The 112,914-nt window shown below is 39.5% G+C and overlaps 4 protein-coding genes across 10 annotated transcripts; 2 read left to right on the forward strand and 2 right to left on the reverse strand.

Annotated features, from left to right (window-relative positions):
• Window positions 1–22,535: 22,535 nt before the first annotated feature.
• cxcl20 (chemokine (C-X-C motif) ligand 20) lies at window positions 22,536–24,207 on the reverse strand. Its single transcript, XM_056270020.1, has 4 exons — window positions 24,052–24,207; window positions 23,159–23,285; window positions 22,910–23,020; window positions 22,536–22,791 (listed from the first exon to the last, which is right to left on the reverse strand). The coding sequence occupies exons 1-4, from the start codon at window positions 24,116–24,118 to the stop codon at window positions 22,743–22,745; spliced, it is 354 nt and encodes a 117-aa protein (XP_056125995.1). The 5' UTR covers window positions 24,119–24,207; the 3' UTR covers window positions 22,536–22,742.
• A 4,028-nt stretch (window positions 24,208–28,235) lies between these two features.
• On the forward strand, window positions 28,236–48,056 carry rufy3 (RUN and FYVE domain containing 3). Of its 7 annotated transcripts, none has more exons than XM_056270008.1 (19): window positions 28,236–28,649; window positions 34,536–34,595; window positions 36,039–36,212; window positions 36,554–36,671; window positions 36,747–36,848; window positions 36,954–37,077; window positions 37,227–37,291; window positions 37,403–37,468; window positions 37,578–37,647; window positions 38,158–38,250; window positions 38,476–38,559; window positions 38,686–38,853; window positions 39,348–39,445; window positions 44,170–44,289; window positions 44,888–45,011; window positions 45,095–45,171; window positions 45,265–45,289; window positions 45,387–45,464; window positions 47,295–48,056. In XM_056270008.1, exons 1-19 carry the CDS (start codon window positions 28,340–28,342, stop codon window positions 47,436–47,438), a joined length of 2,100 nt encoding a protein of 699 aa, XP_056125983.1. In that variant the 5' UTR covers window positions 28,236–28,339; the 3' UTR covers window positions 47,439–48,056. The 7 variants fall into 7 exon arrangements, with proteins under 7 accessions (XP_056125983.1, XP_056125984.1, XP_056125987.1 ...); XM_056270010.1 differs by lacking the exon at window positions 28,236–28,649 and adding an exon at window positions 31,666–32,241; XM_056270009.1 differs by lacking the exon at window positions 34,536–34,595 and having other exon boundaries at window positions 28,238–28,649.
• Window positions 48,057–48,487: 431 nt separating this feature from the next.
• grsf1 (G-rich RNA sequence binding factor 1) lies at window positions 48,488–53,500 on the reverse strand. The gene is made up of 9 exons (XM_056270019.1): window positions 53,291–53,500; window positions 53,052–53,193; window positions 51,952–52,107; window positions 51,704–51,838; window positions 51,481–51,619; window positions 50,752–50,870; window positions 49,031–49,116; window positions 48,692–48,827; window positions 48,488–48,576 (listed from the first exon to the last, which is right to left on the reverse strand). Exons 1-9 carry the CDS (start codon window positions 53,498–53,500, stop codon window positions 48,521–48,523), a joined length of 1,179 nt encoding a protein of 392 aa, XP_056125994.1. The 3' UTR covers window positions 48,488–48,520.
• Window positions 53,501–54,308: 808 nt separating this feature from the next.
• On the forward strand, window positions 54,309–83,344 carry mob1ba (MOB kinase activator 1Ba). Its single transcript, XM_056270018.1, has 7 exons — window positions 54,309–54,350; window positions 54,432–54,466; window positions 77,978–78,144; window positions 80,509–80,602; window positions 81,001–81,134; window positions 81,967–82,130; window positions 82,267–83,344. Exons 2-7 carry the CDS (start codon window positions 54,453–54,455, stop codon window positions 82,342–82,344), a joined length of 651 nt encoding a protein of 216 aa, XP_056125993.1. The 5' UTR covers window positions 54,309–54,350; window positions 54,432–54,452; the 3' UTR covers window positions 82,345–83,344.
• The last annotated feature ends 29,570 nt before the right edge of the window (window positions 83,345–112,914 follow it).

Here is a 112,914-nt window from a genome sequence, read left to right on the forward strand (position 1 = left end):
CTAAAGTTGCACCATTGGTTGGACAAAAATATCTGATAAATTTCCACATCCACGGCCAGCAGGTTAGAGCTTTGTGGGACTCAGGTTCACAAGTGACTGTAGTTAGTGAACAATGGAAAGCAGATCACTTACCGCATGTGACACTGAGACATATTTCTGAAATCGTTGAAACTAATGACACTTTAAATCTGACTGCAGCTAATGGTGAAGACATGCCGTACAGTGGATGGATTGAGGTTGCATTCAAATTAACTGCAGGTGCAGGAGTCCCTACAACAGAAGTTGTTGTTCCCACCTTGGAGATTAAAGGTAACACTCTTGCTCGACCTATTATAGGTTCAAATGTTATTGGCCTTATTATTGATACAGAGTTACAGCAGGATAAAGCCAATGACAACCAGAAGCTAATCAGAACTGTTAAAGCAGCTTTCTCTGGTTTTGAAATGGAGGATGCTAAAGTATTTGTTGAGAGAATTGCTGCTGAACAGCAATCACTGGAGTATGCTGTCAAAATGACCAGAGAGAATGTAAATGTCCCCAAACATACATCTGTAAAGGTGGAGTGCCGTGTTTTGACACCTCCTTGGCAAGAGGAGACAACACTGATCCTTGAGCCTAGTGTAAACCCGCAGTGGTCGGAGGGTCTAGAATTCACTGACACTCTTGTGAAACTGAGTAAAGGAAAAAAAACCGTTCATAATTGTAGATGTGCAAAACCCAACAGATCATGACATAGTACTTACTGGCAGGACAGTTATTGGGACAGCACAGCCAGTCCAAGCAGTGTACCCAGCAACAGTGTTGGAACACCCCTGCTATGCTCCCTCAGTGACAGTAAATAATATGGAAGTCAGTAAGAAACAAACACCTGCTACTGATTGGGATCCTCCAGTCGACTTGAACCATCTTAGTCCCACTGAAAAGGAAATAGTTAAAGGAATGTTGAGAGAAGAGTCAGAGTCCTTTTCTATTTCTGATGACGACATCGGCCCCATTGAGAACCTGCAGCTTTCCATCTCACTGAAAGACACTGAACCTGTGGCCAAAACGTACCTGTCTGTACCAAAACCCCCCCTAAGAGATGAAGAACTACCTTCACGACCTCATCACACAAGGTTGGGTGCGTAAATCCACTTCCCCGTATGCTTCCCCTGTTGTGTGTGTTCGAAAAAAAGATGGAAGCCTACGACTCTGCATAGACTACCGTGAGCTGAACCGTAAGACTATACCAGACCGCCAGCCCATTCCCAGGGTGCAGGACATCATGGACGGCCTGGGAGGGAACTCATGGTTTTCGTTGTTAGATCAGGGAAAAGCGTACCATCAGGGATTCATGGCAGAAGAAAGCCGGCCTCTCACTGCTTTTGTGACTCCCTGGGGCCTATATGAATGGATCCGAATACCCTTCGGCTTAATGAACGCACCAGCCGCCTTCCAGCGATGCATGGAAGAATGTCTGGAGGAGCTCAGGGATGAAATTTGCACTCCTTATCTTGATGACGTATTGGTGTTCAGTAAGTCCTTTGAGAGCCATGTAGAACATGTCAGGGCTGTGCTGAGAAGATTAAGAGCACAGGGTATAAAGTTGAAACCAGCCAAGTGTGAGATATTTAGACGAGAGGTTCGCTACCTTGGGCGTGTCATTTCATCAGAGGGCAGTAAAATCGACCCGGCTGATACCCTAGCTGTCAGAGCCCTAAAAGTCAAGCAACCAGCCACAGTGGGAGAACTAAGAGCCATCATGGGTCTCCTCAGTTATTATCGTCAGTATATTCGAGATTTCTCTCGAATCGCTGTCCCCCTTTATAACCTCATGAAAGCTCCTGCTGACTTAGAAAGGAATGACAAACGTGGCCCCAGAACAAGACAGAATAAAAGAAAACAAAGTGGGGCATCTTCCAACCACCCCATTGTGTGGACAGAGAGACATCAGCACTTGCTGGAGGAACTCTTGGATCACCTTGTAGAGCCGCCAATCCTTGCCTTCCCTGACTTTAACAAACCCTTTGTCCTACACACAGACGCTTCCAATCTGGGTCTGGGGGCAGTTTTATATCAGGAACAGGAAGGAAAAATATGCATCCCGAACCCTCACTGAGCCTGAGAAAAACTACCATTTCCACTCCGGGAAATTGGAGTTCCTCGCCCTTAAATGGGCGGTGTGTGAAAAATTCAGAGACTATTTAATAGGCTCATCCTGTACTGTGTATACGGATAACAATCCGCTTACCTATGTCTTGTCCACAGCAAAATTAAACGCAACTGGATACCGGTGGGTTGCTGAATTGGCGGATTTTCACCTCACTATCCGATATCGACCCGGGAAAGAAAACACGGATGCCGATGTTCTCTCAAGGATGCCATTGAATTTGGATGCCATGATGTAACACTGTACTGAGGAAATGTCATCTCGTTCAGTACAAGCAGTTGTCCAGTCAGTTGAGGACCCAGATTCCAACGCCGTGTGGTCTATGGCACTGTCCATTCAATGCAATGAAATTGGTAGGCCGGAGCACCAGCCTCTCTCTACATCAGAGTTTTGTCAAGCCCAGAAAGAAGACAAAAATATCAGCCCAGTTATTGAGTGTCGTCAGTGGAATAAAAAACCTGACAGTAAACAGCTGAAATCATTCAGTTCACAGAGTAAAAGGCTCATCAGTGAATGGGAAAAACTCACCTTAGATGATGACGGTGTCCTGCGTCGAAAAACAGCTACCCGAACACAACTTGTTCTGCCTGACAAGTACAAGGCAACCATCTTGAAGGAACTGCATGATAATATGGGGCACGAAGGAGTCGACAGAACCACCTCATTGGTAAGAGAGCGCTTCTTTTGGCCTTATATGCAGCGCGACATCGACCACTATGTGACTCGTAGTTGTTCATGCTTGAAACAAAAGAAACCTACCCGAGAGACTAGGGCACCTCTAACTAATATTGTGACAACCCAGCCTTTTGAGTTAGTGTCCATTGATTTCTTACATGTTGACAAGTGTGCAGGCGGGTACGAGTATATCTTAGTTGTTATAGATCATTTCTCCAGATTCGCCCAAGCCTACGCCACATCATCCAAGTCAGCAAAAACAGTGGCAGATAAACTTTTTAATGATTACGCATTAAGGTTCGGGTTTCCTCAACGTATTCATCACGATCAAGGAGGTGAATTCCAAAACCAGCTCCTGGCACAATTGAAAAAGACATCTGGAGTACTAGGCTCGCGAACAACGCCATACCATCCTCAAGGTAATGGACAGGTTGAGCGTTTTAACCGCACACTCATACAGATGCTGAGAGCTCTCACAGAGAAGGAGAAATCAAACTGGAAAGACTCAGTGAACAAATTAGTTTTTTCATATAACTGTACAAGATGTGAAGTTACTGGCTTTTCCCCCTTTTATCTCCTTTTTGGGAGGACCCCAAGGCTGCCAGTCGACATACTATTCCGTCTGACACCAGAAACCGGCACGCCTGATCACAGAGAGTACATGAGAAAGTGGCGTGAAGGAATGCAAGAAGCCTACGAGATAACAAGGAACAATGCAAGAAAATCTGCTGAAAGAGGGAAAAGAAACCATGATTGCAAAATAAAGAGCTCAGAGTTGGAAGCAGGAGACCGTGTTTTGGTCAGAAACTTGACTCCTAGAGGAGGAACTGGCAAGCTTCGCAGCCATTGGGAGGACACGATCCACAAGGTTGTACGACGTGTAAACAAGGATGCTCCAGTGTACGAAGTTGTTCCAGAACAAGGAAAAGGAAGAGATAGCAGGATCCTGCACCGCAATCTGTTGCTCCCATGTGACCATTTACCCCTTGAAGTTCCTCTCAAAATTGCTAGGCCGAAGACAACACTTTCAAAGCAGACAAATGTACAGGAAACTAATAGCCACCAGAATGACAGCGATGAGGACTCGGAGGATGAGTGGTTCTATTACCCACCTCCACAGCCCCTTCTGAACGGGACATGTGATGCTCCACAGACATGTGATGAGGAGGAACCCACCTATCAGCTAGCAGACACTGAGTCCACTGGAGCACATGATGAACAAGGGCAGGAACATGACATGGTGCTGCAGCTTGAGGATGAACAAGGGCAGGAACATGACAAGGTGCTGCAGCTTGAGGATGAACAAGGGCAGGAACATAACAAGGTGCTGCAGCTTGAGGAGGAACAGGGCAGGATTGATTCACAGGGCAGAGATGAGGCACCTGAGGAGCTGGAGACTCTTGGAGACAGCCTTGTACTGCCACCTATGTCACCTTCCCCATGTGAAAGTCACAGTGAGAATGTACAATTCCAAGACCGGCCAAGGAGAGGACGACGACCCCCAAAGCGATTCACCTATGATGAACTTGGTTTTCCAGCTTGTTACAGCCTAGGACTCCCAGCCAGGCCCACATACAGGTGTGATCCTGTGCAACACTGTGGACCCCACCAACCCGGGGCCATGTGGCCAGATCCTGATCAGATCCCCACCTATCACCCTGTTTTCTTGTATGGGTGATTTAAAAACGTTTGATGGACTGTTTCACATCCACACACATTCACTTTTATGGACCCTTGGGACATTGGACACACATATACCTACACTTCAGAACTGTTCTACAAATGGAACATGCCCAGAAACACACACACACTTGTGACTCTGAAGAAAAACATATAAACACATTCACAATGGACTGTTCAAGCAATTGTGATTCAACACACACTCCATTGAAAAAAACCACACACACAAAAAAAAAAACACACTGACTTTGAGATGGCCAAATGCCTCTATATGGACTGTGTACGGTTGCATTGTATGCACTACTGCTAATGGGACTACTTTAATATTTGAATGTCGAGGACGACATTTGTGTTGAAGGGGAGTGTGTAATGGTTATGAGAATGTGTACAGTCAGAAAAGTTCATTATATGCAATTCTGTGTGTTAAAAAGAGTAAAATAAGCAATTTGCTTTAATTCAGAGAAGTACTTAGAAAAAGGGTGAAGAACACATTATAATTCATGTCCATATATAGAATATTGGTAAGAGTAATAGCACTGTGATTTCCTGATTGAATGATCTATTAGCGATTACTTTGGTCTTCAAGTTAAAGACTCATAAGATGATGCATTAGCACAATAACGTGCCAAAAACGGTATTATTTAAAAGTTACCCTGCTCATTTATTGTTGTACCTTGTTTTCATGTGGTTGCTATTCAAAGTTTGTGTTTAAGAGTTCGCCTGTTGATCGGGAATCGGTTGATTATGCCTGATGTATCGCAAGGGAAGCGTGTTGCGTCTGCTCGTCCATTATTACACTGGACCTGAGGGAAGTAACACCGTGTCCTGTGTCTTATTACTCATTATTCCCCTTTTCCAAGGGTGTAACAAGTATTGGGATCTGTCTGTGAATGTTCCGTTTTATTGTTTGTTTGCCCCATCGTGGGTCTTTGTTTCTGGTTGTAAATAAACCGTGTTTTGTGAAAGTTACTGTGTGCGCTTGGGTTCTATTTAGCGTAACGTGACAGAGGGTGAGTAGCTTAATTACTGACAGAATTTTCATTTTGGGGTGAACTATCCCTTTAACCCTATAAGTGCATGTAGTTAATTTTACTGTAAGGCTGGAAGCTTACGCTGCTATTTTGAACCAATAATCGGAACAAAAGGCAGTTGAAGGATGACGTGTATAATTCAAATATTTATCTGACTCCAATATAATTAATCTTACTCCATTAAAGTTGATGTTATTCTTTAACCTCTTATTCTTTAAAGGTCTTTCTTAACTGAAAGGAAAACGTAGGATTTAACCTGAACGTTTAGATAACAAAGTTATAATCACTTTAGCTTTCAACATTTTCATTGATAAAAGGAAAGATTCTCAAAGCCCTTGCAGGTAAAGTTATTTATTAAGTTGCATGTTTAAATATAAAGACAGTAGAATGGAATAACATTCTGTAAGTCAAGTTTATTTCACATTTCATACACTATTGCAATTCAAAGTGCTTTACATAAAGGAATTAAAATAATCACAAAATAAAAGCAAGGAAAATTAAAACAGTTATAAAAGAAATTAAAAGAGATATATGATACAGTTATAAAATGAATTAAAAGTGTAAAAAGATGATACATAGATAAACTTCTCATCTGGCAAAACACCGGTGTGTCTCATATTTTCCACAAGATTTTCCCATGGTGATTTTACTGTTTGTGATGTTCTTTCGGCGCGCCTAAGAAATCTATTGGACGTCTCCGATGGACCCGATTTTCCCCTAAAATCGGACAGGAGGAGCTCTAGGACTGACTCACGGGGTAACCTCGGGTTCACTGCCCCATCAGTCCAAACCCCAAAAACCCATTTGTTCGGAAGCTCTAGGAATGGAATCAATCCGGTCCGCAACCCACAGAACCTCGAGTTTAATCACACATCAAACTCACTACTCCACCACAGACCCAGGCCATCAACATTGTTTTATCTCTCAATTTCCCAAATTAAGTAATTTATGTTTGTCTCTTACCCAATTCTCAGTGCCATTTTAGTTCAGTTTAAAATCAAAAGGAGGATGCAAAATAAAATACAGTGTAATCAGTCGGACGCACAGTGGTACAGTGCTCATTCATTAAATGCACAGTCTGGATTTGAATGTGACTACTGTACTGTAGGAGCACATCCTACTCTTCTGGAAGGTGGTTCCAGCTGCGGCTGGCATATCTAAAAGCGGACTCAACATGCTTAGAGTGAACCCTTGGTATTTAGCTGATGTGATCCTAATGATCTGAGTGATCTGTTAGGTTTATATTTAGTGAGCATATCTGCAATGTATTTGTATGGAAAACTTAGTTGTAACAAATAATACACTGTTGTGCAAACAAGGCCGTAAAAAGCCTTTCTCATAGTATGAGGTTACGGACTGGTGTGTGGGAGTTACTTTACCTCAACAGTTACCTTTCCTTCTCACCCTGAGCAAAGCATTGTTAAACATGAGTGGAATACCAACACCGAAACCGACCGACAGGAACCCAAAAGAAGAGGCAAACGGGTGGTGATCAAGAGGGGGAGAAGAACATTAACATATTCTCCTCAATGCCTGTTTATCCAATGGTACCTAGATTATACATTAGGATACTTTATTAGCCTATCTCTATTAAGTTCACCACCATTCATTTCAGTTTATAAGCTGTCAGATGAGAACAAACATGATGACATAGTTACATATTAGAACACACTAGTAAATAAAGTATGTAGTTGAAAGCATATGTCATGTGAAGCAAATGTTACAGACGTGTCATTGAGGTGCAAATAACTCTGTCTCTCCCGACAGAACCATCCTGTGCCTTGAGTGTCCCAACAGTCCTCAATCAGCATATTGATGAAATCCCTTGCACAGCTAGATCGGCATTAGCATACTGTGATGATGAAGGCCATTGTGCCACTTTACAGTAAAATTATTTCTGAAGTACTAGGGCAGTAAAGAGTTCTGCCCATATTTGCTCAGCCCTATACATTACTCAGTACTTTTTTGTATAATTACATTGTAACAATGTCATCTTAAAATAAAGTGTAACCAAAATCACCTAATGTATATCTTATAAATAGATGATTAATCTATAGATAGATAAATCATCAATATACTTACACAACTTCCAGATGTCCACAAGATGGACTAACAGGGTGAATTTCCACTTTCTCTATCAGCTTTGGTTTCACCATTTTTACCCCAGGACCCCGGCATAAACATCTTTGGATTCCAGGCCCAGGCTGCCCTATAGAGGATGATAGAAATAAATGATGAAAATGATTAGTGTAGAAAATCCTGCTGAGATCTGATTGGCTGATTGAGTCCTGATAAGATCACCTGTTGCCACTAACTAATCATGCTTCAGTCTCAGTTTGCTTGTATATAAGAAGCCGTCTCCCCCATTCATACATGGTCTGTGTGGAATTGTTGCGTTGTTGACAATGTAAGTTTCTTTCTGATTGTTTGTTTAAAGGATTGTGTTTGATATGATATATTGAATTCTAGTTATGTATAGTTTCTCTTTGGTGTTATATTCATTTGAATTGTTAAAGTTGATATCAGATGTATGGTTTAAGATCTGCAGATGTGTTTGTAATCTATTAATTGTTTCTATGTTTATGTTTAGAAACCAACAATTACCACCATAAGAAATGTCTACTCCTACATGTTGAGTACAATAAACTGAGAGCAATAACTGATGACTGAATGAGTTTTAATGGACCCACCGTTCCAGTAGCAACAGCTGAATCAGCCTAAATGTACCACTAGTTTTTACATGGTCCTTCGAGCCGGAGAGGCTGCTGGAATGGAGACTGAGGATGACTGTGTGAGACCTAAACGTTCATCTAGGATCGTAAAACCTCCAAGATGGCACCAAGATTATATGATGGCTCAGTCAAATCCATCAATTCATCCAATTGGACAATTGTCAAATCAGCCAGAGGATTTGAGCCATTTTGTTGCCTCACAAGGAGCTTCCATTACCGCAACTCAAAATGAAGTGAAGTCTTTATCTGAGGAGATTAAACAAATGAAAGGAATGTTGTTGGATGTGGGACAAATGATGAAAGATCTGCAAAGGAAAAGACATTCTTCATTTTCTACTAGCTCTGAATGCAGTTCTATTCAAGCATCCCCAGTTCATATCCCAATGCAAGCAAAGCAGCAAGAAGAGATGAATGCTAGAGATTCTATTGTGGATGAGTTGAGTGAATGTATGCGACAACATCAAACCAGGCCGGACAATGTGCTTTCTACACCACCAAAGATTCAGGGACAAAATACTTTGCCCCCCGCACAGTATGCGCAGCCTACCATCCCATTAGCGACCACTAGAGAGCCATCAGAGAGACAACACCAGCAGCTTTCTGATCCATGTCTACCTAATAGGCCATCAACTCCTTTACCAGAAAACCTCAGGTCACAACCTTTAATGGATCCCATTGTAAGGGGTGACAGCTTAATCCAGCCACTACGTAATGGTCCCCCATGGCTATCTTCAGTCAGTCATCAAATGAATCCCAGTTTCTATCCAAGTGATCAACAAGTAGGAAGGGATCAAAGCTTATTGCCATCTGGTCAAATGCAGGGAAATGCATTTTGTATGCCCGGTCATCAATGGATGCCTCCAAGTTGGCCAACCTACTTCCCAAGTGGAGGCTTGTTAAACCCACCGTACCTACCTGATATCCCTTATCCAGTATTATATCCATCTCATAGTCAAAATGCTCCACTTAATTGGGTTCCTCCTAGAGTTGCCACGTTGCCTCCTAGAGATTTATCAGTTGGATTTCCTTATACTTCTCTTGGACATTTACATCAAACTTCCTTAGAACAGCAGACAGCTAGAACAGCTGTACGTCAGCAAGATAACCCTTCCATTATGTTGCCACAGAATCATTTGACACCAAGAGTTATTACTACGGCATCAGCACCTCAGGGCCAGCAAAGAGATGTGAATCAAATAACTGCATTCTCCCCAAATGGAATTCAGATGATGGTACCTGATCAGCATACGTCTATTCATTCAGCAGTGAATGTGCCCCACCCAGCTATGTCAGCTCTACTTCCTTCCAGGTCAGCCCGTATTGAGCGACTTTCATTTCCAAATTTGAAGAGTGATGACCCCCAAGAGTTTGCCATGCTGAATATGGCTCTGAAGAATTTGTTACCCTTAGAGGAAACTGAGCAATATAAGTACCATATTCTTCTGGATCATTTGAAGTTGGATGCAGCTCGACTTCTTGCCTTAGCTTATGCCCATCATTCGCAGCCTTATACCATGTCCTTAAAGGCTCTACAGAAGAGATATGGTCAACAACCCCAGCTGGTGCTCCGAGAGATTGCTACTATTAAGAACTTGCCCGCTGTACGTTCAGGCGATTCTGCTGGATTTGGCGCATTTGCTGTACGAGTTCAAGCTCTTGTGGGAATGCTTCAATCCTGGGATCATGAAGAAGGAGCAAAGGAGTTATCATGTGCATCCCATGTCCATCAGTTACTCAGTAAACTTCCAGCACATCAGGTTGCTAGTTTTGCAAGATATGCCAAAACAACCCGACCAGACCAGTCCTATGACTTAGTGAATTTCTCAGTTTGGTTAGAAGAGGAATCAGATTGTCAGAATCTAGCAACCCAAGTGTTTGAACAACACCAAGGTATGAAGAAGTTCCAGGTAAGAGAAGGAAGGCCTACCAAGAGCCAATACCACACAGCTACTTTCCTTCATGGTGTGAGTCAAGAAGTTTATCCCACTCAAAGGAACACTGAAACTGCGAACCATGAAATTAATCAGCGACAGGGCAAGAAGGAGGGCCTTAAACCATCATGTGCATACTGTGGCAGTAAGGATCATCATCTCAGTCATTGTCCTGAATTTCAGAGCTTTGATATGGTAGCCAAACGGAAATGGATTGTTGACAACAATCGTTGTTGGAGATGTGGTTGGGCCCATAGATCATCCAAGTGTGACTTAAGAGGAAAATGTCCGTTGTGTCAGGATCGTCACTTGAATTGCATGAAGTAAATGCTCGCAAACCAGACTCTAGGATATTTTATTTGAGCCGAGCAAGTGGCCTTAACTCTGTTCTTCTGAAAATTGTGAAGGTAGTTCTGAGCCACAAAGGAAATACTCTGGAGACATATGCCATCCTAGATGATGGTTCAGAAAGATCCATGCTAATGTCTTCTGCAGCAGAGAGTTTAGGTCTTCATGGGGCGGCAGAATCATTGGTTCTTCGAACCATTCGGCAAGACACAGAGAAAATTGAAGGTGCAACAGTTTCCTTTTCCATATCTCCAGCTTCTCATAAGCAAAGTAAATACCAGATACAAGGTGCCTTTACTGCTCAAATGATTGATTTACCCGAACAGACTTATCCTGTGCAAATCTTACAGCGACGCTACCAACATCTAAGAGGCCTCCCTCTGGAGGAGTTTCAGAAAGTTAAACCTTTGCTACTAGTGGGAGCTGATCATCCTCACCTTCTTAGCCCCAAAGAGCGAGTACGTTTTGGACCACCTGGAAGTCCAGCAGCTTTGCATACTCGACTGGGGTGGGCATTACAAGGACCTACTTCTTTGGGTGAAAAGACAAATCCCCAGACTCAGTGTTTCTTCCAAGCTTCTCGCTCAATGGACCAATTGCATAACGATGTGGAGAAGTTATGGCAAGTTGACGTACTTCCTTTTTCTCAGAATCCTAAGCATGCTCTGCGTTCTAAGCAAGATAAGGATGCTATCGAGTGTCTAGACCAGAAAACAAAGCGTGAAGAAATCAATGGTATCAAAAGATATGCGACTCCTTTACTTCGTGTCAAGAATGCACCTCTCCTTAAAGCATCTCCGGAGGCAGTGATGCCAGCTTTGCGTAGAATGGAGAGACAACTAGCCAAGGATCCTGATCATGCAGCTATCTATGAGCATGAGATTCAGAAACTCATTGAAGCTGGATGTGTTAAGAAACTGAAACCAAATGAGATTGACCTCAGAGATGAATCTTGGTACATTCCTCACCATCTTGTGGAACATAATGGCAAACATCGTGTGGTATTTAATTGTTCCCATCAGTATCGAGGTGAGAGTTTGAATGCCTATTTGTTACCTGGACCGGTACTGGGCCCTTCCTTGATTGGAGTTTTACTTCGGTTTAGAGAACATCAAGTTGCTATAAGTGGAGACATCAAATCCATGTTTCATCAAGTCCGCCTCTTGTCTTCTGATTCTCCTTTGCTACGCTTCTTGTGGCGAAATATGAGAAGAAATGATTCAGCCGATGTCTACGAGTGGCAGGTTTTGCCTTTTGGTGCTACATGTAGTCCGTGTTGTGCGACCTATGTGCTCCAGAAATGTGTTCAGAGCCTTCCTGTTGAGTTTCAAGATGTGCAATCTTCTGTCATGCATTCCTTTTATGTGGATAATTGCCTACAAAGTTTTCCAACTACTAAAGAGGCTAAGGAGATGCTGATGAACTTACGTTCTTCCTTGGCTGAAGGCGGTTTTGAGATTCGGCAGTGGGCCAGTAACCATATTTCTGTGATTGACCACTTACCAACAGAAGCTCGTTCAGTAAGCACTGACTTGTGGTTAAGTCATAATTGCACCGATCCGTGCGAGGGTACTCTTGGGCTCAGTTGGCATTGCTTGCAGGATACTTTGAGCTACAAGCACCGTCTAGTGGAGTATCCTGTCCTAACATTGCGGGTTGTATATCGGGTACTTGCTCGTCAGTACGACCCTCTGGGTTTCATTATTCCATTTACGACACGTGCTAAAGTTCTTCTGCAACAATTGTGGATGAAACCTAATAGAGGATGGGATAATCCAGATATCCCAGAGGGGATTAAAACCGCCTGGATGGCATGGGAAGGAGAGTTGCCAGATTTGGTCAAGATCCAAGTACCTCGATGGTATGGTCAAAAAACCCACAGGGAAGATCCAGTCATCCGAGAGCTTCACATATTCTGCGACGCATCCGAAAAGGCATATGGTTCAGTTGCCTACTTGCATATGAGAAATGGAATTGGTGAGATTTCTATATCTCTGGTCATGGCTCGTTCAAGGGTAGCACCGAAGAAGACCATTTCTATTCCTCGTTTGGAACTGTGTGCTGCTCTGACTGGGGCACAGCTAGCTAACCTGTTGCAAAAGGAACTTACCTTGGCTGTTCAAAAAGTGACACTTTGGTCTGATTCTACAACTGTGTTGACCTGGATCCAGTCCGAATCCTGTCGGTACAAGATCTTCGTGGCAAACCGCATTACGGAGATTCTTGATTATACTAGACCGGATCAGTGGAGATATGTTGACACTGCCAGTAATCCAGCAGATGACATCACTCGAGGCAAGAGACTTGCTGAATTGTCTGCAAATAGTTCTTGGTTTCAAGGACCTACCTTTCTCTATTTGCCCCATCAGCAATGGCCAAAATCTCCAGCCTTAATGACAGAGGAGGTTGGGACAGAGCTGAGAAAACCTTTGTTTTGTGGGCTTAATCAAGCACCAGTTAACTCTCCAAAGTCTAGTGAGTCTCAGTTTAATACCTGGTCAGAGCTGATTGCAGCAACTGTTGAAAACCTCTCGTTGGACTTGGGAGCTGAGATCAAACCTTCTCAAACTGAAGCAGAAGTATATATCCTGCGTCAAGCCCAGATGGAAGATTTCCCTGAGGAATATAAGCTGCTTAAAGATGGTCATGGAGTTCCTTCGCACAGCCGTTTAGTTGGTCTGGCACCAGAGTATGATCCCGTTACAGAGCTAATAAGAGTGGGTGGACTTCTTCGTCAAAGCGAGGATTTGGATCTTGAAGCTATTTACCCAATTGTCTTAGATCCTAAGAATCATGTAACCAAACTTTTGGTTGCTAACTATGATACAACTCTGTATCATCCCGGACCACAAAGAGTATTCGCCCAGCTTCGCCGGAAATACTGGGTTCTGAGAGGGCGACAGTTAATCAAGAAAATCCAGAGATCATGCTTTGAGTGTAGGAAGTGGAAAGGTGTGCCTTCAGTTCCCAGAATGGCTGATTTACCCGTTTCCAGACTTCGCTTGTATAAGCCTCCATTTTGGTCGACGGGTATGGATTGTTTCGGGCCTTTAACCATCAAAGTAGGTCGCCGACATGAGAAGAGGTGGGGCATTATATTTAAATGCCAGACGACCCGATGTCTTCATTTGGAACTACTTTCTAGTATGGATACTGACAGTTTCCTTATGGCCCTTCGAAGATTTGTAGCCCGTAGAGGTAGGCCCCATGAAATATTATCTGATCAAGGGACTAATTTCAAGGGAGGAGAAAGAGAACTCCGGGAGGCATTTTCGCAGCTTAGTCCCTCCTTTCAGGAGATACTTGCCCAACAGCAAATTAAATTCTCATTTAATCCGCCATATTCCCCCCATTTTGGAGGTACTTGGGAGAGAGAGGTACGGTCTGTTAAGACGGCATTACGAGCAGTCTTGGGAAAACAAGTAGTTTCAGAGGAAGTTCTGTATACAGTGCTCGTTGAAATTGAGGAGTTGCTAAACTCAAAACCTCTTGGCTATGTGTCTTCAAATCTTTCAGACCCTGATCCAATCACCCCAAATATCCTACTGATGGGGCGGCGAGATGCCTCTCTTCCACAAGTGATGTATGCAGATTCAGAACTACTTACTCATAGAAAGTGGAGACACAGTCAAGTTCTTGCGGATCGATTCTGGGTCAGTTTTGTCCGAGATTATCTTCCAAGTCTTCAGACTCGTCAAAAGTGGGAACGTGATGGTAATCCTATTGCTCCTTCTGCCATTGTCATGATTGTGGACCCTCAGCTTCCGCGTGGACACTGGCCTATCGGGACTGTTAGTAAGATTTTGCCAAGTCCTGATGGAAGAGTGAGAGTTGCTGAGATCTTCAGCAAAGGGAAATCTTTAATTCGTCCTGTCAGCCGTCTAATTGTTCTTTCTGAATTGACTGATACGGATCATCCAATTGTATGAATTTCCTGTAGATACAAATATGTTAACATATTTGGGGGCGGCTGTAGAAAATCCTGCTGAGATCTGATTGGCTGATTGAGTCCTGATAAGATCACCTGTTGCCACTAACTAATCATGCTTCAGTCTCAGTTTGCTTGTATATAAGAAGCCGTCTCCCCCATTCATACATGGTCTGTGTGGAATTGTTGCGTTGTTGACAATGTAAGTTTCTTTCTGATTGTTTGTTTAAAGGATTGTGTTTGATATGATATATTGAATTCTAGTTATGTATAGTTTCTCTTTGGTGTTATATTCATTTGAATTGTTAAAGTTGATATCAGATGTATGGTTTAAGATCTGCAGATGTGTTTGTAATCTATTAATTGTTTCTATGTTTATGTTTAGAAACCAACAATTACCACCATAAGAAATGTCTACTCCTACATGTTGAGTACAATAAACTGAGAGCAATAACTGATGACTGAATGAGTTTTAATGGACCCACCGTTCCAGTAGCAACAGCTGAATCAGCCTAAATGTACCACTAGTTTTTACAATTAGACTGAAACAACAAAGCTACAGATATTGTTGAGTTAGTAAAATATTAAAATAAGCAAAAATAATATTACATTCAATAGCAAAAAATAGCCAAACTAATAAAAACAAGTAGAGCGGCCACAGTCTTCATTGTTCAATCTCTTGATGGTCTTCACCTTGAACCACTTGACCAAATGTGAGTAAATGAGTTGACTTGCTTCATTTTATATTATTCTTAGACATTCTGGGATTTCTCTATTTGATGCTTTAGTGCATGGCATCTTACTGAGTTCCAGTTACTATTCCAATTTCTTACCTAGTTTCTGGCAAATTAACAAAAGTGTAGATGATATCTGAATATCTGAATGTTTTCATTGTTTTATAAAAGTGTTTTAAGTGTTGTGTCATCATGTTTACATATTTCACAAAGATACAATATTATCTGTCACAATATACAACAGTAAAGGAAGTAAAACAGTTTTGTGATAAACTTTTTGATAAACTTACATTGTGCATTATTGCTTTGTCTTTACAATTAGACTTTGTTTCTCTTATTATAAGTGGAATATTTATTTGCTTCTGTTTTAAGTGTAAATCACATAACTGTCTTACTACTTTACTATTTTTGTATGTTATGTAGGGTCTGGACCCATCAGACACACACTAATGATTCATTATATACAAAGGTTTATGAAACTCCAAAACTAACATCCCAAATGAAACGAACACAAGGGCAGAAACAGTGTCATGTTACAGGGCTGATAAGGAGACTTTACGACCTCCACAGGAATGTGGCCACGTGCACAAGAGAGAGACAATGGGAAGACAGAAACCCTCTTTAAAACAGACTTTGCTGCATTAATAATAGACTAACTGATCTATAAATGAACATGCTTCATAGCATTGTGTAAATTATTTACTGTCTTGTGTACTATTATGTATTATGATATGTACCTTGGTATACAACCAACTAACGATCAATGTAACCTCACCTGTATTGTAAGACTTGATTTTCCTGCTAAGACAAAAACTGAGATAATAAAGTAATAAAACGCACCCTGGACAGAAGATCGCAAAGAAAGAGCACAGGACATTGTCCTGTCCAAACGTTTCTTCTTCCTTATCTCTGCATCCTCCTCTCCCTCGTCCCTTCCTTTCCTCCTGACCTGAAGGCTAGGTAACAGAGCAGTCGGGGGAACCGTAACCAAGAAAAAACCCCACACAGTGCTGTGTCAGTGTTTTCCCGGTGGAAAGCACTCACACACTACTGTGTGTCTCTGTCAGGAATGCATTGCTTACTTTTAGAATCATCTTGGCGTAATTGATGTCACATATTTATTATTTCTGAACTGGCTGTTAATTACTTGTGTAATTGGCATGATACATTTTTAAATGTTACATCTTGATTTATTCTGAAGTATTCTGAAATCATTATTTTAGTAGATTATGAGGAAGCTGGTGCTACCGCAGCTCTGTGTCCAGGATAGGTCAAACTAAAGGCGCATATGACCGGAGAGACCTTTTGATTTCTGTCTATCACTGACTTGGCAAGTTGTATGGAAGTGGCTAAATACACTACACTTTTTTGTATGAGTGAGCAGTAGGCAACCGACTTAAGAGGTATTAGCAAACCCTGCACCCTCTGACCAAGATCAGACTGGCAAGACTGTGTCCGTGAAATCCACGTTAACCCGGAGCGTGTGACTCTATGAGGCATTGGGTCCCTTAATGAATGAATAATTGATAGTATGGGATACTCAGAAAAATAAAAAATCGAAATTAAATCATAATCAATATTTATGATTATTTTCTAATAAAAAACACGATCTAAATTTGATTATCAGTCAAAATTGGAGTCAGATTAAGCGTAGAGCTAAAGTAATATTGAAACTAGTGCTGTCAAACGATTAAAATATTTAAGCGCGATTAATCGCATTAATGTCATAGTTAACTCGCGATTAATCGCATTTAATCGCACATATTTATCTATTCTAAATGTCTCTTGATTTCTTTTTGTCCCATTATTTTTTCTCATTTTAATGCTCTTATCAACATGGAAAAGTGGATCGGCTTGCTTTGTGCAAATGTTTTTTATTGAAAACAACATTGGCATATATTGTGTTCAATTTCACACTAAAACATTCTTACTTGGAGCAAATAATCTCTCACACAATGTAACACTGTCCATCAATAAAAGGGTGAAAGAAATACTGACGAGGTCCTGATATTGACGAGGGGGTGGAGAATTCGCATCAGCTGTGTGTGTGTGTGTGTGTGTGTGTGTGTGTGTGTGTGTGTGTGTGTGTGTGTGTGTGTGTTTTTTTGGCCATCATCAAGTGGTATTTCAGACTGGACGTGCTGCGATGACGATAGCTCAGTTCACAACGACAAAACACACAGATCACTTTGGTCTCGTCAATGGAACTATTTGGCAACTTTTTAAAAGTAAACGTTCCATTCAGAATCTTATTGGCATCCATTTCGGTGTCTCGAGCTCGTCATCCACTCAAAACTGGACGTTTTGAACGTTCCTATAACATTCAGAAATAACGTTTTTATAACTTAATGGGAACGTTATGAAAACGTTCTTATAACCTAAAATTGTTAGCTGGGGAAGAGGAGAGATTCGCGATTGCACTGAACACGTTTTAAGTGCAGGCATATTCTCTGAGCGAGCCCAGAGAAAATTCTCACAAGAGCAGCGTGTATCTGAGAGCGCGCGACTCGAGCAGAGAGATTCGTTATGGAAGTAAAATAATCCCAAATGTTTTTGAAACAAAAAGCCTGTTGAATTGTACTACTTGAAAAAAATATGCATTGCATTAACCCTGCTTGTATTTTAATGCATTGTATTTTTAGGGCTTGAATTTTATAGGCTGAAATTTAGCATGGTTGAATATTTAAGCTGTGAATATTTCAAATCAAATCATTTCAAACACATTTTCATTAGTAAAATTTCAATAATCCATATTCACCTTTCATATTTCATATCCCAAATATTCAAACTGATTAAAAATACAACCTATAATATTCAACAGGCGGTTTTCGGTCCATTTTATTTCGCTTTGCAAATTCGCTTCCACAAATTCAGTGGTTCAAATTCGACAGTAAATTCAACATTGACATCCAGGAGCTGCAGGAAAAGTAGTAGATTACCGAGCATAATCTCCATCTGCTGTTAGTCGACCACACCAGCAGGGGGTGCAAGCGCGTGTTGTTGACGAAGACCAGAGCAACAGTTAGTGCAAGCCATTCATTCATAAAAACTTATTTGCGAAAATGTAAGTGTATTTGTGATTATTATGACGTCTGTTTTATGTGAAATTCAGTGTGTTCACGATTACTTTTCCTGTGTAGCCTAAGTTACATGCATCTTTCTCTACCATGAACGATAATGTTATTCCCCCGATGCGGATGTACAGATCCAGTGTTACATTTGACATATTTCTCTTGGTTGTTTAGTTGCCTTAACCTTATATTGCAGCGATGTGCTGCATGCAGTACTAGGGTTTGGTTTCCCTCAATATGTCAGGATTCCCCTGCTGGACATATAAAACGCTTAACGTAACTTAATGGACATAAAAGACCAAACTCGCAGGCTAGCAGATGGACTCAGAATATGAATTTAACGCGCAAAGTTTAATGCTGAGCGTTTCCCAGTGATATACTGGCATAAATTTGGTTTGACATTGGACATTCGCACATTTAGGGACCGTCTCTAAAGTTACATACGAAATTGGTATACACGTTTCTAACTTAAATACCATTTGAAAAGAACGACTTACAGTCATAAAGCCAACTGTAAAGTGTTCATGTAGGTGTCAGGCTCAGGCATAATGCGCAATTTATTCAAATAGATTGAAGTTTGCTATTGAAGTTAGAAACGTTTAGGCCTATAGGACTTGTTACTTTAGAGACGGTCCCTAAATGTGCGAATGTCAACCCAATTTTACATTTAGTCTTTTAGCTGGCACTTTTATCCAAAGCGACTAGTTAAACTAACAATATAGAACAACAATATGAAAGTGCTACTTCCCAGTTTAATCTAATGCAGTACATGTACAATACATACTTTCCAAATAAGGTGCGAGTTTGGTCTTTTATATCACTGTAGTCCATTAAGCTACGTTAAGCGCTTTGTCCTGACGGAATTCGGGGAATCTTTGAGTATGATGATGTATTGAGGGAAACAGATTATAATCCCATTCACTGTAGAAAAGGCTGATAACATAAGGCTACACAGGGAAAGTAACAATGAATGAAACATAAAAACAGCTTTTGTGCCTTTATCATCTTTTACGCATATATACTGACCCAGATAATCGTCACAAAAAACATAATGCATGCTGAGTTTTTATGAATGAATGGCTTGCGCTAACTGTTGCTCTGGTCTTCGTCAACAACACGCGCTTGCACCCTGCTGGTGAGGTCGACTAACAGCAGATGGAGATTATGCTCGGTAATCTACTGCTTTTCCTGCAGCTCCTGGATGTCAACGTTGAATTTACTGTCGAATTTGAACCACTGAATTTGTGGAAGCGAATTTGCAAAGCGAAATAAAATGGACCGAAAACCGCCTGTTGAATATTATAGGTTGTATTTTTAATCAGTTTGAATATTTGGGAAATGAAATATGAAAGGTGAATATGGATTATTGAAATTTTACTAATGAAAATGTGTTTGAAATGATTTGATTTGAAATATTCACAGCTTAAATATTCAACCATGCTAAATTTCAGCCTATAAAAATACAAGCCCTAAAAATACAATGCATTAAAATACAAGCAGGGTTAATGCAATGCATATTTTTTTCAAGTAGTACAATTCAACAGGCTTTTTGTTTCAAAAACATTTGGGATTATTTTACTTCCATAATTCGTGCTCGGCACATTCAACGCATTCTCATCCCAAAGCGTAATATATTGACTCTTTTGCCAAAGCGTCTATATCCAACGCATATGGCACCCTTTAGCGTCAATATAACACGCTTTGGTTTTGGGCAGGTTTAGGTCTGGGGTAGTGTTAGGGTTAGACCACTAGGAGGCGCCATATATCTGCGTCTCATATGACGCTAAAGGGTGCCATGTGCGTTGGATATAGACGCTTTGGCAAAAGAGTCAGTATAGTACGCCTTGGGATGAGAACGGGCTCGCACATTATATTCCGCGCGCGAGCAGAGAGATTCGCGCTCGCGCATCCGGCTCGCAAGCCCAAACAAGTGTGTGCGGCGTGCCTGTTGTTTTGTTTCCGGTCTAGCTAGATCCGCTTGCGCTTTCAAAACGTCCATGCCGCGTCCTGTTGCAAAAGCATGTGAAAAAAAAAACTACAAAGTTTGCTAGGCCAAAAAGACCGTTAATCACGCGATAAAAAAATTTACGCCGTTAAAATGGGTAACCACGCTTGGGACAAAGACTCGTAAATTAACTAGAGCAACCTTCCCACTCGGACATTTCACCTTGCTTATTGGTCCAGTCAACCCTTAGGGGTTGGATCTTTGTCAGGCTTTATTAGAGACAGTCCACATGTGACCTCCCTCTCTTAGTTTTTTCATCCAGCCGCAACACTGTTTCTGGTGATACTGGGGAACCCCCTCCCCCTCCACGGGGGCCCCAGGGCCCAGCAGGCCTTGATCCAACCAGATATGGGCTCAGGCAGGAGAGAGAAGACTCTCTCACAAAGAACCAAGGACAATCTCAGGAGTTTTGGAACAACGACTCCAACCAACAACGACTCCAATCACCCACTCTTCCGACTTTCTCACTTCTCCTGGGTGCTCTGCGCCCCGGGGCCCAGTGAGCTCTTAATGCGGCCCTGGCCATACAATGTCGGTTCTGGAACCGTCTAGAAATGTTCTCTTTGTTCTAGAACATTTGATGGTTTGCATTGATTATCTTTCAATTGATTATGGAATTGTAATAATACATTTACCTGATATGATAAATTGTTATATTTGATTATTCTAACAGACTTTGACTTTATTTTCATTGGAGTTAAAAGGAATAGTCAAACATTAACGTATATTTAATGATGCACAGATATCATTGAAAAACCTTTTCATTTTATGGAGTCAGATGAAACGAGTTAATACATAAGATAAAATGTATTGCATTTAATTAAAAATCCCTTTGCCATGGGAAGAGACGGAACACGCGTGAGACCTTCAACTCTAATCGAGTACCGCCATTGGATCGAATTAGACGGCCTTACATGCTCATGGAGAAAGATAACTTTCAAACAACTTCCACTTGCCACTGCTGGAACCCTCAACGACTTCAATTTTCCACAACTTCAAGAATTGTTCCCACTACAAATGCAAGTATTCAATTCAATGAAATGTGAAAATGAAATGCTGTTGGTTCTTCTCATAGTTAGATGGATCTTATCCATCGTTACATCATTCCATCTCTCACTCCTTTTTCCTACACATGTATTTATGTATTTATATATGTTTGTTTAGTTTATTCATGTTTATGAGTTAATAAAACTTGAGCACTTTATGTATTTGGTTCTGATTAACTGCTTGCAAACAAAGTCTCTTTTCCGATCTTGATCTTGCTACATGCTCAAAGCGCTGTACATGCTAAGAAATAATTATTCTTCTGTGGCCATGGAAGATACCCTTTTCTTAGTATAAATTAATAATCAAGTTCGTTGGACGAACTGATTAATTGATTGTAATATTAAAGTAGCCATGTCAAGTTAATCCAATTAACTGACCCAAATATTCATAATAAATCATAACAAGTTATTATTGATTATTAATATTTCCTATAGCTAAGTTCCTTACAGTTACATCTGATATATATTGTAAATTATAAATTGTTTAATAATTGTTTAACATTATTTTATTAACTACGTCATCTGGTTGATCTTCATTCATTACAACTTTCTTCCTCCACAGTCTAAAATGACATACTCAGTGTCCGTGTGCGTGTGTGTGTGTGTGTGTGTGTGTGCAGCAGTTGTCTTTTCTGCAGAGGCTGCGTTAAATATTCATTAATGCTTAATCAGTAATGTTGCTGTATATTAAGTGTCCCAGAGTAAGCAAACCAAAGGCAAAGAACCCAAACTCTATAAAGTGACAGAAATAGAGAGAGAGAAAAAACCTTGTGAGAAACCAGGCTCAGCCAAAGTGTTCAATTCACAAATTCTTTATTTTTCATAATGAAGTGTGATTCATTATAGCACGAGCATGACAAAATCTGCACTGCATTGTTGTAATGAATATTGTCAGTTAATTGAAATCTGTATTACTAGTGAGCGATAGAGTAGATTGCAAAACGCTTTATACTGTAGACAAATATTTCATATAGTTACTGAGAGACTGAACAGTCAAAGTCCACTGTGATTCATCATTATTTCATCAAAACATATTAATTGTTTCATAGTAATACACTTAAGTAAACATAACATCAAATTATCATAATAATTATTTTTATTTCATATATCACACACATTGGAATTATTTTTATTTCATGGTTATATTATATCACACCTCTGGATCAGAAAGGTTTGTATAAAATGTATTAATACAACGAAGTGAATAGAGTAATAATTTTGGACACAAGCTATCCAATACTTTATTCAAAACAGTGTTGGTGGTCATAATTTCTTAGAGATCAAAACATTTACTGCCATCAATCAAAATTAGCCTGTATCATTATAGTTTCATCACAGAAAAATTGTAAATCACAAAACAGAAAGAAAAATAAAGAAAAATAATTCCACTAGTCATCCTTGTCATCAGACTTCTAATTCTTCCCCTTTCTTCCTCTGTTCTTTTGCTTTTTGTTTTGTATCCTAGGAATGATGGCACAATGACACATAATTTAATTCTATAGGACATAATACAAAACATAATTATACTTGGTTGTTATACATTCAGAAAGTGGTAGCATAACAGTGGTGTATATCTTACCCTTTGCCCTCCACTAATCTCCGTCCTTGCTTCTTATACGGATGCAAACACACCTTTAATCTCTTTTCCTTCCCTTTTCCTTTTCCTTTTCCTTTTCCTTTGAGAGTCAGTCTAAGTTAAGCAGCAGGAGGAAATATCAGAAACAAATCATTTTAGAGGACATGCATTGTAATGTTCATTAATTATTGCAAAAAAGAATCTAGGAGAAATATTGATTTATAAACATTACAGGAGTCAAAGCATACTTACATAATCTCGGTCTTTGAGCAGGAGGGGCTTGGTGGGAATAATTCAACTACATGAATGTATCCGGGCTTCACTGATTTCAGCAGTCTGCCTCTGCATAAACATCGTGGTGAAAGCCCCGCTCCATGTCCTATATATTTAACAACAGTTATGCTAAGTTTAAGGGCTAATGAACACACTGATGCAGAAGACAATTGTTCTCACTGTAGTCACTAATTAGAAAATGAACCTCATGCCAAACACACACACACACACACACACACACACACACACACACACACACACACACACACACACACACACACACACACACACACACACACACGCACGCACACACACACACATTAAGATACATTTATTATGATGCATATTGCATATGCTTGACAGAAACTTTTTACAATAACTTTCTTTCATCAATAACATCAAAAAATATGATTATGTTTTATTTCCATTGCTTTAATACTTAATTCTGTTTGCAAAATATTTTTGTATGATGACTGATAAACTGATCACACTGCAGCGTTTATTTTTTCAATCAGGACAGACAGTAGATCATCCAGTACATTTAATGCTTAGAAATGTCATACTTTGATACATATACTTTCAATAATGAAACACGATATTTTATAATATTAATAATTTGGGTTTTAACTGTGTGTCAGATTGACCTCAAACTTAAATTTGGTTTTTGGAACAATTAAAGATTGATAAATGATTAATATTTATATTTAATTATCAAAGATAATTGAAAACTCAGTCTAAAGGCATTTGTATTATAAATAATTATTTTTTACACTTGTTAACAATATAAAGGGTTGAAGGGTAAAGTAAAAGGCTTTACTAATTGATTTGTGTGTATGTGATGCAAGTGGAATAAAAGGCAGAAATCAGCTTACCTGCAGAGTGTGTAAGACTCACTCCAAACAGCAGAGCGCACAGCAGTGTGAGAACAACCTGATTCATGATTCACCTCACAGGCAGCTGCAGAGAAATGTTTCTTTCTTGTACGGACTTTCCCTTGTAAAGCACAGACTTGCTTTCATTTTCCAATCTTCCAATGAAATGCTCTCAACAACACAACCTTCATGCTTAGGGATGCATTTGCCTGGACAAATAGCCCCTTGTTTTGACATTTGAAAGTCTGTGGTTTCTGCATTTTTGAGTCTCTGAAGACTAAAATATTATGAATTTTTATCTCTTCTTGTTTAAGAATATGGATTTTTTTTCCTTTTAAAAAAAAAATCATTCTATTTTTTGGTGTGTGTTGTATTAACAAGGTATTCTTGCTACTAGTCAAACATTAATGTTCAAAGCCCTCAAATGAATGACAAAAACTCTTAGCATATGTTTGGTCACGTATTTTGTAATGTTTGCCTTTTGGGAAGAGGCTGTATTTCCTCAGGGAGTTCTTTTTACATACTTTTAAATACAGGAAATTAAAAAAACTATGTTGAATTAAACTTGAATAATGGTGGACATATGTAATGTTTAAGATTGGATCAAATACACTGAAGATTTAAGATGACAGTGATTTTTCTCTGTTTTTATTAGTGGTGTTTGTGCTACAGACAAAATGATCAAATCATGTGGCATGCTATGGAAAGATTTGATATTCTTTTTCTAAGCGATAAGACTTTTCACCAGGTAATAAAACTGGAATGACTAAATGGAATGTAAAAGGTGTCCTTTCTTTTGATCCGATTATTGGATGTCATTTATTCATCATTATTAAATTAGTTTAAACAGTGTGTATCTAATACTACTTCAGCCATATGTTATTATATCCAGAGATATAACATACTAATGTGTCACAGACAGGCTCTTCCTCCATTCACACTCATGCTCTCCCCAGACTACTGATCACCTGCACAGCTTGCCATAACTTCTCTGAAAAAGACTCATACTACGAACATCTACTCATGTCTTTACCATATCCGTAATACTTACCTGTTGCCTGTTGTTCTCAATGATGTGCTGTTCATCCAAATAACATCTTGTTCAATAAACTGTTTTGGGTTCACTGACATCCTCTAAGTCGCTGTACAAATGTGATGTCTAGTTTAGTATAACAAGGTCCTGTGTTTGGACAAGACCCAATTGTACAGTAAAATGATAGTACTTAATTTTCTGTATTCATTAAGTCTCTGAAAGCTAATGGAATAGCAAAATCTGATCAATGCAAAACAAATTGTAAAGAAAAAAAGAAAGAAAGAAAACCCAAATCCCAGAAATGTGAGATTTGAGAAAGTCGAAGATTTCCTGCATCTCAAAAGAAGGTCACAATCTAGTTGTGCTGCTGATTTCTTTGTGGCCTCCTGGTTTTCGTTTCTGTTTTTGACTTCATGGTGAAGATAAGAACAAATTCAGCTCAGTCCTCCAAGGTCATTGAGAGGCTAAAAACTGAACTGAACTTGCATTGGTCAGAGCTCTTCTGAAATAACACTACAGGAGGTGGCTTACCATCAGGCAGTGTCATTGAACTAAGCAAAAAAGCCAACAAACATAACCAGGAATCAAATACAAGGGAACAAAACACATGAGCATATATAGGATCACAGTATAGTAATGCAGGAAAAAATCTAATTCATATAAGGGAAATGCACAACTGCACAAAACCTTCTTTCTTTCAAATGACACACAACACTTAATAATAAATAATAGCTAATAACAATGCATTTTATTTCTAATGCACTTTTCTTACTCCCAAAGCACTATAGCAAAACAGAAAAAGTAAAATAATAGCAACACGGATAAAAGGGCAACATGGTAAGTTAGTTAAAAACAACCTTAAATAAATTAATAAAAAAAAAAAAAAAGAGAAATCAACTTTTTAACTATTCTAAAGTTCTAATAGTGAGGAGAAGAGCATTCCATAACTTGGGGGCTTTGAATGAAAAGGCTCTTTCCCCCCATAGTCTTAAAGGGATAGTTCACCCCCCCCCCCCCCCCCCCCCCCCCAAAAAAAAAAATCTGTCATACTCACCCTCATGTTGTCTCAAATCCGTAAGACCTTCATTCATCTTCAGCTTTCTGACCCCTCATAGACTGCAATGTTATTACCAATTTCAAAAAACCCTCGGATTTCATCACAAATATTTTAATTTGTGTTCTGAAGATGAATTAAGGTCTTATGGATTTGGGACGGCATGAGAGTGAGTAATTAATGACAGAATTTTCATTTTTGGGTGAACTAATCGTTTAAGTTTATATTAAGACTGAGGAAGAAAGAGTGTTAGCACGGAGAAAACGTGATTACAAAGATAAGATGGTGCCGTCCAATACAATTCTTTGTTTGAGAATTTTAAAATAAATTCTAGCATGAATGGGAAGCCATAGTACAACTTCATGTGAGGGTAATGTATTCACGTGGAAAGGTAAGGGTGAGCACACGAGCAGCAGAGTTTTGAATATACTGAAGCCTATTTAAACTTATGTAATACTGTATCTGAAGGTCTCTAGAATTAATATGTTGAAGGAATAACTGCAATATGGCAATCCCACAAAAAAACAACTTTAAGGAATAACAGATCTTACATTTTCTCTAAACTGACTACCAGGCAACGTTTAAGCACGGACTTATCCAAAGATTATGGAGACAAAGAAAAAACCCAAATGAACAAACAGGGAGAAAATATAATAATCAAAATATTTTTTTTTCATTAATTTGTTCTATTTGTTCTTTACTACATGGGCAGATGTACCTACAATGAATTTCTTAAAAATATATATTTATAGCCTCATAACAAATGAAGCCATGTTCTATTACACGAAAGATGTAGCAAATATTGAGATCTATTTAGAAGTTACTATAGAAGACTTTAACTAACAAACCTGACAGGATAAGTAACCAAAACACTGCTGATGGCGCTCTCTAGTGGTGCATTTACACACTTGTAAACATTAACTATAAGGTCTATTTAGTAGTTTGTCCTTGTAATCATTATTTTAACGTTTATGGGAAGTGTTTTCCTCCTATTTATTCCCTACAACTTTTCTGCATGTTTTCATCATTCATCCCCAGGGTTTCCAAGACTAGGGTTCCTGATGGAATGGGTTTCTTGAGTTTAATGAAAATCATAAAAAAATGTAAAGTTACAATAAATATTTTTGTAAACAAAAACAATTAAAATAAAACACTATTTTTTTTTTAAATGTATTTATTTGCATGCCATGTGACCTGACAAGACAACAGTGAACTTAATTGTATTAGTTATTATTATTATTGACTTAATTTTATTATTGACCTAACTTATTAACTTAAAATATCAAGGTGGAGGCTACTTCAATTAGGTCAAAGAGGTTCAGACAGAAAAGTTAATCCCTGCATTGCATGTAAATATTAAATGATGTGAATTTGTAGGCTATACATTTTAATGTGTAAAAAGACAAAATACTTCCAAAGACAGTAATACATGGTTAAATGACTCACTAAATGATGATTCAATAATACTAATTAATGTGTTTGTCAGGAGTTGATTATATATATGTTGCAATGTTGAGAACACTATTCTTAAAAGTGAAATGATTTTTGTAAAACCGGTGATGCATGGGTCTCAGTTTTCAGTAGGCCTACTCATGACTAGTGGCTGCCTGCATGTGCAATTCCACAAACATGGAAGAATATGAACGTCGTAGGCTATAGCCTAGCATTTTTTAATAGCCTATAGGAAAGAATAAAAATGAAAAAAAGAAGTAGTAGGGAGAATAAATGTTGGCTATTATGAATGATGTGCCATTGTGAGGATTACATGTAATCAATAAAAAAGTAACCTAACTAGTCTGATTATGAGTAGCCTATTTTAAAATGCAATTACAAGTATTTTTGGAATCAGATTACGTAATCCAGATTACATGATGTAACCAATTACCACCCAGCACTGCACACATGCTCGTAGGGTTACACTGTTGTGAAGTGGTTGTGAAGTTATTTATAGTCCCGCTATATTGAGGTAGTGTCTGTCTACTGATGCTGCTGCTGTTCCTTTAAATGCTCTCACCCAGCTGATCTTCTACGTCATGACATATGACCAACATTTTTTATTTATTTATTTTTTGTTTGTTTGTTTGTTTGTTTGGCTGAAAATTTAGAAACAATACGGCTAAAAGATGTCGAGTCGTAATATATAACTATCCTAAACCAGTCTTGGATAAACATGAGTTTGCTTCACACGAGAGCTGAATGGGATGACGCATAGTGGTCACATGAATTTTGAACTGAAGATGGCGGACCAGAGCTCAGGAGCATCGGAGCAGCACAGCGCGGAAGTTTCCGAAACTTTAGTGTCATCTAATGAATTTCTCAAACCCCACATGAAGGACACCGATGGACATGCAGTCAACAGTCCAGAGGAGTCGCTTTCTCCGGCCTCGGTGATTTACTTTAAGGAAGCGCTAACTTATAACTCAAGTATACAGTTTACACAGACGAGCTCTTCTCTTCCTTCACCAGTGCGATATGAATTCCAGATTGAGAAGACTAACAAGAAAACAAGAAGTGAGTATATGATATGATCGTCTGCATTATGGGGTTATTTAATAGAATGTGATGGTGTCTGCTTCTCTTGAACATCCAGCAATATTTGACAGCCTAAGCCTTGTGTTTCAATGTCAACAACACCGTACAATGACAGACACTGCAGCGTTTATGCAAGCTTGCATTTTGCTGTTCAGTTTCAGAGTCTGTCTTTTTTCTAATGGTCTTTTTTCTTGAATTTATGACTTCTAATTTATCAGAAATAAATAATACACCGATGGTACAAACTGTCATTAGCTCGCATGTAAACAACAGCTGTTTTATAGATGTACAGCTGAATATCATCTACACTATCTTAAAGGGATAGTTCACACAAAAATGAAAATTTTGTCATGTAGCCTACTCACTCTCAAGTTTTTCCAAACCTGTGTGAATTTCTTTCTTCTGCTGAACATAAAAGAAGATATTTTGAAGAATGCCGTTTACCAAAAAGTTGATTAGACCACTTTGACTTCCATAGTGTTTTTCCACCCTTCATACTATGGAAGTCAATGGGGACCATCAACTGTTTGGTTACTGCCATTCTTCAAAATATCTTCTTTTGTGTTCAGCAGAAGAAAGAAATTAGGTTTGGAGCAACTTGTGGGTGAGTTAATGATTAGAGAATTTTCATTTTTGGGTGAACTCTCCTTTTACTGTCCAGTGTCCACAAATAATACACAGTTCAGATAAACTCTTAATCTTTGAGGTCATGTTCATGATGAGAACTGCTGTTTTAGGTTTAGTCTGGCGGTTGTAATTGTCAGATGGTTGTTTATCAATTGCTAGTGATCTGCCTACCTTGGCAGCATGTTGGGGTTTCACGCTGGAAATGGTTGGAATGCACGTGATGCTCAACTGCTGTCTGCGTAGTTCGTCACTTGGTTTTCTGTGTTTTTAAATAGGCTATGCTTTTGCAGTATAACATTGTTTTTTTTTAATCCTCTGATGTATAGTGGACAGGTCTTTTAAATGCCATTTTTAATAATTCATGGTGTGTGATGTCACATCCAATCACCAACAATTCTGTTCTCTTTATATCATTGCCCACATGTTGCAAAAAGCAACATGAGTATGTCATTGTCAACAGATTAGGGTATCTGAAGACATAGAATTAATTTAACCATATGCAAAAATTTCTTGGAGGACATAATGCATCTGCTGAGATTTTGTGTGCAAGTGTGCAACCAGTTAACAGTTCGCTGTCCTATAAATCCGCTATAGCTGAATAGCTGTCATATTTGAGAAGCTGAAAAATAGAAAATGCTAGGGTATTGTGAGCCAGGAAGTTGTTGTTGGTTTTATGGTTAAATTGTACTTGTTAAACAACACCCGAGTAAATACTTTTCACAGTTGTTATTAGTACATCACAGCCAGGTCAAAGAACAAATGAAGCAGAATTACAGCACTGAATGTAGCATGTGTGTCACTGTCAGGGTTGTGCTATGCATATGTGCTATTTTGGAGTGCAGCTTTCTAGAAATGCATACATTTGAAGAAAAGAAAGATTGGAAATACAGTAGCCTATATTCTTGTTTTGTGGAAGAAGTGGAAATGAAAACTAAATATATATTATTTTTCTTAAATCAGACCAATGTAGCCCATTGTCTCTTTTTTGTTTATTGCAATGCAATTTGTGAATTAATGCAATGCCGTATTATGGTTCATTATCTGTAATGATTTATCTCACTAAGATTGAGATAAACTGATTCAGTATTGCATCACTGAATGGTGACATTACTCTCATGTGAAAATGAATTTGGTATTTTCATTTACATGCCTAGTTTTAGAGATGCAACACTACGATATACAATATTTTTTGTGATGTTTTTTGAAAGAATTCTCGTATGCTCACCAAGACTGCATTGATAAAATCATGTTGTAAAATCATAAAGTCATATTGTGTAATATATCATTATGATTTAAAGTAACTGATATGTGAATATATTTTGAAAAAGTCCTTTTTAGTCCTCCTGTGATGGCAAAGTTGAATTTTCAGCATCACTAATTCAGTCTTCAGTGTCACATGATCCTTCAGAAATCATTCTAATATGCTGATTTGCTGCTCAAGAAACATTTCTTATTATTATCAATGTTGAAAACCTTTCTGCTGCTTATTATTTTTGTGGAAACCATGATACAGTTTTTCTGTATCATGTATAGATAGGTCTTATATAGATTAGAAAGTTCAAAGCAACAATATTTATTCAAACTATAATCTTCTGTAACATTCTCAGTTTCCCTATACTTCTGATTCGTTTTTGCATCCTTGCTGAATAAATGTATTCATTTCTTTAAAATAATTAAAATAGTTCAAATTGAACGGTAGTGTATGTCCGTACTCCGTACCCAATGGTGTTACACAATGTGTTATAAATGGATCGGTTTCCTGCATGAGTGCTTTTCTTTTGTAAATAATTAATGAGGTTAATAGATTACTTCTAATATTCAAACCCCATTTTACATGACTTTGCATATGAGTTTCTTTTTTTCAAAGGCGTTGTTTTTTTGTTTTTTTAAAGGCCTACCTTGTCATATTAATTTCTATATTTCTACAACACCGTCCCAAAATGGTCAGAAAAAACAGTCACACACACACACACATCACACATTGTGTCTGTAGAATTTTAGCTACTTGTTTGTTTCATACACAGTTTAATTTTACACTAATTGCCATCTTGCTCCTCCTAAAGATGTTGTTCAGTAAACAGCAGCTTTATCAGCAGTGTTCTGGTTCTCAATCATTAGGGCTTCCATACTTCTCTTGTTCAGCATTTGGATCATTGGCAACAGCTCCCCCCCTTCCCCCATCTGACAGGCCTCTCGGGAACTGTGCCCCCTCCACCATCTGCTCACGTGACTCCCACAATTCTCCTCAGCATCATGGCGGCCATCTTGGTTAACACCCTCCCATTTGCAGAACGTGCAGCCAATCCGGTGACTGCGAGCAGCTGGGCTGTAAGGGAGGGAGGGAATGAGAGAGAGAGGGAGAGAGAGAGAGAGAGAGAGACACATCTCTGATTGTAGCTCCACTGAGGCTCATACAGCATCTCAATCCCCTGGCTGTGCTGAGCCAGAGAGCACTGAAGCCTTTATTCACACGCAGGATTTTAGCAGTCGCCGCTCATTCGCAAGACGAGGCCGTTGAGCATAGGCCCAGAAGAATAGCATCCTTTCGGTCAGGTTTGGCGTGGACTGCTGGTTGATTTTTTTTTTCTTCCCCCTTCTTTGTTTTCCTTGTCTCTTTTTTCCATCCTCCTTTGTCCTGGAGAAGACTCTTACTTGGACTGGATTTTTAAAAAGAAGTCATTATTTCTATTCCCTGCACCTGACTCTTTGCTGACGGCCGCCATCGTAAGTGTTGTTGTCGTCGCAGCAGCGATCAGCTGAGTCACCATGTCTGATCTGACTCCCCAGAGCGATGCCCCCACCCCCACTACTGACAAGATCACACAGGCTGCCCGAGAGACCATCTACCTATGCAACTTCCGCGTGTCGGTGGATGGGGAATGGCTGTGCCTGCGTGAGCTCAACGACATCTCGCTCACGCCTGATCCCGAGCCTGCTCATGAAGGTAGGCGCGCACAGCATCACTAGGCCTCCGTTGCTCTTATCGTACTGGGCGGTGCTGGCCCAACCTTCCACCATCATGCTCTCAGCGTTCCCGCAGGCCTGCCTGGAAATGTAGTTTTTATGGAGCACAAGGGGTTGTGAAGGTTTGTTTCCCACTGAATGATTTGAATGAAGCTATTCGTATGCTGTTTTGTAGTTAAGTTGTCCAATTAAATTGTCACGTCGAACAAATTAAGCATGTGCATCACACTGTTGGGAAAATCCACCAGAATGAAAGTCCCTCCAATTAAATAATAAAACTAAATCAGTTTTTGACAAACTGTAACTCCATTTAGACTATTATTAAGATATTTGGATTCTTGATAATATATTTTAAAATGACTTTAAAGGCCTGTTCACACCTAAAATGATGACTATAAAGATAACTTTAAGGCTAGTTATATTAGCATACATGCATATGAACGGTAACATTCTGTTCTTAGAGTTCTTAGAGCTTCTCGAGCTCTTTAAAGTCAGGATTTTGATTGGCTGTCCATGTTTTTTATTGTTCTTTAGCTGGAAAAAATAGTTCTGAAAGTGATTCCAATGATATTGTGGTTATCAATAAAGCTGTGCTATGGACTTCCCTATTCTCTGAATTAGAACAATTATTAAAATGTTATAGTTATCGTCCTTGGTGTGAATGTGCCTTTACAAATGACTTAATATAGTTTGATTTTTCAACATTTTTGTTGTTTTTAATAAAAATAAAAGGCTTTTTACAAAATTGCTTACAACTTGTTTTTTATTTATTCACTTTTGTAACGAAAAAACATATAATGCACTATATAGTTTTTTTTTTTTGTAGAATAGTGTTGACTTGTGGTCAGAGCTCACAATTGTTTTGCTAATCCAGTGCATTGCTGGAGAGTCACGGCTTACTGTGCCAAAGGTTAAAAGAGGACATCAGGAAACACAGTCATGTGGACACAATTTAGTTGCCTTGGAAACGTGCCCGAGATTTCAACTCAATCAAATGTCTTAAAGGGATGTTATACTTCTCAATTGGCAGTAGAGACCAGAATCTACATGTTAATAGCAACAGTTATCTCAGTCTAATGTGTTTTCTGTGCATTGAGCTAAGAGGAAGCAGGCATGTAGCAAGACAAGGAATAGAAAACATTATCTGATAAGGTCTGTTTACAGATTTGTCTAGTATTTGTTTATTGGTCATACATTTCCAAGAATTGCAGCACCTTTGCAAACATATGACATACATTTTTTTGACTTTTGACTTTAGGTCAGTTTCCAGACCCAGATGAAGTCAAGACAGTAACTTTTCTTCATAGATGTTTTATAACAAATGTTCTCTTCAAGTAATCCATTGTGCAAATCAGTAAATATTAGTTAGTTGCCATTTTCCCCTTGGTCTGTTTCACTGCTTGCAGACGTTCTTTGTAATGTACTGCTCTGCCTCATTAAGTGTCATTTGATTTTTGTCTTTGTTTTTTGTTTTTCTTTCTCTTTTCCCCCCCACAGCTAAGTGACAGAGAAGAACTTAAAGGGAATTTCTGTCATCATTTACTCACCCTCATGTTGTTTCCTAATCTGTATGACTTACTTTCTTCTGTGGAACTTAAAAGAAGATATTTTAAAAAAATATTAGTAACAAGATAGTTTTGCTTACCATTAACTTAGATTTTATGGAGAGGAAAAAAAAGACAATTTCTCCAAATATCTTGTATTATGTTCCAAAAAAGAAAGAAAGTCACACAGGTTTGGAGTGACATGAAGGTGATTGAATAAATGACAGATATCTTTCCTTTTTTTGTGAACTATCCTTTTAAAGCTATAATGAAAACTTGGGGATATTACTTCTAGTGCTGTGGATAAAGAGGAAATATTACATTCTATCCTGAGGCCTTCTGACAAACAAATGGATTTAGATAAGATGCAATGAGTCTTCCAGGACAAGAAGAAAATTATTTGAGCTCCTTTGTCTATTGTAGTCAAATGACTTCATAGTAACTGTCTTCCGATCCAGAATTGCTGACACATTATAGTGGCTCTTAATGACCATCAACATTGCTATTATTAGTCTCTGTTATAGTGTTTCTGAAGTTATTCACTAGGAACATTTTTGCTCTAATGTATGACAGTGAGAATAGAAAGAGAGCTTGGCTCTGTAGACAAGACTCTACAAGCAAACATCCTACAACATGATGTGTCTCTTGTTGTTGCTTTGTTTTACTCCCATGATGTGCATGACCCAATCCTTTTCTGCTTTTTTTCTGTTTTCCATTGCCTTTTGCAAAGACTCATGGGAGGATTTCACAGATTTGGTGGAGCAAATGCAAATGCTTGATGAGTTTAAAGGTGCGTATGGTGGCATCACTCTCCCCAGTCCACCTCATCCCCGCCTCGGGCACCATCCTAAAACCACAGCAGGCGTGGCCGCGCCGCCCTGTCTTTACTGAACCAGCCTCCCTGAACAGCACATTCGCACCACAGCTTCCAAAGCTTTACCTTCTTCATGTTCTTTTGTTGTTTTCTTTATCTGTCTCTTTTTCAATGTCCTGTTTTTTGGTTTGAAGTTTCCGTCAATAGCTTTGTGTCTGTTTTTTATTGCTAGCTATCTTTGGAGCTAGCAGAATATCTGGCTACCCATTTGGCTGGAATACTCTTGTCTGGCCTGTTTTCTTTGGCTGTCTCACTGCCCCACCCCATTCTCTGGCTGATTTGACTTTTTTATCGCATGGTTTTACCAGCATTCATGATAAATTTCTGGCTCTTTAGATTTTCTAAGCGCTTCAGAGCTTCTAAAAGACATTAAATGTTTATGATTCAGAGACTTCTTATATATCGATAAGAAAATCTGTCTTTACAGACAGACTTTGTTTTTGTTTTTTTGTAGTTTGTGTAACCTTTGGCTTGAGTAGCGATGGCTAGACTCACTCTGTCCTGTGTGACTGTGTGAAGCTACACCAAGAAGGTCTTTCATTCGTACCTGTTGAAAGCTGTCTGTTGGCTTTCCTGTTAATTTCATGGCCTTTGAATGTCTTCGGTTTTGTCTTTGCATTAGCGATTCTATACAATATCAAGGTCTTTGAACATCTTCATTTTTAACTTTGTATTAGGGAGTCAATGTGCTGTAAAAAATAACCAAAGGAAATGAGATGTGTTTTTTTTTTTGAGCTATGTAAATGCACTGAGATAATGAGAAATTTGACTAAATGCCAAATTAGCTCATCTTGGCCCATTTATAAAGTCAACCCAAGCAAATGAAAATACTTTTATCAGTCTTTCTCTTTTCCATTGCTGTGCTCATAAAAAAGGTCACTGCTATTTGCTTACAGACATAGATTGAGTCTTGATGATGAAATGATTGCATTACTGTGGGTGTGTTTTGGATCAGACAGGGTGAGGCTTGAGAACTGAAAATTGATTTACTATAGTTTATGTAAGTTGTCATGCATTGTAAGGTTGGATGGAGATTATTTTGAAAACAACAGCAAACAAAACGATAATCTGTTCTATCAAGACGCCCTTTAATCTGAAAATTTGATTGCATGTTGTAATGCAATCAGTCCACATCTGATGCATTTCAAATGGCATCAACCAGATTTTATTTTATTTTAAATTTTTTTGTTTTTTTGCCAGGTTTAGAGGAAACCATGTAGTCGTAGTCAATGGAAAGTTCTCTAGTCCAAACTCTCATATACTGCTTTCATATCATGTTAAATACTGTGTGTAGGAGAAGTCACAGTGAGAGAATTGTATCATATCTAACATAATGTTTGAATTTCTGTTTTACTCCAGATCCCAAAGACCCCATTGCCATCGAGAGGCTTAACCTGATGAACATGGCCAAGCTGAGCATCAAGGGCTTGATCGAGTCCGCATTGAACTTGGGCCGCACGCTTGACTCAGACTATGCCCCGTTGCAGCAGTTTTTTGTCGTCATGGAGCACTGCCTGAAACATGGACTTAAAAGTAAGCAGAAAAAATCCCAACCATAATTCCACTGTCCGCAGAGTAATCTCTGGTCATCATTTATGTCCATTACGTAATAATAACATGATCATTTGTTCATTAATTTTGACAGTTACTGATTGCACAGTACTTTGGTGTGTTGTGTATACCATTTTATAATCCCGTAAGTACAGTGTACCAGTATGTTTTGTAATGCTTAACCTTGACAGTTATTGTGCAACTACACCATGGTTGGGACATTTAATGTACAGTACAGTGAATCCAAGTCTTTAACAGGTTTATTTCTTTGTCTCAGTCTGTCTCCAGGTTTTCTTCTTCTAAAGGTCTCCTGTTTTTTTTAGGTAAGAAGACGTTCCTTGGTCAAAATAAGTCTTTTTGGGGTCCTTTGGAGCTTGTAGAAAAGTTGACTCCTGAAGCTGGTGAGATCACAGCCAGTGTCAAAGACCTTCCTGGGCTCAAGTAAGAAAACATCTTCAACTTGAACGTGGTATTTTATTTTGTGTTTCGAAATCTGAAGTTGTTCTTTTATCTCAGAACCCCGTTAGGAAGAGGCAGAGCATGGCTTCGCCTGGCCTTGATGCAGAAGAAACTCTCAGATTACATGAAGACCATCATCAACCGAAAAGACCTGCTCAGGTACACTACAGTTCCTGCCTTTGGTCTTTGATATAAAAGCTGTAATTGTGGTCTTGCAATCCAGTTTTTTCAACATGTTATATTTGCTGTTGTTTTTTTCCTCAGTGAATTCTATGAGCCCAACGCTCTTATGATGGAGGAGGAAGGAGCCGTGATCGCTGGGCTGTTGGTGGGCCTGAATGTCATTGATGCTAACTTGTGTATGAAGGGAGAAGATTTAGACTCACAGGTTTGTTACTTTTTACTGAACACAAGCAATGGAGGACAACAGATGATAGAACAACTTTGCTGTCAATGTTATTCTCTAAAGTGTGCTTGCCAAAAAGTTAATTTATTTGTTTTTACAGGGTAATAAGATCTCTTTTACTCTGTTTATAGGTTGGAGTCATAGACTTTTCCATGTATCTGAAAGATGGTGCGCACAGTAGCAAAAGCACAGAGGGGTAAGTCTAAGTTCAACTTCCTCAATGGAAGCTAGTTGTTTTAGTCTTGACAGCTTTTGGACTCATTGTGAAAAGCTCAGTGCTGCTTCTAAAGCTGCTCTTTGCTTGCAGCGATGGACAGATTACAGCTATTCTTGACCAGAAGAATTACGTGGAGGAACTGAACAGACATTTAAGGTGCAGTTGCTTTACCCAACATCAGCCTTGTGGGTTGTGATTGTAAGTAGCTGCTCATTTGGAAACCATTAGCAATCTCACATTGTCACTTTTAATTCCCCTTTCCCAGTGCGTCAGTGAATAATCTGCAAGCCAAAGTGGATGCGCTGGAAAAGTCCAACACAAAACTTACAGAGGAGGTGGGTTATAATTATAACTTAATGGATTACTGAAGTTTATGGGAAATACATGACTGATAAATGATTTAAATGAAATGGAACTGCATTCACACTACCGTTGAACAGTTTCTTATGCTCTCCAAGGTTGCATTTATTTGATCAAAACAGTAACTAGTAAAAACAGTTCAATTGTGAAATATTATTACAATTTAAAATGTATTTTATTCCTGTGATGGCAAGGCTCAATTCAGTTATTGCTCCTGTCTTCAGTGTACCATGATCCTTCAGAAATCATTCTAATACGCTGATTTGCTGCTCAAGAATTTTTCTTCAAAACAATTTCTCATTATTATCAATGTTGAAAAGAAAACACTTGTGCTACTTAATAGTTTTGTGGAAACTTTGGTACATCGTTCAGGATTCTTTGATGAATAGAAAGTTCAAAAGACCTGTATTTGTTTGACATCTTTTGTGAAATTATTAATGTTGAACTGTATTTAATAAAACAAATATAATGTTCTTGTTACTTAGCTTGCTGTCGCAAACAACAGGATCATCACTCTGCAGGAGGACCTGGAAAGAGTGAAGGAGGAAAGTTCTTACTTAGTGGAGTCTAGTCGCAAGGTGAACAACATTGTGTTGAACCCACAGTAATATCATTGAAGTACTGACTGTTAACAATCATTTAGTCAAACAACAACGATTGACTGCATGTTACTCATTATTTAAAAGTAAACCACAAGCTTACTTTTGTAAGCACATACTGAGTTCACAGTGTGCAGTCATAACACTGTTTTGGTTGCGCTTTGCTTTGTTGTCTGATATTCTCGACCTATGTTCCTCCTGAAGGCATCAAGGGCAGATGGTACTGCAAACGGTCAAGTGCTCGGAGAAACTCGCAAACAGCTCAAAGAGGAAACTCAGCTCAGACTGGTGAGTAAAACATTAATAACTGTGTGTGAATTGCTCATCTTCAAATTCATCTCTGATGTGGGTTCTTCAAAGAATCGAGTCCGAGTTCTTTCGGGAAGTCTTAAGAGCCTGTTTGTGTGTCTGTAGGATGTGGAGAAGGAGCTTGAGGTGCAAATAGGGATGAAGCAGGAGATGGAGTTGTCCATGAAGATGCTAGAGAAGGACATCTGTGAAAAACATGACGCTTTGGTGGAGCTCAGACAGCAGTTAGATGAACTGCGTACACTCAACCATGAGCTCTCCGTTAAGTCACAGGTATGAGAGAAAACAAAACAATTTACAGGTTTATCATGGGAGCTGCTTCTCGAGTCTCAACAAAACACACTCTTAATTATTTATTTATAAAGACATACAAAAGCATTGTGTAAGCACCCATATTAACAGGTTAACCCTTGGCGGAGTGAAAACGAAGTGATTGGATTTGACACTGCCAATTTAAAGAAGAAAGTAGACGTACGGTGCCAAGTCACATAGTGTGTCGAACTTGGCAGAGGACTTTTAAAAATGTACTAGAGTAATCTAAATATTTTTTTGCGATATATATACTTTTTATGAAGCAACATAAAATAATGGGGTAGCTAACCATCCATTGTTTAATAATGGATTATTAAACTTCATGTGACTTTTATGTGAGGAATTGTTAATAAGATTAAGAACATTACAACTGCATTAGTACTGCTTAAATCTAGTGTAGCAAAACTGCATTTATTTTTGATGTAGCATGTTATTGGTGTGTGTCTGGCCTGTAGAGCTCAGAGACCGGTGCAAAACAGAAGAGTGACATCATCAGCCGCTTGGAGGAGAAAACAAACCAGATGGGGAGCATTATTAAACAGCTGGAGAGCAGGTGAGCACAGCACAGCATTTACACATGACATGGATACTGTAAAAACAAAGTCTTAAGAGCACTAGTGAAAAGGCCTCTTGTTTCTAAAATCTGATTTAATTATATTATTAGTATCGTAATTGTAGTGCTAAGTAAAAATGCAAAGGAAGAACATCTGACTGTCTGTCCAAAGTCAAATTATCAATGCCACAATTTTTATTATTTGATCTATAACCTAAAAATAGTCTTGATTTAAAAGAAATTAGATTTTGAATCCCAGATGTTATGCAGATAGAATACAGAATAATATAATTCAGTGATCATGCTTAATTGATTTTACATTTGATTTATTGTTAAAGGGTTACTCCACCCAAAAATGAAAATTCTGTCATCATTTACTCACCCTCAAGTTGTTGCAAACCTGTATGAGTTTCTTTCTTCTGCTGAACACAAAGGAAGATATTTTGAAGAACGATTGGAACCAAACAGTTGTTTGGCACCATTGACTTCTATAGTAGAAAATACATATATATACTATGGAAGTCAATGCTGCCAAAGTTCCAATCGTTCTTCAAAATATCTTCCTTTGTGTTCAGCAGAAGAAAGAAACTCATACAGGTTTGCAACAACTTGAGGGTGAGTAAATGATGACAGAATTTTCATTTTTGGGTGGAGTATCCCTTTAATATATTATGACTGAACATTAACTAAAGAACAATTTATATATTTAATATTTATGTACTGTATATATTTATAAATTAACATTTCAAGGTGCCTTATGTAATATTGACAGCTAGAGGTTGAAATGGGTACTACAGTCTAAATTCAAAATATTGGAGAGGGTTATTTCTCCCGCCCGCTCCTCCTCAGACTTGACGCTCACGCGGGTTGCCAGTTGAAGGACATGCAACAGGAACGAGTGCAATTGACAATGGAAGGCAATGAGCCTAAAGGTCCTTTCACACTGGACGCGATTTTGACACACGAATAATTCGCGCGATAGTTTTATTTTTTGATCAGCTGTTTGTGTAATGAGTGCTGCCACACTGAATGCGAATGTGCTGCGGCGAAAAAACGAGTTTTATTTTTTTCGCTTCGATGTCGATTTTTTTTTACTTTTGCGGCGACAGAAAAGGCTTCAGCCAATCACATACAAGGAAACAAAGGCGAAGCTTGTTGACGCTTTGGCTGCTCTGACGTAGCAGCATTATGTGCGAGAGAAGAGAAGTATCACAACATGAAATGTAAACTAAAAACAAGCAATACATTGAAACTAGAAACCTTTTATAATGACAGCATTTTTATATTGCCTATTCCGCATCTCAACGCACGCATACCCTATCATTTATGGCATGACGGTGTTTCTTACCAGCAAAAGAACGAGGCATGGGATAAAATAGCTGGGATAGTTGGTGTCTCCGGCGAGTTGATGAAGTGCGTGCTGATGATTTATAATATTTTTGACTAGGAGGGAAATAATTGATTTGGAATATTTTCAACATTCATGGTTGTGTGTTTCATATTATTTTTGCATGCATGTATAGGCCACACACCAGAGCATGTGCGTAAATAAAGCGGAGCGGGGTGACGCTTAAATAGGCCTATAAGTTAAAAAACTCAAACAAAACATACGTTTCATACGTTTAAATAATATAATGCTATTTTTTTTATTTCATCTATGTTGATGATCTATATGAAAAGGGAACCGCATGAGATGAGTAAGGATCATAAGATGCCCAATATATCGAAAACATTTGGAATGGGTCAGACATAATTTTGACCACTTAAGTTTTGTTTTGTAGAAAGCCTTTCTTTAAAGTGAATTTCGTTTTGTATAAATTGTATCTTAATTTTAATCAATGTTTCATCAACAAATTGCCTGGATTAATAGGAATAAGAAGCAAATATAGTAGACAATATAATTAGGACACGGAGGCGCCGGCGCGTGAACTGGAGCGCGTCTCAGACCGAAAACTGACAGAAAACACTTTATTAATAAACAATTCAAATGTTGAATGCATAATCCTTACTTTGGCCGGTTCTTTGTGGCAAAGTTTTAGCTACTTTACAAGATTAGCATACTCCCCTTCAGACTCTCTGTTCTTTAAGATTGGGTGCACACAAAACCTTCTTTTCTGTCTTTATAAAGAAAACGAAAAGCTCGTCTTCACTGGATGATGATGATGATGATGATGATGAAGTGTCCGTGTTTTCTCAGCTGTCGGCGCGAAAGTTTTGGAATGTTGAAGCTCTGAACGTCGCAAATTCGCGTCGCGGCTGATGTGAATGGTTTTGACGCGAACTATTCGCTTTTCCGTTTCGCTTTTTCGTTACGCGTCCGGTGTGAAAGGGCCTTGACACTGTAAGTTTATGAGTTGATTTATCCGCGTTTTAATATGCCTTTGTTCATAGAGATTTTTAGATGGATGGTGAGGCTTTTTAGTCTGGTATAATCTGCGATCTCTGACCCAGTTAGTTTGCTGGCTTCCATGGCTACAGTACTGGCAACCTGGGGTGTCGAAATACTATTGGGTAATTGGCAGTGGGCGTAATTACACAGACCAAAACAAAAACAGACATTCTGACATGGAACGTACATTTCAAAGCAGAATAAGTGGCTGTAGCATAGTTTTTCTTAGACACTTAGAACTTGGCATGTTTCCTAAATATCTGCAAACGTTTTTATGCTATAGTACAGTAAAACAAAATTACATATATGGCACCTTTAATCTAAAGTATGCTTTAAAAGGATTTGTAGTTAAAGTCCCCCTTTAATCAATAATTATATCCCTTAAAACTCATCTTGATCACCAAAATGACATATTTAAACGTTTTTTTTTCCTTGAAAAATATTTCTTCATGCCTTAAAATAGCTTTAATGTAACTCTACACCCTTGCTTCATTTAGTATACGTGGATACGCCTCCACTCACTCGCACCAGCTCAGAGATCCACTCGTTGACGATCACACGTTGACGTAAGGTAGTAACTGCGTTTGTGAGACTGTCTTTGGTTCACTGCAGTTTTAAGGAGAAAATACTCAGCAATGGTGTTGACTTATGAATTTGCACATGGGTTGTCTTAAAGCATATTAAAAACACCTCATAGACATAAACAACATTAAAATCTTGATTTGCACCACAGGGGGACTTTAACAATATGAATCTAAAGTTAACACATTGAACCTTATTGTAAAGTGTTACCATTTTTTATAGCAAATGAGAAATTAGATTTTGAATCATAAACTTTCAATGTGGATTTTTGAATCCCACTGTTTATAACAATTATTTTCCAAGCATGGATTGTTCAGGGTGGGCAGATTTCAGATCGGTGATCAAGATTGATCATAAAAAAAGAGAAAGTGCAAATCACATATAGAGCACTAATAAGACAAGTCCACTCTTTCCTGTTTCATTTTTTAGAGAAACATTGCTGCCTCCCACAGGTCGTCAACAGTCTTTCTAAAAATAACTTCTGCTCTCTGTCTCTGTCTTCTCTTAATCCCTTCTTCTCTTTTACCTGTTCATTTGTCGCATGCTCATTCTCTTGTGTTTCTACTCATTTTTCCTGAGCAGTGAGAACGACATGGCTAAACAGGCACGAAGCTTGAACACAGCTGCTGGAAAACTCCTTCAGAGGCAGCAATAAAACGATCACAAACACCGGATAGTTTCCAAAAAAATCAAATCTGATCTTCGGTTTGATTTCGCATAACATAGATGACTAGGGTATTTATTTTATTACTGGGTGTCAAGATCCATTGCCGTTATTTTGTCTTGGAACCGGACTGAAAACTACAGATCTTGCTTCTGCGTCAACCCTCATTTTTCAATATTGTATGCCTGATCCAGTGCTCCTGTCTCTAGTCTCCCTCTGTATGTTTTAACCGAAGTAAAATGCAGCTGTTTTGGCCAATCTTCGAACTTAAGATGGCAGACGTTAATTTTAAGTAATGGAAATGCATCTCTCTTATATCTCTACTTCTCAATACTGAAAAAAGAGGATAGCAGGACACTTCTCAAAGTTGGTGCATTATAAAAACCATAACACACTTCAGTCCAGCACGGGGGAAACATTCCTAACAAAAACGTACAATCGTTTTATACTCTATAGTCTATATGATAGTATGCAACACCATATTATTCGGTTAATTTTGGTTGACCTCTCACAAATCTTGCTTAAGTTTGATGATGTTGAGTGCTTTGGATGCCCAAGCTAAACAAATGAACTGAATATGTTTCTTTCAGGCATATTCAGGAGATTATGTTAGCTTTTTGTTTTTGCAAGAAATGATGATGAGTGCAAGATTGCGTGCCTGAATTATTTGACAGCTTATTGTAAACTTAATTGAAATCTGAATTTGATGGAGTGGTAGTTTGATGCCAAATGTCGAAGCTTTGGAAAGATATTTGTGAAACCAAGCTTTACAGATTCTGCAAAAAGTCTGGATGATGAAATCCTCTAATTTGTGAACGGACTGAAGTGTATGTAGACATAATATAGATGTGAACTGTAGTACAAATATAGCTTAATAAAAAAAAAATCAGACACTTCTCAGACTGCTTTGTCTTCTTGAGTATTTACAGTTTCTGCTCTAGTCACATGTTTCCTCCTGTCCTCTCTAGCTGTCTTTTAAGTTCCTCCCTCAGTTCTTTTTTATGCTTTTATCTTCTTCGTTTTTCCATGGCTTTTTAGTTTAGTTAAGTTTTCATTTCACCTCATTAAGTTAATGTGGCCCAACTTCAGATGTAAGAAGGCAGAAAGAGAGCGGGACCTGGCGGATGAGGCCAATCGGCTGTTCAAGGAGGAGTTTGGGGACAAGATTGCGAGTCTTCAGCAAGAGGTTGAGCAATTACGACGGCAGAGGTACTGAGAATATGTTTTGTTTCAGTGGTTAATATCTAGAAAGCAAAAGATCTGGTTCGTTATTAATTGCTTCATTACGCACCATGAACTAATATTGAATAATAATGGTAATTTCTACATTTACAGTACTGTTGTTCAAGAGATTGGTGTTAGTCAGATTCAAAAATACTAAGCAGCACAACTGTTTTCAACATTGATAATAATAATAAATGTTTCTTGAGCAGCAAATCAGCATATTAGAATGATTTCTGAAGGATCATGTGACTGGACTGGAGTAATGATGCTGAAAATTCAGCTTTGGCATCACAGGAATGCATTACATTTTACAATATATTCAAATAGAAAAGTAATATGTAATAATCTTTTACAATATTACAGTTTTTACTGTATTTTGATAACAAATATAGACATTTATTGTTAAACCAAATATAAATTTAATTAAAAATATACATTTTATTATCATTATTTTATTGTTTATATACTGACTGAAAGTTAGTTGTCGTTATGATTGTATCAGATGCCACGGCTAATGTTGTGGAAATTATAATCATCGTCTCACGAAAGAGTTATCAAGACCTTGTCTTTCTTGGTGTGATAGATGGATTTTGGAACAAGAGCTCAAGAAATGGAGAGAGCATCCTGGAGGCCAAACTTCTGAAGCTCTGTTAGGAAAAACGCCTCCGCAGAGAGACATGAGGCAACACGTGGATGACATCAGAAAGGCGAGACCTATCGTGCCATTCAGTTGCTTTCACTATATGTAGTGTGCTGTTCCCTGAAATTCAGTCTTTTTGTTTTTATATAGGAGTTAGAGTCTGTCAAAAAAGAAAATTATACATTGCGTACTGCACTTGAGGACAAGTCAAGTCTAAGTTCCAGTTTGTAAGTCTATCTTAAATGCAGAACCAGTTGCATACAACTGAAATTATTTACTTCAATGTTATCAAAATTAAACTAAAACTGTCTTTCTCTCAGGACACTGTCACATGAAGATGAACAGGTACATTTGATCAGTAATTCTTCTGTTGTTATCTTTTTTGTAAGTTCCCTGCAATCATTTCTTATGTTAATATTCACGAATTTCTCTTATTTGATAGGACCAGTTTCTTTGTAAAGATGTTGACCCTTCCATCTGCCCGATGTGTGAAAATCAAGACTCTCTGACTACACCCAAGGTACCAAAGCAATCCAACTCTAAATTCCTCATTAAACAGATCATTGCTTTTTAATAGCACGTCATTATTGAACTATACTTCCATTCAGACGTTTGGGGTCAGTACATTTTGTTTTAATTAATCATTTTATTCAGCAAGGACACATCAAAAGTGACAGAAAAGACATTTGACATGGTACAAAATATTCCTGAAAAAAATATCAGTTTTCAAAAAATATTAAGATGCACAACTGTTTTTACTATTGATTATTAGAATGATTTCTGAAGGATCATGTGACACACTGAAGATTGGAGTAATGGCTTCTGAAAATTCAGCTTTACCATCACAGGAATAAATCACATTTTAAAATAGAAAAGTTGTTATAATAGTGATTCACAGTATTCGTTTTAACGCTATTTTTGTTCAAATAAATACTCATAAATTAAATTACACATACTTTTGTTCCATCTATCCATATTCCCGTTTTTTCCCCCCTCAATGACTAAAGCACAACATAATACATATTGATTGAGCACTGTTGTGATTACAGTACTGTAGTGTTGCACGGTGCACCGATACTTCAAAAGTATCGCGATACTCGGAAATTAAAAACTTCACGATACCTAAATTTATTAGTATCGATACTTCTAAGAATGACCGCGTTCCAGATTTGTAAGAGAGTATTGCATGTTGGTGTGTGCAACGCACGCTTCCAGTGCCTCCCTATGGACGTCTGCGTTTTTCTCCTCATGCGCGTGTGACAGGGCGCGTGAACTGAACGAGCAGAGAGAGAGAGAGAGAGAGAGAGAGAGAGAGAGTGAGCGAGCCCCGGTAATAAACAAGGCTTCACCGTCTCAAAACTAAGCGCTGTCTTGCTCTCTCTCTCTCCCTCGCACATATTAATCAAAATAATTCGACACGATGGTAAGGTCGGGAGACTAAAGTTTCATGTGGAGCATTCGGAGTTTTTTTTTTTTTTTTTTTTCTGAATTACCGCTGGGTGTAAATTGTGGTAAAATACGTTGCCTTATCTTCTCTGAATCGTTCCGCACATTCAGCTGACATAAACCACACTTTAAATAAACGAAAAAAACTATCCAGTCATGAAATGTTTTCTGTGATGACAGTGGGGATGTAACCGCCTGGATAATCACACAACGCGCACACGTCCGATAATGACACGTCCAATTCGCGAACTAATGACTCATTTGAACCGATTCGTTTTAATGAATGGTTAAAACAACTGATCTGTCTGAATCGGTGTATAACTAATCGTTAACACTTTGTAATAAGGTTTCATTTATTACATAAAACAAATAAAAACACTTGTTTTTTCCCCCCGAAAAAGCATATGACTACTTTTTTCCACACAATGCTATCATGAATCGATAAGAGAATCGTTAAAGAATCGGATCGATAAGCAGAATCGTCAGTGGCATTGCTATTGATAAAATCTTATGTTTCTTATGATAACTGAGATAATGCTGCTAAATTTATTTATTTTTTTACCTTGAATGTCATTGCTCTAATTTATTTTTTATATTTTTCATATTTCATATTTTGTTCAAATGGTTATTATAGCCTATCTGCTGTTCAAATGTTCATTTATTAGTGTGTTATGATTGGAATGTTGTCCCAGTTTTAAAATAAAGCACAGCAATGATATTTGAGAGTGTTTCTCCCTTTTCAGGAAAAGTATCGAAAAAGTATCGAAATCGCAATTCTTGACTTGGTATCGGTATCGAAACAATAATTTTGGTATCGTGACAACACTACAGTACTGTGATCGTCAGTATTAGAACTATGGAATAGAACTGTTTTACAAGTGGTTTATCTTTTGAACTATTTCAGAGGCAGTGCAAGAACTGCAGTGGCGTGTTCTGCGAGAACTGCATGGCTAATGAACTCCCTCTGCCCTCCTCCATCAACCCTGAGCACGTGTGTGACGTCTGCTACTCACAGTTACTGCAGCAGTACGGGTCCTCCCCATCCTGAGCTCGAGCACAGACTGTCCTGTCAGTAGCTTTAACGGTTTATCAACGTAAATGGTGCTGTACATAAATTGCACATCACATTCTGGATCATCTTATCAGTTTCGGGCATCTCAGTCATACAACATATCAGTACATTTTTTTTTTTGTTGTTTTTTGCACACAACATTTGCCAAAAAGGGATGATTTTTACCAGCTCTTTGTTGGAAATGCTTTAAGAACGTATAATTCTTGCGGATGAGTGAAGCTGTCCACCAAGTGGATTTATGCAGTTCTTGTACTTGAATTGTCTCCAATTAATATTGCTAGTAAGATGATACAATAACATAATAGTGATGTCTTAATAAAACAACCTGAATTATGATGATCGATTGTAGACAGGATAGTATTTTCAGCTTTTTGAAAACTATGCACTGAAGAAGGCACATACATTAACATTTTAAACTCTTCCGAGTCCAACATTCATAAATTGTGAGAAAAGATACAGTTCAGACAAAACAGCAAATTATGGAACACTACATTAAAATGTTATGAAATAATGAGATAAAAGGTAGTTTTATGCCTGCCATGTAATGTATTTTATTATTATTAGCTATGCAATAAAATGTTATTATAATGTGGATTCTTCAGTCTAAGCCAATTTTATACATGACCAATGTATAAATGTTTCACACATCTTACTTAAATACTCTCTGTCTTTGGACATGGCTGACACAGCATCCTGATGTGTTTGGAAATGCATGAACAAATGTATGGCAGAATTAAATGTTGGTGCAATGGCTTGGTAAGCCTGGGATAAACAACATAATTATATCTCTATTTGAAGTGCATGAAAGATTTCACAAAGTTACAAGTACAACGACGGAACACGTTTATTTTTTTTAAACATTGGACACTTCTAGTACACATGACTATTCTGTTAACATTGTTTCGATCTGAAATCAGAAATGAATGTCTGAAAACAAGAAATAACAACAGTAAATATCAGTAAAGTTCTCTTTTAATGTTGGTTTTATGTATTCTTGTAAATATAATCATACATTGAATAACACATTGGGATGCATTTAAATACAGTTTACTGTCGTCCTATTGTTCCTCCCTTGATGCTGATGAATTGAGGAACAACTCAATATATCGCTCATCTGGATGACAGAAAAACATACACAAACAAAAAACATGTTAATCACTTCATGTTATATTAAACATTTTGGGCCACATTTGGGTTATTTCAGAAGATCACACATATTCATTGCTTACTTAAATACTCTCTGTCTTTGGACATGGCTGACACAGCATCCTGATGTGTTTGGAAGTAGGCTTCTGCCTCACCGGTGGGTCGTCCGTTAGAACTGTACTCTACAAGAACCTTCACCAGTCTGATGGGAGCGAAAAACTGGAACACAAACTACACCTCAGTCATTCAGTACTGAGATACTGCACAAGGTCAAATAAGTTTTTAATAATTACATAAACTATTAAAACCTGTAATATTACACTCCTCTTGACCACCTTACTGACAGTAAAACACATGAAGAGCAAAAATAAATAAAAATCATGCTATATCTTAAATAGAATATATTCAATATAACACTTTACCTTTACAATGTCCTCTCCTGTGGCTTCATATGGCAGACCTCTCATTTGAACAAGGTTCACTGTTGCTGATATAGGGCTAGCATTTGCTGTGAACAAAAATAAAATCAGGGTATCTGCTAGGTTTTTACAATCAAATTTAAAACTTTTAAAGATAAAATTGATACTGTGTGCAGGGTAGCGCAATGTCTATGGTAACATACTAAACCGGAAAATTATTTTTGATACCATGATTTAAACAACTTTACAACTCAAACACACTTATGACGTTTTATAAAATGATAAACCTCCATTTAAGAATAGGTCAAAATTATAAATTATATAAAAAAATGTATATATAATATATTCCTAATTGTTTATATTTTTAGAATCCACATTAGCTTCCATTTAGCATTTAGGACACTGTGTATGCTGTGTAAAATGCTGTGAGTTTTGTATTGGTCTAGACCAGGGTTATTCAATTAAAGTTCCAAGAGATCCGGTCTCTCTATTTCCTTCGCAGCGGAGGTCCGGACAATACTATTTTGGAACAGTTGGGGCAGCCATAGTATTATGTAAAAGAAAAAATCCTAAACACTCAAAAAAGTCATCAAAGATGAGAATCTTGTGCCCCGAGAACTAAAGCAACAATGTTTTTTACTAATATTTACCAAAAAAAAAGTCATATCCCAACTGGATATGAATATAAAAAAGGTTAGATCAGATGTTTTATCAGGCTATTTTTATTGTTATTATTATTTTACATTTAGACACTTGTGTGTTATGGCACATAGAAGGTCATGGGACTGATAAAACATACTGGTGTAGGGTTTACCTCTCAAGAACAGTATGGACCATTTTTATATTTTGCTCAAAGTAATAAACTACTAAAAACAAACAACTTGCATAACATAATCAAAACTCTCATGAACAAAAACAAAGTTAACTAGTAATTGTTTTGTCTTTCCTTGCCACCTCTAAATAATTTTCCTAAATTATAGCATTGTTTAAAATTATCAAATGCTTTTAATATGCTGATTAATAATGCTAAATGTATGGGGAAAACATCAAAACGTTTAAAGGTGCCACAAGTTAACTTGTCAAAAACCTGGTTTAGTCAAACGGTCATAGTCATATGACAGATACAAATAATTGTATTTGCTGGCTGCATTCTCGTTTTCTGCAGCGTTTTAGTAAAAGTATCTATTTTACTGCTCACCGTGTTTCCGCTACTGTGGTTAAAATAACCGCATCATCTGCAGCTCTTAATGTGGCTCTTTAGCATCTTCAGCGGGAGAAGCAATGCGCACAGAGCGAAAAGGGCTTGAATGAAGCACATTTGGATCTAGATAAAAATATTAGAGGATGTAGCGCTGAAAGGTCATTACTGTAAACGACCCGGAGCGCTTGTCCGTTGTTTTGACACGCTGCCGACTTTGAACTAGAAATAATATAATGGCGCGCAATTATGTCCCGCAGTGCGCATGGAACCAGGCCATGGTCCTCCATTTGAATACTACCGGTCTAGACTAAATTAAAACAGCGGACGGGCTGAATGATAATGCAAATTGATTTAATAAAATGTATTCAAACTTTGTATGGCCTTAAATTTGATAAAACTGAATTTAAGACTTTTTAAGGACACACGGAGTCCTTGAAAGATGCTTGGGAGTGCACACAGTATACAAGATATGTAATAATTTTTAAAGTCTGGATGTTAAGGGACACTGTAATAAACATCTTACCTGTTTTTATTTTGCGGGGCGTGTCCTCAGCTCCTGGTGTGGAAGCTGAAGTCTCATTTCGCCTACTTCCATACTGGACTTGGATCTCACTTTTCCTGCTGAGAAAAATCTCAATATACCTGCATACGAGGAAAAAAAAACTTTATAAACACAGATCCAAAACATTTTAGTACATCTTAAATATTTTTGGCATGACACCGTTTTTTTAACTAAAAACGGAAAACTTTTTACGCGTTTTGGCCGTTCATTTACACGACAACAGCATTTTGGGGTCCTGAAAACTTTTGAAAACCGGTTTCAAAGTACACATTTTTTGAAACCGATGCCATCGTCTTCTTCTGTGTAGACTAAAAAACACAAATTTGTGAAAACTGTGACATCATGTACATGCGTATTACGTGTTCAGTCTATGGGTGTGTAGTCTTTCTTTACAAAGTGACATCAACATGGCATGCATAACACAGCGTTTTTAGTCGTTTTCACGGATCGGTGTGAACGGGGATCGTTTTGACTATGGTGTTGCCTGTACAGTACACGAAAAATGCAAAGGAAAAACTTTTCACTTTAAAGTAGGATCGTTGTCGTGTAAACGTACCCTTAAAAGACTCATTCAAAGACAGCTGTGCAAACATATTTAACAGTTTCAAAGGAAAAAAAACATACATAACGTATTCCTGAAAAACAATATAATTGCATTCTTTTGTGTCAAGTATTACTTGATATACCAACCTGTTTCCAATGACATCTCTGTCTCTCTTTAATGCCTTTTCAGCCATTTCCTTTGTGACAAACTCCACAAAAGCATCGCCTGAGTTTCTTCCTTTCCTGTTCAGGACTATTGTAACTCCATCTTTGACAATATCCAACCCTGTTTTGAGAACATCAAAACAGACAAATGAAGCATAAGGCTTTTATCAGTGCAATGATGTTCAAATGTCACATTATCTCTCACCAGAGAAAAACTGAATGATGTCTTTCTCGGTACAGCTGAAGGGAAGCCCTCTGAGTCGCACCACTCCATCTGACTCCGTGATCGGCTGTGTAGCCTTTAATATGGCTTCAGCATCTTTGTTTGTTATCTCATACACTGAAACACATGACACCAGTGTTCACTATATCAACTCTATGTACAATTAAAAACATGATAAACGCACACACACAAAAAAACAAGAATAGGTTATTTATTCAAAATCAGCTTACCCTCAACATAGCGCTGTCCCAGGTAATGCTTGTGCTGATCCAATGCTTTGCAAACGTCCTCTTCGTGCTCCAGCTCAATGAACGCCTGTCCTGTCGGCTTGCCGTTCCTGTTGTGAATTATATGGATTCCCTGAACTCCAGCTCGAATCCTACAATCTGAAAAAAATAAAAAATAAAAATAAATAAAGTAGAAAGTGTACTTGATTATATCAGAACATCTTCAGAACAGCGACATCCATACAGTGAGGGTATATGTTTACTTCATTTCTGAATTACTTGAATTTCTAAGGCCTCTGAATTATAATAATGATAGTTCATACTTTTTAATCAGGTAAAGGGCCTTTTAGTATAATTTTAATGACGTCCACATTCAGCTTGTGAAACATGTATTTTTGCTGTGAAATCTAATGATTTTTTATAAATTAAATCAAATCAAAATCAAATCACATTTATTTATATAGCACGTTTAAAAACAACACACGTTGGCCAAAGTGCTTTACATATAGCCCAGCACATATAATCTAAGATTATAAAACAAAGTATAAAACAATTGCAAGAATTTAATTACAGTCAAAAGCAAGAGAGAAGAGATAAGTCTTTAAAAGAGATTTAAATGCATCAAGGGTGGCACAAGATCTAACATGGAGGGGTAGACTGTTCCATAAACAGGGAGCTGCAACAGAGAAGGCCCTGTCTCAAATTAAACCCGAGAAAAAACGTTTATATTGCTATTAATATTCAAGTAGAACATTTACTGGACTGAAGCAATGTGATTGTCCATACTATGGTCCATACATACAAATCATGTGAAAAATAAAAGTTTGAAATATGCTAACAGATTTCTGAGGAAAGTTTGTTTTTTACACCTCGCACTGCATCATGGGCCAAAACATAAAACACATATGCAACATTTTTAAAAGATTTCGTTTATATATTTTGTCAAAATTTTAAATAAACGGTTTCATTTAAAATTACATTTCTGACTTATTTCATGTAAGGCTTTTCAAGGTTAACAAACCTTCAACTGACCAAATCAAATAGAGGAACAACAGCATGTCTCCAAAATAATTTCTGAGACTGTAAAATATCAAAACAAGTACCAGAAAAGAAGTTTATTAAGTCCTCTGCAGTACATGACCAGGGAAGCCCCCTGACCTGGACGATGAACACTTCCTTTGCTTGGATCTCTGGCTTATGGGAGTATTCAGGTAGAGGTGGGTACTCATCATCTTTAGATGGTGCCTAAAACATTAAAAGAATAGTGTCATGAGAAAAGAGTTAAACAGTAAATTGTGTCTGGAACAGTGTTGACGTGTTTGTACATAAATCAATCAGGTACCTCAATGGACAGGCTTCTTTGATATAATGTCCATGGATGCTTGAATTCGCGGTCAGCTAAATATCTCGCTGAACATGAATGAACATACCGACCTCGTGCTGCTGTAGACTGCGCAGTTTTGATATGAGTCTCCAGGCATGGAAACTGCTGCTGTCTCCTGACAGAGCGAACAAGAGAGAACAGCAGTGCGCTCCTACTAAATGCAGACATCTTTTACTGTACAAAACTTCAACTTAAAACATGCATGTAACCTAAAGTAAACAGACTCGGTTAACACAAGGTGTGCTCAGCTCATTTGCCCCACAAATCACGTTGACCTACCACTGCGTGCGTCAGAGGACAACATGACGTAATTAACACGCGCCACTGGACTTGACAGTCCTTTCAAAATAATAGTTCTCTGTAATTGTAGTCCAAAACAGCAAAATACGGGTTGGATTTAGATTTTTATTTATTGTAATAAAGCTAAAACAAATTATTACATCATTTTCTGGAAATTATACTTTTCATTAAGATGCAGTTTATCTTTGTCTAAACAGAAAAGTCTATGGCCTAACCTAAACAGAAGAGTTGTCATTCAAAATTCGAAATTATTTGTACAGACCTTCTCACAATAAATAATTATGAATGACGAATAAATAGAACGAACAATGAAACAATTGTAAAAAGTAATAATTTCTAATTATGTTAATTCATTAATTACATTCATTTTGTAAACAACCACAATTTAAACCCAATGTTTTTTCTCCCAAATTGTATGTAGAATTTATGTCAATTACAGTTTTGAGTTTGTGGAGAATATATAATAGCATATGCGTGTGCATATATGCTAACGGTACTATAATATAATATAATATAATACAATATAATTATATTATATTATATGTACAATACATGTGTGTGTATTGCAATTATTGCAATTATATAATATAATATAAACGCTAACGTGACTCTTATTAGAGAAGAAAGGAGGCTTCACTGTCGTGATCTCGCGGGATTTTTCGGCTCTGGAGAGACTTTGGATGGGAAGGAGAACTTTTGCACGGGCAGGATCAGTGTTGGAAGTGTTCGGGCTCAAATACCTTGATTTTCCACCCTTCATCAGTCAAAATAACGGAGTAGTGTATTTTTCTCATCTACAGCGCATTTTCCTCAAGGAGCGATGAGCTTTTTATTGTAAGTATGAGTGGGTTCTTTAAATGGAAACACTGATGGCTAGTTAGCAAGCGTAGAAATACTGCTTTTGTCCCGAAGCTGCCTGTACATGAGCAATCCTGACTCACAGCCGACCCGACACTTATTAGAAGTCAACAGTTATGACATAAAAAAGCTGATAGAAGCGCAGTTTGATCGTATCTCAGCAGTTTAGTGCGTGACCATCATATCATAACACAAAACTGTAGTCTGGCTAATGAAGAATACTTAGCCAGTACATGAGGTCATCAGCATTAAATTGGATTTGAATACTCGTCCTTTACTGCTATTATTGGGTTTATACTACAGTAATCTGACTGTGAACAGAGCCTTATTTCCCAACATCATGTCATTTATGTAAAAGGGATATAGTCGTGTTTTGTGGATCGACACAAGTAGATTTTTCCTTAAATGTGTCCCTCCAGCAAAACGCAAAAAGTCACCAATATGCTACCTAATACGTGTTCTGTCGCTTGCCTTTCACGATACGTAATGGCACCTTAATGATTTGACATAAGATTTCATGTGCAACCTGAAATCCAGACATGATCAGTCTGGATTATCCCACTATAATCCCACTATACAGTATACTACAGTAACCCAGTGTAGTAAGTCCTTCTGCAGTTCATTTTGTTTTTAAATGTTGATGTGTGCTCATGTGCAACCTGTGTTGATTTTCACATTTATGTTTTTTTAAATTATTTTTCAGTTTCTCCTAGGGATGGGCGATCATAAAAGAAAAAAAAAATCTTTTTCTTTTCTTTTTTTTCTTTGCTGAATCGCGATATACGGTATACGTCTCAGTATTTTCACATTTTTCCTATTTGGATAAAAAAAAAAAAATCTTTATTTGTTTTATATTTTATTTTTATTTCACATCCTGCCCAATGTTGTCTTACAAACAATGTTCATAAATGGCTTTATAAAACTGGCAAAATTGGCTGTGAAAGCAAAAATAGGGAATGTAACCAACGTAGGCTATACTACAGTATATATTATTTGCAAAAAGGGGGTTTACATTACATTACAATCTAACATTGTAACAACAACATTACAGTCTAAAAACTAAAATAATAGAGAAGTAGATGTTAAATTCACTAAACTGAATAAACAAAAGCCCAGACTAAATGTTAACAGTTTGGCGCTTATGTGCCTGAAGTCTCTGTAGTTTAGCATAACCTCGATTGCATAAGGCTCGTCCACTACTGACAGTAGAGCTGCACTATTAATCGTTAAAAGATCATGATCTCGATTCAAACACCCACACGATTCGCCTGTCTATTATACCTTTGACAAAATCACACTGGAACATTCAAATCTGTGTTTGCTCTGCAGCTGAGCCAGAAAGAGCAGATGTGATGTAAGAAACAGCTTCACAGACAGTCTTTCAGCCACACAATATAGTTATTTCTGTGTTACAAATATTCATATTATCACAGAAAAACTGGGATTAAAGCTTATAGTTTGGATATAACACCGATAAATCGTGATTCTCAGTTTATCCAGAATCGTGCAGATCTACCTGACAGCAAAATGGAAATATTTGCATGACCTTCTAACATTTACTGATTGAGAATATGACAGTGAAATGTGGTGTTTTCCTAAGTGCATAGCTTAAATCTCAAATGCATTAAACAGCACAAATACCTGCCAGAGCATCTGGCGGGGCAAGCCACTTTAAACTATATATGTGAACTATATCTTATGAGTTATTTTGAAGCCCTTAAATAAATAATTTCTCTCATTTTTAGGACAAATTGGATTATGCACTTTCCCTTGCTATTTTTCAGATGTGCTAAAATAATATCATAATACCAAACTACTGTATGTCGATATAAACTGTATTGCATCATCATATATCATTTATAAAAAGATATCGATATATCGTACAAACAAACTCGATATACTGCCCGTGCCTGCCCTAGTTTCTCTCTAGATGTATATCTTTTTCCGTGGAGACATACCTTACAACGGATTTAATTGTGTTGTAAGAGCTAAATCATAGAAACAGGTATTATGTTTTGCTTGAGTATCTCTACATTGTTGACGCATTATATTTGTTCTTCTAGAGTAGTGCATTTCTCTCTTCTTCTGCTTTCCTTTGAAAATGGGAAGTACCTGTGCTGTAACTTGGGCTGTACGATTCAGTTGAGTATGAAGGAAAGAAAAGCCTTGCATTAAACCTTCCACCAACTTACAACTAGAAATTAAATTAATATGAGAGATGAAAATTCATGTGCCCACTACCCTCATTATCCTAATCAAAATAAGTTATCTTCCTGTTAAAACAACCTGTCTCTCACATGACTTTAAATTGAACATTGTTTTGTTGCTAAAACAGCATAATTATGCCCTCAAACAGTTTGTGCTCTTGGTCTTGGCCACGTGTTTTTTGCTTTGTGAAGACAGGAATTTCCCATCTGACTGCTTGATGCTCTGATGCTGTCTCCTGACTCAGGGAAATGTCATTAGGGGTAAAAGATAATGTCATTTGGGAGTGCCACGGCCTGAAAATGGGTCGCAGGTCTGTTCTGATCCTCTTTATTGTTGGCTTGATACATGCTGGTCATTCAAGTGAGTTTTTCAGAAGGTTTGTCTGTATTTGTTGATCACTTCCAGTTTCCTTTTGTTCTTTTCTGTGCAAACCCTGTCCTGTTTGCGTCTAAACAGAGCAACTGTTGAATTGGTGAAGACAGGCTGGCTTTGAGGTGTTGATGGATCATGGACCAGTAAAGGCACATGCTGTATACTTGAATGTTCAACTCAGAGGAGTGGCCCAGCTTAGATGTCAGGCTTGGGAAGTTTTACCTGTATATGAAGTCTTTAGGATGTGTTGAACACCTCCATATAGCTTTCTACTAGGGGTGTAACGGTTCTATGTAAAAAAACAACATCTAACCGTACTGTCGTGTCACGCAGTTCAGCATGCACTTGCACCGCGGTTCATCTCAAATCCGATGACCCATACGCATCTTTAAAGGCCAATTTATACTTCTGCGTCGGGTGCGCGCAGTAGGTACGGCGTAGCATACGCACAGACGCGTACCATACGCCGTACCCTTCGCCGTAACCTGACGCGCACCTCCTCAAAAATGTAACTACACGTCGCGACGACGCGGACCGCAAGATCTGTGATTGGTCGGCTTGGTAGCATCGCGTTTCCTTCTATGCATTTCCGGCGTGTTCTTCTGCACCGCCCGCCATTTTTAAATTCTAAGTACAGCGAAACTGTTAAAAAAACTAAAAATTTACCTTTTCCACCTCTATAAGCTCCAACTCCAACATGATCTGCTCTCTTTCAGTCGGCATTGCTTGTAGTAACCTAAACTCAAAACAGCCGCGAGGAATCTTCTTCTTCTTGCCGCGAGGAATCTAAACACAGTGGAACATTAAAACCCTCCGCCGCCAACTAGCGTTTCGGCGCTGTACTGCAGAGCAACGCAGACCTAAACGCAGAAGTATAAATGCTCATGACGGCGTTGCCTACGTGCGTAGCCTACGCCGTACACTACGGCGTACACTCGACGCAGAAGTATAAATTGGCCTTAATACGGTTTGTTGAAATTAACTCGTAAAACAGACAGAGTTAGGCTACTGTATGTCTTTGTCGATGGATGCGCGTTCGGGCTTTCCCTAAACTTTGTTCAATATGCCATCATCACCTGGGTGTTGAATAGCGTGTGAGTGCAGTTGAGACCTGAACAGCACACGTTACTATCTGTGTTTAAAATTTACTCATTTAAGCCTTTCCAATTTAAACATTCAGTAGGACTCTCGTTTCCCTGACCATAGCACATACCGAACCATACAGAAACCGTGACCCTAAAACTATGATAAAAAACTGAACGGTGAGTAATTTGAACCGTTACACCTACTCTCTAAACTATCCTTATGGCTTGTTTAAAGGGCTATGAGTTTTATAAAGGCAAAAGCAGCTTTTAGTAGGATTAGTACCGCTTTTAGGAGTGATGTACTGTAATAAAAGCAAATGTATTGAACATCATCTTAGGTGCAAGTCACCTAAAATTATTCCGAACCTACGTTTCTGAATAGACTAAACAAAATATAATGTAATTTATTTACTAGAGGTTCTGACAAAATGTTAATTGCTGCAAATATTTTTTTTTTTAATTAATTATTTTTATTTAATTTATTAAAAATCGTTTGGAATAAATAAATGATTAAATGATGAGCCTGTTTCATCACTAGATGAAGCGTTTTTGAACAAATCTCTTGAATGAATGATTCAATGACAAATAATTTTTTTGCCAGTCACTTGTAGCCACCTACTGGTGTAACAATGCAATTGATACAATCTTTATTTGAAGCGAGGTGATTTGCTCTATTTTGATATTGCTTCTGTAGACATCAGTGTTTACTATATCCGAACTATAAACTTTTATTCCAGTACTTCTGTGATCATTTGAATTACTGTAATTAGAGATGCTAGCGATTAATCGATGATTGATTAGCCTAATTGTTGTTAACTTAATCGATAAAACTTCTCTTAAAATTCAATCGATGGTTGATTAAGCAAGGTCATCATTAGAGTTTGTAATTTTGAGGTGTGTGCGGCTCATGTGCAAAATACGTGCAGCAGACACATGAGGAGCGAGCACGCCGTACTTACGGTATTCTAATTGTATTAATGTATTCGAGCCATGCAATGGATTAGGTAGGATAGCCTATTTTTTTAAAAACATAATTTACCAAGGGACTGAAAAACCCTACAAACAAGAGATTTTACAGAACATAAGAACTACATACTTGTGTAATCACCACACAATAAAAGAACATAGAAAAAACAAGTTATCTAAGATCCTGGTTGATGAGTGATGATCTTCCTGTGCTGTTTCAGCTGTGTGCTCCTATTCTATGGCGCATGGTAAATCGAGACCTGTCAATCTGAGCGATCAAACCAATCTAAGCCCACCACACCCGAGATTGATTGGTTGAACTTTGAAATGACGTTAGAAAAGATTGCGTCATGATCGCGATGCGATCGGATCCTGGAAGTCCTATAGCTTTAGCCAAGCAGCATGTCACATCACTCCGTGATCTATGAATTGTCTCATGTTGTGTTTGGGCTTGGTCGAGACCACTCGCTCTGAATAAAGATATGTGATCTACTATGGTTTACTAATGATTCGTGAAGTTACGAACAAAAACGTGACCCAAGCATCATGGGTATACGGTGTACATTTGTGTCAGTGGCGCTAGTTGAGACCTTTTCAGTGATATATGACACAAACCTATCTGTTATGTACTGTGATTTTAAAGATCACATTTTCATGTAAACCAGTAATTTTTTTTATTTTTGACGCAACGAAAATAGAGCACTTTTATGTCCGCAAATTTAAAAGCACTTGTTAATTCATGGTCCTATTCCCTATATTCACCAAGCCAAGCTTCTAAGCTTGAAAACGACACTGGCCGTGTGTCCACCAAAGCGTTTTTAGCCAGCTGAAAACGCTAGACGCTCTACTGAAAACGCCTAGCTGTGGGCGCTTGAGAGCGTTTTGGCAGCACAGCGTTTTTTCCGTTGAGACGTTTCGTTGCTATGATACAGAATATCCGCAGCACAGTTTACTTGTAACTGATTTTGCAGATAATTTGTTTCATACTAAAAATAATTTTTCATCCATTTTGTTCGGTTAGCTCTCTTGGTTGATGTCATTGTACAGAAAGAATGTTGTGACAGTTGGTCGGTGTGGTATTAGTCCCGCCCCTCCTCCACTGTGATTGGACGGCTGGGTAAAAAGTGACAGTGATGAGCGCTGCGTTTTATCCAAAGTTGAAAATTTTTCAACTCTCGACGACCAGTAAAAAACGCCGGGCGCTCGGCGCTTCAGCGTGAAAAAACCGCTCAGCGCCTCTTTACGCTCATGGCGTTTAAAAAACGCGGCGCTCCCATTGAAAACATACGCCAGGCGCGTGGAAAAACGCTTTGGTGGACACATGGCCATAGGGTGCTTATTTCTTATTTGTGCATCCTCGCTTCCTTTCCTCGTGTCTCAGCTCCACCGCCTGTAGGATGCGAGGGAAGAAAATGAGGACGGAGGAATCGAAGGAAAGCTAATTTGTATATTTGAATATTCTTGATCACTCGAGCGTCACTTCACTGCGTCATCAGCTGCTTATGTTAAAGTTTGATTATTTAAGAAATGAATAAATGATAAAGATAAAGCAAGATGCCCTGTTGATGATATAATATGTGATATATGATTTATTTAAACTGCAAAGGTAAAGCATAAATTAAAATTATTGTGACCAATGTGAAGGGGGAGGAGAATGTATACTTGCGTCAGGTTTCTCCAAGAAAGACTTCCGCATGCATAGGATACACCTGACCTGTGCATCCTCACTCCTCATTCCTCGCGGTGCAATTAGAGAACTGAGATGTCCTTCAAGATGGCTGAATTTGATCGGTTTCCGGTTCACAAGGTGGAGGTGCGAGGAAACGAGGAAGCATCAATTTGAGTATTGAGAAGCACCCCTATTTTGTGTTTATGCAAGTGGATGTAAGGAACATGATAATTTGGTAACGCCGCCCGCTTCGGATTTAAGAGGTTAAGGTTAACAATTAATCGATTAATTGATAGTTAATTTAAACAGCGATCAATTCTGGGAATTTATGTAAATTTACATCCCTAATTGTAACACAGAAATATTGATATTGTGGTTGAAAAGACTTTGTGGAGCGGTTTCATATCTATTAGAGGTCGACCGATAGTGGATTTTACCGATACCGATATCTAGGTTTGACCGTACATGCCGATAACCGATAATTCAACCGATATTTTTTTTAATGGATACTGGATTAAAAACAAACATCATACTCACAATAAAACAATGCTGAACTGAAATGTGCTCAATTAAATAAATAAATATGAATATATTAACTTTATACAGAAAATAATTTAAACATTAAAATATTACAGGTTTCGTTAGCTATAACCTAGAAACATACGCACATTTCATAGGTAACACTTTGCAAGTCCCATTTGTAAACAAGGATGTATTAACTAGCTTTCATGAACTATATGCATAATGCAATATACCTTTTTACTGCATGTATTAATATGAGCAATACAATTGTACCTTTATCATTCATGTTAGTTCTGTAAGGATTCAGGGCGGATCTAATCCGTGGGGAATTTGCATATCATAATTAATAATTGGTAATTAATAATTATTCATACATGTTTGGATTAGATCTGTCTTACATGTTAATAAATCTCCCGATAAGGGAGGATCGGTCATTCTACCTGCATGCGTGCATGTGAATCCCGGAAATTAACCACAAGTTGCTTGCAGTTAATTACACGGGCCATGTTTCACACACAGGTAAAATGAATTAGCTCAATTGTCAGGATAATATTTGTGGGATCCACAATATCATCTTACTTTATAGGATGTCAGGAAACGCAATTCTCTGGCCAGAAGAATTGGGTTTCCCGCCCATCAACACATAACGTTAACGTTACTCTTTAAAGTATCTGTAATTCGTAAAGCTTGTAGCATTTAGACCTTTGGCACTTAAGTGACTTGAAATTGAGCAAAGAGACAGCACATCAATCTAATGAATATATAATTAATTTAATAGAGGCATGACTACTTATGTATTTACTACGGTTACATGGGATATATGTATTTACAAACACATAGACAACAATGAACGATACAATAAGACATCAATGAACGAGAAATGCATAAAGTTTGGACAATTGATAACTTACACGCGTGAGCGAGTAAGAGAGAGAGGAAAGGGGATGGGGAGAGAGAGAACAGAGAAATTGGGAGAATTTCATTGGCAGGAAGACATTCACCTCTCCGATTACAACACGGAACATCATCTTAAAACTTCTTAGAAGCTCTATAAAGAGATTTATACTTGCAATCAACGTATGTTATGGTTTCTCTCTGTGCCGAAACATTCCTGTACGGCCCTGTCTGGCCGCGTGAGCTGAGTCCTTTGGGTGTGAGGAAGCGTCACGTGGGCTGCTTGGCGCGCGTGTTGAACGGAGGTTTACAGTCTTTGTTGTAACATTTCCAAAGGGAAATAGTTCGGCTAAGTTCGTTTCACTTCGTGGAAGTGAACTGAGTCGGCTACGGAAAACAAAACTTTGACTAACAAAAAGGGAATAAAGATCTCTACGGGGAAATCACGCGGAGTTAACGTTGCATCTTTCCATGGCTTTTGAAGAAGCGTGTGTGTCTCTCGGTCCGGCGCGTCACGTGGTCACGTGCGCGTGTTTCTCCTTCAAAGAGAGCGCGCGCTCGTTTAAAGGTCCCTTGTAGATGGATTTGCTGAAGAGATATGTCACGGGGTTTCCTTTTCAATCGTCGATTGGAATTAAACACAGAGACTTATCTACAAATGAAAAACACAACTAAACTAGAAACAAATAAAAGAAAGGCGAAGAGCTCGCCCGGAGGCGAGACGTTACATCATGACACGGGAGGAAGAGAGCGAGCGCAGGGGAGAAGCGTCATTTATCACACTATGAGAAATCCAGCCTCTTCCTGTTGGCTTGGCCAATTAGAGGGTTGGAAGTTTACAGGCGGGACTTTGGGTTTTATTTCTCTTTGTCTTGTCAGACTGCTTGTCTAATTAAATTATGACCTGTGTTAGGAAGGGTCATTTCTACTGCAGAGATGTGTTATGCACATAATCATACCTTTTACGGTGTGTTCATACATATATCTGGCTGAGTCAAGTCAAGGGCATTTTTACGATATCAAACACGACTGTTATAGGTAAACATTTACATTAAAAATACACCTAGGGTATTTATAATTCACTTTTAAGTTACGGACAAATTATAGTCATTACAATGTGACATGGGCAAATGGACACACATAAAAACACATCGAATATATCGGGTTAAATGTCTTTTAAAGAAAAGAAGTTTCTTTCTCTTTGAACATCAAATTCCAAGTCAGTCATACAAGTGTCTCGTAACAGGAAACCACGCTCTGTCCTGAGTGTGGGTGTCAGCTGTGGGGGAGGTGTGTGTGTGTGTGTGTGTTTGTGTGTGTTTTTTCAAGTTCCAGGCCTTTTGGGGCTAAAGGCTTTGGGATTTTAGCACGAAGGTATTTAGTTATTCAGATTCACCCTGGCCCAGTCCTTACAGTCCCCCTTTTTGTCTGATGAAGTCCCTGTGTGGACTTAATCGGACAACAATCATCACAATGGACGGATGGCAGGTGAATCATGACTCATGCAGCAGGTGGTTATTAGGGCTGAGGATTCAGCTCTATGAGGTTCGAAGCTGCCTCTGGCCTGGTCTCTGACTTGGCACCCCCTTTTTGCGGGTTTCGTCCGAAACCTTTCGTGAGCTTGGCTGAAGATGTTTGTATCTCGTTGAGTCTCCTGTATAGGATGAAGGTCAAGCCCAGTGTCAGGGTGTGTCTGACTACCATAGAGGTACACCGTGCAGTGTCGGCTGCGGTCCAGGCTTGGACAACAGGTGAGGTAGTCAGAATGGGTAGTAGAGACACAGCTTGGAGAGCTGTGTCGATAGGAGCAATGTCAATTAGCTGGGATCACCCCCCCTTTCGCAAACCACAACTCCCGTTCTGGAGTTAGGGTGAAAGTGTGGTACCTGGAGAAGGATGGGATTTCCAGTTTTAATTTGTACTCTTTGCATGGAAGATGGTATCATGCCAGGTCGTCAAGGTGAAGGATGGCACTTTCCGGTGCTTGGATTCACAGGCTCTAGTGGAGCGAGGTGACACAGGTGTCAGTGTCATTCTGGTCGTAAGTGAGTGCAGCTGTGCGCACAGGAGTGTTAGCGAGCCGCCTGTCACTTACACTCTCTGCTTGGGTCTTGATGCCTTGAGTGCGTAGCTTGGCTTCGGCAGGGCAGCGGGTGTCGCTGATCTGCAGCCCGCAGATTCCGTCAGTGTTGTCTCTGAGGAAAGGCTTGTTAGGGCAGAGATAGTGAATTTCTTTGGTCAATGTGCACACGTACGGGTTCGGAGCTTAGGACGGCTTTGTGTTGCTGTCGTTGCAGTCAACCCCGTCCGGCGTGTGGATCTTGATGTGAATGTTATTTTTCAAAATCTGACCTTGACAATGTTCTTGAGCCGGTAGATTCGGCTTGACTCTATGATGGGCAAGTTCGAGAGAAAGCCCCCCCCCCCTTCTCTGCTTGTAGTCGACGCAGAGAGGGATGGCACTACCCAGAGAGTAGGAAAGGTGTATTTGTAAAGAGTCAGTTGGCGTGGTGATGGCGGACGCCAGCACGGTTTTCACGAGGCTTAAGGGTATCAGGTGCGGTGGAATTCTACCCCTGGCGAGGCTGTCGATGGAGGAGTTCACCCCCTGCAGCAGGTTTGTCATCAGGGCTGTTACCAGCTGAGTTTGGGCAAAGTCATTCTGGAAGACAGTAAACAGCTGTTTCATGGAGTGAGTGTTGGAGTGCATGGGGTTCAACGCTGTGAGTGTTTAAAGTTACCACAGTTCCCTTTAGTGTCTTGTCGATGGTCTGCAGGGATGCACTCTGTTGTGAGTGCTCGTGACAGTCATTTTCTCAAGTTGCTTGAGCATGTGTTCAACCACGGTCTCAGCGTGAGTGCGGGAGTCCTTTGTCCATCGGCACCTACCCAGCTGTATTGTGTTGTTACGCTGGGGTAGTGTGTTCTGTAGGCGTTGTAAGGATCAGGTGGCACATTCACTTTCTGAGTGCGGGTCCGGCAGAAAAGGAGTCCTGGTGCCAGACCTGGTGAGATGTCCGAGTGCGGTTGCCCTCTGGTTGGCTGGAGGCACAGCAGCATCCTGGTAAAAGTGAAAGGGAGAGAGAAAGAGAGAAAGGGAGGAAAAATTTCGCCGGTATGCCACTTGCTTCGGTGTCTTGCAAGTGTCTCTGGTGCTGGTGCTGCGGCGTGCAGCGGCATACATTGACATTACCCCCCTTTTGCACTGTGGCATCACAAGCTGTGGCGCGGTGATGGCATCAGGTGCAGAACGCTGAATGTTGTTTAGTGCACGCAGCATGTGCTTGTCGACGCAGGTTGGCTGAAGGCACCGGTTGTCGGTGGGTGCAGACGGCGGTCGTGGGTGGTTGGAGGGGTAGAGAGGTGGTTGTCTCAAAGTTCATTTGGTTAGTCACAGTCTTTGGTGAGCTGAAAGGTGCAGGGTAGCAAGTTCACATCTCCATTTGGTGCTGAGGCTGTGCCTTTATGGCTGGCTGAGGGAGTTCTTGTGACCTCTGTGACCTGCCAGTTAGGTTCTCTTGACCTGTGTGACTGGAGGGGGAGGGGTTTTTGAACTTGAGCTCAGACATTCAGTTGTTTAGGGTCTATTAAAGGCTCAAAGCGATTTAACAGAACTTGGCCAATCAGAAGTGGGTACGTGATCGGTACACTGGGTGAACGGAAGCTACCTGTTTTGAGCCAAGTGTTGTTTTGGCTGTAGGATTGCACGTTCAGCTCACGTGTTTGGGACTTGAGAGTTCGTTTTGATGCTCAGCTGTAGCACTGAGTCTTTCAGAGAGTTGGGCTGACATTAGCGTGGTGTTCGAGCTAGTGTCTAGCAGGCCTTCAAGGCTCAAATCAATGTCTCTGGTGGTGGTTGGGTAGAGTTTTCGTGCCACCCCCTTTTTGATTAGGCTTTACAGAAGTCTTGGCGTCTGGGCTGGTGTCGTGACTGATGAGCGGTTAGGCAGGGGCTCTGTGGCATTCTGGCACACTTGTTGTGAGTGATTAATGCGTGGCCCTAAAAGTTCAGAACTACTGCTTAATAGGTTCGTTAAGCATTTAGCATAAAGCTAAGTGTCTCTTGTGTCCTTATCTTAGCTGTGACTGTTAGGCTAAGTTTTGTGTGGTTCCGATGGTGTTTCCTGGAAAGGACATAGCCGAGATGAAATAAATGACGTAAGGTGGTTCTTATGACTAGATTATTTCTCTGGACTTAGAGATGGTTCGACGAAGTGAACGATAATAGGGAAAAGGACAGCTTTCTTATTTAAATTCTGCTTATTGTCAATCCTCAGGACTCTAGTAGTGGTGTTGAAGGGTCACAAAACGAGTGCACTGGTTGAAATTAAGCCAAAATAACAAATAAGGGGGTCTGTTTCCTTTCTGGGCCCTATAGGAGATGGAACCACACTCGGACAAGAGAGGCAAAAAAAAAAATTAAATCATATAGATGACCTAATAGACCAGGGAATAGCTGCTTGCTATTATTATCAAGGTCAAAGGAATGAAATAATTAATGAGGAAAATAAAATAAAAATTAAAGCAAAATGGAATAAAATGATCAAACACAGGAATGATCTGAAGTCGAGAATAATCAGTGGCATTAGTGACTAAACTTTGGATTTGCTTTGATCAACACTTTATAGTGGGTTGTAGCGGTTGCATGTTCAAAACCACATCGTGTGTGTCCCTCCAAAGGTTTAGTCAACATGCAGATGAAACTTCCTATGGTTATACAAATTCTTCTGTAGTTAGTTACGCAGTTTACATGTAGTTAAACTTAAGTTTAATTAACAGGGGATCTGCGAAGTTAGTCTTCAACGGTTAGCAAGGAGTATTCCTAAACCAGTGAAGGTGAACTTTAGCTAATAAGAATTGCAAACACGGAAAGTGGATAATTAGAAACCCTAACTGGTGTTGAGGAAAGTATTCTAGAATACTTTGCCCTGTGGAACACAGGCGGTGATTAAGGGTTCAAGTAAATTATGCTAGCTGCTAACTGTGGAAGTTATTTCGCTTAGCCTATGCTGTGCGGGAGCTAGGTTAGCTTAGCCTAAGTTAGCTGGATGCTAGGCTAGATTTAGCTTAGCCACCCATGCTGGTTTGTTTACAAAAGTGACATTACGAGTTAACACTTCCTGTGGCAAGTTGTTGTCATGGGAACCAGAGCATGTCAGAACAATTCAACAGTACTTGAAGAATGTCTGTACATTTTACATGAATCACACACGTTTTAACGGGTTAACAGGAGGCGCCTATACTTTGTTTTTCAAGAACTTGATGTTCCATTTAGTAAACTGCAGATGTGTTTTGGCATTTGCTAATTGTACTAATGCAACTTTGCTCTTTACTTTACATGACTTATTCTATTTGTTTACAAAGTAAGGAAATAGAATTGCTGCAAGTCAACGCTTGTCTAAGCACATGTAGTTACGTCCCTTCTCGTGCATAAATGCTGATTTTTCAGCACGTGACTTGGTTTGATCGCTTAGTAGCTTTCTGCTTGTAGATGCAGCCAAAATTTAGGTGAATTACATCAATCTAGCAACAAATTTATTTTTCTTTTTTTTTTTTCTGAGGGCCTTTACATCGTAGAAAGGGGAGCATCACCCGGGTCTACATAGATAACACTGTTCTGAGTTTTCTTTGTCAGAAACAGGTTTTAGTCATACCGCGATTTGGATTTCCTTTTAACCAAAGCGGAATGGATATCGGTACAGATTACAAGCTGCTGAGATGATACCCTTTTCACACAGACTTACGCTTTAATGCTGAAGTTACTGATACCAGTTGAGAATCTAAGGCTCTTTTACTTGAAGTAGAGATGTCAATTCCAGCTATTGTTTTATCGGCATTTAGACAAGCCAGCGATCGAAACACGTATTGCACGTTTTGTTTTAGTTGGATCGCGATGATCAAGTGCACGCCCGTGGGTTAACGGTAGTTTAGAACTCAGGTGATTTTACTACACTCTGGCGTCAAGGTGACGTATACCCTATTTGGAGCTGGTGTTCTATGTAACTCTTCACTGTCACGGAACCTAATGTTTAGCGGTGCCGATTTACTCAACATCTAGAAACCGTTTGTTTCAAAAGAGTCGTGCATAGTCTGTCGGCCGTTGAGGCTTACATGTCCGTCTAAGATTCCTTTAAATCAGTAAAATTCTAATTTTACAGACGCAGAGTCTTGCAACTCTTTGAGCACACTTTCATCTACTTTTAAAAGTTTTATGTCCGATGTTGATCAAGGACCTTTTAGCTGAGTCTTGCACGGTGTTCGTGCAGTGTGTCTTCTGGTTTTGCAGTTCAGGAATTTGGGGTTTTAGGAATTCTTACTGAGGTGACCTTCACGCATCGTTGAGTGGGCATTGCGTGGGGGCAGAAGAACTATGGTGGCTAACGGGTTTTGGAGGGAAAGTTTCTTGAAACTTGTGTCCTCAGTCACAGGTTCGTTGTAAGTTCCACAGCAAACTCGTTCGGAGCCGGTGGTGGTAGCACAGGTTCTTCTAGGTCTGTGCTGCTGGGTGTCTGTGACGTGTGTTCACCGGTTGGAGACTGCAGGTGAAAAATCAATGTCCTGTAGATTGTCAGAGATGTGTGGAAGGCGGGCTTTTTCACCCCCCTTTTCAGCTCTTGTGCGTTGGCTGAAATGTGCGGACCGGTCAGGGGAAACTTGTGGTGTGTGTTTCCCCTTTTCAGGTCATGCTGCAGTCTATAAGAGTGTGGCAACTCTGTGTGATCGGTGCCAAGTTCGTGTTCGAGATCTTGTCTCTGTTGAACGGGCTTGTGGATGGTCGCACGGGCCTCTTTTGGGTTTTTCGCAGGCCGTGCGCTTTCGAGTCTCTTTCAGTTAGGTCTCTGCTCTTTGCAAGAGGCTTCACTTTGTCGGAGTTTCTCGTCGAGTTCCTCTCTGGTTCTTTTCTCTGACTATTCACTTCGGTCTGTGTCGATGAAGGTTAGCCAGGGTGGTTTGAAGTCTTTCCACTTCCTTCTTGTAGCTAGGGGTCGTTGTCATCCTCGGCTTGCATCCTTAGCGTTGCAACTTTGTGCTCCAGGGCGATGCGGCTCCTTTCGTGGAGACGTTCTTGTGTGATGAGCTGGCAAGTGAGGTTGACGTGTCTGACCGGTCTTTGTCGTGGGAGCTTTGGCTTGGTTTGTGCGCCGTCAGCTTGTCCACGTCTGCGATGCTCTTGGCTCGAGGCTCTGAGTCACTAGCGTCCTCGGGCAGGAAGTTAGCCGTCATGGCCGTCAGCCATGTGTCGAGGTTGTCCCAGCGGGTTGTGGGACCGGAACAAACTGGCTTCACTGTGGGCGAGAGGAACACAACACACGCAGAGAGACCAGTGCAATTTCGTTCTACGTTTAACGAGCTATAATACGGGCTATGCCGTGTATGAAAATTTTGGTTAACTGATGCAGACAGTTAAATCATTCGGTGGGACAATTTAGGTAGTTCAGTATGGGCCTGAATAAAATTTAACAGGGCGGTAGCTTAGTGGTCACCTGTTGATGCTAACGGCTTGGTTTGTCAAACTCTTATTCAGCGTTCCTTGTTGTCTCAGATAGGCTCTGTCTTCTAGGTGAACTGAAAGGAACAGAGCACAACAGAAAAGAGCAGTGGCAAGATAGCAAAGTTTGAAGTAACATGCAACCATTAAAGATGGAAAGTTCTGTAATGAAATGGCGTCAATAGTACACAGGAAGTGTTACAAGGGAAGAGGAGGCCTAAGCCTGCGGTTTGTGGCTCGGAGAGGAGAAGGGAGCCACACGCTTCAATGACCGGGGGAATTCATAGATTCTGTGGCCAATACTAAGTGGATGGGTTTAATACCTTTTTCTAGTTTGCCTGGGGTGAAATGAGGTCATTCCGCTCGAAGTCAGCATCGTGGCTGGTCCCTCTGTCGCCCCAAACACTTGGCAGCAGTGTCCCGGGCCTTTCGGTGCATCTGTACCTAGGTGCGCCCTTTCAAGCAACTTTACCTGGAACACAACCGGCGGTGCTGAATTGGTAATGTCGTGTTGCGGGCCGCACGAAGGGAAAGATACAGGAAAGTCCGAGACCCGTGCTCAGTCAGTGCTGGTGACGCAGATCAGACGAACCACCCGCCGGACCTCGAGCAGAGCTGACTGTCAAATTGCCACAGCCCGAGAGAGCTTTCTACCTACAAACACAAAACAGGATGAAGAACAATTGAACCTCAACGTGAATTAAAGCTCTTTTATCTAAATCAAATTGAGTGTCTTTTTTTTTTTTAGAAAAATCAAAGGCAACGGCTTTACTAAAATTATGGTAAAAACAAAGGGAATTATGACAATGTTAATTATCAGAATAACCTAGTCTCCCTTCGGAGGAGAGTTTTAGAGCCGCAGGAAGAGCACAGGAGGAAGCAGGCTGTAGTGGCGCGTTTGGGCCACAAAGGGTTTTGGGCCACTTCCTCTTAGTGGTCAAGCTGGCTGACAGAGAACTTGATTTAAATTGCATTCAAACTGGTTTAAATACGATTCAAATCAAGCGTATTCATAGATGTTAAGTAACTTCTAGAACAGCAAGGAGACAGTTGTAATAAAATCAAATCAAAATTATTAACAATAATTTGAAAAGGGAAATATAGAAAAAGCCATAAAACAATTCCCAACGGGCAATGAGACTTAATTCAAATTAACCTTGAAATCGGTTTGTTTCAAACCAAATTTGAATAAGTGTAGGAAATTAAGGGTTGGCCTTATGTTTGATGATCACGACCCCAGTGAGGTGTCAGTGGTAGTAACCAACACAAGATCAATTGGGAGAAAGCCATTTCAAAACAGAGCGGTCATCAGAAACTGCTAAGACATAATTTTGAATTTTTTAAGTTCAAATGTGGTTTGAACCAAAATCCAAAACAAGTGCACACAGTCAAGGCAGGGAAAATCATGTTAGTAAACGAGGCTGTAAATTGCCATGCATTGAAAGTTAGAAACACGAGTTCAAAATCTCACTGGTAAGCTTTGAAGTTGTGGGAAGAGAAAATTGAAGAAAAGACGCTTTACCGCTAGTGTCCACACGATGGCGCTATTGCGCTCATGGAGGGTAAAGTCAGGACGTGGAGGCCGTCTGATACTGGGAAACTCAAGGGCGCGCCCTAGCGTTTGGCAGTAGCATTGCAACCCGCCTGCTTTCACAAGTGACTGTCTCAGAGGACGTGCAAAGAATTACACGCCTCAATTGCTGCATCAATCCGAAATAGTGCGGAATTTAAATATCGACGGATTTCTTTCCGGTTCTATATTTCACAAAACGGCGTGGCAGGATTTTTCCTACACACACACATAGGGACAACAGGAATTACACGTCTGTCGTTCGGATACAAATACATTTATCAAATAGCATTTTATGATTTACAATGTTTTTTAGGTTTTGGATTTTTTTTTTCGATGCTATGTTTTACAAGCACATCTAGCAGGATTCGTCGCTGCGTTGTGCGAGAGAAAACAGGAATTATTCATCTGTTTTTCGACTCCCATAACATATGTCAAATAGCATTGATTAAAAATGTTTTCAGTTTTGGATTTTTATCGGTGCTATATTTATTGAACACGTTAGCAGGTTTTCTTCGCTGCGTCGTGCAAAAGGAAACAGGAATTATTCATCTGTTTTCGACTCCAAGCATATATCAAATAGCACTTGTGATAATATGCTTTTCGGTTTTTTACAATTGAGTAGCTAAGTCAATGTTTTAACCAGGAGTTTTTATCGTTAATCTAACGATTATAAAATAAGGCCTTTTTAAGAATAGTGAAAGAGCATCGATTCACTAAATCTTGTCTTCACCCTGACAGAAGAACATCGTTCGGACAGGGGAGTTTAACATTAAAAATGTCGTCGTTCAAAAGAGGTTTCGTCTTTTGTGGGACAAATTTAATACTATGAACTGCAGTTTACTTTTAGTTATTAACAATGGCAAACGGAATGTCAGACATTATTTTGCAGCGGTGAGTTCGCATTGCGTTCGCTCACTCGAGGCGCACGTACAATATTAAATCACAATATAGACATAGATTGAAAACTGATTTTGCTCATAAAACAAGTTTAAAATGTGCCTGCATTCTCCACCATTTGTAAGGATTCAGGGCGGATCTAATCCGTGGGGAATTTGCATATCATAATTAATAATTGGTAATTAATAATTATTCATACATGTTTGGATTAGATCTGTCTTACATGTTAATAAATCTCCCGATAAGGGAGGATCGGTCATTCTACCTGCATGCGTGCATGTGAATCCCGGAAATTAACCACAAGTTGCTTGCAGTTAATTACACGGGCCATGTTTCACACACAGGTAAAATGAATTAGCTCAATTGTCAGGATAATATTTGTGGGATCCACAATATCATCTTACTTTATAGGATGTCAGGAAACGCAATTCTCTGGCCAGAAGAATTGGGTTTCCCGCCCATCAACACATAACGTTAACGTTACTCTTTAAAGTATCTGTAATTCGTAAAGCTTGTAGCATTTAGACCTTTGGCACTTAAGTGACTTGAAATTGAGCAAAGAGACAGCACATCAATCTAATGAATATATAATTAATTTAATAGAGGCATGACTACTTATGTATTTACTACGGTTACATGGGATATATGTATTTACAAACACATAGACAACAATGAACGATACAATAAGACATCAATGAACGAGAAATGCATAAAGTTTGGACAATTGATAACTTACACGCGTGAGCGAGTAAGAGAGAGAGGAAAGGGGATGGGGAGAGAGAGAACAGAGAAATTGGGAGAATTTCATTGGCAGGAAGACATTCACCTCTCCGATTACAACACGGAACATCATCTTAAAACTTCTTAGAAGCTCTATAAAGAGATTTATACTTGCAATCAACGTATGTTATGGTTTCTCTCTGTGCCGAAACATTCCTGTACGGCCCTGTCTGGCCGCGTGAGCTGAGTCCTTTGGGTGTGAGGAAGCGTCACGTGGGCTGCTTGGCGCGCGTGTTGAACGGAGGTTTACAGTCTTTGTTGTAACATTTCCAAAGGGAAATAGTTCGGCTAAGTTCGTTTCACTTCGTGGAAGTGAACTGAGTCGGCTACGGAAAACAAAACTTTGACTAACAAAAAGGGAATAAAGATCTCTACGGGGAAATCACGCGGAGTTAACGTTGCATCTTTCCATGGCTTTTGAAGAAGCGTGTGTGTCTCTCGGTCCGGCGCGTCACGTGGTCACGTGCGCGTGTTTCTCCTTCAAAGAGAGCGCGCGCTCGTTTAAAGGTCCCTTGTAGATGGATTTGCTGAAGAGATATGTCACGGGGTTTCCTTTTCAATCGTCGATTGGAATTAAACACAGAGACTTATCTACAAATGAAAAACACAACTAAACTAGAAACAAATAAAAGAAAGGCGAAGAGCTCGCCCGGAGGCGAGACGTTACATCATGACACGGGAGGAAGAGAGCGAGCGCAGGGGAGAAGCGTCATTTATCACACTATGAGAAATCCAGCCTCTTCCTGTTGGCTTGGCCAATTAGAGGGTTGGAAGTTTACAGGCGGGACTTTGGGTTTTATTTCTCTTTGTCTTGTCAGACTGCTTGTCTAATTAAATTATGACCTGTGTTAGGAAGGGTCATTTCTACTGCAGAGATGTGTTATGCACATAATCATACCTTTTACGGTGTGTTCATACATATATCTGGCTGAGTCAAGTCAAGGGCATTTTTACGATATCAAACACGACTGTTATAGGTAAACATTTACATTAAAAATACACCTAGGGTATTTATAATTCACTTTTAAGTTACGGACAAATTATAGTCATTACAATGTGACATGGGCAAATGGACACACATAAAAACACATCGAATATATCGGGTTAAATGTCTTTTAAAGAAAAGAAGTTTCTTTCTCTTTGAACATCAAATTCCAAGTCAGTCATACAAGTGTCTCGTAACAGGAAACCACGCTCTGTCCTGAGTGTGGGTGTCAGCTGTGGGGGAGGTGTGTGTGTGTGTGTGTGTTTGTGTGTGTTTTTTCAAGTTCCAGGCCTTTTGGGGCTAAAGGCTTTGGGATTTTAGCACGAAGGTATTTAGTTATTCAGATTCACCCTGGCCCAGTCCTTACAGTTCATTCACAGTACATTAACTAAGTTAATAAAAGATAAAATAAGAATTAAAACTCAATTTCAAATGCATTAGTAAATGTTGAAATTAACAAACTACCGTAACAATGAATAATTCTTCTACAACTTGTATTAACCTTATTTAATGCTAAAAATGCAATGTTATTGTAAAGTGTTACCCTTTCATATGATTCCAAAGAGTCGTGCTTAAAGATGGCCATTAAAATGTAATAAAGACCTGTATTATGTATACGTAATATAGCCTATAGTCTCTCACTTTATTTGCTTCTATATTTTAGAACACTTGATGATTATCTAATCAAAATAACAAGATCTATTGTAGTGATTAAAAAGATCTTAAATCGAACGCGTTTCTGATTAGTTTAGTTTATCAATGTTGAGAAAGCAATCACGTCACTAGTTTTAAATATGCAACTTCGTCGGCTAATGAATGCATAAAAATTACCAGCCGGATAAAAATAATGCAAATAGATGGTAACAATTGCGCCATAAAACATTTGGGTCAGGTCTGCGTGTGTTTTTGTCACATTGCATTAACGGTTGACTGAGGTAATGTTAGAGTCCTCACAGCCTCGACGGCAAACTACTGTTCTTTCTCTGCTGATGCAGCATCTAGTCAACAAATGAATTAATTTGTAATGATATGGCAATATGTAGCTACTTTAGTGTTATGTATTCATACCGTTTCGCTGTCGGTGTTTTAAATGTCAGCGCTCTCACTGCGTGTTCTCTCCGTGCTGCGCGCTGCCTCACGTGTTAACGTAAACAACTCAGCCAGTGATAGTCTGTTATTTGTCCTCTAGAGGCCGCTCTCACTCTGTATAATGCCAGCAGTCTCTTCTGTTCTGAGCGCTCTCGTGCTGTGTAATGACCGCGCGCACTTCTCAGCCGCTCAAGCAACGGACGCAACCCGGAAAAACTATCGGTGTGGATTTTTGCCGATAACGATAGTTCCACCAAACAACTATCGGTGCCGATTAATCGGCAAAACCGATGAATCGGTCGACCTCTAATATCTATTCATGTCAACTGCTTTCTCTGGGTCAGCGGCAGTGCCAACGCAGATTTTAATGTTCGCTGTGATCGTACTTGTAAAAGGTTTAATAGTCATAGCCGAATTTCTCTGTCATTTAGTAATAAGATTGTGTGGGTGTTTGTATTGAGATTGCAATTTTTTAAAGTGCCCCTATTATGGATTTTTGAAAATGACCTTTCATGTAGTGTAACCTAGCTCTAAGTGAATGAAAACATACGGCAAAGTTTTCTTCTGAAAGTGCTCTGTAAGTTATTGTCTTTCAAAATTAAAGAGTCGACTCTGAGTCAATAAAATGAATCGTTTTTCAAACGAGTCATAAGCCGTTTCATTGTGACGTCAAGACGAAACATTAGCATATTGTCCGCCCACTTATTGCGCGCACAGACACCAGGGAAAATAAATTAGAAAAATACTCTGTAAATAAGTACAAGTAAAATAATCGTTTGTTGAGGGACATGCACTTGTTAATGCTGATTAGATGGTGAGGAATTAGAGTTGCAACATCTCATAATGTCCCTCAAACTGAGTAGCGTATCACTGAGGAACGTCCTGCTCGAGTCGTCCTTACGATGGAGGTTCTTTCTAGGGTTGGGCCGATGGACGATATCATCGTCCATCGTGATGGCTGACAGACATGAGAACATCAGACAAAAGATGTTTGTGATATAGCGTGATATAGCCTATGACAAGCGCTGAGCGCGTCCGTCTTTGGCTCAGCGCCAGCCATAGCGCGAAAGCACGCAGTTTGAATCTGGCAGTTATGTCACGTCACTGTACATTCGCTCTTAGTGCTCAGCTGCTGTAGCCTGGTTAAAACCAGACCATTCTCAGTTGTAACTGAGTTATGGTCTGGCAAAGCGTCATAGACAAATCATTTCCAGAGGGGCGTCACCAACGGACGTTGTGGATAGAGCTAAAACCAATCAGAGCGATGAAGGAGATGACGTATGCAGAGCGGCGGAGAAATGTTTCTCCGAGTGTTGTTATTTGCTCGATGTTTAACAAAAAGGAAACGTTCAAAACGCTTAAAACAGACGCGATAGCTGATTTGAACGAGTGATGTTCGACGGCGGCATCCATCTTTGTAATGTAGGCTAAAATCTGCTTCAAAATCCCAGCGCTGTGTCATCGTGTAAAGCCCGCCCCAACGTTTCTGATTGGTGCCTCGATTTCGACAGATTGGAAATGGGCTTGAATGAGCTCTTTGCCAGACTAACTTTCAGAGCAAATCTAAATTTGCCGGAAGTTGTCTGGGTTTTCCCCGGCTACAGCTGCTGCAGAGTGTGCCGAAATCAAAATTGCTGATGAGATATAGAGGAAAAGATCTAGTGGAAAATGAGAATATTACGAAAATACCCCCCCCCCATATCAACGTCCATCGCGATGTTTCACTGTAGACATCGTCTGATGCCAAATTGGTAGACATCGCCCCAACCCTAGTTCTTTCAATGTTTCATCATCGGACTCGCGCTCGGATTGATATGGTAAAATCGACGTCATTGTTCGTTACTGTGTTTAGTTTACGGTGTAGGAAGCCTCAGGACAGCTGACGTTGTAATGTCAATGGCCGTTTTTGTTTTCGATGCGCGTGCTGTACACGGTAGACCAATCACAACAGACTGAGCCGTCTGGCCAATCAGAGCAGAGTAGCTCGCGGAAAGGAGGGATTTAGAGAGATTGATTCATCTGACGAGTTATTTGAGAGTCAATAAAAATGTGATGTGCAAATGTATATTATGATAAAATGAAACAGTTTTTTGACCTTTGATGCATGTAAACCTGTTGTAGGAGACTCCAAAACAACATTAGGAAACTTTAAAATAGCATAATAGGGGCAATTTAACAAATAATCAAGCAGCTCTACTTTAAAGAATATTATTCATGGAAATATACCCGAATTAATTTATCCCAGCAGCTACGAAACGTTGTTGAAGAATATTACCCTTCATCTTTGCTTGTATTTTGAGTGCTAAATAATAATAATAATAATAATAATTCATTACATTTATATAGCGCTTTTCTAGGCACTCAAAGCGCTTCACATGGAAGGGGGGAATCTCCTCAACCACCACCAATGTGCAGCATCCACTTGGATGATGCGACGGCAGCCATATTGCGCCAGAACGCTCACTACACACCAGCTTACTGGTGGAGAGGAGACAGAGTGATGAAGCCAATCAGTGTATATATATATATATATATAGGGATGATTAGGAGGCCACGATGGACAGAGGCCACTGGGCAAATTTGGCCAGGATGCCGGGGTTACACCCCTACTCTTTCGAAAGACATCCTGGGATTTTTAATGACCACACAGAGTCAGGACCTCGGTTTAACGTCTCATCCGAAGGACGGTGCTCTTTGACAGTATAGTGCTGCCAGACTATTATGGTACTCTACTATATAAATGTGACTTTTCCTAACCAATACCTGCTTCTGTTCTTTCTTACCTCATTACTTTACTGTTTAATCCCACACAAACAGGTTTCGTAACTAAAAATAAACAGTATGTCATGTTCAATGATATCATTTTGCTTGACCAAGTATTTTTTGATCCAGTGCAAGTGTGCAGCAAATAATGAAAGTGTGAACATCCTGCATTCTTACTCTTCTGTTATTCCACAGTGGAAGCCGCTCGTCAAAGACGTTTAAACCGAAGAAGAACATTCCCGAGGGCTCGCACCAGTACGAGCTCCTGAAGCATGCAGAGGCCACTCTGGGCAGCGGGAACCTGCGCATGGCCGTCATGCTGCCCGATGGAGAAGATCTCAATGAATGGGTGGCAGTCAACAGTAAGCATGTGACTTTAATCTAGGGATTTTTTTTTTTTTTTTTTTTTGCTGCATCAGTGTGTGTGTTAAAAAAACTGCAGTGATTATAAAAGTTGTTTATGTTTGTCCTCTTCTTAATTGTAAGTAGGTCTGTAGAGTTAAAAATAAATTTCATTTAAGAACTACATACCTATAAAAGTATGGGATGTATATATGTCATTATTATTGTTCTTCTCTCTAATGAATAATGTGAATAGCCTAATGATGTAGACATGTCATCATGCATCATTCCTTCTAATAGCATCTCAGACAAATGTGTCTGTCACATTCAGTATTGTGGCCTCAAAGAAGTAGCTCCTAAATATCAAAATTTTTTCCCTTAAAGGTTTAGTTCACCCAAAAATGAAAATGATCCCATAATTGTAACTTTATAAATTGTAACTCTGCTGGTTGTCAATACGTAATGCTTCGGTTCAGAGTTCACTCTCACTTTTCGGCCAGAACTCGTTACCGGAAGCCTGTGATTATAGTTTATAAAGTTATAAATATGGATTTTTTTTTTTCGCTTCACTTCAGAAGGCCTTTATTAACCCTCTGGGGACGGATTGGGCGGTACCGCCCAAAATGGCATACTTTTACAAATGTGTAATTATCTTAAAAACTATTAATGATAGAGAGCTGCGGTCTTTTTTACCGTCTTCCTCAGATTCCGCTGAAAACAGTGATACCCGGCTTTGTAAATATACACACTTCCTTGTTGCGCAATACCACTATGTAAAAGGCCAATGAAATCGATGTTGTTTGGCAGATTCCGCGAACAACAACCAATTGAAAAATTGCCGATGGAGAAATATGTTTCTTACCCAATCAGAGGAAGGTTACCATGACCTTTCTAGCAAATCAGAGGACTCTATAGCTTTGCAAGGGGTGGTACTATATAGTTAGGGATATGACGCAAACAGCGTTGAATGGAGAGAAGGAGAGAGAGCGAACGGAGGCTTACGGAGCGGATTATCAGAGATTTATATGAGAGAGAGAGAGACAGAACAATTATAAAATATATATTTATATACACATACATACAATTATAGCATTATTTATTGTTTTAGCACTTTTATGATGGCAAGCAGTCAACGATTTACGGTGGAACAAGCTCTGGAACAATTACTGGAGAGTGACGAGGAGAAAGCATTGCTTAGAAAATTCTAAGCATTCCTAAGAAAAACACCTGGGACTATTTGTAAATAGTTACATTTTTCATTGTTCTTTACACATTTTATTTAACAATTACACATGTCTGTCAAGCAAAGGCTTTGACAAATATATTTTTTGTTCAAAAACTGTTCACTATTTTTGTGTGATGTGTGATTTTCAGAAATAAATGAAAAAAATCTAATTTCCGTTTTTGAAATTCTCTAGTTTATAGTACATTTTTCACTCATACTTCCTTTATAAACACATTACATGCATGCTTACGTTATCTTAGGGTCTTCTGAATCCATAGATACCAAACACATAGTGATCCATCTCCATTACATATGGTTTATAAGCCCAAATGTAAAAATAGAGAAAACGGACCAAAAAGGACTTAGTCCCCAGAGGGTTAACCCCCTGGATTACATTTATGATGGATGGATGCTCTATTTGGGCTTTAAAAAAATGGTACCATTCACTCCCATTATAAAGCTTGGAAGAGCCAGGGTATTTTTATTTTATTTTTATATATATATATAATTACGATTGTGTTTGGCTGAAAGAAGAAAGTCATATACACCTAGGATGGCTTGAAGTTGAGGTGAAGTTCATTTTTGGGTGAATAACCCTCTAATATTAAAAATGTTGTTTTCACAAATTTCCTATGTGTACATATCGGTACATGTGCTAAAATCTCGGATTTCAAAACTCTTTAAAATAGGTACAGTCAAAATCAGTGACTCGTGTGTTTAAATGGATCTTCCCAGTTATCAATTTTATAAGGCCTGTTTGTAGGTCAGTTTTGCAACATTTCAGAGGCAGTTGCTTGGATCCATTCAAGGCCTCTGGCCTCCTTCTATTTTTAACAATAAAGGCAGTGGAGTTTTCTTAGGTTGTTAGCCTCATGGACAGAGGGCTGAATACAGACTCTGGCAGCGCTGATGTTGCTAGGGTTTAGGGTTTCATCTAATTACTGCAGCTCATGAAATATTGGGTGTACCGAACTTCTGTTATAAAATTACAGCAGGGTTTCCAAAACCCCTTGAGGTTTGTGATGGAACTGCATAGGGTAGATATTTATTTTGTTATTGTTTAGAACAAAATATTATTCATTTCCGACCGTAGGTTTTTTTAAATGTTTTAAGATGCTGGCATGAGTTTGTACTATAATGCTGTTTCATGTGCTTGTAGCTGTGGACTTCTTTAACCAGATCAACATGTTGTATGGAACCATCACAGACTTCTGCACTGAGGAAAGCTGCCCACTAATGTCTGCTGGGCCTAAGTAAGTATTAACAGGGATTTATCATGTGAAATATTTTGAGCATTACACTACTATTCAAAAGTTGTTGTTTTTTTGTGTGTTTTTTTGTTTACGTTTTTGAATGAAGTCTCTTGTGCTCACGAAGGTTGTGAGCATAAGGAAATTCACTTTTGAATGGTAATTACAGATTAAAGTACAGCAGTGTTGCATTAAAAAAAAAAAATTTTTTAGTAACGTAGTTACACGTTACTACATGTACTTACTATAGTAATAACAGTAGCTAACCCTAAACCAAACCCTAATCGTAACTCTATAAAAAGTGCATGTAGTTAACTAATATCACTCTTGTAATTACATTGTAACTACATCACAAGTGTAACCATATTTCTTTTAATTAGTTTTTTGTGTGTTGTCTGCAGGTATGAATATCACTGGGCTGATGGAACCAACATAAAAAAACCAATAAAATGTTCAGCTCCAAAGTACATTGATTACTTGATGACTTGGGTCCAAGATCAACTTGATGATGAGACACTTTTCCCTTCAAAAATAGGTGTGCTACTCCTTTGATTTATTGTGCATGATATAGAAATTTAGCATGCTTTTTTTTCTTTGTATAGCTCCTCATGATCAAGGAGGGAACTGTCCACACGGTGGCGCTTTTAAAACATCATCAAAACATGCTTTAAACAATTCAGTCTTCTCAAGGAACCTAGTTACCACATCCACAACATAATTATATTCTGCCATATTCATTTTTCGACCATTTCCTTTTGCTTGGATTCTCAAGTGCCCCTATTATGCTCTTTTAAAGGTTCCTAATTTTGTTTTGAAGGTCTCCTACAATAGGTTTACTTGCATCGAAGGTCAAAAAGCACTTTAATTTTCTCATAATATACATTGCAGCATCACCTCTTTTCTCACAGTGTCTGAGACAGTTAGATAAAATGAAACGACCACTTCCATATTTGAATTTCAGCTCTGGAGGCTTGTAGTGATACGAACAGTAATGATGGCGTCAGTTTTACCGTATTAATTCGAGCCAGAGTCCTCATCCTTTGGAAGTGCATGCAAGATGGACTTGCTTTCGCAGCACAGAAAATGGCGTCTTCTTGACAAGTGACAACACAAACCAAACTTGTCCATGCCTCAGCTACAACTACAGGGCAGGTCAAAGTAAACGTTGTTCGCAGGCAGCCAATGAAGACCATAGGCTGCCGCTGACATTATGCAAATTTGTTTCAAACCTACGTAGGTTTGTGCAGAAAGTAAGGACTTTTTACATTCACAAACAACTATATTTACACACTACATGTAAGGTAATGTCAGAAAAAAAATGCATAAGAGGGTCATTTTAAAGTAGTTTTTCTGTGTGACATTTATAGGGGTCCCTTTCCCAAAGAACTTCATGTCGGTGGCCAAGACCATTTTGAAGAGACTCTTCCGTGTTTACGCTCACATCTACCACCAGCACTTTGACTCTGTTATCCAGCTGCAGGAGGAGGCGCACCTCAACACCTCTTTCAAGCACTTTATCTTCTTTGTTCAGGTGTGTACTTGTCATTGAGGTGTGTGAGTTAGTGTTTGCCTGGGTGGTTTGGCTTATCATAAGCAGATGAATATGATGTTTTACAGGACCAACTTAAATTAAAACACCTCTCTCTCTCTCTACTTTTTTTTTTCAGGAGTTTAATTTGATTGATCGTAAAGAACTAGCACCCCTTCAGGAGCTGATTGAGAAGCTCACATCCAAGGACAGATAAATCTGCTCTTTCTATCAGCATCTTCTCTAGTTTCTGTGTACAGGCAGCCTGGCTTTGTTCTCTCTGTGTTTGACAGGTGTGTGGGAATGTTTTCCTTTGAGAGTTACCAAAAGGCGGACTCCAAAAAAGCCCTTGATAAGCCACAGCTCAACTATAGGTCAAGGTTATAGTGGAATTATACTGTAGTCCTTTTGACGTCGTCTCAAACACAATCTAAGTGCCTGATACGTCCACTTTCAAAATTGCTAGCGTTTGTATAAAAAGCACTACCATTGCTATAAAACTTGCTTTCGACTTTATTTTAGGAGTACATAATAATTAGCGGTTTGTTAGTTTTTTTCCTCTTAATGGATTTATTTAGAAGTTCATAGATTTAAAAATACTGAATGAAGCATTCATAGATTTTTCACGGAGATGAAGATAAATATTTAAGTCTTAGCTTCTCTTAAGTGCTCATTTTAACTGCTCCCTGTGTCTAATGACGTATTTGGGATTTCCGTTATCAGTTTCCGTAGTAGTTGAATTGAGATTTTATCCAGCCCTCAGTGAATCTTTCCTTATTGTTACACATTTCACTCATTAACGAAGAACACTGGGCCTCTCAGTTGGCCTCCCAATGCTTTTATACCACTACATTACTTTTGAATAAGGAGGCTACTTGTTGTTGAGCCAGTTTTACAGATTCACTCCCAGAGGTCAGGGGTTTGTCTGTTGGAAGATGGGATGAATGAGCTGACTATGCAAGATCAGTATGTACTATTAAATCTAATTTTCTCATACAAATACACCTTTTACATTCTTTTGCAGATTCTGTTCACAGATGTGGACATTATAGACGCCTTTAAAAAAAAAAAAGTATCTTTTTAATGTGAAGGATACATTTTCAATCTTAATTTTTACTCCTCCCAGTCTGTATTAGTGTTTCAAAGATCCAAATGAAAAAATCTTTAAATTAAAACAAGATAAGTTATGAGGTGGTTTGCAAAATTTGAATAAAATCTATGACAGATTGATTCAAACTTGATGCTAGTTTAATAACACACAACAATAATATTGCTGACAAGATAGTTGGTGGTCCTTACTATAATTTAAGCAGTGCATACGTTTGGTCTTAATGAAGTTTCACCCCATGAATGTTTATTTTTGTGAATGTTACAAAAAATGTGTTGCTCTGAATAACACACAGCTAAAATGTTTCTCAGAGATTTTCACATCACTTCATTTTAGAACAGTATGAGATTGATTATAGACAAATGTGATAAACATTTTGATGGCAAGTTGTAAATACTGTAAACAGAAAAGGTATGCAATTGGAATAACATGAGATGTCACTTGCTGAACTTTTGTGGTACAATGCTGAATACTGTTTATAGGGAAATAAACCCGTTTGAACAAAATCTGGATTTGTGTTTTTGGTTTTGTTAATAATATGAGCATCAGTATGTATTTGTTTTTTCATTAATGAATTATACTAGCTATTACTATTACTAAACATATTTAGAATAAAAAAAAAAAACTTTACAACAATATATGCATATACGTGAAACAGATTTTTTTTTGTACCCACTTCATACATAAAAAGGGTCTTGGTGAGATCCAGTTCCTTCAAATCAAAATTCTTTACATAAAGTGTACTCATTATTTTAATACAAGTCTGGCCTTTCCCATAACCCCTCCTTTAATCAAAGAAATATTTTAAAAAGGAAGGAGCACATTGTCATGCGTTTGGGTGTGATATAATCTGTCGTCTGGAGATATCAATTTTAACTTGTCAGTCAACTTAGTCATATGTGATCATGATTTGGTTGGTCCCTCAGGTTTCCAGTGTTAATTTTCTTGTCCTGAATGATGTTTGTTGAAATGAGACAAACACAATCATCAATCACAAACCCCATGAGCCAATATCAACCAATTACAATTAGAAAGTTACTCCAGGTGTGTATCTGAGGATTTAGAGACATTTGCAGTCATCTTTTTCATCAGTTTCTATTGAGTTCTTTCACCTTTTGAGCACTTTTTGAGAGGACTGTGAGCTCCCTGCACTTAAAAATAGAGGTTCTACATTGCATCTATCTAGAGTTCCATGAAAAACATTTAACTGGTAAATACTGGGTAAGAAAAATTGTGAGATAGTTAAAATGTTCCTCTCACACTAGGGACAAAAGGTTCCTTTAAGAACTGTGCACTGAAAGGTTCTTTGGGGAACACAAAATAGTTCTTCTATGGCATCGCTGTGAAAACCCTCTTTTGGAAACTTTATTTTTAAGATTGTGTCAGTAGGCCTACTTCATTTCTAAAGCCAGGTGACATCGGCACTCAGATTCAGGGAAGTCAAGGTTGTTTTAAACCGTAACCTGCTTTAAAGATGTCCAGACAGTAGTTCTTGGCATTTGACATGAGTAGGGATCTCCTGATCATGTTCTTCCTCCATTTAAATCCTCTTTGGGCCTCACTCTCAATGGGCACTTTATCTTATCCAACTTTCTGTTTTAAAACGGCACGACAGTGGCTTGAGCAGTGTAGATAAATGGGGATCTACTTCTAAAAGCAGTTATAAAAATGAACATGACCTTTTGAACGATCAGCGACCGCAAACGCACACCATGGGTATCGTCTCAGAAAGCACCAGAAAACTCCAGAAAATTTGATCATCCCTGAAAGTAAACACTTGTATTCTAGATTTTGGACGCAAACCTACAGCTGCAGACATAAAAGCTCACAGAAGAGGGAGACAAAACATCTTTGACTGAAAGCTGAATCGTTGAACTGCATCTCCTGACTGGCCTCACGCTAACGCTGAATTCACACAACGTTCAGTAAAAAGACAGAAGTAGCTACGAGAACACAAAGACTATCTACCGTAATATCTTTCCCAGAGTTGCTTTTGTTTATAAAGGTCAGAGATTTCAATGGACCTGATTGTTAAAGGTTGATTTAATAATAAGAATAATCTGATTCTTTCACTTTCTTAAAGTTTTGTTTGAAAAGATTGGGTTAGTCTTAATATCACCTGATATATATGACAAGCTCTGTAATATCATCAAGAATTAATGGAATCATATGTTGTTCTGACATGTGAGTTGTATTAGGTGGAACCAATTATAGGCCTAGCCCAGAGCTTGTCTTGTTTGCAGTTGAAAATCAAGACTGAATTTCCATTTTCATATAGTCTTTCCTCGCTTGGTAATTGTATTGTGCAAATGTCCCCATTGCTAAATAGCCTACTGTGATTTCTCAAATGTTACATGTCTGCAGTATTACTGGAAGTAAGTGTTTGTCATCCATATCTCATATACTCTGCGTTGATTGAAATAGCTTATGCACTTGTCTCCTGAGCTTTTGATTTATTATTCACCTCTGAGCGACTTCATTCAGTCTGTTCCTTTAATTTATTCCCTGAAGGTTTGATTCCATGCCATCTTGCTGCCTTATTTAAAAAGCCATATTGCAGAGCCTTATAATAATAATAATAATAATTTGTAATCTTTTTTTTATGCCCAACTGATGTGCCGCTTGCGTAAGGATGCCATTATTTAATATCCAGGACTCCCATCGTTCACAGCAGTTTAATGCATTCCGTTTACTTTGACAACTAAAAATATTTTGGTTGATCTTCATTGAATCACATGACTCCTGTATGTCTGTCTCTAACCAATTATCAAGAACAAGTGAATACAACAACAAACCTACATTTATTTTATCTAGGAATGATTACTACAGTATAGTCACATAGGCCTACTTTTCGAAATTTTGCAGTTGGTTATGTTTTTTGAAAGAAGGTTGATTTGATCAAAAGTACTTATTCAAAAGTAAAATATTACTGAAAATATTTGTTTTCACATGATACTTTAGAATAATTCTGAAATGCTGATTTGCTTCTCAAGAAACATTTTTTGATTATTATCAATGTTCAAAACAGTTCTGCTGCTTAATATTTTGTAGACACCATGATACTTAAACAAATTGTATCTTGATTCTTTGATGGATAGAACATTCAAAATAATTTATTTAAAATGGAAATCTTTTGTAACATTATAAATGTCTTTATTGGCACGTTTGAATGCATCCTCGCTTTTGAGTGGTAATGTATATTTTTTAGTCAAGGTGTGTCGAAAGTTGTTTTAGTTTAGCACACAGAAGACATAACACTTAAGATTAGATGAACCTTTGGATCAGTCATACTGTTTGAAAATAAATGCACAAAACAAGACATGGATCCTCCTTTTTGCCAGCAGCACAATGAGTAGACTGTCATGAGTAAAGAAGTTCATTAGTCCCTATTAGGCCTCACTCTGAGTAGTACTGGTTGGCATTTTCATTTCATTTCATTTTCTTGTTCTCAGTGAGTGATGAGAAATGATACCACTCTTGCCACATCCTTGAATGTGACAGCTAGGTCTTCCACCCACTGTAAGTACTTGAGCTGGGTTTGCTGACTTTCACACAGACGGAACATAATACCTCGGCTGTTTTCTCAGGAATCGAGCTTGACTGGAACGGATCTGTTCAAGTGCAAATCATGATAAAAATGCCTCGTCCTTATCAACAAATCTCTGCAAAGATGGCCCATTTTTGTTCTCTCTGTGATAATGAAAGCAGGAGTTATTATGGGATGGGAGAACGCTGATGTTCTGATGGCAAATAGGGCTATTTCGGCTTACAGATTGTAGTTATTTGTAAATACCCTCATACATAATATATTTTGCCCTCCTGTTTTAAAAAATATTCTCATTTATAATTCATCTGATATATTCTAAACATAATAATCCATATTTAAAGTAAACTTTCAGCAACCAAAAGAACACTACAATCTGGCAAGTAACCAACCGGTAGAGCACATAAACACTGTGAGGTGATATGCAGCGGTATGACGACAGATTGACAATGCATCTGGATGACTAGACATTCAAATGACTAGACCATGACTATATCACATAAAGCTTTAAATGCTTGTGTAAACTAAAGTGGACACATAAATCATTTTAACAATAGAACTCTGGAGTACTGTGCACAGTGGCACAGTACTCATTCAGTACTTCAGAATGATTGCCACATGAACTATTGTCCATGTGTGGCAATCATTCTGAATGTATGTAGTCATTGCGGTTACTGATGTCTGTTGAGATTTGACTTTATGAATAAGACCATACATTTAGTTTATGAGAACTATAGGGTCAAACCCTTTGTCTTAACATGCCTGGAAATACAATGTCACAGTGAGTGACATTGTAATTACTCACCCTCATGTTGTTCCAACCCCGTAAGACTTCCGTTCATCTTTGGAACACAAATTAAGATATTTTTGATGAAATCTGAGAGCTGGCTCACACCTCCATAGGCTTCTAAGGGATCGAATCTTGCCGGCCCAGAAAAGTTATTAATAAATACATTTTTGTTTAAAAATGCTTTTTTTTGTTTTGCGTTCATTTTAACTGGTCAAAAATAGCACATCAGTCCTATAGAGCTCCTCCTGTCCGATTTTAGGGAAAAATTGGGTCCATCCATTGGACGTGTCCGATGGACCCAATTTTTCCCTAAAATCGGACAGGAGGAGCTCTAGGACAGACCTCGGGTTCACTGCCCCATCAGTCCGCACCCCAAAAAAACCCCCATTTGTTCGGAAGCTCTAGGAGTAGAGTCAATCCAGTCCACACCCCACAGAACCTTGAGTTTAATCACACATCAAACTCACTATTCCACCAAAGACCCAGACCATCAGCATTTTTTCATCTTTCAATTTCCCCAATTAAGTGGTTTATGTTTCTCTCTTACCCAATTCTCAGTGCCATTTGAGTTTAGAATCAAAAGGAGGATGCAGAAATAAAATACAGTGTAATCAGTCGGATGCACAGTGGCACAGTACTCATTCAGTACTCATTCAAATCCAGACTCAAAACACAGCTAAACAGATGTGTTTTGAGTCTGGATTTGAATGTGACTACTGTAGGAGCACATCTGATCTCCTCTGGAAGCTGGTTCCAGCTGCGGCTGGCATAATAGCTAAAAGCAGACTCTCCATGCTTAGAGTGAATCCTTGGTATTTCTGGCTGATGTGATCCGAATGATCTGAGTGATCTGTTAGGTTTATATTCAGTGAGCATATCTGCAATATATTGAGGTCCAAGCCCATTGAATGATTTATATACCAGTAATAATACTTTAAGATCAATCCTAAATGTAACTGGGAGCCAGTGTAAAGACCTGAGGACTGGTGTGATATGTTCATATTTTCTGGTTCTGCTCAGAATCCTGGCAGCAGCGTTCTGTATGAGCTGCAACTGTCTTATGGTCTTTTTAGGAAGGCCAGTGAGGAGTCCATTTCAATAATCCACCCTGCTGGTGATGAAAGCATGCACAAGTTTCTCTAAGTCTTGACTGGAAACAGCATCTAATTTTTGCAATATTTTTCAGATGATAGTATACTGATTTAGTTATTGCCTTGACATGACTACTGAAACTAAGGTCTGACTCCAGAATCACATCAAGTTTCCTGACTTGATTTTTAGTTGTTAGACCCCTAGAGTGAAGGTATGCATTCACCTTGAGAACTTCATCTTTGTTTCCAAACGTAATGACTAAAGTTTTGTCTTTGTTTAACTGAAGAAAGTTTTGGCACATCTAACTGTTTACTTCATCAATGCATTGGCACAGGGAGTCAATGGGGCTGTAGTCGTTAGGCGATAGGGCTAAGTAGAGCTGTGTGTCGTCTGCATAGCTGTGGTAAGCAATTTGGTTCTTTTTTATTATTTGCTCAGTGGGAGCATATACAGGTTGAACAGGAGTGGCACAATAATTGAGCCTTGAGGGACTCCAGATGTCCACTCAGACTTATGGTCACCTATACTTACATAATAACCTCTCCCTTCTATGTATGACCTGAACCATTTTGGGACTATCCCAGACAGCCCCACCCAGTTTTCCAGCCTGTCAAGAAGTATGTTATGATTGACAGTGTCAAATGCAGCACTGAGGTCGAGTAGTACCAGAATTGATGTTTTGCCTGTATCAGTATTTAAACGAATATCATTTATTATCTTTATGAGCGCTGTCTCTGTGCTGTGATGTGGTCGGAAATTGAAAATTGTCAAAGATTAAGAATTTGTTCAGCTGTTTGAAGACAACTTTTTCAATGATCTTGCCTATGAAGGGAAGATTTGAGATTGGTCTGTAATTGCTCAATATGTTGCAATCCAGATTGCTCTTTTTCAGGAGGGGCTTGACAACTGCAGTTTTAAGGGACTTTGGAAAACTCCCAAAGATAAGTGAGGCATTTACCACTTCTAGAGATCTGCTTCTAAACAGTTTAACACACTTTTGAAAAAGGATGTTGGAAGTGCGTCAAGGGCCGAGTTTGATGTTTTAAGGTGCTGTACGGTTTCTTCTAAAATTTTGCCATCAATTTTTTCAAAATCAGACATAGTAACTACTTTCTCAGGTTGTGGTCTGATCTGTCTGACCCCAGCTCAACTCAAGGATGTGCTGATCACCTTTATGATATTATTTTATCAGAGAAGGAAGCAAGCAAACTCACTGCACTTGCTGTCTGAGAGCATTTCACTGGGAATCTGGCTTGGGGGGTTTGTCAGTCTCTCTACAGTAGCAAAAAGAGTGCGTGTGTTGTTTAAGTTGCTGTTTATAATATTCCAGAAGAAAGTCTGTCTAGCTTTGCCCAGTTCCATATTGAAAGCATGGATGCTGTCTTTGTAGATGTTATAATGGATAACATTGTCTTGTCTGCATTGTCTTTTCATATTTTGCACTGCACACTAATGTTCTCATTTAAGCATCTCTTCTTGACAGACAAAGATCTAGCTTCAATAGTAGGAGAGATCAATATGTCAAAGAAAATACAGAAATGATCAGTCAGTGCTACGTCCTTATTAACAATCGATGAGATGTTTAAACCCTTACTGATAAGTAAATCTAGAGTGTGTCCACGATTGTGTGTGGGTCCGTGTACATGTTGAGTCAGATCAAAAGTATTTAAAACAGTTATGATTTCTTTTGCCATATTGTTTTCTGCATTATCTATGTGAATGTTAAAATCTCCAGCAATGGCAAAACAGTCAAACTCTGAAGTAATTGTTGATAACAGTTCTGTAAAGTCCTCAGCAAAGGCTGGAGAGTATTTTGGAGGCCTGTAAATAATGATAAGTAAAATGTGTGGAGCACCTTTTAACACAATACCCAGATATTCGAAAGATGGGTAATTCCCAAATGATACTTGCTTACATTGATAGACGTCTTTAAAAAGCGCAGCTACACCCTCACCTCTCCTAAACACTCTGCAGACACTCATAAAAGTAAAGTTAGGAGGGGCTGTTTCATTGAGGACTGTTGCAGCTGTCTTCTAGCCAAGTTTCATTTAGAAGCATAAAATCCAGGTTGTTTGTGGTTAAGTCGTTGATTAGGAGTGATTTATTTTGAAGACATTTTTGATCTGACCACCCATAGACTGCAATGTCATTGCAACTTTCAAGGCCCAGAAAGGTAGTAAATACATCGTTAAAATAGTCCATGTGACTACAGTGGTTCAACTTTTATGTTATGAAGCGATGAAAATACTTTTCGTGCGAAAAAAACCCAGACTTTATTTAACCCTTTCTTCTCTTCCATGTCAGTCTTCTTCGACGCTGTTCACGTGAGCACCACGACACATGCGTGTGATGCTGACGCAGGATCCAGCCGATACTGAGCCGGCGTTCTGACGTAGAACCTGGAAGCGCTGCACTGTGTTCAACAGCGTCAGAGACTGACAGGGAAGAGAAGAAATTGTTGAATAAAGACGTTATATATATACAGGTCCTTCTCAAAAAATTAGCATATTGTGATAAAGTTCATTATTTTCCATAATGTAATGATAAAACTTAAACTTTCATATATTTTAGATTCATTGCACACCAACTGAAATATTTCAGGTCTTTTATTGTTTTATACTGATGATTTTGGCATACAGCTCATGAAAACCCAAAATTCATGTCTCAAAAAATTAGCATATCATGAAAAGGGTCTCTAAACGAGCTATTAACCTAATCATCTGAATTAACTAATTAACTCTAAACACCTGCAAAAGATTCCTGAGGCTTTTAAAAACTCCCAGCCTGTTTCATTACTCAAAACCGCAATCATGGGTAAGACTGCCGACCTGACTGCTGTCCAGAAGGCCATCATTGACACCCTCAAGCAAGAGGGTAAGACAGAAAGAAATTTCTGAACGAATAGTGCTGTATCAAGGCACCTCAGTGGGAAGTCTGTGGGAAGGAAAAAGTGTGGCAGAAAACGCTGCACAACGAGAAGAGGTGACCAGACCCTGAGGAAGATTGTGGAGAAGGACCGATTCCAGACCTTGGGGGACCTGCGGAAGCAGTGGACTGAGTCTGGAGTAGAAACATCCAGAGCCACCGTGCACAGGTGTGTGCAGGAAATGGGCTACAGGTGCCGCATTCCCCAGGTCAAGCCACTTTTGAACCAGAAACAGCGGCAGAAGCGCCTGACCTGGGCTACAGAGAAGCAGCACTGGACTGTTGCTCAGTTTTGCATGTCATTCGGAAATCAAGGTGCCAGAGTCTGGAGGAAGACTGGGGAGAAGGAAATGCCAAAATGCCTGAAGTCCAGTGTCAAGTACCCACAGTCAGTGATGGTCTGGGGTGCCATGTCAGCTGCTGGTGTTGGTCCACTGTGTTTTATCAAGGGCAGGGTCAATGCAGCTAGCTATCAGGAGATTTTGGAGCACTTCATGCTTCCATCTGCTGAAAAGCTTTATGGAGATTAAGATTTCAATTTTCAGCACGACCTGGCACCTGCTCACAGTGCCAAAACCACTGGTAAATGGTTTACTGACCATGGTATTGCTGTGCTCAATTGGCCTGCCAGCTCTCCTGACCTGAACCCCATAGAGAATCTGTGGGATATTGTGAAGAGAAAGTTGAGAGACGCAAGACCACACTCTGGATGAGCTTAAGGCCGCTATCGAAGCATCCTGGGCCTCCATAACACCTCAGCAGTGCCACAGGCTGATTGCCTCCATGCCACGCCGCATTGAAGCAGTCATTTCTGCAAAAGGATTCCCGACCAAGTATTGACTATTGAGTGCATAACTGAACATAATTATTTGAAGGTTGACTCTTTTTTTTGTATTAAAAACACTTCTTTTATGGGTAGGATGAAATATGCTAATTTTTTGAGACAGGAATTTTGGTTTTTCATGAGCTGTATGCCAAAATCATCAGTATCAAAACAATAAAAGACCTGAAATATTTCAGTTGGTGTGCAATGAATCTAAAATATATGAAAGTTTAATTTTTATCATTACATTATGGAAAATAATGAACTTTATCACAATATGCTAATTTTTTTAGAAGGACCTGTGTATATATATATACTGAACAAAATTATAAACGCAACACTTTTATTTTTGCCCCCATTTTTCATGAGCTGAACTCAAAGATCTAAGACTTTTTCTATGTACACAAAAGACCTTTTTCTCTCAAACATTGTTCACAAATCTGTCTAAATCTGTGTTAGTGAGCACTTCTCCTTTGCCGAGATAATCCATCCACCTCACAGGTGTGGCATATCAAGATGCTGATTAGACAGCATGATTATTGCACAGGTGTGCCTTAGGCTGGCCACAATAAAAGGCCACTCTAAAATGTGCAGTTTTATCACACAGCACAATGCCACAGATGTCGCAAGTTTTGAGGGAGCGTGCAATTGGCATGCTGACTGCAGGAACATTCACCAGGGCTGTTGCCCGTGAATTGAATGTTCATTTCTCTACCATAAGCCGTCTCCAATGGCGTTTCAGAGAATTTGGCAGTGGCCTACATCCAACTGGCCTCACAACCGCAGACCACATGTAACCACACCAGCCCAGGACCTCCACATCCAGCATCTTCACCTCAAAGATCGTCTGAGCAGCCACCCGGACAGCTGCTGCAACAATCGGTTTGCATAACTAAACAATTTCTGCACAAACTGTCAGAAACAGTCTCAGGGAAGCTCATCTGCATGCTCGTCGTCCTCATCGGGGTCTCGACCTGACTGCGGTTCGTCGTCGTAACCAACTTGAGTGGGCAAATGCTCACATTCAATGGCGTCTGACACTGATGAATCCCGGTTTTCACTGTACAAGACAAATGGCAAACATAAAGCACCTTTAAACACTGTTTTCTGTTAGATTATATTAAAATGCATGCAATTTATTGGAAATTGGTTAAATCTGAACATATAATTTTTCTAACTTTTCTGTCGAAAGGAGATACACCAGGCAAATACCTCATATCATTCCTTCTCTGTTATTGTTTGACTGCTGAATCTCCATGGTAATTCAACCAAGATGTTTTTGATTTTTTTCCCCTCTCTTCAATAGGAAAGTCAATAGGTGAAGACTTTTATGTCTCCTTTGTGTTTGAAATCCCCCACAAATCATTTCGGTTCCACAAAACAGCAATGAACAGACTACTCTGAGCCTGCCAGAGGATAAAAGAATAAGCGAGATCAAAAACCTTATAGCAAGGATTGATCTTCGTGTGTATACCGCATGGGGCTTTCTTTTTTGTTATTGACTCTTTATTTATTTTATCATCCCTGTAGCGTATTTTACGCAGAGGCTCACTTTTAAGAGAACTAGCCTTTTTCACATTCTTTACAAATTCTTTATAAAAAGACTGGCAAAGCAATATAAAATCAATTTCAGCCCTTAATGCTGCAACATTGCCATCATGTCTATAACGGACACGCTTACATGACTTTTTTTCATTGCAGTAATGAGCAGGAAAAGCACAGAATGGATGCAGTGTTCAGTGAATGTTGGTGACCCGAGGCTGTGTGCAAGCGCTCCTTCAATTTTAACACCCAGCATGAGCCTCCGTGCTGTATCTTAAGAGAGTCAGGGACAAGTTAATCCAAAAATGTTTTGTCTTATTTCATATTTCCGACATGATATGCATTGTTGTTGGGGTTTTTTTTTTTTGGCAATGTCCTGATTTAAGTTTTTAACCACCGACTTTCTAATGCAACACCATGTCCACTCAGTATATTTTTTAGAAGAAGAACCACATCATATACTTTCATAATTGTGCCAACTCTCCCCACTTGACAAGATAATTAGATGGCATATGAAGGTATCGAATGCACAAGGTTTACAAGTACAGGCTCATGGAGAATGAGAGCCTAAAATAATAGTGTTTGCCATGCTGAAATGTGAAAACAACAATGCAATGAGCAATGAGTATAAGAACGCACAAGAAAACATTCCTGGCTTTATCTCAGACTCAGAATGTTTAATAAACATACTGCCTGATGGTCTTTATCTTATTAATGAACACCTGATGGTTTGGATTTCTCGTGGCCATCTAAATGTTGTATAATCATTTCAGAAGAATCTGAGAGATTTTCTGATGCACACTACTTCTTAAGCCGAGGAGATACTCCTGAGCCGTAGAGCAACAACTTTTGTGAAGACAAGAACTCAAAATGAGGAACCTGCCCACTTACGCCCGTTTCACACATACTCCGTATAGTGCTTTCATATGCTGCGTTTGCAGTGCGCAACTGATCCGCGGCTGTAGGCCTACCACAAACACATTTGTATTCCAAATCCAGAAGTTATCAGCAACTTTTATTTTAAAAAAGTTTTGTCACCAGTGCGATTCTCTTCTCTTTCTACACAAATAGGCCTACACTCTTTAGACGTTTAAACACAATTTAAACAACGTATTAGGCTATTCAATGCATTACTTCTATATAAAATATATATTAAGTTGCTCAAGCAAGTGGTAACATTTAACCATACTTATATTAAAATCACAAACATTTTAAATTAAAACTTAAAATTGAAAAAAAAAACCAGCAGACTCATACCTTTTCTTTTGCATAATTTAAATCTTTATACAATAAATCTAGCATGTCACAAAGAACTTGTTTTTACACCTCTACAAATGAGACGTGTGTCGTTCATTATGTCGCCTTGTTGAAGTAAATTGTTTTCCTTGCTTTACCCCGGTCTTAAAGTAAAAAGATGACTGTGAAAAATAGTAGTATTTAATTAAATGCATTCATGGTGAGATTACTACATTTTATTTCATTAAATGTATTTATGAAGTAATTTTTATGTCAATTTGTGTTCATTTTGACCACGAACTATGCACTGTCACTTTAATTCAGCGCGTGCAGCACAGCAAAAATAGACTCGGTGCATAAACGACAGTGCGCTGCACTGTATAGCCTACGCACCGCACTGCAGGGGCCTCATTTATAACCGTTGCATACGCACAAAACAGGCCCTGCCGTACACCACTTCCGACGCATAAATTGTAATTTATGAAAACAAACTTGATGGGGAAATTAGCGCACCTGCACGCAAACTCTGACCCATGCGTACGAACGTTTTGGAGATGGAGCAGTTTGGCGACACCGATGGTGAGCTGGAGTTAAATGTCTTTTTGGTCACTTTTAGACCGAAAATCTAAAGAAAATTATACATATACTGTATACAGAAAGATAATAGCCTACAAATTTTTCACTCAACAAGCCAATCACTTGAAGCAAATATCCATCCCTTCTTAAATGTCTGCGCCAGCGAGCGCATTGGGCCGTTTAGTGAAACTGACGCATATATATCTAACGTAGATTAAGTAAAACCGTAAATCTTTATTATGAGTCCTAATCATAAATACAGTGCATGTTCACAATATCCGTTTAAATAAAAAAAAAAGAATGATTTTAACTATGTTTTACTTCTGATATAAACATTTAGATTAAATATGCCATTCTCATTGATGGAGTTAAACACTTAAACTATGAAATCATTACTGAGAAGTTACAACATTTTTCATATATATATTCAATAAATAGAACTATATTTGTTGTGATGAATGCAATGCTTTTGAACACATTTCCTCTGGCATGCTGTGTTTTAATGTTTTGAAAATCATGATATTAGCAGATTGTCTGAGATTTTTTTTTTTTCAAATAATGCACAACAATGTCTATCTGTTTCCATTAAAAATATATATCAATTAAAATTCTATTTGGCCAGTGGAAAAGATTGAGAAAAACTTTCTCTGAAATGTATTTTACACTATTTGATTTATTTATTCAAAAACAAGGCAAGGATATAGGCTACTAAAAAAATATATATGAATGTAGGCTAATGTGACGGCACATCCGTATAGGCTATTTCATATTTTCCTAACGTCTTGTACCGTTAAACATGGTATCACGTGGATGAATAATCATATGCAAATGACATGCATTTGAGGATATGCATAGTAAACTAGGCGTTGGTTATCTCGGGGAGGAGACGCATGTGCGCACATTCATCCACTGACTGGGACTTATAAAGTGAATTCTGCGCAGGTTCTGGCGTAGGAACGGTTTTATAAGTCTGAATATTTTTTTTAAATGTAAAAAAAAAAAAAAAAATTTTAAATAATATTTTTTAGCGTAGGCCTACACTATTTTTGGCTTTTGGGCGCACGTACAGTTTTAGTAAGGATCCTACGCACAGTTTTATAAATGAGACCCCTGGAACGGATCGATCGCCGGACCGCACCCGCGTGCAGTGTGAAAGCTCTACCTGTTAACATGGGTAAAAAAAAAAAAAAAAAAAAAAAAGAGCACCGCATAAGCACTGCAAACGGAGTAGGCCTATGTGTGAAACGGGCGTTACACTCTCAAAATCACACCTGTGGACATCATTATGTTAATTAGCTTGTGAGTCTGAAAACGTCTCTGGTTACTGGTGTAACCTCTGTTCTCTTTCATAGGTTCACTCAACGCTGCGTAGCTTAGGACGCAGTGGGAACGCCCTCTGGGTGTGCCGATTGTCTGAAGCCCTTATAGAATCACGCCAATTCATTGGCTGATGGCGCGGGCGCCGCCCCGACGCTCTTGCGTCGTCACATTATATTAGCGCGCGCGTGCCATCTGCTCCTCAGATTTCTCTGCCGAAAAAGGAGCTTGTCGGCAGCGCAAGGAGCTTGGCAGCGAACGCAGCGTCTCGTTCCCTATTCAGAGAACATAGGTTACACCAGTAACCAGAGACGTTCTCTTTCATAGGTTCACTCAACGCTGCGTAGCTTAGGACGCAGTGGGAACGAAATACCAAACTCGCCAAGCTAAGCGCTGCCGTAACTAGTACAAAGACCAGATAACTCACACGACTGGTTCAAGCAGATAAAACTTGGGAACCTGGAGTCATGTCAAGATCCAAACTATAGAATCTGACAAAAGTGTGCGGAGAGGACCAGCCTGCCGCTACACAAATGTCTTCCAGGAGGGCACCTCTAAAAAGTGCTTGAGAGGAAGCCACGCCTCTGGTGGAATGTGCCCTGATGCTAAGAGGTGAAGGCAGACCGCGCACCTCATATGCCAGTGAAATAGCCTCTGTAACCCAGTGGGAAATTCTCTGCTTTGATGCGGCAAGCCCGCGGCGGCCAGCACCAAAACATACCAAGAGCTGGTTGGATTTTCTCCAACCGCCAGAGCGATCCACGTATAACTTCAATGCTCGGACAGGGCAGAGCAAATTAAGCTTCTTGTCCTCCTCAGAGACAAAAGGAGGAGGATGGAAAGAGTGAAGGTTAATAACCTGAGACCGGAATGCTGTTGACTATATTTTGGGCACATATCATGGTTTCGGTCTCAAAGTCACCCTGACAAGACCAGGAGCGAAGTCTATACAAGTCTTGCTAACAGAAAGAGCTTGTAAATCCCCCACCCGCTTCAAAGAAGCCAAGGCTAACAAAAGAGTAACCTTGAGAGTCAGAATCCGCTCTGGAGCTGACTCTAAGGGCTCAAAGGGAGCTTCCGTTAAGCCCTCCAGGACGACCGACAGGTCCCAAGAGGGAATTCCAGGGGAGCGTACTGGTTTCAGGCGCCTAACCCCACGCATAAATGCTGAGACTAACCTCAATTTACCTAGGGGGATCTCATCCGACTCCCTATGAGCGGCAATAGCAGCAACATATACTCTCAGAGTAGTAGCGGCCGCTCCAGAAGCAAACTTCTCCTGTAGGAATTCCAGCACTGAACCGACTGGGCAGCTGACTGGGTCCGTAGCGTGTGTCGAACACCACGACTCAAAAACCCTCCACTTGGAGGAATATAACCTTCTCGTGGAAGGGGCTCTTGCACTCGCAATGGTCTCCTGGACGTCAGCGGGAAGACCAAAGCTCAAAGCTAGCGGCCTCTGATGGGCCATACGCATAACTTCCAAATTTCGGGGCGAGGATGCCATATCCTGCCCTGAAGCTGGGACAGCAGATCCTCCCTGACCGGAATCTCCCAAGGGGGAAGTTCCAGAAGAGGAACCAGCTCCGAGAACCACGGCTGGGAGGGCCAGAATGGGGCTATAAGTAGGAGACGGGCTCCGCTCTCCCTCACTCTGGACAGAACTGCCTGGATCAACTTGACAGGCGGGAATGCATAAAGTTTCTGCATTGGCCACGGGTGGGCGAATGCATCTATCCCCAATGGTGCTGGGGGGCTCAGGGAGAACCAAAGTGGGCATTGGGACGACTCCTGTGATGCAAAGAGGTCCACCTCTGCTTTTCCGAACACTTCCCAAATCAGGGCAACTGTTCGGCGGTTCAACATCCATTCCCCCGACCTGAGCTTCTGCCTCGACAGAAAATCTGCTGCGAGGTTCAGGATCCCAGGAACATGGACTGCCCTCAGTGAAAGGAACTTGCCCTGAGACCACAGGAGAAGGTGGCGCGCATGCCTGTCCAGGGTGCGCGACCGTGAACCCCCCTGTCGGTTTACATGAGACACTACCGCCATATTGTCTGTTCTGACAATGACATGGTGTCCTTCGAGAAAGGGGAGAAAGTGAAGAAGGGCCAGGGAAACAGCTCTCAGCTCCAAGCTGTTTATGTGCCAAGAGAGAGTCTCTCCAGTCCAGACCCCACATGCTGGCCTGCCCTCGAAAACCGCACCCCAGCCGGTCAGAGAGGCGTACGTCGTAACCATTTGGCGACGGAAAACTGCACCCATGTCGACCCCTTTCCGAAGGAAGAGAGGGTCCCGCCAAATTGAAAGGGCGCGGAAGCAACTGCGCGACACCTTCAACAGGCGAAGAGCCGGTCCTGTGGACCGGGCACCTGAGAGTTTCATCCACCACAGAAACGGTCTCATGTGGAGCAACCCTAGGGGAAGCACAGGGGACGCTGCGGTCATGAGACCCAGAAGCCTGCGGCAAGTGCCCACAGAAACACGATGGCCGAGCGTGAAGCGAGCCAAACATGTCAAAAGACTGGAAATCCGGGCAGGAGCCAATTGGGCCTGCATCAGAACGGAATCCAGGCGCACCCCTAAGAAAACTGTGCTTTGAGTTGGGGTAAGAACACTCTTCTCCGTGTTCAACCTCAAGCCGAGAGACTGAATGTGACGGAGGACAATGTCCCTGTGGTGAGTCACTAATTCCCTGGATTGGGCTAAAAGGAGCCAATCGTCCAGGTAGTTGAGTATACGGATGCCCTGGAGCCGCAACGGGGCCAGAGCAGCATCCATGCACTTTGTGAACGTTCTCGGCGCTAGAGCGAGACCAAAGGGAAGGACCCTGTACTGGTACGCCCTCTCTCCAAAGGCAAACCTGAGGAACCTCCTGTGTCGCCGTACGACCTGAATATGAAAATATGCATCCTTCAAGTCTACTGTCACGAACCAGTCCCCTGCTCGAATTTGAGATATGATAGCTTTCAGCGTCAACATCTTGAATTTCCCTTTGTAAAGGGAGAAATTTAGCCGGCGCAGGTCCAGTATTGGTCGCAGACCTCCGCCCTTTTTCGGGACCAAGAAGTAACGGCTGAAGAAGCCTTGCTCGACTTCCTTCGGAGGAACCTCTTCTATTGCTCCCTTGAGGAGAAGGGACGAAATCTCCTGCTGTAGTACAGAAGCCTCTGAGGCGCTGTTGACTACAGTTGGAAAGACTCCGTTGAAGCAAGGGGGCGGGCGACAGAACTGAAGTGTGTAGCCGAGCCGAACCGTGCGGAGGATCCAAGGCGATACCCCTGGCAGACGCCTCCATTCTTGAAAGAAATGAGAGAGAGGAAGAGGAGTGTTGCAATGTGGCGGACATACCTGAGTTAGGGTGACGCGCTGACTCCTGTGGGGTGGCGTGGCCCAACGTGAAGGAGGGCACTTGACGTCCTGACACGTAGCGGGAGGTACCACTGCCTGTTTGATCAAGATCATAGGGTCTGCCTGCTCCTGAGGAAAACCGAAAGTGTCTCCGAGGATGCGAGCAGCAGGTATCAAACGCGTCGGAGGCAAGGGGAGAAAGCTGAACGCGTCTCCGTCCTCCTGCGCCGGATGGTTTGAACGAGGTCGAGTAGTAACTGCACTTCGAAACACGCCGGGTGGCGAAAGTGACAGGTTTAGAGAAGGAGAGCGAGTTAGAGGTGGGCAGAAACGCTTTCGCGGTCTGTCCCAACCTCGTAAATCGGGGGAAGCTCTCCTCTTTCTGACCTGCGGGTCAGGAACGATTCGAGGAGGCTGGAGCGAAGGGTTTGTTAGACCGCTTCAGCTCCAGATGCTTATGAGGTCGCTGGCGGGGGAACGGGCGACCGCGGGCTCCCCAAACCGTAGCAGGTGGGGGATGAACCGAGTCACTTCTCCTAGCAGCAAAATCCGGCCTATGAGACGAACGTTCTCTGGGTTGAGCCGGGGAGGGGTTAGAGGATTTCCTAGCCCTCCTGGGCATAAACTGCCTGAGGGCAGCTGACTGGGATTTTGCGGCCCGAAACTTGTCAACCACAGTGTTGACCGCCTCCCCAAACAGTCCAGATTGAGAAACTGGGGCATCCAAGAGGAAAACCTTCTCTTTGTCACGGATCTCCGTGAGATTAAGCCATAGGTGGCGCTCTGCAGCAATCGCCCCTGCCATAGAACGACCTGTAGCGAGTGCGGTGTGTTTGGTGGCTCTTAAGGCCAGATCCGTGGCCTCACGAAGCTCTTTGACAGCTTCTGGCGTAATTCCTGTTCCCTCGTCCATCTCCTTCAAGACATCCGCCTGGTAGGCTTGGAGGATGGCCATAGTATGTAGGGCCATGCCTGCCTGACCAGCTGCCATGTAGGACTTTCCGATAAGGGCGGAAGTAGTCCTGCACGGTTTAGAGGGAAGGAGGGGGCGAGATTTCCACGACGGAGCAGACGACGGAGAAAGGTGAGTAGCCAACGTGTCCTCAACCGCTGGAATGGCGGAATAGCCCTGCTCCACAGAACCAACGAGGTTGGTGAAGTCAGCGGCTGCCGCGTTTGTTAGACGCGCGGAAAAAGGCTGCTTCCAGGATCTGGAGATCTCGTGATGCAGATCACTGAAGAAGGGCAGCTTTCTCCGCTCAGGCCTAGAATTAGGGCCACTTAAAAATCTCTCGTCGAGTTTAGACGATTGTGACTCGCGGGGCTCGTCGGGCCAGTCGATAGAGAGCTTCTCCGTAGCGCGCGAAAGCACGTCGATAAGCTCCGTGTAGGCCGCAGTAGGCCGCGCCTCCTGGCCGCTAGGCGGGAGACCGTCAGTAGCTAAAACAGGCCCGAAATCCTCAGAGTCGGACGCTGTAGTGTAAATAATATCTTCCAGCCCGAAAGAAACCGTCTCGCGCGCTCTCGGGCTGGGGCATAAATAATCATGCGAAAACTCGACTGGCCGAACACCGCGTGCGTGCTCGGGAGAGGGAGGGAGAGAAAGGGCCTGGCCCGTCTGCTCGTACTCTATATCCTCGAGCTCTACATCCGAACCCCAGGTCGCGGATTCCAACGAGGCCTCGGCAGCCTCGGGAGCGCGACGGGGGGGAACGAATGACTCCTTCTCAAAAACCGCGAGCCGAGAGCGGAGGGTTTTGAGAAGCAGGTTGTCACAAAACTTGCATTTAGACAAGCCTAAAACAGCCTCGCGCACATGCGAAAAACCCATACATTTAACACACTTACTGTGAGGGTCGTCGTTCGCAATAAAGCGAACGCATGGCGGCGGGCAACGACGAAACTCCATGGCACTTCACCGCAAGGAGAACTGAGTTCCACTATTCGCAGTCGCTGAAGTGCAGATGAAGAATGCTGATGATAAATCCGAATTATTTGGGCCAGAAAAACCGAGACCGAAGGGCTAAGATGGCCGCTTCGTGAAGGCAGAGAAATCTGAGAAGCAGATGGCGCGCGCGCGCTAATATAATGTGACGACGCAAGAGCGTCGGGGCGGCGCCCGCGCCATCAGCCAATGAATTGGCGTGATTCTATAAGGGCTTCAGACAATCGGCACACCCAGAGGGCGTTCCCACTGCGTCCTAAGCTACGCAGCGTTGAGTGAACCTATGAAAGAGAACATGCCCACCCACTTGTGTGCTGCGGAACCTCAGTTGTTTCCACACAACTCATTGAATGTATGTGTGAAAGATTTATTTTGGTTTGCTAGCTTATAAATTCAAATGTATAAGAATTGGCAGCATGTAAGAATGGCACCAGATTTTTAAAAAGTCATCCCATATTCTTATCTGAAATATCTCTGTACATGTCTCTATAGTAAAATAATTTGAAGTATGCTCCGAGAAATAATTAAATACATTTCTAGTAGTTTTCATTCTTCACTCACACTATAAATGTAACCTATGTATTACATCATGTAATATAATGTATTAAATATAACATTTTACATGCAGTATAGAAACAGGAAATGTGCAGTGTTTACTTTGTCATGTAAAACTAGCTGTACCGGTATATCAGATTTTGTGCACTGAGCTCTAAAATTTATGCTGGACTGGGAGTTTCTCACCACAGAAAAACGGCCCCATTTATTGTGAGATTTGATATGCAGCAGTTACCATTTTTATGGCAAAACAAACAAGTAAAGTGTAAAGTTTCCCTCTGCACTCAAGAGGTTAAAGAAAGGAATAATGATCAGTATTATATTAATGAAAGTTTTGCTTAATGTCAAACACTTGTCTTTGGATTTCTTAATTTTAAATTTCCTTTCCCACACAACCCTTCAGAGGACAAGCTGTTTGAAGAATGGATGTATGGAAATTTTCTTGCTTGGAGTGTAAGAACCCTGCTGTTACGAATGAGTTTCTGTTCATGCCGGTCTATGTTCAGACATGCTTAAACCATGTCATCATGTCAGAAGTTTCTCTCTCCTCATATTTGATCACATGATATTGCCCCAGGTGTGGTTTTTCTCTAAGAAGAAGGGAAGATTTCTTGGAAATCTGAACATCCTTTCGGTTTAGAAACAGTAACGAGTACATATAGTTCAACCCACACATTGATTTAATCTGGTTCTTTTTGCTTTGAGTTGAAAAGCAGTATGATGGCCTGTTGGTTCAGGTATGGTCTCTTCTCTGAAAAAATCCCTTTTCCAAGAACACTTCATTCCATTCCATATCTGTCAGCACAGAACTTTGGAAGAGTCTTTAGAACTTGGATGAGTTTCAGGTGGTAATATAGTTTATGTAATCTCCATTCTACTGTGAGCTGATCTCATATTTTCATTTTAAAATCTCTCAATGTTTTCACAAAAGTATTATTTTACTTAATGTTGTTGGATTAAGGAGGAGGAAAGGATAATCTTATGGATAGATGCGGTGCAGATCCATCCATGGACAGTTCACACAAACTCATCACTACATCTCCAAGCATGCGGGCATGCTGTTAATGAACAAACATTTTCCATTGGCGTAAAAAAAAAAAAAAAAAAAGGGTAAAAAAGTAGGCTAGGGTGACTGCTCAGACAATCAAATTTTGAGGATCAGAACTAACTAAAAATAATCATATTTATATATAACGTATAATAATATATAAATTTAAATGTGGACATATTGTGTGATAATTCCAGAGTTTGGGTTTAATAACAAAGAATGACCATGGAAGAGAGTAAGTGCAGAGGTGTGTATGCAACAGCTCAGACATAATGAAGGACAAGCAGGAAAACTGGTGATTGAAAGTAGTATTTAACCGTTGTCAATTATCTGAGACAGGGATCATTTGAGCTGACACTAAAGCATGATGTATATATATAAAAACTCTAGCTCCTCATAGTTTTATCTAGCATTGTTTGCTTTTGGATAAGACAATAAAATATAATTGTAATGAACAAGGTGGGAGGTAATGAGAGCACCAGTGTTTGGGAAGCTACTTTAAAATTGTAGGCTAGTTTGCCAATATACAAATGTAATGTAAAGGTTAAGTATAGGCTATAACAAAAGGTAGCTGAAGCTTAAGGGGCCAAGCCAACTATATAATACTTTACAATGTATTCAGAGCCGTAAACAATAGCCGTTTTTAAATGAATTAATATTTTAGTTAGAAAAAAAGTTAACGCTAAATAGCTGAGCAGCAGTATTTCGTTAAACTAAGACATGAAAACAGTGTTGCTAATGCTCACAAGACAAATAAGCAACTGCAGCTTCAGAAACAAGCCCAATAGTATTTATTGTCATCAATTTTATTGTTAGTAGGGAACAGACTGTAATGATAAATCCACAAACATGTAGCGTCAACATACGTACTGTATACAAGATCGGACAAAGAACTGCAAAACAGGGAGTAGCTAGGCTATATACACAAGGGTAATGAGGGAACTAAACAGGAACAGCTGAACAGAATGATATTCTCCAATAAAGACAGTACTAAAATCGCCCAAGATAAGGATTTTCTTCAATTTAAGGCACAACAAAGACAACAGATCGGCAAACTCTGATACAAAGTCTTTATTTGTCTTAGGAGGCCTGTAGACTGTGGCTATGTCAGTAGGGACACAGAGACACTCAAAACAAGACATTCAAATGAAATAAACGGAACAGCCACGGGACTTACTGTTGTTGATTATGCAACACCTCTGCCAGAGGTTTGCGAGAGATCAACTAACCCGTAGCCTGTGAGATCATCAAAGAAGATCATCAGACTGTTTGTGCCATGTTTCAGTTTTGCACACAATATCATGTTTTTCTTCTGTAATAATGTCAGATAAAATGACTGCCTTGTTGTTAACAGTGTGCATTGAAAAGCGCCGATTTTACATGGGGGTGCAGAAGATATCGGACAAAACTCCTGCATTTAAGCGCTGACATGCTGTTAAAAATTAACCCCAGTAGGCTTACAAAACAGTCTTTAAAGGGATACTACAGTATTTAGCATTAAGCTTTGTATCAGTAGAAAACCAGTAGTATTTTCGAATTACCGTGCTTCCCCCCTCATATCTCCCTGATATGAAAGAAAAATTTATTTTTAGTCTGGAAAAAATCCTCCGATGATGCAAGAATCGTCATTTTGCGTCATCTGAGGATTTTTGTGCCAGAGACTAAAGACTACAGCCAGTGTTCCGCATGTTTTCACCACGCCCAAATGGGGCGGGATCTCACTCACAGAATGTAAAGATAGTGTCAGCCATCTTTCTGCATATCAGTTCTGTCACAGGGTAAGCCTGTGACTAGACATGGACTGAACACGCACGTACACACGCACATTGCGCACATACACTGGAGTCATGTTAACACTGCCTGTTTGTCGGCACTGAAAATTATGTACATGGACTCGTGTAGCATTTGATGGTATTGTGTGTTTTAAGCCTGGTGTGTTGTGATGTATTATGTCCTGTATGTTGGTATTACCTGGTTTGCGTGAGTTGTGTGGGGAATCGGTGGCTGTAACGTCAGCGCATGTGATAGCGTAATAGGATTGCTGTCTTATGTAGAATTAAATCACCCCTATTAGTTGGTTTAAAGATGGTTTATTAAGTACAGTGTTAAAAATGATACAAATATACTTACCACATTTGACGAGTCATTTGCCAAACCTGTTTAGTTAAAAATCCGGTTTATTTATGGTGTCCGCGCCATCTTGGTAGCGCGTCCGTGTGTGTGACGTCACCGGGGGTTCCATCCATCATAGCTGTATAAAATAAATGTTTTATGAGTTATTTGTTTGTTTTATTATTTATGGGTGTATTTATGCTGTGAGGTGTATCTGAAGATATGAGTTGTTGTATGTATTATTGTTATTATTATTTATATATGTGATTAATGTGAAACTTATTTACCTTTTCAAGTGGTACATCCCGGGGGGGAGGGAGGAGTCAGGCCTATAAAATGGCTCCAGAAATTTAGTACTGCAGAGAAATGCTGGTTGTGTCGTGTGACTGCACGTACAGGTCAGAGTCTGTCTTGTGGAGGTAGTTTATTTGACCATGTGTTTGGTGCTGTTTTGTTGCATTTAAGTTTTAGTTTGTATGTTTTCCCACAAATATTGGGTGACTGTCATCGTGTGGCAAATAAAAAACTTTCTTGAACCAGATCCTGGCGCATTTCCCTTTCACGTCCAGCAGAAACACCGCTGCGTCGCCCCGCTTTAATGCCACGTTGTTCATCCTGGCTCCATCCGCCAGCTCCATATAATGTGACTTTGGGTCGAAACTCTCGTCAAATTTCGTGAAATCATTCTTCTCTGATAAGATGTGGGATGTTGCTCCACAATCTACCATTAGTCCATTTCTCGTAATATTGTCTGGAAGAAATGTTTGACTGACTTTAAACAAAAACGTTTGTTCTTTCTCATGCTTCGCATGTTTTTCTGCAGCCTGTTTTGCTTCATCTTTGTGCCCGTCCTTTCTCCGGCGCCATGTCTCATCACTGTGTGTTGAACTTCTATGGTAGCTGCACCATAGGTATGACTTTTTGGCGGCAATCGCGCGCAATATGACCGCGGTTTCCACATCCGTAGCAGGTCACGGAGGCTGTGTGCACTTTCATCACATTGTCAGATTTGGTTTTATCATTAAATTTTTCTGTCTCTTCATAGCTTCTTAGTTTGCTTTTGAACTGGGTGAAAGTCAATTCTTCACTACTCTGTGTAGTATGGATAGCGAAAGGTTTGTAGGAATCTGGCAGGCCCTTTAGGATCATAGCTATAATCAGTCCGTCACTTATTACTTCTTTTGCGTTTCTTAGGGAAGTCACCGCTTTCTCAGCTCGAATAATGTAGTCTGTTATCGTCTCGTCAGATTCCTTCTTTAACAAAGTTAGTTCAGTGTATAAGGCGATAATTCTAGGCTTACCCTGACTGGCGTAGTGACTTCGAAGTACTTGCAGAGCTTTCCTGCCGTCATCAGTCGCCTCTCGCATCACCAGTGACAAGCTTTTATCGGCGAGAAACTGGATTAGTTCAGTGTAGCACTCCTCATTCGTTTCCTCGTCTATATCCCCGGTAGACAGTATTGTTTCTTTTAAACCCATTATTCTCAAATGACCAAGAAATTTTACTTCCCATAGTTCGTAAGTTATTTTCGTCTCCGTCGAAGACTAGCCTCTGCCATCTTCCTCCTGTAGCATTGGCGCGCCTGGGCCCATAACCTGTTAAGTTTTCATTTCTATCCGTCATGTCTCTATACAATATGTTGTTGTCATCCATCCATTAAAGAATAATCCAGATATAACTTCTTAGTGTTATTTATTTGTTGGTTTACATCTCGATGCACTGGCATAACATCAGTGCCCAAGGGAGCGATCTGCGTACAAGCAGCAATACCAAATCTGAGTCAAAATAAAAGTCCAATTTGTTTACACATGGGCACAATGAACTCTTGCACATTTTTGGCATGCAACAGTCAGTAGCATAATCTAAAATAATAATAATAATAATAGAAAGCAACATAACATAAATTATATGATTAATGAGAACATATAACTCAACACTTAGAAATAAAAGGCAATTTTGAGATCGGACGAAAACTACTCATGTCAAAGGGGTCTAAGCCGTTTTTTTAGAAGGGGCTGAATAACCGCATGCTTAAAACTAACCGGAACAACACCAGATGACAAACTAATATTCATAATAGACAGAATACTTGGGCCAATTGAATCAAGTAGGCCTACCTTCTTGAACAGAGAAGAAGGGAGCACATCACCAGGAGACCTGGTGGGCTTCATATGAACAGTTATCTCGTTAAGCTGCTGTAAAGAAACAGGCATAAAACTGGTTAATTGGTGCAGAGGGTCAACGGAAGCAAAAAAATAATTGCCAACAGATGCAATCTGAGATCTAATTCCATTAACCTTACCAATAAAAAAGTTTAAGAACTCTTCACACATGTCAGCAGAAGGAGTGAATGAAGGAGTAGCAGTAGGATGAAGAACAGCATTTACAGTCGAGAAAAGTACTCTAGAATTATTATAGTTTCTGGAGATGATGCCAGAGAAATAATTTGATCTAGCCAATTTAACAGCTCTTTGATACTCGTTCAAACAGTTCTTTAAAATCTCATAAGAGACTGGTAATTTATCTTTAACCCATTTGCGTTCAGCCCTCCTACACTCCTGCCTAAGAGCACAGGTAGTACTGTTCAACCAGGGCTGCGATTTTACTTTTTTCCCACTGACTTTGACAGGAGCCACAAAATCTAAAATCTCTAAACAAGAAGAGTTAAACTGATCAACCAACTCTTCTAAACCCATACAGGGAGATTGTGACTCGATCAATGAGAAAAAGGAGAGGCATTAAAAACAGCTGAAAAACTACTAGCTGTGCATGGATTGAGTATGCGAGATGAAACCGAGGAAGAAACAATATTACCCGGCGCACCACAAGAAAAGTTAGTATTTAAAATAACAGTTTTATGGTCAGAAAAAACAGTATCAACGATCTTCACGCTACCAACAGAGAATCCCAGAGATAATGCAAGGTCAAGCGTATACGACCCAAGACGCATTGTAAAAAATTAAATGACATAATAAATTTTAAAATTCTTTGACCAGGGGCTTTGAAGGGCAGCACACATGTATATTAAAGTCCCCCAAAATTAAAATATTGTCAAAAGAAGGGACAAGACAAGATAAAAATTCAGAAAACTCCTGTTTAAAACTCCTGCCCCATGAAAGTTTGGAGGTCTATAAATCAAAACACATAGCACAGATTTAAAAGAATTTAGTGTAATTAACTGAGATTCAAAAGTGCAAAAAGACACAGAAGGAGAAAGTCTACACTTAAACTTGTCTTTAAAAACAACTGCAAGACCCCCGCCACGGCCAACAGACCTAGGGGTACTAAAATAACTGCAACCAGGAGGAGAAAGTTCAGAGAGAGAAGTCATATCACCAGCATTAAGCCAAGTCTCAGTAACAAATAAAAAATCATTTTTTTCAATCAATCAATCATAATCAATCATTAATCATTAATCAATCATAAGTTGAGAGTTCTAGATCTGTGATGTGATCTACACTGTGGACGAACTAACTGACATGATTTAGATTTCATAAGTAAAATGCCTTGTCAGAGGATTAGCTCAGATGGGCGTACCACGACTTTTCAAGAAAGAAAAACTTGAATTTCAGGTTTTGTTGTTGGTGTCTCAAACCATAACTGTCAGTGTAAACATAACTGTCAATAAATTCCTTAGAAGTATGTTGTGTTCACTGACATTTTGTCTACTGTTTGTTTTATACAATTGCTTACACAATTGTCCTCTCTGAGACGTACGGATCGGACACTTGTTTTGATATGAAAGTCTTCTTGGTCAATCATTAAAAGATGAGCTATATTTAAAAAGAAGATAATTAGTTAAGAGAGCAAACAAAGTTTGAAAGAAGGAAGGAAAACAAGTTTAATGTAGGCTATTATGTAAAGACAGATAAATGTTCTCTGCTATACTGTTTTCAGGCCTGTGTTTCACTGAGCGTGAAGTCAGTATGTGTCCTTGCTGAAATCTTTTGTAGTTCACTGAGTTGTCAGGGACAATTGCACTTCTGCACCACAGCCCGGACAGCAGTGCAAAACTTGTTTTGGAGGAATTTGGATGAGGTAATTACAGAATGGAGACAGATTTATGAGACGCTAACCTCCTCAGTATGTTAACAAGCAGTAGTCCCACGTCATGTGTCAATATTGTAATCAATTTGCAGTTGGTAAAATAACTGTTAACTTCTGTGTCATAATTCGAGGTTGTTTGTGTGACATTGCTCAGTCTCTATATGTCACACTTTAATCTAGGGATTTTCAAACTTTTCAGACAGTGATGGCCCATTTTGACTATCAGCCAATGCGTTGTGGATATGTATTCAACAATTTTCAGATTTTTTTTGTTGAAAGAATTGGGAGATCTATTCAAATATATGAAATAATAATTAAGACACCAATAACATCTAAAGTAAAAGATATATTGCATTTATAATGTAGTGCATATATTAACTTAACTTAACGTTATCTTTATTGTCCAGTCTGTTTTCACAGAGCGGAAATTTTTCTTTGACACTGTAACATAAAACACATCACACATCAGCAACACAAATACAAACAATAATATAGTTAAACACTGTAAAAAAGAAAAATTTAAAAGTATTAGCAGTCGCTCTATTGTTTCAATTAAAACACTGTACGATTTAAGATAATTACTGCCATAGGAAGAAACGATCTTTTGTAGAAATTTTTCCTAGCCAAGGGAATTTTTAGTCTACGTACAGATGGGAGCAATTCAAAAGCTACTTCTTTTCGGAAGTAGCTATGACCAACCGGAAAATGTCATCTGAACAAGAAAGTAACATCCACTTTGCATTGAATTGAATTGCACAAAAAAAGCAATGATTAAATAAAATAAAAGATTAAATCTGATTGCTTATCATATCACGTCAAACCATGCAAATTATACTTTGTTCTTAAATTGTTAATGTTAACAACATCAGCATTGTGTGACTACATTTATAATGCCCTTCCGATATTATCCTTGTTTTCGCATTGGCCCGGTTGCAGTCTCTTTTTTTTTGTAGCAACTCCGAAGTCCAAAGTCTTTTGCATTTTACAACGGATGAATTTCCAGTTGTCACTGGTGATTGTCGTTTGAAGCTTTCTGGATCCCCCATCAAATTGATAAGTTTAATTATATCAAGTGCTGTGAGAAAAGGCTATAAATCTCCACCTTCAACATCCTCACACGCAATATAGCCTATAGCCGAGACTCCTTCTTTAGGAAAAACTGCGGACTGCAGCTTTAAATATATGCACTACATTATAAATGCAATATATCTTTTACTTTAGATGTTATTGGTGTCTTAATTATTATTTCATATATTTGAATAGATCTCCCAATTCTTTCAACAAAAAAAATCTGAAAATTGTTGAATACATATCCACAACGCATTGGCTGATAGTCAAAATGGGCCATCACTGTCTGAAAAGTTTGAAAATCCCTAGATTAAAGTGTGACATATAGAGACTGAGCAATGTCACATTAAAACCTCCTTCTTTCACCTCCGCAACGTCGCCAAAATCAGACCCTCACTCACACCCTCTGCTGCTGAAAGACTCATTCACGCCTTCATCTCCTCACGACTGGACTACTGCAACTCACTACTCCTTGGTATCAGCTCAAACTACATAAAAAGACTCCAACTGGTCCAGAATGCAGCCGCCCGACTCATCACCCGCTCCAAATCCTGGCACCACATCACTCCAGTCCTAAAACAACTACACTGCATGGCTTCCTATTTCCCACCGGATCACATACAAAATCCTGGTCCTTACAAAGCCATCCACCACCTGGCCCCCTCATACCTCACTGACCTCCTCTTCCCTATACCAACCCTCACGGTCCCTCAGATCCACCTCAGCCGGTCTCCTCTGCATCCACAAGTCCAAGCTCCGCAGTTTTGGGGACAGAGCCTTTTCCAGGGCAGCTCCCAGGCTCTGGAACTCCCTCCCCCATGAGAACCGCACCTCTGAGTCCCTCACCATCTTCCAGTCCCGCCTCAAGACCCATCTCTTCACCTCTGCCTATCCCTGCCCTGTAAAGCGACTTTAAAGTTTGAGAAAAGCGCTATACAAATTCAATTTATTATTATTATTATTATTATTATTATTATTATTATGTGTACACACGTGACGTAATGACGCAAAGACATGCTCGAATTTCCCGCGGAAATCCACCAGTACCACTGGAATTAAAAACATTTTTACAAGCTTACTGTTTTGAATCGAGCTAAGGCAAGCAGATAGTTTTGAACACTGGCTGGTTATGTACTTGCTCAAAAAAAAATTGGGGATAATTTTTAACCCAAAAAAGTTACGGAATGCAGCTTTAACAATGTATTTACCATTTTAGTGCAATGTTCTTAAAGTGTTTATTTTTGATTTTTTATAACAATATATGGGCACTGAAGGACTTTACTGAGATTCATGTAATGAAAGTTTGTTCACAAGCTCTTTTATTCACGTCTTTCCACAGTTGAAGATTGGGTATAAGTTGTTTCAGTAAGTTGCCTATTTCAATTCTGATGTTTATTCATGTTTATTTCATGTCATGTTGTCATGACTCAGGTCACTATTGTATGTTTTATCTATGCAATCATAATGTATGAGTGGTCGAACCACATTTGACATAAAATGCTTACAAATACTAATGAGGTAACGCTGTATAATCATATACATGAAATTAATGTTTAATACCATGGTGGTGTTTTCTAATTGTGTTTGACACTGTGTGCACCTTCTTAGTTTTAGGGAAAGTTATTTTTTTGCAAAGGTAATGCATTACAATATTGCGTTACTCCCTAAAAAAGTAACTAATTGCGTATACTTTTTATGGAAAGTAAT

Source organism: Rhinichthys klamathensis, unplaced genomic scaffold (assembly GCF_029890125.1).
Source record: "Rhinichthys klamathensis goyatoka isolate OS25496 unplaced genomic scaffold, OSU_Roscu_1.1 h1tg000296l_1, whole genome shotgun sequence".
NCBI classification, from domain to species: domain Eukaryota; kingdom Metazoa; phylum Chordata; class Actinopteri; order Cypriniformes; family Leuciscidae; genus Rhinichthys; species Rhinichthys klamathensis.

Excerpts from the sequence above, each read along its gene's own strand:
- cxcl20 (XM_056270020.1), bottom strand. The coding sequence starts at position 24,118 with ATGAATCAGGTTGTTCTCACACTGCTGTGCGCTCTGCTGTTTGGAGTG. Across the intron at positions 23,286-24,051 it reads GAGTCTTACACACTCTGCAG|GACATGGAGCGGGGCTTTCA; the intron begins GTAAGCTGATTT and ends TTAAATATATAG. Across the intron at positions 23,021-23,158 it reads TGCTCAAAGACCGAGATTAT|ACTGACTCTCAAAGGAAAAG; the intron begins GTAAGTATGCTT and ends TGCTTAACTTAG.
- grsf1 (XM_056270019.1), bottom strand. The coding sequence starts at position 53,500 with ATGTCTGCATTTAGTAGGAGCGCACTGCTGTTCTCTCTTGTTCGCTCT. Across the intron at positions 50,871-51,480 it reads AGAGATGTCATTGGAAACAG|GTATATTGAGATTTTTCTCA; the intron begins GTTGGTATATCA and ends CCTCGTATGCAG. Across the intron at positions 49,117-50,751 it reads GCCCCGCAAAATAAAAACAG|CAAATGCTAGCCCTATATCA; the intron begins GTAAGATGTTTA and ends TTTTGTTCACAG.
- rufy3 (XM_056270008.1), top strand. The coding sequence starts at position 28,340 with ATGACGCATAGTGGTCACATGAATTTTGAACTGAAGATGGCGGACCAG. Across the intron at positions 36,672-36,746 it reads AAAGACCTTCCTGGGCTCAA|AACCCCGTTAGGAAGAGGCA; the intron begins GTAAGAAAACAT and ends CTTTTATCTCAG. Across the intron at positions 39,446-44,169 it reads ATTAAACAGCTGGAGAGCAG|ATGTAAGAAGGCAGAAAGAG; the intron begins GTGAGCACAGCA and ends GCCCAACTTCAG.
- mob1ba (XM_056270018.1), top strand. Across the intron at positions 80,603-81,000 it reads CTAATGTCTGCTGGGCCTAA|GTATGAATATCACTGGGCTG; the intron begins GTAAGTATTAAC and ends TGTTGTCTGCAG. Across the intron at positions 82,131-82,266 it reads ACTTTATCTTCTTTGTTCAG|GAGTTTAATTTGATTGATCG; the intron begins GTGTGTACTTGT and ends TTTTTTTTTCAG.